General features: G+C 53.4%; 7 protein-coding genes and 1 long non-coding RNA gene across 12 annotated transcripts in view; 6 read left to right on the forward strand and 2 right to left on the reverse strand.

Moving 5' to 3' along the window:
• The first annotated feature begins 960 nt into the window (after positions 1-960).
• Positions 961-22,822, forward strand: SMAP2 (small ArfGAP2). Of its 2 annotated transcripts, none has more exons than XM_083879393.1 (10): positions 961-1,083; positions 12,721-12,854; positions 13,346-13,431; positions 14,476-14,554; positions 17,557-17,637; positions 18,098-18,176; positions 19,054-19,154; positions 19,479-19,644; positions 20,439-20,749; positions 21,271-22,822. In XM_083879393.1, the coding sequence occupies exons 1-10, from the start codon at positions 981-983 to the stop codon at positions 21,412-21,414; spliced, it is 1,284 nt and encodes a 427-aa protein (XP_083735519.1). In that variant the 5' UTR covers positions 961-980; the 3' UTR covers positions 21,415-22,822. The 2 variants fall into 2 exon arrangements, with proteins under 2 accessions (XP_083735519.1, XP_083735520.1); XM_083879394.1 differs by lacking the exon at positions 961-1,083 and adding an exon at positions 5,278-5,475 and having other exon boundaries at positions 21,271-22,821.
• Positions 22,823-31,113: 8,291 nt separating this feature from the next.
• RIMS3 (regulating synaptic membrane exocytosis 3) lies at positions 31,114-41,136 on the reverse strand (the record flags this gene model as incomplete). The annotated part of the gene is made up of 7 exons (XM_083879452.1): positions 40,977-41,136; positions 36,451-36,713; positions 33,833-33,974; positions 32,949-33,061; positions 32,012-32,113; positions 31,769-31,908; positions 31,114-31,326 (listed from the first exon to the last, which is right to left on the reverse strand). Exons 2-7 carry the CDS (start codon positions 36,668-36,670, stop codon positions 31,114-31,116), a joined length of 930 nt encoding a protein of 309 aa, XP_083735578.1. The 5' UTR covers positions 36,671-36,713; positions 40,977-41,136.
• A 7,991-nt stretch (positions 41,137-49,127) lies between these two features.
• LOC310919799 lies at positions 49,128-56,476 on the reverse strand. The gene is made up of 4 exons (XR_014591867.1): positions 54,796-56,476; positions 53,969-54,065; positions 50,896-51,110; positions 49,128-49,391 (listed from the first exon to the last, which is right to left on the reverse strand). It is a non-coding gene; the product is annotated as an uncharacterized lncRNA (long non-coding RNA).
• Positions 56,477-73,057: 16,581 nt separating this feature from the next.
• On the forward strand, positions 73,058-74,784 carry ID3 (inhibitor of DNA binding 3). 2 transcript variants are annotated; one of them, XM_083879638.1, is made up of 3 exons: positions 73,058-73,526; positions 73,677-73,748; positions 74,235-74,784. In XM_083879638.1, exons 1-2 carry the CDS (start codon positions 73,209-73,211, stop codon positions 73,731-73,733), a joined length of 375 nt encoding a protein of 124 aa, XP_083735764.1. In that variant the 5' UTR covers positions 73,058-73,208; the 3' UTR covers positions 73,734-73,748; positions 74,235-74,784. The 2 variants fall into 2 exon arrangements, with proteins under 2 accessions (XP_083735764.1, XP_083735765.1); XM_083879639.1 differs by having other exon boundaries at positions 74,239-74,784.
• Positions 74,785-82,618: 7,834 nt separating this feature from the next.
• On the forward strand, positions 82,619-90,265 carry E2F2 (E2F transcription factor 2). Its single transcript, XM_083879684.1, has 6 exons — positions 82,619-83,226; positions 88,266-88,353; positions 88,665-88,884; positions 89,007-89,165; positions 89,331-89,445; positions 89,684-90,265. The coding sequence occupies exons 1-6, from the start codon at positions 82,951-82,953 to the stop codon at positions 90,167-90,169; spliced, it is 1,344 nt and encodes a 447-aa protein (XP_083735810.1). The 5' UTR covers positions 82,619-82,950; the 3' UTR covers positions 90,170-90,265.
• Positions 90,266-93,702: 3,437 nt separating this feature from the next.
• Positions 93,703-111,018, forward strand: ASAP3 (ArfGAP with SH3 domain, ankyrin repeat and PH domain 3; the record flags this gene model as incomplete). 2 transcript variants are annotated; one of them, XM_083879330.1, is made up of 26 exons in its annotated part: positions 93,703-93,825; positions 97,590-97,662; positions 98,237-98,382; positions 99,879-99,953; positions 100,224-100,273; positions 100,524-100,650; positions 102,380-102,465; positions 103,223-103,298; positions 103,418-103,504; positions 103,759-103,868; positions 104,101-104,170; positions 104,889-104,976; positions 105,502-105,550; positions 105,639-105,826; positions 105,941-106,074; positions 106,457-106,551; positions 106,818-107,001; positions 107,380-107,465; positions 107,576-107,691; positions 107,783-107,850; positions 108,024-108,131; positions 108,254-108,497; positions 108,588-108,861; positions 109,357-109,501; positions 109,653-109,775; positions 109,988-111,018. In XM_083879330.1, the coding sequence occupies 26 exons, from the start codon at positions 93,703-93,705 to the stop codon at positions 110,060-110,062; spliced, it is 3,000 nt and encodes a 999-aa protein (XP_083735456.1). In that variant the 3' UTR covers positions 110,063-111,018. The 2 variants fall into 2 exon arrangements, with proteins under 2 accessions (XP_083735456.1, XP_083735457.1); XM_083879331.1 differs by having other exon boundaries at positions 109,659-109,775.
• Positions 111,019-111,727: 709 nt separating this feature from the next.
• On the forward strand, positions 111,728-118,567 carry TCEA3 (transcription elongation factor A3). 2 transcript variants are annotated; one of them, XM_083879622.1, is made up of 14 exons: positions 111,728-112,013; positions 113,500-113,562; positions 113,664-113,769; positions 114,085-114,247; positions 114,511-114,579; positions 114,775-114,843; positions 114,969-115,043; positions 115,326-115,403; positions 115,503-115,657; positions 115,946-116,001; positions 116,810-116,965; positions 117,475-117,621; positions 117,700-117,771; positions 117,911-118,567. In XM_083879622.1, exons 1-14 carry the CDS (start codon positions 111,945-111,947, stop codon positions 117,917-117,919), a joined length of 1,287 nt encoding a protein of 428 aa, XP_083735748.1. In that variant the 5' UTR covers positions 111,728-111,944; the 3' UTR covers positions 117,920-118,567. The 2 variants fall into 2 exon arrangements, with proteins under 2 accessions (XP_083735748.1, XP_083735747.1); XM_083879621.1 differs by having other exon boundaries at positions 111,729-112,013; positions 115,500-115,657.
• A 16,641-nt stretch (positions 118,568-135,208) lies between these two features.
• OPRD1 (opioid receptor delta 1) overlaps positions 135,209-137,562 on the forward strand; it is a gene marked incomplete at its 3' end in the record, with an annotated part of 8,854 nt that continues 6,500 nt past the window's right edge. Inside the window, exon 1 of the mRNA XM_083879670.1 lies at positions 135,209-135,514. Within this exon, the coding sequence (XP_083735796.1) occupies positions 135,282-135,514 (233 nt within the window). The 5' untranslated portion in view covers positions 135,209-135,281. The remainder of the gene's footprint in view (positions 135,515-137,562) is intronic.

Genomic DNA, 137,562 nt, shown 5'->3' on the forward strand with positions numbered 1-137,562 from the left:
CACCCCAGGGTCCCCCAAAATCTCCCACCCAGCACCCCTGAGCCCTTCAAAACCTCACACACAGCACCTCAGAACCTCCAAACCCCACACCCCTGGACCTTCACCCACAATCTTAGTGCCCCAGGCCCCCCCAAGATTCCCCACTCAGCACCCCATGGCCCCTAAAAACCACCCCCCGCACCATTTCTCTACCCCTGAGTCCTCCCCAGTCCCATATCCAGCACCTCAGAACCTCCAAACCCCCATCCCACATCCTTGGACCCCCACCCAGCATCCCAGCATTCCCAAGGCCCCCCAAAATCCCCCACCCAGCACCTCAGAACCTCCAAATTCCCCCATCCCATACTTCTGGACCCTCACCCAGCATCCCAGCATCCCATGGCCCCCCAAAATTCCCCACCCAACACCCCATGGCCCCCAAAAACCACCCCTCCACACCATTTCTCTACCCCTGAGTCCTCCCCAACCCCGTATCCATCACCTTTGAGCCTCCAAAATCCTCCTATCCCATATCCCTGGACCCCAACCCAGTATCCCAGCGCCCCAAGGCCCCCCAAAATCCCCCACTCAGCACCTCTGAGCCCCCCAAAACCCCCATCCAGCATCCCCTGACCCCCCCCTGCACCCCACAGCCCCCCACAAACCTCCCGCCCGGCCCCCCCGGCCATCCCCCCGTCCCCCCTGTGTCCTCCATCCCCCCCGTCCCCCCATTGTCCCCCCTCGTCCCCCCATTGTCCCCCCACTAGTGTCACGTGACCCTCCCCATTCATACACTCGCTGACCCCGCCCCCTCTCTCCCCATTGGCTCCCGCCGGCGCGCCGCGACCAATCATCTCCCAGCACCGCCGGCGCGCGTGGGAGGCGTTCCCGCGCGAGGCCGGCGCTGATTGGCTCCTCCCCCAGGTTTAGCCCCGCCCATAGCGGAAGCAGGAAGCGGGCGGCCCGGCCGTGACCCGCGGGCGGGCAGCGCCGGCCGCGCCATGACGGGAAAATCGGTGCGGGACGTGGAGCGCTACCAGGCGGTGCTGGCCGGGCTGCTGGCCGAGGACGAGAACAAGTTCTGCGCCGACTGCCAGGCCAAAGGTAGCGCGGATGGGCGGCGGGGCCTGCCGAGCCCGCGCCGCGCCGGATGCACCTCCTTGGTGCCCCCCCCCCCCCACCCACCCCCGGTGCTCTCCGGTGTCACCGCTGCCCCGAGGGCCGGACACCCCCGGGGGGGCTCTGCTGGGGCCGGGAGCGCCGGGGGACAACGGTGCTGCCCCGGCGGTTACGGGGGTTGCGCGGGGACAGCGGCTGGAACAGCGCGGGGGCTGGGGGGGAGAAAACGGCGGGTTTGGGGCAGAGAGCGGGGTGGGTTTGGGGGAAAGAACTCTGTGGTTTGGGGGTTGGAACGGGGTGGGTTTGGGGCAGAGAGCAGGATGAGTTTGGGGCAGAAAACGGTGTGATTTGGGGACAACAGGATGAGTTTGGGGCAGAGAGCCGGGTGGTTTTGGGGCAGAGAGCCGGGTGGTTTTGGGGAGGAAAGCGGGGTGGTTTTTGGGGCGACAATAGGGTGGTTTTGGGGGAAAGAACTCGCTGGTTTCGGGGACAGAACGCGGTGGTTTTGGGGTAAAGGACGCCGTGGTTTGGGCACACAGCAGAATGGTTTGGGGGAAAGAGCTCGGTGGTTCTGAGGGGAAAAGCCCCAGGGTTTGGCCGCTGGGCTCACTGCAGTTCCCGGTGCCTCTGGAAGCCCCGGGGGACCCAAATGTCTCTGTGGGAATCCCGGGAAACACCCCAGAGCTCTCCTGAGAGGGGAAGAAGAGGCAGCTGGAAAAGCCGGGCCTGTGGAATTGAGGCAATTCCAGCTGGGGAGTCACATCCTGTCACCCGGGGCTGGACCTGCCCTGGGTGATGTGAGCACAGGGAAGGAGCTGTCACCTCACCACTGCTGGAATTCCAGATATTTTTTTGTCCTCTGCTTCCTTTCCCACCTGTTTTTCCCCTGGAAAGGCCCTGGCCCGGGGATCTGTGGCTGCCTCATCCCTGCAGGTTGTCCAAGGCCACCCTGGGATGGTGAAAGGGACCAGGAGGAGCTTTAAGCTCCCTCCCAACCCAAACAATTCCATGTTTTTCTGATTCCAAGGCCTGTTGTGACCCTGCTCTATCTGAGAGAGGAAATGTTTGAATTCCAGAGGATAAAACAAAGGGATAAAACCTTTCCTTGTTCCACCTGGTGCTGCTCTGTGGTCGCTGCTTTGTTTCCCTGCAGCCAAAAAGTTAAAGTTGCCCAAAATCCCGTTTTAATGAGCTGCCACAATCACTTGGAGATCTGGACTTGAGCCTCGTTTCCCAAGAGCTGCTGGAAGTGAAGTTGGAGGGGGATTGGCCAAATCCAGCTGGAAACAAAGGACTTGGTGTGACCTCAAAAACTGCACAGCCCCCTTGAACAACATTAAAAACATTAATTGTGATTTATTTTCACCCTAAACCACAATAAACCTCATCCTGCCTGGATCACACCTGACTTGGTCACCTCAGTGTGACCTCAAAGAATTCACAGCCCCCTTGAACAACATAAAAAATGAGATAATTATTATTTATTTTCACCCTAAAAACCTCCCAAAACCACAATAAAGCTCATCCTGCCTGGAGCACACCTGGCTGTGGGATGAAGGTGATGATGGGAGATGAGGATTTTCCCCTCCTGGACCAATCCTTTATCTCCTGGCACCTCCTGCCAACCCCAAGGGTAGAAATAATTCCTTTATCTCAACTTCCCAGGGCCTGAGGTAGCAAATTCCACCGAAAATGGGAATAAATTCAACCCCACAGCTCCGGGGTGATGCTTCTCCTGGTCGCAGCACGTTCCTGGAAAGTGCAGAATTCCAGTAAATTAATTAATTTTTTTAGAATTATGATTAGAATGAAGTTTTAGTGTGGAGTTCAGGGAGCTGCTCCTGTCTTGAAACATGGATTTCAGCAGGACTGATCTTATCTGAGCCACTAATTACCCCCTGCACTAATGAGATTCCTGGAAATGGGAAATCTCCTCCTCCAGGGCATTTGTGGCCAAGGGAGCTCAGAATTCCAGGGAATTGCTGCAGTTTTGGGGCATTTTGGATACTTTTGGTGAATGGAGTTGTCTCTTCCTAGAGCTTCAGGGAATTCCTGCACTTTTTGGGGCAGTTTTAATATTTTTGGTGAATGTGGAGCTGTCTCTTCCCAGAGCTCCAGGGAATTCCTGCAGGTTTTGGGGTGGGTTTGGCACTTTTGATCAATGTGGTGCCACGGGAGTTATCTCTGCCTGGAGCTCTAGGGATTTCCTGCACCTTTTGGGGCATTTTGGATACTTTTGGTGAATGTGGCGCTGTCTCTGCCTGAAGCTCCAAGGAATTGCTGCAGTTTTGGGGCAATTTCAGTATTTTTGGTGAACAGAGCTGTCTCTACTCAGAGCTCCAGGGAATTCCTGCACCTTTTTGGGGCAGTTTTGGTACTTTTGGTGACTGGAGTTCTCTCTGCCTGGAGCTCCAAGGAATTGCTGCAGTTTTGGGGCCGTCTTGATATTTTTGGTGAATGTGGAGCTCTCCCAGTGCTGCTGCCTGATGTTCCTCCTGGAATAACTACAACATCCCACTGTGCCTGTGCAAAGGAGGCTCCAGATGGTGCCCTCAGCACTCCCAGGGGTGTCTGGAGTGTCCCAGTGGGGAGTGTCCCTTACCCACGGCAGAGGTGGAATTAAATGAGTTTTAATGTCCCTCCAACCCAAGGCACTGTGAGATTGTGTGAAATCTCAGGGTGGTTTTGCTGCAGCAGCAAACCCTGCTCAGAGCTCTTGTTTTGCAGGAAATCGGGTGAAATCTTCTCACTCTTCTTTTTTTTTTTTTCACTGCTTCTTCCTCTTTTTTTTTTTTTTTTTTTTTTTGGTTCGTTTTTTTGGGGGGGGGTTTGGTGTTTTGTTGGGGTTTTTTTGTTTGTTTGTTTGTGGTTTTTTTGGTTTTGTTTTGTTTTTGTTTTTTTGATGGTTTTTGTTTGGTTTTTTTTATTTTTTGTGGAGTTTTGTTTGGTTGGTTTTTTTGTTTGTTTTTTTTGTTTTTTGGTTTTTTTGGGGGTTTTATTATTATTTTTTTTATTTTTTGGGTTTTTTTGTTTTTTTTTTTTTTGTTTTTGGGGTTTTTTGGTGGGTTTTTTTGGTGTTTTTATTTTTTGGGGTTTTTTTTGTGGGGGTTTTTTGGTTTTGGAGTTTTTTTGGGGTTTTTTTTTTTGGTTTTTTGTTTGGTTTTTGGCTTTTTTTTGGCTTTTTTTGGCTTTTTTTGTTGGCAACTTCTTATTTGGGGGGAACTGATCCAGGGCAGGGTGGGCACTGCTGAGTTAAACTCCTCTTGTTTGCTGTGGGATTCACTTGGAGCAAGAGCAGCACTTTCTGCAGGTGGGATATATTTTTTTTTTTCCTCCTGGTGCTGCTGTTCCCTCTGAGTTTGTGTGAGAGAGATAACACAGCCTGGACTGAACATCCAGCAGCACATTCCCTGCTTGGAGCAAAAACCTGGAGCTGGGATGGCAGAGGGAGGGAGGGATGGGATGAAATCTCCTGGAAAATTCCCACAGAGCCACTCTGGATTCATCACTGCCCCCTGAGCTAATTGTGTTTGGTTCTCTCCTTGTCCCAAACTCTTCCCTGTGCTCTGCAGTCAATCCCTGGATCCTGGTGACGTTGGAGCAGGAGTTTCCTCTCCCAGGGTGCTGCCGTGGCTGCCCAGAGGTTCAGGTTGCCCTGGTTTTCTCTGGCTCTTCCCCTTCATCCCTTTTATTTTTTATTATTATTTTTTGTCTTGTGAGATCCACGGGTTCCAGGCCTGAATCAATCTTTAGTTGTCCCCAGGGGTAGGATGGGAGAAGTGCTGCTGAATGTGGCACAAATCCAGGTTTAATTCTTCACCAAAACAAAAAAAAAAAAAGAAAAAAAAAAAAAAAAAAAAAAAAAAAAGGTGTAGGGCTGGGGAAATCTCTGCCCAGAGGTGGTTAAATATGGGATGAGCTGGAGGTGGTGGAGGTTTGGGACTTGTCTTATGCTTTAGTCCAACCTAACTCCTGTTAATCCAAACCAAATATTCCCTGAAAATCTGCGTGACTCAACTCCTCCTCCTCCTCCAGCCTCTTGAGCTGCAGCTGAATTTCTTTTGCAGTCAGAGCAATTCCAAGAGGAACTTTTCTTTCTTTTTAATTTAAATAGCTGCTGGAACAGCTGCATGGGAGGAAGGAAGGAGGCTCAGGGATGGGAGTGCTGCAGCCTGTGCCTTCAAAAACCCAAAGTGGTTTTTGGGGCTGGAACTGCTCAGCTTGGCTTTGGAGATGTGGGATGAGGAGAAAGCTCAGCCTTCTGCAAGGGAAACTTGCCAGAGAGGGAGCTGCATGTGGGTTGTGTGTTCATTTGAATCCTCAGCTGCAGCCACAATATTCTGGGATCTTCCATTATTCTGCATTTTCTGCTCAGAGGTTTGTGCACGAAGGGAGTGGAAATGCTCCAAAATTCACTTTATCCCAGGGTAAAACTGGGAGAGGACACAGCTCCATCCACCCTGAGCCTGCCTGGAGCTGCAACTTCCCACTCAAGCAAAAAGGGGGGAAAAAGCATCAGTGTTCCCAACAGGGATTTAGTGTGGAATTAGTTGTAGGAAGATCCCTTTTATAAGCAGAGCTCTGAGTCACCCTTGGATCCCTGGCCCTACATCTGCCAGAAATAGGGATAATAATCCTCAGAGCAGCAGCACCTGGGCTCTCTGTGTGCTGCCCCACCTGGGGGGAGTGGAGGTGGGAAAAGAAAGTTTTTAAAAAAATTAAATTAATTTTAAAAAAAATAATAATTCCGCGTGATTTCCCAGCTGGAGTAAAGTTTGTTCCTATAGAAACTGGAGTTACGTAAGGAATGGCAGCTGCAGTGCAAAGGGAGCAAAGTGCTCTCCCAAAATGCAAAGTAGGTCTTGAAACCAAGAAAAAAAAAAAAATAAATAAAATAAAAAATCAGGAATAGCTCAGGGCTCCTTCAGGTTGATCCCTGGTAGTGATTGTTCCCGGTGTCCCAGGAAATCTGGGACAAAATCAGAGCTTTGTCTTGGAGGTTGAATTTACCTGGGCCTTAATAGATTGGTTTATCTGTATTTTTTTTTTTTTTTTTTTTTTGCCATTCCTTCCTGACCCTTTCCCTAAGAATTTCAATGGATAGTCCATGTTTAGCTCTAGGTATTGAAAAAAAAAAAATTCTCAATCCATCAAAAACTGACCCAGGACCTTCCTCTGCTCAGGGCTTTTTTTAAGGACTTGGTGGCTTCTAAAACACCCCCAACTCAAATTAAAATTGGGAAACAGACTCGAAATATTTTTGACCACCAAGCGACGAATTAAAAACATCTTAAAAAAGCAGCAAAAATTCTATTTCCAGCCTCCAAAGTCAATTCAGTGATGTCAGAGCTGCTCTGTTTACAGGTGCACCTATGGCTACATTTTATTTTGCATTTCATGGCAATTCAGGCCTCTTTAGAATCTGGAATTTCTAGCTTTGACTGATGGATGGTTTTGGTCCAAAATTATTCCAGAGGATGTCGATGGATTGTGGAAATGACTGAATTTTATATTTTTTTTTTTAATTTATATTTTTAAGCTGCATCACCATCACTGTCAGTGATGTCACCCTGTTCTTTTTCATGGATCCTGATGATGCCACTGCTGGAAATTTTCCCCCGTCCCCCTGTTTTCATTGACTGAAGGAACAAACCATCGTTTTGTGCAGCAGCAGGAAAAGCCCCACCCTGCTGTTCACAGAAATTCTCATTTCCTCCAGCTGCACTTCAAAGCAGCGATAAAACACACAGAGCTTGGTCTTCAAGGCCACAGGGGCCTGAAATATTGGATTATTTTTTTGGTAAACTTGGAAGATTTCAAGCCTTTTCTGGTAGAAATCAGAGCCAGCACCTTTTTTTTTTTTCTTTTTTTTTTTTTTTTTTCTTTTTTTTTTCAAAATATTCTTGAGGCTTGCAATTATTTAGAAGGGGAAAAGAAAAGGACAAAGAAATCCCCCTAATGTGGGGGTTTTTTTGTTTTGAAGGGTGGAATAAAGCTGAATTTTTGGGTGATTAAGATGCTTGGTCAGGTGTAGATCTTTGTGTGTGTTAAAGTGAGGGTTTGGCTTCAGCATCTCCTCAGAGGTGCCCAAATCTCTCAGTCTGAGCCTAAACCTGGGAGTGCAGCAGGGACTGATCCCAAATCTGAGGTGGATCCACGATCCCTGCAGCAGGACCTGTGCTTCATAAGGTTAATGACTCAATAACATAATTTAGAGGTCTTGAAGCTGATTTAAGTGGGGTTTTGGAGTTTTCTTTGGTTCTCCAAAGTGCTGGGAACTAAATCTGGGAGTGCAGCAGGGAATAATCCCAAATCTGAGATGGATCCATCCTCCCTGCAGCAGGACCTGTGCTCAGCTCAGTGATTAATAGTGTTAATGACTAAATAATATAATTTAGAGGTTTTGAGGCTGATTCAAATGGGGGTTTTGGAGTTTCTTTTGGTTCCCCAAAGTCCTGAGAACTAAATCTGGGAGTGCAGCAGGGAATAATCCCAAATCTGAGATGGATCCACGATCCCTGCAGCAGGACCTGTGCTCAGCTCAGTGATTCATAGTGTTAATGACTAAATAATATAATTTAGAGGTTTTGAGGCTGATTTAAGTGGGGGTTTTGGAGTTCCCTTTGGTTCCCCAAAGTCCTGGGAGTGCAGAATTTCCAGCAAAGAGCAGAGGAAGTTGTTTTGCAAGAGAGGCTTTGTCACAGGATGAATGGCAGTAAATCCTTGAGCAATTTCTTTCCAGAACGAGGAAACCACAAGGCAGAGGAACCTCTTGGATCTTGGGTTGTTCTGCAAAAAAAAGAGGATTTTCAGGAAATTTGAGGTGTGGAAGTCCCCTGGCAGGGATTCTCCTGCTCCAGGGAGAATTCCCCACATCCCTTTTTCCCCAGGGGATGGTAGGATGACTCCACAGACAGACATGGAGCAGTTTTGGGACCCATGGATGATTCCCCTGGGAATATTTTTGATTTGTGATGCTCCCTAAATCCTGTCCATGGAAGCAGCTCTCTTTTTTTTAATTATTATTTATATTTTCTTTCCCTGCTGCTCCTTTTCCAAGGAGGCTGTGGCTTTGCAGCCAGCTCCTGGTTTATTTTTAAATGCTTTTCTGCTGAGTTATTGCTGCAAAAAGTTGCTTCAGGAACTTGGGCCAGAATTTGGTGCCTGAGGAAAGAAAGGGTGAGGAGTGAATCCTTTCAGGATTTCTCCATTAAAACCACTCCAGGGTGTGAACTTGGAGCTCACTTGGAGCAGGCTGGGTGTTGAGAAGGGAATTAGGGGTTTTAAAGGGAATTAGGATCCTTTTCAATCATTCAGATTGTTCAGCAGCCCTTGGGGCATTAATGAGCAGGGCTCAGATGGGGACTGGAGCTGGCACCAGCAGCTTGGTATGTGCAGTTTATTTTGCCAGGCTGGGGATGTAAAACAGGCTCTGGAATTGTCTCCTGGAGCAGGGCTTGGGCATGGATCCCTCCCCTGGGAATGCACTCACAAGTGTTCAGGGAAGCTGGAAAGGAAAATTCACTGGGATGTTTTGGAGGTCACAATCCTCCTGCAGCTGGGAGCTCATCCCAGGGGGGTCTGAGCTGACCCAAATCTTGTGCCAGAGCCGAGTGGCCATCCAGGCTCTGAAAAGTGTTGGGATTGATGTCTTGGGAGGGTGAGCTGGAACAGAAACTGGACAGAGCTGAGAATAAAGTAGAGATTTATTAAAAGACCTTGGGCAGGAGAAGAGCCTGGCCAGGGCTGCACCCAAGGTGGGCACAAAATGGGCACAAAATGGACACCAGGTCTCACACTTTGATAAGTTTTGGTCCATTTGCATATTGGGGTTTAATTGTCCAATTCCAGCTCCAGGTTATGAAGTCCCATCCTTCTTGTTCCTCCCTCCAGCCACCCTTGTTTGTGCTTTTGGGCCTGAACACTTGTCCCAGTTGTCCTTGGTGTGCAGCAGGAAAAGGATTTGTTTTGTGTTCCTGCTGTGTGCAGAGCTGAGTGACACTGACTGTGAGCTCAGAGCTGCCCCCCTGGGCACCACAGAACCTGAAATACATGAGAGATAAAACTTTAAGCATCAGGATATTCCTAATTGATGTTTCCTTCACTCCAGGAGGGGTTTGTGCAGCGCCACCAACATCACCAGGGCAGGGTTGGTGCCAGGTGACTTTGCTTTCCATGGATGTTAAAAGGATCCACAAAGCTGAGACAAAAGTGGTGGCAGCACCAGGCAGGGCTGGCACTGGTGCTCACTGGAGCAAACCCTCACTTTTTGGGGTTTCCATTTCTTCCTGTTGGCTCTGAGGAAGCTCAGAATTGATTTTATAACAACAACCAGAGGATTCATGCAAGAAACATTTTATTTATTTTTTTTTTTTAAGTGGTTTAAGGAGCTGAATGTTTCTGTTGGCTCTGGGAGATAAATCCCCAATTCCCTGAGCCAGGAGGGTGAGGTGCTCCCTGTCCTCAGTTGGTGGTGGGTATCAGGGTGTGCCCAATTTTTGTGGGGGGTGATAATTCTCCCAGGCAGCTCAGCAGTGCTGATTAAACCTGCCCTGTCGTTATTTATTGATATAAACCCATTTTTCTCTGAAAAATTTCAACCTAAACTCCATCCCAGGCGTTTTTTCTCTCCCTTTTCTCACTGGAGCTGCAGCAGAGTCTGAGCTGGGGTTGGGTTTTGGGGAAGTGAACAGCAGCAGCACAGGGTGAAACTCATAACTCAGATCTGGAGATGCCACCCGGGGCTTTTTGGAGTCAAGTCACCTCGAGAAGAGCTGTGAAACCCTGAGGAAATGCCTGTGAAAAGCCCTAAAAAGCAAAATCTGAGCTGCTGGGCAACTTGCAGGGAGATTTTTAGTGGGAGATGTTTGAGTGTGAAGAAGGGAAGTGGGAGGTTGTTTACATCTGCACAAACCCTTCCCCCCCCTCCCACAAACTCAGGGCTTTATGAGACATTTTAAAAGACATTTTTAGGAGGCATTTGAAGGTTAAAAACCTTCAAGTAAACCAAATATTGGTTTAGTTAAGCTGGAGGTCTGGAAAGAGGGTGTTGACCCCACCAGGCTTTGCTGTGGCTGTGCAGACTCAGGGAGCATTTTGGAAAAATCCAGATTTCCTCACCCTGGAAAAAAATCTGGAGTCCCTCCTGTCACAGAGCAGAATCCTGAGCTGCTGGGGTCACAATCTGTGCCCTGGCTCTGGATAAAAAAACAACTCCACGTCCCCCAGCTCCTCCTCTATTCCCTGCAGCACCTTCTGGCTGTGCAAGGACACCCAAATCCCAGCTGGACTCTCCCCAGGGAAGAGCTCACCCCTGGTTGTATAATGTGTTTATTACTGGGGAGGAGCTCAAAAAAACCCTAAAATATTCATTTTAATTTCCCTATAAATGGAAATTTCCCTAATGGCTCTCCTAGAAGTTGGATTTAGGGGTTGCAGCACATCCCAGCTGGGATTCCCTTGTCACCCCAGAGCCCCAAGGGGACACTGGAGCAGAGGGGAATGTGACATTACCCCTGAGTCATGATTTGGTGGTGGCTTGAGCTGCTCCATGTGACAAAAGCCAGTGAGCTGATTACTCCAGGAGCTGCCCCCTGTTAATCCTTTTAGTCCTATCAAGGCTAAATTTATCTGGAGTTTAAATCTAACCTTGAATCTCTTGCTAATCCTGCCAACAGTCTCACGTTAGAGCCCCTGCCTGGGGCTGGATCTGGGAGAGAATTCCCTGTAGAAATGGCAGGAAGGATCCTGGCTCAAGGTTTTATTCCCAGTTTTTTGGGGGGGATTTTTTGCTCCCAGTAAAAGGAGTTTGCTCCCAGTTTAGGTGGTGCTGAAGTTGTGGGTTTGGCTTTGATAATAAAGGAGGTTGAGGTGTAGGCAGAGGTGCCTGGGAAATTAATTCCTCAGCTCCATTAAATTGATGTCATTCCATTCCTTTGGGAGAGGGGGGAAAAAGCAGCAAATAATGGCAGGAAAGGTCAGAAAACTTAATAAAGGCATTTTTGAAGCAAATTCCCTGGAAGAGGTGCTGGAGCTCCCTGTTGGAATGCTCTGGGGGGTCTCTGCCTGCATTATCAGCACAAATCCCTCAGGATGCTCCAGGCTTTGGGAATTAAGCTGTTAACGGCATCTCAAATACAGCACTGCTTTTTTAGGGCTTCGAAATTACACTTTTCTCCCTCTTCCCCCTCCCACCTCCCTCTCATTAACTCGAGGCTCTGCTATTTTAGCTGTGGCAAGAAAAGCAGGATAACTCTTCATCATCCGGAATAATGTCTGGGAAAAGGGGCTGTTTGATCCCTAATTCTGTGTTTTCCCAGTTTCCCATGCACTGGGACACCAGTTTGTGCTGGGAGCAGGGGGTTTAATTAAAAAAAAAAAAAAAAAAATCCTAAAATATTCAGGAGGATTGAGGATCTGGCCTGGCTGGGAGAGGGGTGGGAATTCCTGTGGATCTCTGTATCCCCTTGGGAATGCCCTGCTGGAATTCCTGGGTGCACTGAGTCCATCTGAGCTCGTTAATCTTTCCCTTGTGGGTGATTTTTTATTTAATTTTAATCCCTGGCATGATCTCCCATCCACACCTTGGAGCTCTCCTGCCTTTCCAAAGCCGCATGAAAACCGGGGATTCCATCAGAGCCGTGGAGTGAACTGATCATTCCTTGGGCTGGGATTGGGTTTGGGGTGGCAAATCCTGGGCTGGGATTGGTTTTGGGGGGGGCCAAATCCTGGACTGGGATTGGGATTGGTTTTGGGGGGCCAAATCCTGGGCTGGGATTGGGTTTTGGGGGACCAAATCCTGGACTGGGATTGGGATTGGTTTTGGGGGACCAAATCCTGGACTGGGATTGGTTTTGGGGGCCAAATCCTGAGTTGGGATTGGGATTGGGTTTGGGGTGCCAAACCCTGAGTTGGAATTGGGTTTGGGGGACCAAATCCTGGGCTGGGATTGGGTTTGGGGGGCCAAACCCTGAGTTGGAATTGGGTTTGGGGGACCAAATCCTGGGTTGGGATTGGTTTGGGGGGCCAAATCCTGGGTTGGGATTGGTTTTGGGGTAACAAATCCTGGGTTGGGATTGGTTTTGGGGGCCAAATCCCAGGCTGGGATTGGTTTGGGGGGCCAAATCCTGGGTTGGGATTGGTTTTGGGGGACCAAATCCTGGGTTGGGATTGGTTTTGGGGTAACAAATCCTGGGTTGGGATTGGGATTGGGGGCCAAATCCTGAGTTGGGATTGGGATTGGTTTTGGGGGGCCAAATCCTGGGCTCACTGCTGCTCTCCTGGGAATTCCTGCCCAGCTCTGAGGAGATTTGAAGATGCTGTGGGTGGGTTTTTTGCTGTAGGGAATTTTCTGGAGCTGGTTCCAGGTTATCCAGGGAAGAAAAGCAGGATCACAGAACTCAGGGAGTGTTTTGGGTGGTTTAAATTCCTGTTTTCCTGCCTCTTCCTCTTGGAGCTTGTTTGGTTTGTGTGGATGCACAAACTGGGAACATCCTGCTGACGTGGAATTCCAGCTTTAGTTCACCTGGTGTAATCTCCCAGTTGCTCCAGGCAAAATAAAAATAATAATTAAAATAAAAAAAAGCTTGGATTGGTGGGAAACACTTTGGTGTCTGTTCCCAGGGCCACGATGGGCATCCTGGAACATCGGGGTGTTCATCTGCATCCGCTGTGCCGGGATCCACAGGAACCTGGGCGTTCACATATCCCGGGTCAAATCCGTCAACCTCGACCAGTGGACACAGGAACAGATTCAGGTAAGGGCTGGGATCACACACTCAGGGTTTTGGGGTTTTTTTGTGTTAGAGGAGGTTTGGAAATTTGGGATTCAGCCAAGTCAGGATAGCCCAATAAATGTGGGAAGTGGAGGAGGAGGAAGAAGAATTCCAGCTGTGATGGGTTGGGAGGGAAAAATCCCTCATTGCAGGGTTGGGAAAGAGCAGAGAGTGAAGCTGAAGGAGCTGCAAGGTTCTTGGTAAATTAGCAATCCCTGCCTGGAGGTGCTTCCCACCTCTCCTTGAGCTTCCCAGGGATTTCCAGAGGGATTTGGGATTGCTGATGGGATATTTATCCTGCCTTGGATTGGCAGATGGGATGGGATTGGAGCACCCCTGGGTGGGGGGTGAGGAGTGGCTTTCAGGAGCATCTCCCTCCCTTGATTTCTCTTCCCTGCCAGCCTGAGATGCTGTGGGAGAGTTTAAATCTCCAGGAGAGGAAAATTTCAAGGGATTTTTTTTCTGGCTTTCAGTGCGTGCAGGAGATGGGGAATGGCAAAGCCAATCGTCTCTACGAAGCTTATCTGCCCGAGAACTTCCGGAGGCCCCAGACAGACCAGCATCCTTTCATTTTGATTTTTTCCCTGGAAAAAAGAAACACTGGAGCTTTTCCATCCTGATGGTTAAACCTCCCTGAAGGAGGAGGAGTTCCCTGGGGCAGGGAATGGGAGTGAAGGAATTGCTGCAGAGCTCTGAGGGTGGAGAACTGGGACACCAAGGTCACCCATCACAGGAGGTTGCTGCAGGTTTTGGAGCCTGGGGAGGGGAAAAAATGGGAGGGTTTGGGTTTTTCGAAGTGCTGAGCGTTCCAAAGGTTCTGTGGAGACCTAATTGTGGCCTTCCAGGACCTGAAGGAGAGGTGGTGCAATAGAGATCTCTCCTGCAAGAGAGATGGTTTGCAAAGGACAGGATAAAAGAGGGCAGGGATAGGTGGGGTTGGGGAATTCCTCCCTGTGAAGGTGAGGAGGGGCTGGAATGGATTTCCCAGAAAAGTTGTGTTTTCCCCATCCCTGGAAGTGTTCCCCAGGCTGGATGGAGCCACCTGGGATAGTGGGAGATGTCCCTGCCCGGGGGTTTGAGGTCCCTTCCACCCCAAACCAGGCTGGGATTCTCTGATGGAATTTTTTAATGCCCCTGAAAACTTCAGCTGTAGCTCCCACCTTGCAAGAATGCTGAGTAAACATGATGTGAACCTAAAAAAACCCCTCAAGAGCACCTTTCCACCAGCATTTTTTGAATTAATCTGGTGCCTGAGGTGCTTTTTGGGGGTGCAGGATCCTGTTGTGATCACTGTGATCTGAACATCCTGAGGAGATGCTTGGGGCAAACAAAAAACCAGTGCAGAAAACAAAATCACAGCCATAGCCCAAATCCTGATTTAATTCCCTTTTTATAGCACTGAAATAACCTGGAATAACCCACAGGCAAAAAAAAAAAAAAAAAAAAAATCAAGTTGGGATCCAGCAGTAAATTATTTTAAGAAAGTTACTGCTGGAAATGCTCTTTAAACAATGATTTAATTTAGTTACAGCCTGTACCTTGTTCCTCCCTGTCAAATAAGGCTTCTATTCTGGATTCCTTTGTCCTTAACCAGCTGCTGTAGAGCTGTGGAGAGTTTTATCCGGGATAAATATGAGAAGAAGAAATACATGGACAGAAGCATCGACATCAACGCCTTCAGGGTGAGTCTGGAGGCCAAAAAATTGTCATTAAAACACTTCAAATGGTCCCTTTTGTCAGGGGAAATCCCTTCCCCAAGATTCATGGAGTGAATTCCTGCCCAGCACTGAGGAGATTTGAAGATGCTGTTGGGTGGGTTTTTGCTGTAGGGAATCTCCAAGTTATCAAGGAAAAAAAAAAAAAGGAAAAAAAATTTTAAAAAAAGCAAGATCACAGACATGGCAGAGCTATGGGGGTTGGAGTGTTTTAAATTTCTCTTTTCTTCCCTTCTTCATCCAGCTGATTGGTTTGGATGGATGGATATCCCCAAGGATAATGAATGGATGGAAGGGTTTTATCCAGTTCTTTACTCAGAGCAGGAAAAGTGCAAAAAATTTACCCCAAATTCAGCTGTTTCTGAGGGCATTTAGATCAGTAACAGCACCAGGTTTGAGCTTTTTCTTGGTGTAATCAGGAATTTTTTTCCCTTCGAGAAAGAAAAAGACAACAAAAATATATATTCCTATTTTCTTTCCTCTTTGAGCTGTTTGATTTTTGTGGATGGAAGAGGGAGGCAATAAATCTCCAGGGATAATGACTGGAAGGGATCTAGGAAGGGTTTTATCCAATTCCTTACTCAGAGCAGGAAAAGTGCAAAAATTTACTCCAAATTCAGCTGGTTTTGAGGGGATTTAGATCAGTAACAGCACCAGGTTTGAGCTTTTTTTTTTTGGTGTAATCAGGAATTTTTTTCCCATCATGCCAGTGATTTTTTCCTCTTATAGAAAGAAAAAGACAACAAAAAATGTTTAAATTCCTGGGTTTTTTTCCTTCTTCCTCTTTCATTCAATTCCTTACTCAGAGCAGGAAAAGTGCAAAAAAATTACCACAAATTCAGCTGGTTTTGAGGGGTTTTACATCTGAAAGCATTTTTAGATCAGTAACAGCACCAGGTTTGAGCTTTTTTTTTTGGTGTAATCAGGATTTTTTTTCCTCTTACAGAAAGAAAAAGACAACAAAAAATGTTTAAATTCCTGGGTGTTTTTCCCTCTTCCTCTTTGAGCTGTTTGAGTTTTGTGGATGAAGAGGGAGGCACTAAATCTCCAGGAATAATGATCAGAGTGGATCTAGGAAGGGATTTATCCAATTCTTTACTCAGAGCAGGAAAAGTGCAAAAATTTTATCCCAAATTCAGCTGGTTTTGAGGGGATTTAGATCAGTAACAGCACCAGGTTTGAGCTTTTTTTTTTTTGGTGTAATCAGGAATTTTTTTCCCATCATGCCAGTGATTTTTTTCCTCTTATAGAAAGAAAAAGACAACAAAAAATGTTTAAATTCCTGGGTTTTTTTCCTTCTTCCTCTTTCATTCAATTCTTTACTCAGAGCAGGAAAAGTGCAAAAATTTACTCCAAATTCAGCTGGTTTTGAGGGGTTTTACATCTGAGAGCATTTTTAGATCAGTAACAACACCAGGTTTGAGGGTTTTTTTGGTGTAATCAGGAATTTTTTTCCTCTTACAGAAAGAAAAAGGCAACAAAAATGTTTAAATTCCTGGGTGTTTTTCCCTCTTCCTCTTTGAGCTGTTTGAGTTTTGTGGATGAAGAGGGAGGCACTAAATCTCCAGGAATAATGATCAGAGTGGATCTAGGAAGGGATTTATCCAATTCTTTACTCAGAGCAGGAAAAGTGCAAAAAATTTACCCCAAATTCAGCTGTTTCTGAGGGCATTTAGATCAGTAACAGCACCAGGTTTGAGCTTTTTTTTTTTGGTGTAATCAGGAATTTTTTTCCTCTTACAGAAAGAAAAAGACAACAAAAAATGTTTAAATTCCTGGGTGTTTTTCCCTCTTCCTCTTTGAGCTGTTTGAGTTTTGTGGATGAAGAGGGAGGCACTAAATCTCCAGGAATAATGATCAGAGTGGATCTAGGAAGGGATTTATCCAATTCTTTACTCAGAGCAGGAAAAGTGCAAAAATTTTATCCCAAATTCAGCTGTTTTTGAGGGGATTTAGATCAGTAACAGCACCAGGTTTGAGCTTTTTTTTTTGGTGTAATCAGGAATTTTTTTCCCATCATGCCAGTGATTTTTTCCTCTTAGAGAAAGAAAAAGACAACAAAAATGTTTAAATTCCTGGGTTTTTTTCCTTCTTCCTCTTTCATCCAATTCTTTACTCAGAGCAGGAAAAGTGCAAAAATTTTATCCCAAATTCAGCTGTTTTTGAGGGGATTTAGATCAGTAACAGCACCAGGTTTGAGCTTTTTTGTTTTTTGTGTAATCAGGATTTTTTTTTCCCTTATGGCAGTGATTTTTTCCTCTTATAGAAAGAAAAAGACAACAAAAAATGTTTAAATTCCTGGGTTTTTTTCCTTCTTCCTCTTTCATTCAATTCTTTACTCAGAGCAGGAAAAGTGCAAAAATTTACTCCAAATTCAGCTGGTTTTGAGGGGTTTTACATCTGAGAGCATTTTTAGATCAGTAACAGCACCAGGTTTGAGGGTTTTTTTGGTGTAATCAGGAATTTTTTTCCTCTTACAGAAAGAAAAAGGCGACAAAAATGTTTAAATTCCTGGGGTTTTTTTTCCCTCTTCCTCTTTGAGCTGTTTGAGTTTTGTGGATGGAAGAGGGAGGCAATAAATCTCCAGGGATAATGATTGGAGGGTTTTATCCAATTCCTTGCTCAGAGCAGGAAAAGTGCAAAAAATTTACCCCAAATTCAGCTGTTTCTGAGGGCATTTAGATCAGTAACAGCACCAGGTTTGAGCTTTTTTTGTGTGTAATCAGGAAATTTTTTTTCCCTTATGAAAGTGATTTTTTCCTCTTACAGAAAGAAAAAGACAACAAAAATGTTTAAATTCCTGGGTTTTTTTTCCTTCTTCCTCTTTCATCCAATTCTTTACTCAGAGCAGGAAAAGTGCAAAAATTTACCCCAAATTCAGCTGTTTCTGAGGGTTTTTAGATCAGTAACAGCACCAGGTTTGAGCTTTTTTTTTTTGGTGTAATCAGGAATTTTTTCCCCCCTGACAGAAAGAAAAGGACGACAAATGGAAAAGGAGCAACGAGTCAGAAAGGAAACTGGAGCCCATCATCTTTGAGAAGGTGAAAATGGTAAGATGAGGGAGAAAATGAAGGAGCAGTGATGGGGGCAGAGCTGAGGGATTCCAGGCTGCTCCTGGAGCGTTTTTCTGGCCTCTGTCACAGCCTGGGTGCTTTGAGTCACTGCTGGGAGCTTGTTTTGCTCTGCTCACCAGACACTGAGCAGATGTGCAGTTTGGAATCCACCTATTCCCTGTTGATTTATTCCACCTCCAGCAGCTGCTTCTCCCTAGTTTAGAGCCTTGCTTGGATTTTACAGCTTATTGGCTAAAAAAAAAAAAAAAAAGAGAAATATTCGCTCTGAAATTCTCAGTTTTGGATGAACAAAGAGAAATTTTGCTTTTATTTTTTTTTTACTTAAATCCACTAGAAAGAAGGGATTTTTTTTTAGGGTTAAAAACCTCTGATATTTTTGGAGTGAACCCCAAAAAGCTGCCCATGATTTGTGTTGTTTCTTTTTCCCCCCCCCCAGCCTCAAAAGAAAGATGAAACGCAACAATCCAGGAAAAGTTCCCCCAAATCTGAGCCAGTCATGGACTTGCTGGGCCTGGGTAAGAGAAATTGGTGTAGAAATTGTGGGAATTGGAGGAATTTCAGTGCTGATTTTTTTCCCTGTCAGGTGAACAATTCCAGGGGATCCTTGCAGGAATTTTCAGCTTGAACTTCTTGGGAATTCCTGCCCAGCAGGGAGGAGATTTGGGTGGGTTTTTGTTGTAGGGGAATCTTCTGGAGCTGATTCCAGGTTATCCAGGAAAAAAAAAAAGCAGGATCACAGAGCTCCTTGGAGTGTTTTTGGGTGGTTTAAATTCCTGTTTTCCTGCCTCTTCCTCTTGGAGCTTGTTTGGTTTGTGTGGATGGAAGAGGGAGGCAATAACTCCTCCCAAGGATAACCATTGGGAACATCCTGCTGATGTGGAATTCCAGGAGATTTCCATGTGTTTTCCCTTTTCTCTTGGAGCCTGTGGTTGTTCCAGCAGCAGCTTTATGGGACAAACACCCCAAGTCCTCCTACAGTCCCTTCCCAGCTCCGGAGGGATGAGGGAGATCAGGATCAAGTCACTGATGTGTCCCAGGATTTTACCCCAGATTTGGGGGTTTTAGAGAGGTTTGGAGGAGTTTCACCCCAAATTTCAAGGTTCTGGGGTGATGTGGGGAGGGTTAGCTCAAATTTGGGAGTCCCAGGGATTTGAAGGGGTCCCAAATTTGAAGATCTTGGAGGTTTTTTGGGATGTTTTACCCCAGAATTTGCAGGTTTTGCGGTGATTTGGGTGGGGGGGACTTTGACCCCAAATTTGGTGGTTTTACCCCAAAATTTGGAGGGTGGGGTGTTATCTGGGTGGGTTTTACCCCAAATTCGAGGGGTTTGGGGCAGGACTGCAGCCCAGACTTGGGGGCTGTGCAGTGATTTTGGGGTCTCTGTCCCCGCAGACGCCCCGGTGACAACGCCCGTCACCAACGGCCGGCCCTGCAGCCTGGAGAAGGACCTGGACCTCTTTGCATCCATGGGATCCAGCTCGGACTCCAGGAAGGTGAGCTGGGACTGTTGGTGCTTGGAAAAGCCTGGTTGGGTCATAGAAACACAGGAGAATTTGGGATGGAAAGGATGTTAAAGGGCAGGAATGTCTTCTGCTATCCCACAGTGCTCCAGCTTGGCCTTGGACACTTCCAGGGATGGGGAATCCATCTGGGAATGCTGTGCCACTGTCCTACCACACAACTGTCAGCTCTCAATCCTGCTTCATCTAAATCTCCCTTAAAATCCTAATTGAAGGCATCCCCCCAGCACATGGGTGGATAATTCCCCATTTTCCCCTGGTACTGGATCTCCCCCTGATCCCGTTTCCGTGTCCCAGGTCGTTGGTTCCATGCCAACCTCTGGAAGCGCCGGCTCCGTTCCCGAAAACCTGAATCTGTTCCCGGAGCCTGGAGGCAAAGGGGAGGAGGTGGGGAAGAAGCAGCTCTCCAAAGATTCCATCCTGTCCCTGTACGGCTCCCAGACGTCCCAGGTGCCAGCACAAGGTAACCCTGGGAGCACCAGGGGACGGTGGGGGGCTGTCCCTGGGGAAGGGGGAATGCTGGTGATCCCTGAGAATCCCGCAGTGGCTTGGGTGGGATGGGAATGTGAAGTTCATCCTGTTCCAGCCACGCACTTTGTGCTGTCCCGGGGTGCTCCAGGCTCTTTTCAGGCTGGCCTTGGGCACTTCCAGGGATGGGGCAGGTGCAGGTTCTGTGGGAAATCCATTCCAGCCCCTCACCAGCCTCACAGGGAAGAACTCCTTCCCAATATCCATTCCAACCCTGCACTGGGAATCAGGGAAGAGGAGTTCCTTCCCAATATCCATTCCAACCCTGCATTAGGAGTCAGGGAGGAATTCTTCCCAATATCCAACCCAACCCTGCACTGGGAATCAGGGAGGAAATCTTCCCAATATCCATCCAAACCCTGCACTGGGAATTAGGGAAGCGGAATTCCTTCCCGATATCCGACCCGACCCTGGCCTTGGGGACTGGGAACCAGGGAAGAGGAATTCCTTCCCAATATCCAACCCAACCCTGCATTGGGAATCAGGGAGCAGGAATTCCTTCCCAATATCCATCTCAACCCTGCACTGGGAATTCTTCCCAATATCCATCCCTGCCCTGCCCTCTGGCACTGGGAATCCATTCCTGCACATCCCTACCCAAATTCCCTCTCCAGCTTCATTGAGAACTGTGAGCAGCACAAGCAAGCAGCTCAGCCTGGACATCCCAGCCAGGCTGTGAGTGGGAATTCTGACCTTCCAAGCCCTGAGCTGATCCCTTCTTTTTCCCAGGAGCGATGTTCATGGCGCCAGCTCAGCTGGGCTATCCCGCCCCTCCCTACCCCGCCTTCCCAGGAGTTCCCCCTTCCAGCAGCATGATGGGGGGCATGGTGGCCCCATCCGTGGGGATGCTGGCCCAGCCTGGAGCCGCTGGCATGGTGGCCCCCATGGCCATCCCAGCGGGATACGTGGGCAACGTGCTGGGCATTCCCAACGGGATGATGGGCGCCCAGCAGCCCGGATACGTGGCCGGAGTGGCCGCGGTGCCCCAGGCCGTGTACGGGGTCCAGCCAGCACAGCAGCTGCAGTGGAACCTGGCCCAGGTGAGGCTGGGGCACCCTGCAGGGTTTTTACAAAGTGGTTTTTTTGTGGGATTTGGGAGGGGTGGTGGTGATTGCCATGGGGAGGGATGAGGGGGATCCTGCGGGGTTTGGGGTTTGGTGTGGGGTCGGTTGAACTGGGCTGGGGCAGGGGTGGGATGGGAGCACAAGGGAGTCCCAGGGTTGGTCAGGTTGGGACAGAATTCCAAGTCCAATCCCAACCTCATCTCCAGCCCAGAGCACTGAGCCCATGGACACCTCCAGGGGTGTGGGGACTCCAAATTCCCCCAGGGAATTCCAAGGCCTGACCACCCTTTCCATGGAGGAGAAATTCCTGCTGATATTTCCAAATCTCCCTGGGCAGTTCCAAGGCCTGGCCACCCTTTCCAGGGAGAAATTGCTGCTGCTGTCCACCCTGCCCTGCAGTTCTCCCCTGCCCTGCTCCCCTTTAAGGCTCTGCAGTTTTTGGGAGCCATGGGCAGTGTCCGGGCCCATCACTGACCTCTCTCCTGTCCCATTTGCAGATGACCCAGCAGATGGCTGGGATGAACTTCTATGGAGCCAATGGAATGATGGGCTATGGACAGTCCATGGGAGGAGGAGCAGGAGCAGGAGGAGGAGGAGCCCAGGGCAGCAATCCCTCCCTCAGCTCCCCGCTGTGGAAATGAGCCCTCGCTCGCCCGTGACCATTTCTGCCTTTGTTCTGTTCTCCAAAACCTGCTCCATGAGACATTCAGGGGTTTTTGGCGCGACCCAGCCCCAACCTGAATACTTTTGGGGTTTGTTTTTTTTTTTTTTTTTTTTCCATCCCTGAGCTCCATCTCTTGCCTTTTCCACTGTCACAGCCACGGGGACAGCTGTGTGGCCAGGCCAGCAGCAGCTCCTCGTCCTCAGCACAGTCAATGCACACGGGGAGGGCATCCCTCCCTGCACAAAGAGCTCCTGGGTAGCACTTGATGCCCTGCTGGGCACCTGGGCACAGGTGGGACTGGGAAATCTGGACTGAATCCCTCCCAGAAAGTTGGGATTTCTCACTTCAATTCCAGTGTTAGCAGATTTTTTTTTTTTTTTTTTTTTGGGGGGGAAAAGGGGTGGGGGGACCTCGTTTGGTGCTGAGGAACTGGATTTAAGCTGAGCCCAGGGGCAAGCAAGCCTTGCTACCTCCTCCCTGGAGCGGAGCTCTCCCTGCTCCCACACCCTCCTTGGAACCAAAGTCCTTGGGAAAAACCCTCTCGCAGCCCCCCTGAGCAAGCAGGAATCTCGCCCAGAGCGGGGGGCAAAATGGAATGTGAAAAACTTGCACTGCAGAGTGAATTTTCTGGCTGGTGTCAGGATTTGATGGGATTTCACTTTTAACAATCTTAACCAGAGTTTAACTCTCCGGGGCCCAGAGCCCCTGTGCAAGTTTTCTTACACTTTAAAAAAAAAAAAAAACAAAAAAATGACTCTGACATCCTAATTTATACTTTTTTCATATTGTTATTTTTTTTTGTTTTGTTTCGTTCTTGTCGTTGTCGTTCCTGTGTAAAAAATCCTGGTTCCCCCCCACCTTTTTCCTGGCTCGCTTGGGACACTTTAATCTTAGGCAGATTTCTTTTCTCATCTCCAGTAGAACCCAAAACTGCTTCAAAAGTCAGCAAAGAAGTCGGACTTGTGGTCTGCTCTCTCCTGTGGATATGTAAATTCCCAAATAAAATATTGCAGTGGACTCCTCTGGTGCTGGTGGTCACTCCAGGCGTGGGAATTTAGGGAATTCCATCCCCGAAAAAAAAATATCAGCCCAAATTATTCCCTCTGGTTTGGGCTCTGTCCCAAATGCCAGGGAGCTGAGGGAGCACAGCCAGGCCTGGAAGAATCCAAAGTTGACACTTTTATATACAAACCCCTCAGCTTTGGGATGGGGGGGAAGGTGGAGCAGAATTCCTGCGCTGAATTATTTCATTCCAGTTTTAATTCCATGATTTCATCGCAGCTTTAAGCTCGGGTTTAACAAAACCTGCTCCAGGCTCGTCCAAAAATGTGAAAGAACGAGAAGAAAATCAGAGAATTGTGGAATTTCAGAATGGTTTGGATCCCGTTTCACCCCCTGGTTCTTTCCTAATCCCAGATTTCTCTGGCCTTGGACACTTCCCTGGGAATTCCATCCCAAAATCCCTCCCAAGCCTCTTTTTCCTGTCCCTGCACATTTTTCTTGGGAAGCTGGAGGGGATTTGGGAACAAGAGAGGTTTGGAATCTCTTTATTCTTTCCTTAAATCAAACCTGCTTTTTCCAGGGGAAAAAAAAGAGGTTTTATCCCATTCCCTTCTTTCCCAGAGTATCCATGAGGGGATTGTGGGATGATTATTTTTTTGAGGAGGAAAAGAAACTCAATTCAATCACAAGGAAAAAGTTTTCAAGCTGGCTTTAATCATCTCCACTTGCTGCCCCAATACTGTACATGCAAAGCCAATTAAAAGGTGAAATAATTCAGCTTTTCCTCCCTTTTTTTTTGTTTTCTGAGGAAGGAAAAATATCAGGAATATTTTACAAAACAACGTGCGCCCTCAGAGCCGTCGGTCCCGCAGATAGAAACCACAAAAATACAAGAGTTTGACATTTAAGAAAGGACCACACACATAGAAAAAATGGGACAGGACACAGGTAGAAAATTCCATTTTGCTCTTTTTTTTTTTCCTTGAAATATTCCCCTTTTTTTTTTCTTTTCTTTTTTTTTTTTTTTTTTCTGTAGCTGTCCCAAACCCATCCCCTTCTGTTGGATGTGGGATTTGGGGCTCCAAGGATGCTCCAGTTTCCCCCTCCCCTTGCCAGGGATTTTTTGGGGAGGGTGGAGTTGTGGAATGGGAGGAATCTGTCATTAAACCCAGTTTAGCACAAATTGAGCAGGGCTGGAGTCCTAAGAAATCCTAAAAATATCCCAGGTAAATCTTCCCCTGGTTCTCCTTCCCCCCCTCAGCTGTCACAGTCTCATTTAGTGCCAATTAACTCGTGGTTAATTAAGCTCTGACACTTCCCCACTTCACATTTCCCTGCAAATTGTGGGGGATTTGGGGCTGGAAAACGTGAGGGATTTTTGGGGTCTTTTGCACTTTCACCCCTGTCCCTCCTTTCAGCCTCAGCTTCCCAAGGTTTGGAATTCCTGGCAGAGCTCTGGGAGCATCTCCCTGCCTTTAATCCCTCATCATTCCCACCCTTTTTATTCCCTTTTCTTTTCAATGGATCCAAACCAGTCTGGAATTCCACAACTCCCTTTTTTTATTTCCCCTCAAGCTTTTTTTAGGAGGAAGCTGGGTCAAAAGATTCCTTATTGTGGATAAAATCCCTCCATTCGGAATGGAAATCCAGAACTTCTGGATGGGATAAACATTCCCAAACTTCACTTTGCCTACTCCTAAAAATCCATCAGGGCTCTTCCTCCCTCCTGTTTTTATTTTCCTGCTGCTGCTGCTGCCAAATTCCAGAAGAAAATTCCCAACTTTGCTCTCCCCAGAGCTGCTTTTTAGGTGTAAACTTGAGGGATTAATGACAGATTCCAGAATCCTGGATCATCCTGAAACATTCCAGGGATGAATTTTGAGCTGGGGAGGAGGAGGATGATGATGATGATGATGATGATGATGGTGGTGGGGAAGATTCTCTCCTTTCATGAAAAGATCAAAAGCCCTTTTAAGAAAACAAGGCCACCAACTTCAAAGTGCTCTGAACATTCAGGGGCTCCCCCCCCTCGGGGTCGGGAATTCCTTTGGGATATTCCCTGTGATGGGAGAAAATTCCCTTTTTGGAGCCAGAGGGAGCTGGGATCCTGTAGGGAATGGGATCAGCATTCCACACCTGTCCTCTCCCAAGGGAGGGACTCCTGCCCTGCCTGCCCCAGAGGCTCCTTGTCCATCCAGGAGCTTTGGAGAGGGATTTGTGCCCTTCCAACAGCTTTGGACAGGGATTTGTGCCCCTCCAAGGGCTTTCGAGAGGGATTTGTGCCCTTTCAAGGGCTTTGGGAAGGGATTTGTGCCCCTCCAAGGGCTCTGGAGAGGGATTTGTGCCCCTCCAAGGGCTCTGGAGAGGGATTTGTGCCCTTCCAACAGCTTTGGAAAGGGATTTGTGCCCCTCCAAGGGATTTGGAGAGGGATTTGTGCCCTTTCAAGGGCTCTGGAAAAGGATTTGAGCCCTTCCAAGGGCTTTGGAGAAGGATTTGTGCCCTTTCAAGGGCTTTGGAGAAGGATTTGGGAAGAGATTTGTGCCCTCCCAAGGGCAGGAGCAGCCCTGAATTTTGGAATTGAGCCCCTTGCCCACCTCTGAGAGGGTTTTGGGGGCTCAGGGCAGCCCTGGAGGAGCTGCTGGACAGGAAAGGTGGAAAAAGGGGCACAGGGATCCCTCTGGATCATCCCTCCAACCCCTGGATCCCTCTGGATCATCCCTCCAGCCCTGGGATTCCCTTCCCTTGGGCTCAAATCCCAAAGGGAGCAGGGTTGGGATTTGCCCACCCCAATCATGGATTGCTTTTCATTCCACAGGGAAACAAACAAACAAAACAAAACAAAAAATAAAACCTGGATATGGCCGAGTGCACAAGCTCTGGGTCCTAAAGGAATGGAAAAACGTGGGAGAAGGGAAGGATCCAAGGAAAAGGAAAGGATGAGGTATAGCAACAACCGGAGCTCCAGGAGCACTGGGATCTCCTGGATTCCTGGAGTCCATCCCAGTGTTCCTGAGGGATGCTCGGGGATCCCACAACGTGGAGGTTCCTTAGACACCCAGACCAACACTTGGGACAACTTTTCCAAGTCTTTTTTCAACCCCAAAATCTTCCTCAGGTGAGCGGGGTTGTCCCACCCCCAAAAATTCCAACCCTGTTATTTGGGATGCTTTTTTTTTTTTTTTTTTTTTTTTTTTTCTCCCTTAAAAAGTCTTTCCTGCAGCTTTTCAACTCCTCAAAGTGATTTTTTTTTCACACCTTTAACCAACCAGCCAAGGATTGGGAGGGAGTTTCTCCATGAAAAAAAAAAATCCTGCCCTGTCCCTGGAAGTGTCCCAGGGTGGGGCTTGGAGCAGCCTCTGAGGGGCTGGAATTCGATGGATTTTTAAGGTTTTTCCCACTTAAACCAGCCTGGGATCCTGTGATTTCCAGTTGGAACAGCTTTGCTACAAAACCATTGGGAAAAGCCGTGCTGCCCTTGGGTGCAAACCTTGCTGTTCCTGCAGGGAATTCTCCAGATCCATGAAATCCCCAGGGAAAGCTCTTCCCATCCAGGAGGAAAAAGTTGGATTCAGCCTGGCCATTGTTCCTTGATCTGCACAATTCTGTGATTTTTTTTTTTCCACACTTTCCAAAGGTTCCCACATCCAGGAATTTCCCATCCATCCAGAAAAAAAATGAAACATTTTCTACACAAACATCCCTGGTGCAGTTTTTTGGGGGGATTATTTCATAGCAGGAAATAACAGCCCTGCTTTGAGGGTTTGCGAGTCCAGGTGGGGATTTGTGGAATCCAAGCTGGATTTCCCCAAGTTGTGGTGTCAGGCAGTGAACAGAAGAGATTCCCTGTTAGCCGAGGGAATCCTGATCCCATTCCTGAGGAATTCCTGCTCTGTTTGGAACCCTGGAGGAAATGTTGGCAGAGCTGGGAAAGGTGGAGGGGATGTTTCCCCACCTCCCCAGTGCTCTGTGGCAGTAGGTTCAGGGAATTGGTTCCTCTGGATTTTGGGAAAACTCCACCCAAAGCTCCTCTCCCAGGTTTTCAGCAATGCCCTGATGGTGATGAAACAGGAGCTGGATTCTTTCTGATCCCAATTCCTTGGAATTTTTTTGGCAAATCCGGTCCATTCCAGGCTGGTGGAAAAGCAGGGATAACTCAGGCCTGGAATCCTGGAGTGTTTTCTGTGCTTCGTGTGAGTTTTGTCAGCTTTTAGGGGATGTTTCAGCATCATCCCAAGGTTGTTTTTGTCAAATCCATCCTCGTGATTCCAGCTGGGGGTTGGGATTTCAGCTCTGGCAGTGTCAGGTGGGGGCTGCTCTTCTCTGCTGGGGGCTGGGTGTCAAATGGGCTGAAAAAACTGATTTAATTCCACTTTCCAGGAAAAAAAAAAAAAAAATCTGTGCCAAATCCGGTGGTTTGGATTTCTTGATAGAAAATAGAGGAAATCATCCAACTTGAAATTCCTTCTAGGGAATTTTACGAATCATATCGCACATCAAAAAATGCCCTTTCCAAGAAAATATTCCCCTAGCAAAAAAAAAAAAAAAAAAAAAAAAAAAAAAAAAAAAAAAAAAAAAAAAAAAAAACAAACCTTGGAGTGCAGGAATTTCTCCTGGGATGGAGTTCATTCCCTCAGGAGCTGGCACAGGGCTCAGTTTGGGGTTTCTGGGTGTCTTGGCCGTGTTTTTCTCGTTGTTTGAGGAAGGAAAACATCAGACACGAGGTCCTGGGGTTTGAGAAATGATGTTGCAACCCCAGTGTGGCACAATCCCGGATGTTCCCCCCAGTCTGGGTTTCCCACAGAAGTTTAAGGTGGGTCATTCCTGCTGGGAAGCGAGTGGGGGACTGGAAGGGAAGGAGGGAATGTTTCCCTGGATTGTTCCTGGAGTGTTCCCACTCCTCCAGCAGCAGAAGGAACTTTTCCCATTGAGGGCTGCGCTTTGTCCTCGTCACCCCCAACTCATCCTGGGCAGTCCATGAGCCAAACCCTTTGTGTTTCCCTCATTCCCAGGCGGAATTTCAGCGGGATTTTTCCAGCAGAAACCCAGGGATGCTCTCCCTGGCCCCGGGGGAGTGCGTGGTGCTGCTGCTGCTCATCCCCTGCTCCCGATCACGGCACAGCCGTGGGATGTTCCTGGCAGGGACAGGGAGCAGGGAAGCGCTGCCGGAGGAATGCGGGAATGCAGAGGGGGTGGGAAGCTGTGCCCACGCCGGGAGCAGGAGCAGAATGTCCCTGCTCAGCTCCCTGCCCTGCCCACGCTCCCACTCCAGAGCCTGGGACAATCCCACCGCCGCGCATTCGGAGTCTTCCCATCAGGATCGAGCTGGTGAAGCCACAGGGAAAAGAGGGCCAGCTCGGTGGAGTGGAAAGCTTTTCCTTTTTGGGATGCTTTCCCTCACGGAGAGTCGAAAATCCGGCACAGGCTCAGGCAGGTTGAGCCTTTGGAATTCTGTTGGCCACGGTTCTGTTGGCCTCGTGGAATTGCTCCGTGCTCGGGAGGAAACATCGAGTCCAAGCCGGTGTTTGTTCCTTGCTCAGGGCACTGAGTTTGTTCCCCAAACCACCAGAGGTTCAGGGCATCCCACATTCCCAGAGGTCTCCGTTCAGGAATCGCAGCCCACACTCCAACCAGCAAAGGAGGATTCCATCCTTCTTCCTTCATTCTTCCTTCCTGGGGGGGAAAGGATGAACTTTTCCCCATCCCAGCTCAGCAGGATCCAGCCAATTCCCTTCTGGGTGGTTTGGGGTTGGCAAAGTCACGGCAGCAGCTCCGAGTCCCCGTCACAAGGGCGCCAAAGTTTTGGCAGTGCCAGGGGAATCGAGTCCTGCTGGCCACGGGTCTGGGTTTGTTTGAGACCCCAAAGTTTGATTTTGTAGATCCCAAAGTTTGGGTTTGTAGACCCCAAAGTTTGGGTTTGTAGACCCCAAAATTTGGCTCTGTAAGACCCCAAAGTTTGATTTTGTAGACCCCAAAGTTTGGGTTTGTAGACCCGAAAGTTTGGGTTTGTAGACCCGCAGATCTGGTTTGTAGACTCCCAAGTTTGGGGATTTGTGGACCCCGTGATTTGGGGTTGTGGAACTTTGGGGTCATGGAACTCCAGATTTGAGTTTGTGGAACTCCAGATTTGAGTTTGTGGAACCCCAGGTTTGGGTTGGTGGATCCCAAGGTTTGGATTTTTGATTCCCCAGATCTGGATTTGTGGACCTCCAGATTAGGGTCTGTGGAATCCCAGATTTGGGGTTATGGAACATCAAGTTTGGGCTTTTGGGCCCTCAGGTTTGGGTTATGCAACCCCAGATTTGGGACTGCGGACCTCAAGGCTTGGATTTGTGAACCGTCAGGTTTGGGTTTATGATTCCCTAGATTTGGGGTTGTGGGTTCCCAAGTTTGGGTTTGTTGACTCTCAGGTTTTGGGTTGGTGGAACCACAGATTTGGGGTGGTGAACCCCAAGGTCAGGATTTGTGAACCCTCAGGTTTGGGTTAGTGCACCCCTGGGACTGGATTTATGATTCCCCAGATTTGGATTTGTGGTCCCCCAGGTTTGGGCTGGGGACTCCCAAGTTTGGTTTTATGGCCCCCCAGATTTGGGGCTGGGGACTCCCAAGTTTGGTTTTATGGCCCCCAGGTTTGGGGTTGGGTTTGTGGAGGGAACAGCTTCATCCCAACAGTCTTTTCCTTCAGGTTTGGGTTTGTTCTGCTGTGGCTGAGCTGGTTCTTCATTCCCGGTGCCGCCAGGAGAAGCCCAGGTGCATTTGTTGTGCTCTGTGTATCATGGAATTCCGTGTTTTGCCAAGAAAGAATCCTATAAAAACCCCAGCCGTGCTGTTGGGGTGCTTTGTGGTGAAGACTGAAGGTCAGAGCCAGCCCCATGAAATTCCCCATGAACCTCTTGTCCTCTCTTCCAGTCTCCTCGTCTTTTGGTGTGTCGGGATTTTGTTCCTTCTCTCTTGGGAACTGATCCTTCAGGACAGTCATTGGATTTAGGAATATTTGATGAAGAAACCAAGAGTTTCTAGTGGTGTCTCCCCTGAGTAATTTCAGCAAATTTCAATAGGCACCTTCAAAAAAAGCTTCCGTAATTCCCGGGTTTGCTACAAGAACTGGATCCCTCGGAGGGAACCAAAAATGCTGCTTGGAAAAACAAACAAAAAAACAAAAAAAACCCAAAAACGCTCATCCCGCTCAGGAACTCCCACTCCTTTGTCTGTGCCCCGAATTCCAGAGCTGCTCTTGAGATGTTCCCCTGGAGAGAACCAGGGTTGGATTCTGCTCCTGCTTGGAATTCAAGTATCCAGGAGGGTGTCCCAACCCCAAGGAGGATGTCCCAGACCTTGAGGGGAGCGTGCTGGAGCCCGGGAAGGGAATCCCACACCTCAGGAAGGGAATCCCACACCTCGAAGAGGACGGCCTGGTCTGGAGGAGGAGGAGGAGATCCCAGCTCCAAGGAGGGCATCTCCAGGAGGGGATCCAAGATCTTGGGAAGGTCATCCCAACCCTCAGGGAGGATATCCCAACTCCTGAGGAGGGAATCCCAGCCTTGAAGGAGAGCATCCTACTCCAAGGAGGATATTGCAGACCCCAAGAAGGGTATCCCAACCCTTGAGGAGGGGAATCCCAACCTCAAGGGGAGCATTCCAGACCTCGAGGAGAGCATCCCAACCCTGAGCAGGGCTTCCCAGACCAAGAGGTGGGACAGCCAGACCTCAGGGAGGACATCCCAGCCCTGAGGAGAGCATTCCACACCTCAAGGAGGGACATCCCAGCTCCAAGGAGAACATTCTAGGCCTCAAGGAGGGACATCCCAGCTCCAAGAAGAGCATCCCAGCCCTCCAGCTGGGACAGCAGGGGCTGGGAGGCAGCCGACCCACCAGGATCCCGGCGTTCCCACTCCGTTGGGTCACGAGGCATTCCCAGAGTTTGTCCTTTGGGTCCGATTTTGGCCGGACACGAGCGCGGTGAGACACGAGGGGAGGCCAGCGCCCCTTTCCCTGTCCCCTCTTGCTTTGGCAATGGTCACAGGCTACATGCTCCCGGGAAAACCAAAAAAAAAAAAAAAATCGGAGGGGAAAAATTCCAAAAAAAAAAGGCAGGGAAATGGCCACCAAAAGTGCTGGGAAAGCGACCAAAACGGGATGAGACTGGCAGATGTTCCCGGTCCATCCGGAGTTCTCTTGGATATTGCAGTGAGTGTGTTGTTAGCACGTGGCAAAGCTACATAAGAGAAGATGCTACATTCCTTGGAAAACAAAAATAGTGCTGAGTTGGATTTGTTCTGAGTTCTGGTGGGGTTTTCCCTTTGGAAAGCCACCTCTTCCTCGGGAGGCAGGGAAAGGGGAATGGGAGGGGAAAAAGGAACCTCGTCCTCAGCCAGACTGAGCTGCTCCCAGTGGGGTCAGGAGAGAACTGGGAGCTTCCAGGACGAGGTCTGGGAACAGTCTGGGATCGTTGGCAGTCGCAGCCCTCAGAGGGAATTTTCACCTCTCCTTCCCACCCTGCCCTCACTCCCTCTCCCCTCCTGGGGAGGGAAATCCAGGGCAGATTTTTTTGGGTGGGGGAAGGAGATTGAAAATTTAAACAAAAAAAAAGAAAAAAAAAAAAAAAAAAGATATTTACAGCTCTCCACGACCAGTTCTGCAAGGTCTCCTTGGATGTCTCCTTCCCAATCCCAACCTCTACGGGCAGGAGGGGCTGGTGGAGCTCTCCAGGGAGGACTGGGAGAGGCGGCGGGTCAGGGGTCCGATGCTGGAGTCGGCCAGGGAGGAGGTTGGGAAGAGTTTGTACCAGCCCGAGACGGCGCTGGAGAGATCCAGCTCCTCCAGGATGATCTGGGCCATCCCCATGAAGCACTTGTGGTCCATGCGCCCGTAATCGCCCCAGACGATCACCTGTGGGCAGGGAAGGGCTGATGGAGCTGGGAATCCTGAGGAAATGGTGCCCAGATGGGGAAACCTGCTCTGTGGTCGGGGTTGGGAAGGTCTGAGGGGTGCAGGAATGGCTCTGGGGATCCCTGGCCTTGCTACCCTCGCCCTGTGAGGTGGAGAAATCCCGGCACGGGGCATTCCAGATCCCGAAGAGGGCATCCTAACCTCAAGCAGGGCATTCCAGACCTCAAGGAAAACATCCCAGACCCCGAGGAGAACATTCCAAACCTCAAGCAGGGCATTCTAGACCCCAAGGAGGGCAGCCAGACCTCAAGGAGAACATCCCAGCTCCAAGGAGGGCATCCCATCCCACAGAAGCTGTTGCTGTCCCACCCCTGGTAGTGTCCAAGGAAAGGCTGGAGGGGGCTGGGAGCCACCTGGCCTAGGGGAAGGTGTCCCTGCCCACCTGCAGGACTTTGCCCTGGGGACTCTCCTCGAAGAGCAGAGGCTGCTGGTACGAGGGGTCGCAGGTTTTCTTCACCACCTTGGTCTTCTTCTTGGCCAGGCAGACGCCGTTCTCCAGCAGATAAACCTTCACGTAGGTGGCTGTTGTGGGGACAAACAGGGACGTGGAGCAGCACCCTGGGGTGGCCCCAGCATGGCACCCACCCCCCTCCATCCTTGACCTCCTCCCTCCACAGGCACCTACCAGGGATGCACTTGGAGCCCAGTTTTGGGATGAGTCCCCTGGCCTGGATCACATCCACCTCGAGCTGCCCGTTGCGGTCAGCCATGCCCACGTGGACATCGCCTGCAAGGGGGGGACACACCTTCAGGGCTGTGCCTGATGGTCACCTGATGGTCACCTGATGGTCACCTGATGGTCACCTGATGGTCAGCTCCCCCTGGGGACAGCCACAGCGCCGTGTCCTTGTCACCCCTGTGCTCACACCAAGTGTCCCACTGGGCATTAGGGGCTCAGGAGATGGGGGAGGAGCTTGGATTGAGCAGTGAGGAGAGATCTGGGTGGGAGCCCCTCGTCCCCATCAGCTCCATCCCTGTCAGTGGGGTTTTATCTCTCCTGATGGGAATAAGGCTGGGATTTACCCAGGCTGGGCCTTGGCCAGGTGATTCCCCAGGAAAGGAGAGGCTGGGACAGGAGGGATCAGGGGCCAGGAACTCTGAGGGGTCCAATCCCCCTTTCCCCGTTTCCCTTCCCTTCCCTTCTGCTGGGATTTACTCAGAACCAGCTCCCAGTGCCACAGAGGGACAGGGGGACAGCACAAGGGGACAGCGGGCAGCTCTTCCCATTCCCAGCATCTCCAGCCCCAGCAGGATCAGTGGGGCCACCTCGAGGTGTGTCCCCAGCCAGGGATTCAGGCTTAGGGTGCGACTTTTGATCCCGGTTTGGGATTTCAAAGGGAAAAGCAGGACAAAAGGTGGGGCTTTGCTTCCAGGATGCTCGAAAAGGAAGCCCCAGGAAAAGGCAGAGCTTCTATGAGCCCTGCACGCTCCTCAGTATTCCCAAGCATTCCCAAGCATTCCCAGACTGGGATGTGCTGGGATGGAGCCCTGGGAAGAACCACGGGGCTTTTCCCCTCCCGTTCCCTCCGTCCGGAGCGTCCCTGGGCGCTGTCCCTGCTCACCCATCGGGGGGGTCGCCAGGGTCTGCCGCCCCACCAGCTGCCCCGGGCCCAGCCCGTCGAGGAAATCGCTGAACTGGCTCTCTGCTCCCAGCCGGGTGGTGGGGAAGATGAACCTGCAAAGGAATTTCATGGAGTATCCCTCTGCCCGTTCCCGGGGGACAGGGCGGGAGGGATCCCGGCCCCGTTTCAATAATCCCCACCCCGTTCCCAATAATCCCAACCCCGTTCCCAATAATCCCGACCCCATTCCCAATAATCCCGACCCCGTTCCCAATAATCCCGGCCCCATTCCCAATAATCCCGACCCCATTCCTGATAATCCTGGCCCTGTTCCCAATAATCCCGGCGCCGTTCCTTATAATCCCAGCCCTGTTCCAAATAATCCTGACCCCGTTCCAAATAATCCTGACCCCATTCCCAATAATCCTGGCCCTGTTCCCAATAATCCTGGCCCTGTTCCCAATAATCCTGGCCCCGTTCCCAATAATCCCAGCCCCGTTCCCAATAATCCCAGCCCCGTTCCCAATAATCCCGACCCCATTCCCAATAATCCCCACCCCATTCCCAATAATCCCGGCCCCATTCCCGATAATCCCGGCCCCATTCCCGATAATCCCGGCCCCGTTCCCAATAATCCCGGCCTCGTTCCCAATAATCCCGGCCCCATTCCCGATAATCCCGGCCCCATTCCCGATAATCCCGGCCCTGTTCCCAATAATCCCGGCCCCATTCCCGATAATCCCGGCCCTGTTCCCAATAATCCTGGCCCCGTTCCCAATAATCCCGGCCCTGTTCCCAATAATCCCGGCCCCGTTCCCAATAATCCTGACCCTGTTCCCAATAATCCCGGCCCCGTTCCCAATAATCCCGGCCCCATTCCTTACGTGCCGTCGGAGCTGTTGCTGTTGGTGCTGCCGTCCGTGGATTCCCGGCTGCCCTGCCGGGTCACCCTGGTCCTCATCTCCACGGCGATGCCGGTCTCGGTGCTCCTGCGGATGGTGCTGCGCAGCTTTTTGGGGCCTCCCTCTGCAATTGGAGACGGGATCAACTCCTGCTCCTGCCCCCAGCCCTTCCCTGCCTTCCTTCCTGTTTTCCATCATTCCCAGGGGGTTGTGAACCGTTCCCTGGGTGAATTCCCGGGAGGGAGAGGGAGAGGAGAGCCACAGCCTTCCTCGGGGAGGTGACACGGTCCCAGCGTCCCCATGGCTTTGGATGGCTGAGAGTCCCCTCTGAACTGAGACCTGCCCCACTCACCCCACAAGTGCTGGCACCATCCATTGGCCTCCAAAGTCCTCGTGCCAGAGAGGACAGGAACCCACAGTGTCACAGCCCCAATGCTCCTGATGTCCCTTTTCTCCATCCCCTCGCCCTCCAGAATCTGTCCCCATGCTGGAGGGGACAGCAACCCACAGGTGTGGGCATGACCCCAAAGCTGCCTGATGTCCCCTTTCTCCACCCCTTGGCCTCCAAAACCCCCTTGTGCCCCGTCCCCACACCAGAGGGGACAACCTGCAATGCCACATCCCCAACACTGCCTTTGTCCCCTTTCTCTACCCCCTTGGCTTCCAAAATCCCCGAAAATGCCAGAGGGGACAACAACCCTCAGTGTCACAGCCCCAGTGCTCCTGATATCCCCTTTCTCCATCCTCTCGCCCTCCAAAATCCCTGTCCCCGTGTTGGAGGTGACAGCAACCTGCAGGTGTGGGCACAACCCCAAAGCTGCCTGATGTCCCCATGGCCTCCGAAACTGCCTTGTGTCCCCTTGTGTCCCTGTGCCCATTCCAGATGAGACAGGAACCCTCAATGCCACATCCCCAATGGTGCCTGATGTCCCCTTGGCCTCCAAAACCCCCCTGTGCCCCTGTCCCCATGCCAGAAGGGACAGCAAGCTGCAGGTGGGGGCACAACCCCAAAGCTGCCTGATGTCCCCATGGCCTCCAAAACTGCCTCGTGTCCCCTTGTGTCCCTGTGTCCGTGCCAGAGGGGACAGGAACCCTCAATGCCACATCCCCAATGGTCCCTGATGTCCCCTCGGCCTCCAAAACCCCAAAACCCCCTTGTGTCCCCTCGTGTCCCCGAGCCGAAGGGGACAGGAACCCACAATGCCACAGGTGTGGGCACAGCCCCAGCACCGCCCGATGTCCCCTTTCCTGCACCACGTGTCCCCGGCGGTGACAGATGGCAGCAGCAGGAGGAGGAGGGTGGCACGAGTGGCCACCCCTGGCACTGTCCCCAGGCCCCGCTGTGTGACCATGTGCGAGTGGTGGCATCGCCAGCTTTGTCCTGGCTCACTCGGGGCTGTCCCCACGGAAGGGTTTGCCCCGGTGCTGGCAGCTCCCTGGAACAACAGGAGCATGGAAAAATGCCATTCCATGATTTTTGGGATAAATTTAACCCCTTCAGCGCCACCTCGGATGGTGAGATTAAACCTCCGCATTTAACTCTTCTTTTCCCAGATCATGGAATGGCAGCAAGGAGCGGAGATAACCAGGAGAAAAAGCTGCACAAAAAAAGGAGGTTGGTGCTTCCTTCGCCCCTTGAAGAGCTATTTTAAAGTGTTTAAATATTTCTCCAGAGCGTTGGAGAAGTCCGTGACTGGGAGTTACTGGTGAAGGGGACACTGAGATTGAGCAGAGCTCCAGCGACATCCTCACCTGTAAATCTGTCACCTGGAGAAGTGGCAGGGAGTGGTAAAAATGCGATTTTTTTAGGTGTCATTTTTTGGGTGTACATTTTTCACGTGTGTTTTTTTTGAGGTGTCATTTTTGGGTGTAGGTTTTTTTTGGGTGCCCATTTTCAGGCACCATTTTTAGGTGTCATTTTTGGGGTGTCATTTTTTTTTGGGTGTAGTTTTTTGGGTTTCATTTTTAGGTGTCGTTTTTTTAGGTGTCGTTTTTTAGGTGCCTTTTTTGGGTGTAGTTTTTTAGGGTGCCATTTTCAGGTGCCATTTTTGGGGTGTCATTTTTAGGTGTAATTTTTTTAGGTCCCATTTTCAGGTGTAGTTTTTTGGGTGCCATTTTTGGGGGGTCATTTTTAGGTGTAATTTTTTAAGGTCCCATTTTCAGATGTAGTTTTTGGGTGCCATTTTCAGGTGTCATTTTTTTTTTTAGGTGTAATTTTTTAGGTGCCACTTTTTAGGCGCCATCTTTTGGGTGCCATTTTTTGGGTGTCATTTTTTGGGGTGCCATTTTCAGGTGACATTTTCGGGTGTAGTTTTTTGGGGTGCCATTTTTTGGGTGCCATTTTTGGGTGTCATTTTTTGGGGTGCCATTTTCAGGTGCCATTTTTTGGGTGTCGTTTTTTGGGGTGCCATTTTCAGGTGTCATTTTTTTCAGTGTCTTTTTTTAGGTGCCACTTTTCAGGCACCATTTCTCGTGGGCGTCATTTTTTCGAGCGCCTTTTGCGAGCGCCATTTTCCAGTTGCCTCCATCACACGCGGGCCACCAAAACACAAACATTGACCACCTAAAACCCCGAGAAGGAGATCAGGGCGTCCTCTCACCGGTCTGGTTGAGCTGCAGGGTGCTCTTGCTCCACTGGGACAACCCCACGATCGCCACCATCTTGGCGCCCAGGCTGGAGCGTCGCTTCTTGCTGGCGGTGACGGTGACGGAGTCGGCGCTGCCACGCGCGCTCTTCTCCAGGTTGTACATCTCGCCGCTGATGCTGGAGCTGCGCACCACATTCCTGCCAGACGAGGAGCTGCCATCCCCGTTGAACATGGTCAGAGCTCCCGCCGGTACCGGCTCTGCTGCCCCGGATCAGCTGCGGGGACAAGTTGGGGATGCTGAGGGTTTGTGGCGTCAAAGTGGTCAAAAATCCATCCAGGGAGGTCAGGTGGAATTGAGGGTTGGAAATAATGGAAAGGGTTGTTGTTTTTTTTTTCCCGCAGAGGGTTGGGAAATGGCCAGGCTCCCCAAGGAATGGGGATATTCCTGAGGCTGCCAGTGCTCCAGGGGTGTTTGGACAGCACTCCCAGGGTGGGATTTTGGGGTGTCTGTGCAAGGCCAGGGGTTGGACTCAATGATCTTTGTGGGTTCCTTTCATCTCAGTATAGTCCAAGGTTTTTCCCCACCCATGGGGGAAGCGGGAAGGGGTCAGGACCCCTGGGGGGAACATTCAGCCCTGCCTCAGCTCCCTGCGGGATCTGGATATTCCCAAGATCCAGGAGAGACCTGGACTGGCAGAAGGCTGAGTGTCACCAGTGCCCAGCCAGAGACGAGGGGTCCCTTGGGCACAGCCCCACCCACCCCTGAGAACATCCAAAATCTCACACCCAGCCAGGTTTTCCCTGCACATCCCCTTCTCCAAACCACATCCAGGTCAGCCTGCTCCAGGTGATTCCAGCCCGGGATGGGAGTCCCTGGGGCAGACAGTGCCGAGGGACCAGAGCACAGGAGCCAGACCTCCCACACGGCCCTGCCTCCTTCCCTTGCCCATGAATATTTAAACTCCAGCAGGACGAGCATCCATCTTCCAGGGAAAGGTGAATTATTAACTGCAGGCCAAGTGAAGCCACTTTGTGATAATGGATGGAGGGAAAATGTTTCCCTTTCAGGAGAGAGGGATGGGCACGAGCACGGGGAAGCTGCGGGATGGGAGTGGGGCAGGGTGGGGGCTCTGCTGCTCCACAGCTGGGCTCAGACCTGATGGGAATCATGGAGGAGACCTGGCAGGAGCTGTGGGATGAGCTCCAGCACCACTGAACTCGTGGATTTAACAGTTCCAGGGGTGAGGGGGTGATTAGTCATTAATATAAATAATCAGCTCCCTCCTGGCTGGGGTTTTGTCCCCTGGCTTTGCCCGGGCACTGACCCACGGCCTTCCCCTCACTCCTCGTGCCCAGGGGGGCTCAGCACTGAGCTCTGGAGGGATGGATCCTTTGGAAAAAGCCACTGGTGTGGGATGAGCCCCACTCCAGAGGGATGGAACCTTTGGAAAAACCATTGGTGTGGGATGGAGCCCTTTGGATAAAGCTATTGGTATGGGACAAGCTCCAGAGGGATAAAGAGCCTGAGATAAGGTCAGCAATGTGGGATGGGTCCCAGCTCCAGAGGGATGGAGCCATTGGCACCAGGAACAATCCCAGCTCCAGAGGGATGGAGCCATTGGCACCAGGAACAATCCCAGCTCCAGAGGGATGGAGCCATTGGCACCAGGTGCAATCCCAGCTCCAGAGGGATGGAGCCATTGGCACCAGGTGCAATCCCAGCTCCAGAGGGATGGAGCCATTGACACCAGGTGCAATCCCAGCTCCAGAGGGATGGAGCCATTGACACCAGGTGCAATCCCAGCTCCAGAGGGATGGAGCCATTGGCACCAGGAACAATCCCAGCTCCAGAGGGATGGAGCCATTGACACCAGGTGCAATCCCAGCTCCAGAGCTGCCCCATCATAGCCATGTGCTGATGTCCAGCACCTCCTGACAGAGGGGTCAGAGCTGATCCTCTGCCTCAGGGACCTTTGGGATGACACCTTCCTCTCAGGCTCCAAGCCTGCTGTAATCCCTGAGTTTTCCCTTAGGATGCACCTGACAGAGGGAACGAATCCCAAACACTTCCCCAGCAGCAGCAGCGTCCGTGCCTCAGTTTCCCTACGGGCAAACCTGGCTTAGGCTGTGCCTGAACAAACACAAATCCCTCTGCATGAGGGTTCATCCCGGCCCAGCCCAGGCCCCTCCACGATCCAGGTGAGAAATCCCCGGCACAGCCCAGCCCTGGAGGGCCGGGAGAACACAAAAGGCTCCTGTTGCTGTTCCCCACTCACCGGAGAGCAGCGGGCTCTGGTGGGAGCAAATTAGATCAGGAGAGCAGAGGGCTAATGGGATCATTTCCAGTGCAACACACACAGGGATAATCCGCAAAGGAAGCCGAGCCGCTCCTCAGCCCGAAGGGAGGATTTACTTTCCCCTGCCCATGATTTTACCCCTTATCTCTCTGCACAATCTGTTTCTGCCCGGAGCTGGAGCTGGCTGGGGGTTCGAGGGGTGCCTGGTGCTGAGATGAGCTGGGCTGGAGACTGGGTTTGAGAGCTGAAGCCTGTGGGTGCCACAGCTGAGCCAGCCCTGGCACGGCCACAGCATCCTTGGCATGGCCACGGCATCCTCAGTATCAGCACAGCATCCTCAGCACTAGCACAGTGCCCTCAGCATGGCCACAGCACCCCTGATGCCACCACAGCATCCTCAGCATGGCCACAGCATCCTCAGCATGGCCACAGCACCCCTGATGCCACCACAGCATCCTCAGCATGGCCACAGTATCCCTGATGCCACCACAGTATCCCTGATGCCACCACAGCACCCCTGATGCCACCACAGCACCCCTGATGGCACCACAGCATCCTCAGCATGGCCACAGCATCCTCAGCACGGCCACAGCATCCCTGATGCCACCACAGCACCCCTGATGCCACCACAGCATCCTCAGCATGGCCACAGCATCCTCAGCACGGCCACAGCATCCCTGATGCCACCACAGCACCCCTGATGCCACCACAGCATCCTCAGCATGGCCACAGCATCCTCAGCACGGCCACAGCATCCCTGATGCCACCACAGCACCCCTGATGCCACCACAGCATCCTCAGCATGGCCACAGCATCCTCAGCACGGCCACAGCATCCCTGATGCCACCACAGCATCCCTGATGCCACCACAGTATCCTCAGCATGGCCACAGCATCCCTGATGCCACCACAGCATCCTCAGCATGGCCACAGCATCCTCAGCACGGCCACAGCATCCCTGATGCCACCACAGTATCCTCAGCATGGCCACAGCATCCCTGATGCCACCACAGCATCCTCAGCACGGCCACAGCATCCCTGATGCCACCACAGTATCCCTGATGGCACCACAGCATCCTCAGCATGGCCACAGCATCCCTGATGCCACCACAGCATCCTCAGCATGGCCACAGTATCCCTGATGCCACCACAGTATCCCTGATGCCACCACAGCATCCTCAGCATGGCCACAGCACCCCTGATGCCACCACAGTATCCCTGATGCCACCACACCATCCCTGATGCCACCACAATGCCTTCAGGATGGCCACAGCATCCTCAGCACCACCACAGCATCTGTGGTGACACCACAGCACCCTTGGTGCCACCACAGTGCCCTCAGCACAGCCACAGCTTCTTTGGTGCTACCACAGCACCCTTGGCATGGCCGTGGCATCCTCAGCACCACCACAGCACCTTTGGCAGGGCCACAGCACCCCTGATGCCACCACAGCACCCTCGGCACAGTCACAGCACCCTCGGTACCACCACGGCACCATCAGCAGGGCCACAGCATCTCTGATGCCACCACAGCACCCTCGATGCCACCACAGCACCATCAGCAGGGCCACAGCATCTCTGATGCCACCACAGCACCCTCAGCGGGGCCACAGCATCTCTGATGCCACCACAGCACCCTCAATGCCACCACAGCACCCTCAGTGCCACCACAGCACCCTCAGCAGGGCCACAGCATCTCTGATGCCACCACAGCACCCTCAATGCCACCACAGCACCCTCAGTGCCACCACAGCACCCTCAGCGGGGCCACAGCATCTCTGATGCCACCACAGCATCCCTGGTACCACTCCAGCATCCTCAGCACGGCCACAGCATCTTTAGCACGGCCACAGCATCCCTGGTGCCACCACAGCATCCTGGGTACCACCATAATGCCTTCAGGATGGCCACAGCATCCTCAGCACCACCACAGCTCCCCTGGTGCCACCACAGCCCCCTCAAAGCCAGCACAGCCCCCCCATTCCTCTGCCGAACCCCCAGCCCCGCCGCTGCCCCAGCCCCGGCTCCCCCTTCCCGTCAGGGCGGGGGGACTCAGGGAACCGCACCAGTTTTCCCTTCAAACACGCATTTTCTTCCCTTCCCTTCCCTTCCCTTCCCCTCCATACATTTATCTCTGCCCCGGGATGGGCGCGCTCCATCCGCCGTGACGCCGCATCCCGATCCCCTCCTGCCGTGCCAAGGGAACGCGCTCCCGACCTCCCGCAGCCCCCGCAGCTCTTACCGCGACCACGCTCCGGCTTTGCGGGAAACAACGAGCCCCGGCAGCTCCGGGAAGTTCCCCAGCGAGCCAAACGCGGATCCCGAGGGATGCGCGGGCACCGCCGGGAGCCGTGTCATGGCTGGAGCATCCTCCAGCGCCTGGCGCCGGTGGATGAGCACAAGCGGCAGGGAAAGGAAAAAAAAAAAAAAAAAATGGGATCCCTGTTGCGTTTTGGATGGCGGGGGCCGAGCTCTGCTGCCCCTCCCTGCTCGTGGCAAACCCCCCCACCCAAAAAAAAAAAAAAAAAAAAAAAAAAAATATATATATATATATATATATATATATTAAAAAAAAATAGAGGAGATGGAGGCATCTTACCGGCCCTGCGCCGGGGAGGAGGAGGAGGAGGAGGAGGCTCAGCTCAGCTTCCCAGCCCCATCCCGGCCGGATCCGGAGGGTGCCAGGGCGGGTGAATCTTTCCAGGGCTGTGCTGGCGCTGCTTCAGCATCTCCCTCAGCATCTCCATGGTTACACGGCTGACCCAGTTCTCCTGCCAGCCCCGAGCAGGGGCACGGTGGTCCAGCAGGGTGGGATGTGCTGGGAGCACCCCAGGGCCGGGATTCAGGGAGATGCTGAGCCCCCCTGGATCCCTACAGACAGATCCAGGCGCCGTGGGGATGGCAGGGCTGGGAAAAGTGGGGCTCGAGGCAGGACAGGGGGTCACAGTGACCCCAGGAGGGGATGGATCCTGGGGACAGGAGCTGCAGGTGCGGGAAGGAACAACCTAGGGCTGGGAAGGGCAGAGCTGGCCCCAAATATGCCCCAGAAACGGGAACGAGGGGCAAAAATATCGATGGAAAAAATGGATGCTTCAGGAAAAGCTCTGGAGAAGGAGGGAGCAGCCCTGCAGGTGCCCCCACACAGGTGGGAAAGGAGGAGGAGGAAGGTGCTAAATGAGCACGGTGCGGGGGGCTGGGAAAGCTGCCTTGCCAGGGAAGGAGGCAGAGGGATTTTTGGGAGCTCAAAACCATCAAGGTGGGTGTTCCCAGGGAAAAAAACGGGGCTGGAAACTCCCAGCAGTGGGGCAGGAGGTTCTTCTTGTCCCCTGTGCTGGGGCTGCCTCCAGCCCAGAGGGAGAGCACTGAAAACTGTGGATCCCTGGAGCAGGTAGGTCCTAAAATCAGCTTTTTGGGGGGAGTAAAAAGGTTGCCAGAGCTGCCACCCCAAGACCCTGCCAGCCCTGGGCAACACCACACCAGGACAAGCTGCAGCATCCCAGCTCCCACACACGAGCTCCTCCAGGAATTTGGGAATAAGGCAAGGCTTATTTCCCCTGGAAGTATTCCATTCTAATTAATTGCTTCAGCTTTGATAGGCAGCTGCTTGTATAATTTTAATTGCCCAACAAGGGGTATAATTGAGTGCACATGAACTGGGAATTTGGGAGGAACTGCAGGTCCTGGAATTCAGCTTCTCCTGGCTCAGGCAGGTTAGCAAACTTCTGTCCTGGCTGGAATTGGCTGCAGGTGCAGAGTTAATTGCTTAAAATTAAAGGATGGGTCCAAATGTTCTCCATTTCTTGGAAAAGTTGGGAAGTTTGGATGGGGCTGTGCTCAGGGATGCCACAGGAGCAGCTGCTGCCTCTCAGAAAGGGTCTGGCTGTTGGATGAGTGAGGTTTAGCAAGGCTGTGCCTGGGAGGAAGAAGAGGAGGAAGGCCCTGGAGCAAATCCCACAGGATGGCTCTGCTCAGGATGGTTCTCCAAAGGGCAGTGCTGGGATGGGAGCCTGGGCTGGTTTTCCATCAGGATGGGAAGTGCTGGTGGCCGTGGTGTGGATCTGATGGGATGGTGGTGACAGCGACCAGGGATGTCCCCAAGGGCTCAGCTCCTCCAGAGACCTGGGAATGGCTCTTGTGGGATGGCTGGAGGCTCTTCCTCCAGCCTGGAAGCAGCTGGGGGTGCTCCAGGTGCTCTCCATGCTTCTACCTGCTCTTGCACGTGGGATCCAGACTGGGGGCTCCAGTGGGATCCAGACCAGGAGCCCCAGCCCAGCGTGGGCTCTCCAGGCAGCCTTGGCACAGGAGAAATGTCCCACAAGAGTCTTCCTGAGTCCCACTGTGTCCAAACACGCCTCAGTCGTGGCAATTCCCTTCCCATCCCCATTCCCAAAGGATGTGTCCATCTCTGGATGCCACAGCTCCAGAAGGATCCATCCCAGGATGGGGAACCGGTGGGACACAGCGTCCTCCTGCACCCACTTGGTGCCCATCATCCACTGGGAAGGTGGGACAGGTGTGGAATTCCAGGTCATCCATGCCCCATCCAGGGGAAGGGGCTGCAGGACGGCGGAGCCTGCGCCCTGACCACGCTGTCCCTGTCCCCCGTGTCCCTGCGTGACGTCTGCACCCGCTTAAATCAGATCTGTGCTGAATCCCAGCGTTTCCTTGGCAACATCAAGGAATCCGAGGAGCAAAAAGCCACCCGGCAGGGCCAGGCTGGGGGACAGCCAGTGCCTGCCGAGCCCAACTGGCCACCAGAGCCACGGGGACACTGCAGCAAGCACCGGGCGTTCCTGATGGTCCAACTCATCCCGGGGATTATCCAGGACAGAGCGTGGAGAATCTGTTCTGGTGGCTCCTTGGTGCTGGCTGTGCCCACCACGGGCAGCTGGGGACAGAGCAGGACCCTGCTGGGGACACACAGGAGCTGGCACCAGGCTGGCACCATGGGCAGGGGAAGGTTACAGCCGTGTGTTCCCAAAAACTGGGGCAGCTCTATGGGGATGCGAGAACCCAGCCTTGGGATGGGTTTGGAATGGGATTGCCCCACTCAGATCCCAAGCCTTGTCCTGGTTGGCACCATGGCCGTGCCAGGGCTGGGGCTGATCTCCCTGGCACAGAGGGAACGTGGAGAGGAGCTTTTCCCGTTCCCGGCGGCCGCTGCCTTTCTGAGCTCTGCAATGCAGCTTGCGCGGCTCGGCTGCTGTGTGTGAATCCCATCAATATTTCATGGAGCTGCTTCCTCCAGGGGAAGGGCTGCTCTCAGCTCCGGCTTTCTGCTGCTCCTACCAGCAGGGAACAGCTGATTTCCTTCCACCAGCACCCAGCACATCGCCCTCATCCTCCTCATTCCACACTGGCAAATATCCCTGTGCCTTCCAGGAGCTCTGGATCCTGATATCACCACTCAGGTTCCAAAGTACTGCCCCAGTTCCACCCTTGGCTTCTGGCACCAGCCCAGTGCTCCTGGGGTCTCCAGGGACATCCAGCTCCAGGGTGGGTCATGAACCCACCCACATCCCCAAATCCACATCCAGCAGTGGGATGTGCCAACAGCCTGGCTGGATCCGACATTCCCTGCCCAGCCTCATCCATCCCGCAGGTCCCAGCTGGCTCCAGAGCCCAGCAGGAGCCGGGGGCGAGCAGCTTTGTTTGCAGAAAAAAGTTGCTTTTTTAACTGCTAAGGCTGCACAATTATTCCCCAGCTTCTTCAGGGATCAGCAGAAAACTTGGGAAGAGTTCTGGGAGCCGGAGCAATGCCAGGAAGGGGCAGAGCCTGCGGCAAACACCCCTGGCTGTGGCACGGGGAGCTGGGAAGGCTCTGTGGGGCTGGCAGCAGTTCCTGCATCCCTGGAAGAGCAGGAGGATGGGAGGGACACGGGATGATCCCAGCAAGGTGCAGCTCCCCAGAGCACTTGTGAGAAGGTGAGGCCAAAAGCTCTGGTGTTGCTTCACCACCCGACAACTAAAACCTGCACAATTCCCAGTTTCCGGGGGGAAACTTCCATCTCCAGGAGGTTTTTTTGTCTGTGGAAAGGATGAGGAGCCTGGAGAGGCTCCCAGCAGAGCATCCCAAGGTGGGGAAGGAGCTCCTGATCCCGGCAGACAGCGGGAGGAGTGGGGCTGTCAATCCCTTCCCAACAATTCCTCACCAAGGCTCTCTCCCTGCTCCTGGGGACGTGGTGACAAAACATTTGAAGTGCCTTGACAGGGACGCCAAGAGCTGCTGCCACACGGCTCCGGTTTTAATCAGCAGGAAAATCGGAGATTTTCATCACTTTAAACTGCATTTTGTATTCGTGTGAGGCTTCCCAAAGGGAGCCCAGGGAGAGCTGAGCTCCAGGGACGGATGGAATGGGCGGGATCCACTCCCGGATTTGGGGCCAAGCAGCCCGAGATGCCGCAATGTCACCCTCTGTCCCTGTCCCACAAAGGCTGGAATGGGGACAAGGCTGAGCGCTGGGAATGGGGGAGGTGGCAGGAGTTTGGTCTCACAAAGGGATGTCGGGGATGGAACAGAGGGAGAGAGGTGTGAGCACAGCAGGAGCGGCCTTGGGGAGGTGTCGGTGCAGGAAGAAATGGGCACACAGAGAACTGGGGCTGGAGAGGAGAGCTGAGAGCAGCCAGGGATGAAAACAGGGATGGTTTGGGAGAAATCAGGGGATCAGCCAGGGGATGAAAACAGGAATGGTTTGGGAACAGCCAGGACATGAAAACACAGATGGTTCAGGCAAAGTCAGGGCATCAGGTAGGGATGGTCTGAGAGCAGCCAGGGGATGCAGCCAGGGCTGGTTTGGGAATGGCTGGGGTGACCAGGCAGGAATGGTTTGGGAGCAGCCAGGGCTGGTTTGGGCAGGTGCTCTCTTGTGCTGTGGTGGAAGAACAGCCCCAGGCTCCCTTGCCTGGCAGCAGAGCCCATCCCGTGCTCCCGGAAGATCCACAGCCTCCCACTCCCAGCTCACAACCCAAACCAGCAGCACAGCCCAGGATGTTCCCTGGGCACCCAGGGATGGGCTTCAGCCTCGGAAACCCCTTTCCTGTGGGTCCCAGACCCCTGAGGGTGGGCACTGACCCCCCAGAGCCCCTCACAGCCACCACCACCCTGCAGCTCAGTGCCAGCTCCCACATGGTGGCCCTGGGGACAATTCCAGGGCATAGAGGGGACCCTGTGCCCCTCGGGGTGCCAGGGTGCTGCCCTCGGGCTGTCCCCACTTGTTGTCCCCCTGGGACAGCCCAGGAGCTCTGCCCACCCGAGAACATCCTCTCACTCTTCCCCACTCACCAATCCCTCCCTTCCTTAACAATTTTCCCTCCAGAACCGACCCCAAACCCCACGGAAAGGCAGAGGAACCTCCGGATCGAGAAAAAGCCAAACCCACGCACCAATCCCAGGCTGGAAAAGCCGGGGACGAGCCGAACGGGTGCGATGACCCGGGGCAAACCCTCCCGGTGCCCACCCCGCTTTTCCCGGCGCTGGGACCGGCGTGCCCGGGACGGGCTTGACGTCAAGGGGCTTTCAGCGGGATGATGGATGGGCCGGGCAGGAGCTGCCGGTGCCCGCCCCAAGCCCCGGGAAAGGCTCCGGGGAGCCGGCCCGGGGACAGCGCGGCCGCACTTCCCCGTTTTCCGGCGCAGCGCTGATTTTGGGGGGTTCACACCCCGCCTCAGAGCATTGGGGGTTATTTCGGGGTACCGGGCGGGCAGGAGGGACCCCCGGCGTTGTCCCCACGGGGGGCGAGACCCTCCCTGTCCCTCCCTGTCCCTCCATCCCTCCTCCCGGAGCTCTCGGTGCGCGCATCATCCCGGCCGGGACATCCCCAAATTCCCTTCCCCGCTCCCGCAGCCCGGCCGGGACACCCCCAAATTCCCTTCCCCGCTCCCCCAGCCCGGCCGGGGATGCTCCGGGGCAGGTGCGGGCGCGGTGGCCGCTGTCCCGGGGCTGTCCCGGGGCTGTCCCCGCTGTCCCAGGGCTGTCCCCGCTGTCCCGGGGCTGTCCCGGGGCTGTCCCCGCTGTCCCGGGGCTGTCCCCGCTGTCCCGGGGCTGTCCCGGGGCTGTCCCCGCTGTCCCAGGGCTGTCCCCGCTGTCCCGGGGCTGTCCCCACGGGCACTCACTCACTCACTCACCCGCCGCCGCCGCCGCCGCCCGTGCCCGCTCCTCCCCCGGGCCCGGCGGGCTGCTGGGAGCGGCGGGCGGAGCGGAGAGAGGCACCGGTAACCCCCCCCAGCCCCCCCGGCAGGGACCCGCCGGACACCACAAGGGGCGGCAGGAGCGGGCGGGCAGCAGGTGCATCCTAAAGGATGGTGGAGGTGGTGGTTGGTCCCCCCGGGAGGTTCCAGTTGGAGCTACAGCCTTCAAGAGGATTCTGCACGCGGCAGCTGGAGAGCAAAACCCGCAGCTGGAGCCCACAGCCTTCCCTCGGCTGGGAAAGAACTGGGCAGCTTCTGGCTGCTGCAGAGATGGGGAAACAGCAAGTGTGGCAGAATGTGTTCCAAAGCAGCTGGAGCTACCACGGGCTCCGGACAGGCTTATTTTCACTTGGAGAACACAGAAAACACACCAAGGTGCTGCTGCAAGCAAAGTTACAGAGCCCCCCCTGAGAGGCCCCAAGCTCTGTGTGCAGAGTTGCTTTTCTCGGCTAAAGAGAGCTTTACAGCTGCTGTTATGTCTGCCATGGAAAAGAAGCAGAGAGGCAGCAGAAACTGGTTTCTGGCTGCTAGAGACATGGGAAAACACCCAGAATGTGTTCCACCTAACCCCAACCCCAAGCCCTAACCCTAAATGCAGCCCTAAGCCCCAATTGGGGTTGGGGGCGGTGCTAAGGTTGGGGGCGGGGTTGGGGAAGGGCCAATCAGGGTTAGGGGCGGTGCTGGGGGTGGGGTTACAGGACTGACCAATTAGATCCAGTGTGTGCACTGGAAAATTTGCATAATTTCCTAATTAGCTATTTTGCATAATTAAATAGCTCATTTGCATACTTAGCCAATTGGCCAATTTAGTCATTAGTACTCCAGAGGGGAGTAGGCGGGTAGTGATTAAGCAATTAAATATTATTAGGTACTCATACCTGGAGTACTAATTAGGGGGATCAATATAGTAGATATACACACTATATATAGTGGATACACCATATATAGTATATATAAAGAAAATTAATAAAAATAATAAGCCTGGTGCAGTGGTAGGAGTTTGCATGTGGCCAGGGAATAAATAATTAAAAAACCTTTTATTTTATTTACATAATTTAGTCCCTGGCTGCATGCAAATTCCTACCACTGCACCAAAGTTAGAAATAAATAAAGTTAGAAAGAGAGAGAGAAAGAAACAGAGTGAGAGGGAAAGAGAGAAAAAGAAACAGAGTGAGAGAAGAAGAGAGATGATGGAGAGAAACAGATACACTGAAAGCAAAAGACAGAGAGGGAAAGCAAAAGAGAAACAGCGTTAGAGAGAAACAGCGTTAGAGAGAAAAATAAAGAGTTAAGAGATAAAGAAGCAGAGTTAGAGAGAAAAGGAAATAACATGAAGGTATAGAGAGGAAAATAAATAGACTTACCTTTAAGTAGAGAAATAGAGTGAAGGAAAGTAAGAAACAGATGAGAAAAAAATGACTCAATGACACCAAGTAATGACAGGAGCCAAAGGGGGGAAAGAAAGGGGCAGGGGGGTATCTTTGTTAGGTTGATTCAACTTTTATTGAAAGAATGTTTTTATTTACATTTCAGCAAAATACATGGAAACAACATATACAAATGCAAGTACAGATACAATCCATAGGCACACTGATAAAAGTACAAAGCAATACACTGAAATACAGCAGCAAATGCAAATACAGAACAATACAAATCCCAGCTGGGGTTTTTTTACTCTAAATTTAAAAATATGTTCTACCTAACTGTGACTGTGTGCCAGGGCAGGGCAGCTCAAACATAAGTGGCACAAGATAGTCTGATACAGCATAGTCACATACAACACACAGTGTTGTCAGACACAATGTAGGCACACACAATAAAAGCCAACAGACGCACAAATATCGGCACATACAACATAAGCCAAGATAGGTGGAATATAAGTGAGGACTTGAGATAACTCTGTGGAAGATACTCCAGTAACATGATGTCGTGGTTTGAAAGCAAAACGAGTGAGAGGCTCCAAGTCAGAAATATAATTTAATAAGAAGAAAGGTAAAAAGGTAAAAATAAAATAAAATCAATGCAATAACACAAAGGAGCACTGCCAGAGTCAGAACACACCCTGAGCAGGGTGGGGGGAGCAGTCCAGGTGAGGGGCTCTTCCTGAAGCAGTGATCCCACAGAAAGGTCTGGGAGCTCTGCTCCTCTGGGAATCCAGTGGCTCAGGGCTGCTTGTCCTGTCCCAAATCCCAGATTCTCTCCAGGTGGGAATGCTTGGCTCCTCCCCCTGGGCATTGGGAGCATCTCCCAATGGGATGAGGAGTCGTGCAGTGGCTCCTTGATGGCCCATTAAACAGAGAGAGCTCCTGTTACTGTTTGTGTTACTGCATTTATTTTATTTTATTTTTACCTTTTTACCTTTCTTCTTATTAAATTATATCTCTGACTTGGAGCCTCTCACTCGTTTTGCTTTCAAACCACAACACGGGGTGAGGTGGCCCAGCTAGGGATGGGAAGGAGTGAGCTGGAACTGCAGAAGAAAGAGAGAAGAAAGAGAGAAAGAGTCAGAGCTGTGTGGATCTGCCCATGGGAGGCTACATAGAAAAGGTATGAAAGACTTCTAGATAACAAAGTGCTGATGCTTGAAGCCTTCTGAAGTTTTAAAGAAGCACTGGGAGTGTCATGGCTGTCTCAACAACAACGGTGTCCCGCTCTGCCATCTGCCAGTCCTAGGCTGGGACAAATTGTCTGACATTTGCAATTTTGATATTCCCGGTTTTCTACAAGAGCACCTGAGTGGAAAAGTGGCTGGATTCCACAGGCAGGAAGGATTTCTGATTGGATTTCTAGGGGGTTTGGAGTAGGCTTCCAAATACCTAAGACCAGCGAGAAAGCTGTCCCTAGCGGGCTTCACCTGGGAGAAATCCTCTGATGTTCTGAATTTTGAGACATGTCATCCCACGGTCAGATCTGAGCTCCTGGCTGTAAACAAGGGCTATTTGGCATATCTAGGAACACTTTCCAACCTAGTGTCTAAAGAGCAATTTAGAAGAGGTGACGCTAAGTCCAGAGCTGGCCAGAGCTCGTGTTCTCAGCACCATTCATTTAGAAAGAACTCCTGTGATATTTGCAAATTTAAGAGGTGACACCTGTTTTCAGACTGTGGCTCCCAGATGCAAATGATGCCTCTTTTCAACGGTAAGGAAATCCACACACCCAAGGTCTCAAGGTCACTTCACCTGATGGTCACAGGAGCCCAAATCCAGCCAGAGCCATAGTTCCCAGAAAACTTCTACTATAAGAAATCCTGCAAAATTTGCAATTTTAGGAGGGGAACCCCACAGGACACACGAGGCTTCTGACTCCAAATGGGATCTTTCTTCCACACAATGGAAAAGTCAGCGAGACATCCTGGCGAGACCGGCCCGTGGGAGGCGCGTGACCCTCAGGGGCTGGGCAGACCTGACTCTGCAGAGGCTTTAATCTGAGAAAACTCATGTCATGTCGGGATTTTTGAAAGGCAGAATGGCACATTTAGACCCTTGGCTGATGCGTCAAAGAATGATTCTTTTACACAGTAAATAAAGTTTTCCGTTCCGATGTCTGTAGGTGGCTTTGGACACAGCCCCTGAACTCCATGACTGAGAAGAGCCACAGTTCCTGGCAGCTGCCATCAGGAAGGAATTCTATGACATGCACAATTCAAGAAATCCAAAAATTGCACACCTGATACGTAGATACAAAAACTGCTGTTTTCCTGAGGTAAGAAATACTTCAAACCTGACATTCAGAAAGAGTTCAAAATATACACCCGGGATTGCCGTGATTCACAAAGAGCTCCATCCTGGCAGATTGTCTCTGTGGTAAACCCTGAAACACCAGAAATTTTAGGAAGTAGAATCCAAACTAGGCCACAAACTACACCACCTGTAAGGAGAAGGTACCTCTGTTTGAGAGCTAAAATAACTGGCACCTGAATGTTTCAGAGTAAGTTGACGAGAGGACTCAAGGGATGCCCAGACCTACACCTTTACCTCCTAGAACAGCTGATGTCAGAGGAATTGTGCGATTTCACAAGTGGAAATAAAACCGGTGTTGACTCGGGGGGCAGCGGTACCGCTCTGTGTCCACGGGGATGTGCTTTGGGGGCAGGCGGAGAACGGAGGCAAAATTTGCCACGGAGTCCTTTTTAGTCCCTTCAGCCCCAGCATCTGTTCTTATGGTTCCAAAGCACTTGATTGGTTCATTCCTACATGAAAACAATAGGTGTTATTTTCAAAACTATTACCCGTCTCTGGTCAGAGTTTCCTACATTCCTGTATAAATAGAGTGGATAGAGAGAGGGTTTCTTTTTGAAAGAATTTGGAGATAAGCTCCTATTTTTGACAATATCTATTAAAAAAAAAAAAATTGTCAGGTTTTAGTATTCTACAACCACCCGTGCCTGTGAATTTCCTGGCAGCTTTGGGATCCTCTGGGGGAAGGCACCCAGCATGACCCCTCCTCATTCCTCGCTCACCTGCTCCTCCACTGGGGCACCCAAATGGTGCCCCAAATTACATCAGAGCCCCTGAGTCTCCACCTCCTCCCCCTCAGCCTTTTTTCCTCACCCCCAAAGAAGGCACAGAGTGAGTCAAACTGCCCTGGACAGCAGCACAGTGCTTTTTCCCTGCCATTTCCTAGTGTACGTCCCCTCCAAAAGGGACTCTGCTGTGACAAGAAAGGGGGACAGCCCCCAGAAGGGTTGCAGTCCCTCCCCAGCCCTACAGTCACAGGCAAGAGGCATAAAGACGGATTGGCAGCAGAGAGGACACGGAAAAAATGAAGATCAGGGTGCAAGATGAAACTTTAAAAAAAAAATGGGATGGCCAGCAGGGCAGAGAGGGATTTAAAAAGAACAGGAATAGCAAATGGGACACAAGGATCCTGTGGGAAAGTGGCACGAGGAGCACCACAGAGCCACAGAGAATAAAAAAGGAACGGGAGTGAGGCGTGGAGAAGGACGGAGAAAAAGACAGAGCGCCAGACACACGGCAAGGACAGAGACACAGAGCCACTAAGAGGGAAACAAGGGACCGGAGGGGAAACGAGCATGGCAGGGGCCCGTGGGGGGAAGAGGGCGAGGTGTGGCACAGGGATGGAGATGGACAGGTGTGGCCAGAAGGACAGAGGCTTGTTGGGGAAGATTTATCAGGGAAACCTTATAAATACGATTACTTAGCAAAATATTCTGAAAATATGAAACCTGTAATCGAAATAGAAATGGAAGCTTAATTTGAGTTGTAGGATACCAAATCTTAGTCACTCTATAACCTGAAAACAACAGCCTGGGCAGCTGGAGGAGAATCCCTTTGGATTGAACAAGACCTTTCTGCTGGCTAAGGGATCCAAAGGTCAATGCAGCAAAACAGAAAAGTCTAAAGAGCAGTTTTTAGAGTTTAAAATATAAAACATGGTAATGTAGTAGTTCTTATAGGCTGTATGGAGATTCTATAGGATTTTGTGTCTTGTATTGGTTGGTCACTGTAAATTAGAATATTCATCACAAAAGGAGATAGAATGGATTGGAACAAGGACTTCGCTCTCTTTTCCCTGCTCTCTCCCCCTGCACTCTGACCCTGCCCTTGCTCTCTCGCTCCCTCCTCTCTCAGCTCTCACCCTCTTGCTCTCTCTCGTTCTCTCTTTGGGGTTCCCTCCAGCCCAGGCTGGTGGCTGAAGGCAAAGCCCTTTCTACCCACGACCCTTGCAATAAAACCACATATTCTAGGATATCCCAGGTCAGCAGAGTTCCCCATCCCTGCTGTCCAAAGATGATCCTGCAGAGGCTCACAGAGAGATGGGTACAATGAGTGCCAAGGGCTGGGCCACAGGTGCAGACAGGAACGGGCAAAAGGATGGCGAGAGGGACAAAGAAAGAGTCACGGTGCAGGACAAAAGGAAAAGAGGAATGAAGAAGGAAAGATAAAGATGTGAGGAGTGAGGGAGGGAGACAAAAAGCAGGACAGAACAGGGAGAGGGATTGAGTAACATTTATTAAATAAATATTGAGGTTTCCTCCCTTACAAGAAAAAGAAGAACAAGACAGAGTGAAAGGAAGTGGGAAGGGGAACACACAGAACAAGAAAGCAACACAAGATGCATCTATACAGGTGTCATCAGCAATGTTATAAATGTATATTATAAAATTGGCTTTTCACAAGATGTGTGCTGTATGATTAATAATGTTGTGGTAAGAATATAGGATATAGGTTTTTTATTGCTTGGTAAGAAATACTGGAGATGTAAAACCCGTGAGCGAAATAGAAATGAAGGGCAGCTCTGAGATGTGATCATGGCAGGCAGGAAGACGGGGATGAGCTGGAGATGGGTTAAAGGACAGGAAAACAAAAGGACCCAAGGGTGCAGCCCCTCTCCACCCTGCCAAGGTAACAAAGAAAAAGTAGATAAGAAAAGTCTCTTTAGAGTTTAGAATACAGGATGATATGGTGATAGAGCAGTTCTCATGGGCTGCAGGCAAAGTCTGTAGGCTTTGTATCTCGTGCCATTGGTCACTGTAAATTAGAATATTCAACACAAAAGGAGATAGAATGGATTGTAGTAAGGTCCTTGCTCTCTTACCACTCTGACCCCTGCACTCTTTTTCCCTCTTACCCCTCTTAGCTCTTTTACCTCCCTTACCTCATACCCTCCCTCCCTCTCTCTCTCTCTCTCTCTCTCTCTTTGGGGTTCCCTCCAGCCCAGGCTGGTGGCTGAAGGCAAAGCCCTTTTTACCCACAACTCTTGCAATAAACCCACGTGTTCCTAGAATATCTCAGGTCTGCAGAGTTCCTTCTCCCTGCCCTCCACAGATGCTCCTACAATCAATCTCTTCACCTCCCAGGTTCATCAGGTTCTCATCCTTCCTTCTCTTGTTTCTCTTTTCCCAGACCAGGAGTCTCAGACCATCAGTGCCAGGTCTGGTGCCTCCTCTGCCACCAGCAGCTCTCAACGCCGGGGCTGGCGAGGGGAAAACGCCCACAGCTGGCCAGGGGTGGATGTGGCACGGCTCAAACCTGCTCCGGGAGCACCTCTGGAGCTGACCAAGGGATGGCACCCAACAAGACTCACCGAAACTCTCCCGGCATCTGGATCTTCTGCTTGTCTCTCTCCGCCGGGGCCTCGAGAGGAGTTTTGGTTCACTTCTTGTCTGACACTTACCAGAGACCTGGAGAGGGAAAAAAAAAAGGTATGTTGCCCTGCATTTTCTTGCTTTCAAGTGTTTGAATCTTTGCAGCCTGATTCTCACACTGCTTCATGTCAACTATATGCACTTTTAGAAATTCTCTTGTGTTTTGTATAGTTCTTCTCTGAGAGGGGAACTTGACTGAGGGTCAGAGTGACCAATGGGGCCATGAGGTTGAAACCTCCTTGGGCCAATCCTTTGGTCCAATTCTGTAAAAAGTCAGAAAAATAAAGAAGCTTTCCATGTCTGACAGCTGCCTGCTGTCCTCTGTGTGGGTCTGCACCACGTCACAACTGGTGACCCCTCTGTGTGAGGTGCTCACAAAGGTCCAGTTGTTACCCTCCCCTGTGGTCCTCAAAGGCTTTGGCTTCCCCAATGGTGCAGCCTCCCAAAAACACCCGGGTTCAGGGGCTCAGTTCAGTTGTTTGACTCATCCTGACAGGCCCAGACCAAATCCTAACGCCCAGAATTACAGGAAAATATTAATAGAGTTCATAAATAGGCCTCTTCCCTGTAACTCAGGATTTACTCCATCTTTTCTCCCCAACAGCACCTCTCCAGCACAACTCCCACCTCTCACAGACACGATCCAAACAGAAATCTGCTACGGGTGTTGGATTAGAAAGTAAAAACCTTAGTACATCTGGCTACATGATTAAAATGCATGAATGCCTTGGTGGGCATAGGTGAAAAAATAGCCACTTTGACACACCTTCAGAAAAAGCAGAATCTGCACCAACTCCTAAAACCCCTGCTGAGGAACCCAGCCCTCCTTGTGACACCCGATGCGGCAGATATCAAAAAACCAGAGTTTGAAACGCCAAGCTTGAAGCAGTAAAAGACAAGGTAATACATGAGCCTGTAAAAAACCTTCATGTTGGGAACGATGAAAGGTTACAGGTAGAGTTTTACAGATATGAATGCTTAGCAGAAGGCTCTCTGAAAGTGGAACTTGAAAGTGGAATAGAAATGAAAGCAAGTTTTGATAGAGAAGAATAAAAAAATATTTAAGTTAGGGATTGCTGAGTTAGTTGTTATTGAGCAAAGGTTAAGATGAGTTGGAAGAAAACGTTTATGGTTGAGAGTGAAGGATAAGTCATCTAGAAACAAAAACATGCTTTTACCAAGTAAAGAGAAAAACCCAGCCAAACAAAAACATGTTTTTACCAAGTAGAAAAAAAGGTCTAAGAATTTTCCACTGGAAGAAAACAGAAAAACAACTTTAAGCTTAAAATACAACATACTAACTCGATATGATTGGATAGTACTAACCATAATATTGTAATAATAGTAGTTGTGATAGGTAAATGTAAAGGTATTGTGTATGATGCTGATTGGATTTCATGTATTAAGATGCTCAGTAAAAAAAAGTATATTGATATAATGCATTGTAACCGGAGCTGAAGTGGCTTCAGGTATAAGCTGATGCTGACAGCTCTAGGCTTGGCTCTCTCACCCATGACCCAGGACTGCTGTGACTTCAATCTGTGAAATAAACAGCACCTTTAAAGAGCCGTCTGGAGTCCCATCTCTCTCATCCAGGCTCTTACACCTTCATATTGCAAGAGTGGGAACCAGTCACACTCTTCCCTTGCTTTTTGTGATGACATAAACATGAGGTAAAACCACAATAAACACAGGGCAGAGCTAGGATTTTACAGATCTTCAGTCTGGATGACAAATATCTCTTCCTTGGCCTAACATCCAGCCCATTTAACTCCATCCTTAGCCCCACCTTTCCTCGGCTCCCATCTCCCACCATGCTGCTGGCCTCGAGCTCTTTTCTCCTGTGATGCAGCATCACCACAACATAACACAGCGAGACAAACCGTGTCCCCCTGCTCTGCACCTGTCACCTCCCCTGGCAGAGAGAGCAGAGAGCAGAGAGCAGGGAGAGCAGGGAGAGCAGAGAGAGCAGAGAGAGCAGAGAGAGCAGAGAGAGCAGAGAGAGCAGAGAGCAGAGAGCAGAGAGAGCAGAGAGAGCAGGGAGAGCAGAGAGAGCAGAGAGAGCAGAGAGAGCAGAGGGAGCAGAGAGAGCAGAGAGAGCAGAGGGAGCAGAGAGAGCAGAGAGAGCAGGGAGCAGGGAGAGCAGAGGGAGCAGAGAGCAGAGAGAGCAGAGAGAGCAGGGAGAGCAGGGAGAGCAGAGAGAGCAGAGAGAGCAGAGAGAGCAGAGAGAGCAGAGAGCAGAGAGCAGAGAGAGCAGAGAGAGCAGGGAGAGCAGAGAGAGCAGAGAGAGCAGGGAGAGCAGAGGGAGCAGAGAGCAGAGAGCAGAGAGAGAAGAGAGAGCAGGGAGAGCAGGGAGAGCAGGGAGAGCAGAGAGAGCAGAGAGAGCAGAGAGAGCAGGGAGAGCAGAGGGAGCAGAGAGCAGAGAGAGCAGAGGGAGCAGAGAGCAGAGAGAGCAGAGAGAGCAGAGGGAGCAGAGAGCAGAGAGAGCAGAGAGAGCAGAGAGAGCAGAGGGAGCAGAGGGAGCAGGGAGCAGAGAGAGCAGAGAGAGCAGAGGGAGCAGAGGGAGCAGAGAGAGCAGAGAGCAGAGAGAGCAGAGAGAGCAGGGAGCAGGGAGAGCAGAGGGAGCAGGGAGCAGAGAGAGCAGAGAGAGCAGAGAGAGCAGAGGGAGCAGAGAGAGCAGAGAGCAGAGAGAGCAGAGAGAGCAGAGAGAGCAGAGGGAGCAGAGAGCAGGGAGTGCAGAGAGCGGCCGCCTCCTCCTGCCGGGCACAGCTGCAGTACCGCTCTGTGTCCGCAAGGCGGCAGCACTGCGGAGGCAAAGAGGGAAATGGCCAAAAATCCTCTAAAATAAATGACCCAAAAGACCCAACAACTACAAGAACTCTGCCATAATCAAGTTAAAATTAAAAAAAAAAAAAAAAAAAAAAAAACCTTTATTTTAGTCTATATTTAAATATTTTTAAATTTAGCTTTTAAATTTAGCTTTTATATTCATAGCTATGTCTATTGTATATATTATAGTATATATAACACATCATAATATATATTGTATTTATATTATTGATATTCATTTTTTTATTTTATGTTTCTATTTTTGTTACTTATGTTTTTCTAATTTTTGTATTTATTTTTTATTTTTATTACTTATATTTAAATTACTTATACTTATTTCATTTTTGTTTCTTCTATTTTCTAATTTTGTATTTATTTTTTTATTTTTTACTTATATTTATATTACTTATATTTATTTTTGTTACTTATATTTTTCTATTTTTGCATTTTTTTTTATTTTTATTACTTATATTTATTTTATTTTTGTTACTTATATTTTTCTAATTTTGTATCTATTTTTATTTTTTTAATTCGTGGTTTTTTTATATTTTTAACGATATTTTAAACTATACTAATTCATTAACCTAACACATCAGAACCACAATTAATTGGAATTAAATTCACCTGGTTTTCTAAGGGGTAGAGATTTAATTTTTATTAAAATAATATTGGACATATTTTCTCTCCCTGTGTTCTCTCTGGGGGTGGTGTTTGTGGGGGTTTTGTTTTGGTTGTTTTGTTTGCTTTGTTTTGGATTTCTTTGTTAATAAACAAGGAGGTTTAAGGAGAAAGAGCGTGGGGAAAAAAAGGGACAAAGAAAACATGAAAAAATAAAACAAACCAAAAATATAGAAAATAAGAAATAAATTGAAATATAAAAAGAAAATAAAATTTAAAATTGATTAAAATAAAGTGAAAAATGAAATAAAAATAAAGAAATAAAACTGAATAGAAAATTAAAAATAAAAAATTAAAATGAAAATTAAAAAATAGAAGAAAAAATAAAGTCTTTTAAAAACTACAAAACAAAAAATAAAATAACATGAAAAACCACAATAAAATAAAAGAGCATAAAAAATACAGAAATAAAAAAGTTTTTAAAAAAGGAAAAAATACATAAAATAAAAATACAAAATTAAATAAAACCAGCTCTAATTAAAAATGCACTAAATTGAACTTTACAAAGAGATGAATCACGGCAATCAAACACTTAGCAAGTTTTTCAGCAGGTCTAGTTACTCCTATCCAAGAATTATTTGTGTTTCGTGGGAGTAACAATCCTAAGAAACTCCAATCTTACTTGTATTTGACATCTGAGACTCTCAGCAGAGTTGGGAAGTTTGAATGGAACAAAAGAGCCACAAATTGCTGGAATAACAAAATTCAACTCGGCAAAAGTCAGGAATTCTATTGACAAATCCACGGAAGAGGAGAAGGATGGCACCAGGAACACAATCCAGCTGAAAGCAACAATTTATTGGAAAAGGCAGGAAATCAAATGGACAGTCTCTGTCCAGTTATGGTCAAGCAATTATCCAGGAGAGAGAAAAGTGGGAACCTTGGACTGGGATAAGGCCTTCCAGTGGCTCCACTTCCTACTGGCTCTGTCCTTTTGGGCCAAATACCTGCAAGAGGAAAAACAGCAGGAATGGAGTGTCAAACAGGACGTCCCTGGTTCAGGCAGATTGAAGTGCAGCTCTGTTGTGGTTTGAAAGCAAAACGAATGAGAGGCTCCAAGTCAGAGATATAATTTAATAAGAAGAAAGGGAAAAAGGTAAAAATAAAATAAAATAAATACAATAACACAAAGGAGCACTGCCAGAGTCAGAACACACCCTGAGCAGGGTGGGGGGAGCAGTCCAGGTGAGGGGCTCTTCCTGAAGCAGTGATCCCACAGAAAGGTCTGGGAGCTCTGCTCCTCTGGGAATCCAGTGGCTCAGGGCTGCTTGTCCTGTCCCAAATCCCAGATTCTCTCCAGGTGGGAATGCTTGGCTCCTCCCCCTGGGCATTGGGAGCATCTCCCAATGGGATGAGGAGTCGTGCAGTGGCTCCTTGATGGCCCATTAAACAGAGAGAGCTCCTGGAGGGAGTTCCCTGTGAGTCCTGGGCAAGGCATTGATGGGCCATGAGCAGAAGAGCCCAAAGGAGGGGCCTGGGAAAACACTGCCCCACCTGGTTCCAACAGCTCATGGGGATGGGGATGGAATAAATACTCTGTGTACATCCTACACTGCAACCCAGGACAAACTCCCAGGGAGAGAGTCCAGGCTGTGCCTTGGGGAATCTGGGATTGCCCCTGGGATTAAAGGGCTGGAAAAGCAGGACCCACCTGCTGGGTTTAGTGCCGGGACACAGCAAGGGCTCAGGTCAGGGGCAGCACTTACAGCTGGGACTGCAGGAGAAATACATGCCAACAGCTGTGACACAGGACAGGACAAACAAAGGGACATAACAGGGACAGAAATCTCTTGGCAAGAAGAATGACCCTGAGGACCAAGGTAAGACCAGAGGTGAGCTGACCAGGCTCAGAGAACCCTGCAGGAAGCAGATGCCAACAGGATCACTTATCCCAAGAAACACAAAGATGGATGCCCGAGAATCCTAAGGTCAGAATCATCTCCCTAGCTTTACATTCTTACAAGACCTAATCCATCAGAATGGATCATGGTGGTGCACAGCTGTGGATACAGCTCACAACAAGACCTGGAAAGGCATCAGCTGGATGCTTGTGAAGAGAGAAGTGATTCCCATACATGTCTGAGCTCCTGAGTCAAAGGCACCTGGCTGAGGAACGTAGAGATCAGAAATGCTGAGGTTGATGCCAGGGGTTTTGATAGGCGTCTTGTAGGGCAAAGGGAAAAGACATGAAAGAGACGAGACACCCAAAAGACACAGTGACACGACACGTCCTGGGACTGCTCTGCCCTGCACACCTCAGCACTGTGATCAAAAATGAGACTTACCCTTTACACACCCTAAGGGGTCACATCTTGGACATCCCTGTCTCCAAACCTGACCCAAAAATCTCTCCCCATGGCTGCTGTCCTGGCACCCCCTTTCATCCCCTCTGTGGCTCACAGCCCTCCACTTATCTCCGGGATGTTTGGGGATGAGAATCCCCATCAGGCTCCAAAGAAGGCCACCTCACCCTCCTGCAATTTCCTGCTGTCCCCAGGCTGTTGTCTCTTAGTCAGGCAGCAGAAAGAAAAACAAACATGATCTCAGCAGGTCTGTTGGCTGGTGGGTGAGAGGATCTACACCTAAAACACACAAGCAATAATGGATGGTTAGTGTTGCACCAGAAACACCATTAACCTAACCACACAAATACATGAATTTCAAAAAAGAAAACACAAACAAAAGTCCACAAAAAAAAAAAAAAAAAAAAAAAAAAAAAAAAAAAAAAAAAAAAAAAAAGCCAACTCTTATTACTCATAGTCAAACTACCAAATATAATAAAAATAACTCCATCTCCATTCCCCTCGAAAACCTCCAAAATATATACTCAGGACCCCCTAACTTAAAGACCTGCCTCTAACTAAATAAGAAGCAGAAAACCCATGTCTTTTGAACTATATAAATTAATTAACCTAACACGTCAAAACCATAGAATTTTAAATCCTTAGTCAACACTAATACACCACATACACTAATCCCATCACTACATCCAAAATCAAAACTTATTTTCCATTACTAACATAACAAAAACGTCACAACTTTTAACTGCAGTAAAACCTAAAACCACCTAATTAAAAATGAAACAATCCCATTATAACTATCCCAAAACACTAAGCAACCTTCTTATTTCATGTTATTCATTCCTTATGCTTGTGAGCGCTTTCTTTGTTGAACAAATAGTTTTTTCCACTTTTGTCCAAAGAAGTTCTTTCTCAAATCACTTTAAAAAAAGAGATACCATTCAGGTTTACTTTCCAAAAAAACCCCATTCAAAAGTTTCCTCCAAAGTTTACCCTAGACCATGACAAGAACAAACAAATCAAACTACCAAAAATAAAGGTCACAAATAAATTTAAATTAACAACACCAAAAAAAAAATTAAAAAAAAAAAATCCAAACTAAATAAACCCAAACCATCAAAACGAGAATACCACCTCTTAATACACACATAACCAAAAGATCAATTTAACTATAAACAATATATCTCAAATTATCCATAAGTATAAAGCATAAGCTGCAATCAAAGAAGCCAAATGAATAAACCCCTATAACATAATAAACAATAATCCAATTACAAATATTAGGAAACCCCAAAAAATTAACTACATCCCACTACCTCAAACCCACCAAAACAAACACTACATACTGATCACGATAAAAGCCACCACTAAATAAATAAAATCCTCCCCTATACCTCACACCACAGCAAATTACACCATTGTAAACCTTAGAAAACATGGCCTTTCAAAATATAATCCCCCACCAAAAAAAAAAAAAAATTTCAATAACAAAACTCAGTTCAAAAACAACCTAATCAACATGTAAACTAAGAAACCTAACATGGAATAAATAAACCATATCCCTTATCACACACCATCTACAAACAAAATAAAACTACACAATAGATTATTAAAAATCACCTTAAAACTACTAAACAGAAAAAAAAAATTAAAAAAATTCAAAACCTGCATCTAACAATCCCTCCACCAGCCAGGCTGGCCCCAGCCAAATCTGATCTCTGCATACAATAAACAAAAACAAAACCCCAATAACACATATTAGGAACCTATTGGGAAAAAAAAAAAGCTACTTAAATTAATTCTACCTCAAATATAAACAAACCCATCCATAAAGTTCCCTTCACTCAAAAACCAAATTACACACAATAAATAATACCAAAAAATAAAACAAAACACTGTATGCCACTAAATAATGTAATATGAATAAAAGTGCCATTTAAGTAATAAAGTAATAAAAGTACCACTATTTATTAAAATCCCAGGTGAAGAGGGATTCCCCCAGTTTAAACACAGACAATAACAGAGGAGGAATTTCTTCCCTTAATTTATGTCTTAGCTGACAATCCCAGGCTAAATCCAAACACCCAAAATTACAGGGAAATATGGAGACAGGTTATAAATACTCCCCTTCCTTGCAACTTAGTCCTTCATCACACATATCCAGAGCAAATTTAGTCCATCCTTTCCTCCCTTCCAGCACAAATCCCACTTCTCAGACACAAACCAAATAGAAATCGACTACAGGTATTGCCTTGGAAGGCAAAAATTCTTATTACATCAGGCTACATGATTAAAACACATATATGCATTGATGGCATTGAGGGAAAGCTTTTCAGTGGAGAAAGTAGCACACTTTAATGGACCTTCAGAAAAAGTAGAATTAGCACCAACTCCTAAGACCCCTGAGGAACCTGCATCTAACAAAATGAGGACCCCAGCCCTCCTCGGGACACCCAATGCAGCAGACGTCAAAAAAAGGAGGGGGAAAGCCAAGCCTGGAGTGGAAAAAGAGAACACAAATACACCAGCCTGTAAAATACCTTCACATTTCAAGAGTGGGAAACCAATCACATTTACTCTTTCCTTGTTTTTTGTGGTGACATAAATATGAAGTAAAAACACATTAAACACAAGGCAGAGGTAGGATTTTGCAGTCTTTATTTTGGCAGTCTGGATGACAAATGTCCCTTCTGGGGCTGTGACACACTTTGGGGGCAGGCAGAGAATGGAGGCAGAAGTTGCCAGAGAGCCCTTTCTAGTTCCTTCAGCCCCAGGATCTGTTCTTATGGTTTCAGGCACAGGATTGTTCCATTCCTAGATAAAAATGTTATGGCATTATTGTCAAAACTATTGCCCATTTCTAGTCAGAGTTTGCTACATTCCTGTATACAATAGAGTGGATATAGAGAAGGTTTCTTTCCAAATTATTTTAGAGATAAATTCCTATTCTTTACCAATACCTATAAAAATGAGAAACTTTTCAGGGATTTGTCCCAGTGTGGGACAGGCTTGTGGATTCCTCCCCTGCTGGGCACTTGGGGAAGGGGGTCCCAGGGATTGTGGACAGTGCTGCATCCCCTCCACATCCCAATCTTTTCCTCCAGCCGTGCCATTCCAGGACAGGGGGAGGTTGTGGGGCAGGGTTGAGAGGCTGAAGCAGAGCTGGCTCTGGCTGCAGGGCTGACCAAGCACACCAAGGTGGTGAGGACGGTCCTTGACCCCCAGAAAATGAGGAGCTTCTCAAAGTCTTTTGGGAGAACTGTGACCCCACTCAGGGTAGGGATGAGCCCCTGGGGCTGGGCAGTGGAAGAATCAGGGGGACTTAACCTCAAATGGACTCCAGCAGGAGGTTCTTGGGATTCTCATCACTTGGTGTTGGATGTGGTGGGCAACATGTGGGGCACAAGGAGTTTGGGGGGTCTAACTGCAAACAGGCTGTAACAGGAGGCCCTCAGCATCTCCCCACTTTGGTGCTGGAGCCTGGGAAGGTCTTGGAGTGACTTACCTCACTCACCCCTTTAACAGGACCCCCTCACCTTGCCCCCTGTGCCTCAGTTTCCCCACCAGGAGTGAAGGCAGTGGCCAATGGGGCCCAAGGAGAGCCCAGTGGGGCCTGGGGAAGGCCTTGTGGGACCCTGTTATGGTGCCCCACGACCATCCTCCTGAGTGTTGCCCATGTGGGATGGGGCAGGAGCAGGACGTGGGCGCTCAGTACTGCCCTGAGCTGTACACACTGGGCTCTGAGCAGCAGGGAGCTGTCCTCTGGAGCAGGGACATGCACCAGCAGGTGATGGGGACACTGGGAGCCACCCTGTAACCACCCCTGTGGGCACTGGGATCCCTGCTGGTGACACCAAGAGGTCGCTGGGGACTCTAAGACACCCCTTGGAGATGCCAGGACCCCTCTTGGATCACCTGGTCCCCCTCTTGGGTCACCTGGTCCCTGATGAAGACACCAGGAGCGCCCTTGGGGATACTGGGCCATACCTTGTGAACACTGTGCCCCCTGGACCACTGAGACACGCCCTGGGGAGACTCGAACTTCTCCCACCATGAGAAACTACAACTTCCTGGGGACACCAGGACTGTCCCTGAGAACATTGTGACCCCCCCCTGCAGACACTGGATCTCCCACAAGGAGACACTGTGAGCACGTGGTGACACCAGGAGCCCTTCTGGGGACACTGTGACACCAGGCACCTTCCCCAGCTTTGGAGTATGGGACAAGACCCTGCCCTAGGTGTGTCATGTGTGGGGCAGTGGGGTGGGGGGGCCCTCCAGGCTTCCCCCACCATGGGACTGTCCTAGGAACTGGGAGCAGAGTGGCACGGGGACATCACAACTGTCATCGAGATGGTCGGGGACTTCTACTATGCTGAGGTCTGCCACCAGCAGTACCTGTACAAGCAGCCCGGGGCCTCTTGTGGCCTGAAGGGCCCTGGGGTCACCTGCCTCATCACCTCCTGAGGCTCTGCCTGCTGTGCCCTGGGCTCTCCTGCCACCCCACAGTGCCCACGTCACCCATCGCTCCCTGTGATTAAAACTCTGTGCCCCCCACCCTGTCCTGGCTGGTCCCATGGTTGTGGCTGGTAAGGGTTCTGGTGGGTTGCTGGGGTGGGGGGGACACACCCATGGGTGCTGTTTGGGGAGGTGGGTTTGTGCTTTGCCCCAGGGGAGGATATTGGGGCTGGGCAGTCCATGAGGCTCCTGAGGTTGATGGTTACTGTGGGGGCACTTGTGTAGGGCTGCAGTACTGGGGGAGGAGCAGAGCTGTGTCCGTGGGGGGCATGTCCATATGTCTGTGTACGCCGTGTCCGTGTGTCCGTGTACGCCGTGTCTGTGTGTCCATGGGCGCCATGTCTCTATGTCCGTGGGTGCCGTGTCAGCGTGTCCATGTATGTCTTGTCCGTATGTCCGTGTGCGCCGTGTCTGTGTGTCTGTGTACGCCGTGTCCGTATGTCCATGGGCGCCATGTCTGGATGTCCATATATGCCAAGTCCGTATGTCCGTGTACGCCGTGTCCATATGTCCATGGGCACTGTGTCCGTATGTCCATGTATGCCATGTCTGTATGTCCGCGTACGCTGTGTCTGTATATCTGTGTACGCCGTGTCTGTGTGTCCGTGTCCGCTGTGTCCGTATGTCCGTGTACACCGTGTCCGTATGTCCATGGGCGCCATGTCTGTATGTCTCTATACGCCGTGTCCGTGTGTCCGTGTCCGTGTGTCCGTGGGCGCCGTCGGGCGGGCTGTAGTGCCGCGTTTCCCCACGGGGTGGCGGTGCTGAGCCGCACCGTCTCCCCCCTCGGCACGTCTATACGGTACTTACGGCACGAGCCGTATTTACGGTACCGAATGCGCACACAAACACAGCACAGGCCCCTCCAGGCGGGGGCGGCACACGGGTACAGAAGGGAAGAGCGTAGGCTCAAGGACACACAGGTCACCCACACACACCCACATACACGCACGGGGCCGTACGTCCTCCATACATACCTATATGTGCATCCACAGGTGCTACAGGCCACTGTGAACTCCAGCTCCCACATCCCTGCTGGATGGAGTTCCCCCAGCTCCATGGATGGGGGCACAGAGGGTACCACCACGTCCCTGTGCCACAGGGGCCGAGCCCAGCATGGGACTTCACCCCAGGCCCACAGTGCAGACACAGGCTGGAACATTTTTGTAGAAAGTGAAGTTCCCTGGGTGAACAAGAGTGAAAAAATTAACTAAAAGCAGTGAGAAAGCGAGCACAGGTCAGCTTCCGGCACCTGGCCCCACAGCTGGTGCCACAGCTGGCTCTGTAGAGGGAGCTGGGGACAGGGGACAATACACCCCTGCCTTCAGCCTTGCATTCCATCATCCTGGTCATCCTAAGGAACGGTGCTGGGCAGGGCAACTGCACTGGGGTTTCATGGCTGGGATGGGTGTGCCCAGATGTAAAGCTTGGTGAGTTGTTCCCCCAGGACCCCGCACCCCTGTCCCCAGTTGCTGGAGTCAGGGGATGGGATAAGGAGAGGGGCCAAAGGATGGAGAAACCAGTGCATATTGGGGATGGACCACATCATTCCAGGCTTGGATTTTGGCTTTCATTCCCAACAAGAGGGTAGAAGCTGCTTTTAAGACCCTGAGTGGGGAAACTGAGACAGGGACAGTGTCAGCGCAGGGGTTTGGGAATGGGGATTCCCAGTTTAGCCACTCCCCAGGAGTCCTTGGATTGTGCGGCCACAGCTCCAGGGGGTTTGGAGGAGCACTGAGGGGACACCCCCCTGTCCCCCCTTTCCTGCAGGGATGTGGCTTGAGGAGATGAGACAAGAGCTCCTCCTCACCCTGCCACTACCCCAAGTACAGCACCCGGGTGGATGGAAACTGTGTGTCAGAGGAAGTTGGGGGGGACACCCAGGTGTACTCCCCCAGCACCTGTGCCAAGCCTGACCTACCCCATTCCCTGACACACCTGGGATGAGTCGGGCCGATCCCCATGGGGTGGGCTCCCAGCAGAGGGAGGGCACAACCCTCACCCCCCACCTTTGCTTCCCAGCCCTGCTTAAACCCAGAATGGCCACACAACCCAAACACCGGTGGGGGTGAACAAGCTGGGGGTCCCCATCATCAAACTACAGCACTGACACTGTCCCTGCCTCAGTTTCCCTACTCAGGGTCTGAAGAGTGGCTTCTCATCCCACACTGGGGCTGGAAAGGCACAATCCAGGATGGGAATTATTTGGTCCAGTGTGAACCTTCACCAGCATCCCAGCCCCATGCGGAGGCTTGGATCCCACTCCCAGATATCAGCGTGTTGGGGACCAGATGAATGGGGAGGTGAGAGAGGGAAGGTTTGGGAGGGGATGCTGGCAAGATATTTATACTGAGGATACAGAGGGAGGGATCTGTGGCGCTCTTTGCCGAGCAAAGAAAATAACAATTTGGGCAGGTTTGAAAAGCGCCGAAACCACGACAGGAAACCCAAATTGTACAAATGCAGATGTGAGTGGAAAAAGCTCTTGAGCTGGTCGCTCCGGCTTTCACCTCCACTAAAAATAAACCTGCCTTATTAGGGGCAGATGGGGGCTGAGATAAAACACCTCTCCCCCCACTCCCCACCATGTTTTTCCATGGAGGGGCTGTTCTGTGTGATGCCGTACAATGTGGCTTTCTGGGGGCAGTGGGGATGGATGGCTTGGCCAGGGGCTTGTGTTGGGTTTTGGAGAGGATCTGGGAGGTTTAAGGGTTGGTGGGATGGTGTGTCAGGTTTTCTGGAGGAGGGTTGGTGGGGTTGATGTGATTTAGGGCTGGGCAATGCAGGGTGGGGGCTGTGACAAGTTGTAACGGTCTCTGAGTGTAACAAGGCAGCCTGGCAAAGCCACATCCTGCAGCACAGCAGGACCTGGGGGAGGAATTTGGGGTGCTGAGAAAGGGAGGGATTGGGGGCAGGGGCTGCAGGGAGCAGCAAAACTCTTCCTGGGACCCCCATGTAACACAGGCTGGGCTCCTCCTCCTCATGTCTGTTTCCCCTCTTTGGATGATGCAGCATCCCACGTTTGGGGGGAGGCTGTGGCAAGGACGGTGCCAGGTTTGGGGGCCCACTGCCCCCCTGCTGCTGCACTCCAGCCCTGGGAGGATACTGTGGGAGGCAGGAGTTGCTTTGCTGTCACTCTGGCAGCGGGGCCCGGGCTCCTCTGAGTCAGCCCGGTGTCTCCATACCTGCGGCAGCCACGGGGGCAGGCAGGGTTGTTCACACCTGTGGCCTTTGCACCCCCAGCCCCATCCTCCTCCTCCTCCTTTTGCTGGGATGCGATTTGGATGGATGCAATTTGGGAAGGGAGGAATCAAAGGTGGAGGAGAGCAAGGGGTGGGCTGAGCACCAAATTGTGAGTGTACCTCCAGGAGCAGCACAGCACCTCAGCACCCACCCTGTGGGAACAGCCACCAGGACCCCCCCAGCAGGGCCTGGGCTATGGGGTGCTCACATGGCATGAGCTGGTCAGTCTTAGGCCCCTTGGGGTAACATGGGGGTGTGATGCTCCAGTTCCCCCAAAACACTGGGGGTGCCCCAAAGGGAAAGACCCCTCAGGATTCAGACGGGACTCAGAGGGGCTGCTGCTGTGTCAGGGGTGGGGAGGGGAAGGGGTGGGCTCCGTCCAGCCTTGGGGGGAGGTGATGAGAAGTGCAGGAAGCACTGCTGGTGGCGGCTGCTCCTGGCTCCGCAGATGCACCCGTGAGATAGGGCAGCAGGAAGCAGCTGTGGGGAATGCCGGCACTGGGAACAGCCGCTGCTGCCTGGACCTGCATGACTCCCAGCCCCGCTGCCTCCCCCCGCTCTGGGAACTGCCCAGGGATGGATGTTCCAAGTGTCCCGGCCTCTTCCCTGCAGCCCAGGGTTTGCCTTGAAGAAGCAGCTCTGATGCTCATGGAGATATGTGGCTCCCTCTGGCTCTGAGGGTGACAGAGATGGAGACGTGGCTCTGCTCCTGACTGGTCTTTGGATGAGAGAAAATGTGGGGAAACTGAGCTATGGCCAGTGACAGAGCAGCTTGGCCACCGTCCATGTCATGGTCCCTGGTTCTCTTCCAGAGGGATGAGAGTGTTCCTCTCCCTCCTCTGGGTACTCTGGAACAAGGTAATGTCTCATGGTGTTCACTCTGATGGTCACCAGCAGGAGTGTCCTGGGTGCTGCCTCCAGGCTGGGCTGGGATGGGACTCAACTCAAACTGAGGGGGGGGCGGTCCCTGGGGCTAATCCCCTGCACAAACAGCCGCACATTCCCCAGGGCCGGATCAGGTCTCCTGGTGACAGGGCTGGGGGGGGCGGGGCACCTCGCTGCTGCTTTTTGGTGCCACTACTTTCCCCCCCTCCACTAATTCTCTGCCATTTGTCTGCTCATCCAGCCCCGTTCATGGCCCATTATGGAGCCTCCGGCATTGTCTGGCCTTAGGGGAGGGTCCCTGTGGTGGGTGAGGGGGTTAAACTGGGGCACAGAGCAGACAGGTGGCTAGAGCCAGGCTCCTTTCTGCATGGGCTGTGGACTCTGATATCCATCCATCCATCCATCCATCCATCCATCCATCCATCCATCCCTCCATCCATCCATCATCCATCCATCCATCCATCCATCCATCATCCATCCACCCATCCATCCCTCCATCCATCCATCCATCCATCCATCCATCCATCCATCCCTCCATCCTTCCCTCCATCCCTGCTTCCATCCATCCATCCCTCCATCCATCCCTCCCTCCATCCATCCATCCATCCATCCATCCATCCATCCATCCATCCTTCCATCCATCCATCCATCCATCCCTCCATCCATCCCTCCCTCCATCCCTCCATCCATCCCTCCATCCATCCCTCCCTCCCTCCATCCTTCCATCCATCCATCCATCCATCCATCCATCCATCCATCCATCCATCCTTCCATCCATCCATCCATCCATCCCTCCATCCATCCATCCATCCATCCATCCATCCATCCATCCCTCCATCCATCCCTCCATCCATCCCTCCCTCCCTCCATCCATCCATCCATCCATCCATCCATCCATCCATCCATCCATCCATCCATCCTTCCATCCATCCATCCATCCATCCATCCATCCATCCCTCCCTCCATCCCTCCATCCATCCCTCCCTCCCTCCATCCTTCCATCCATCCCTCCATCCATCCATCCATCCATCCATCCATCCATCCATCCATCCATCCTTATCTGCCAGTTCCAATTTATAATCCCCACTGATCCTGAAACACCCCAAATCTGGAACATCACAGCTCAACACAGGGGTGTCACTGCAACTGCAGGGACCCCAGGGAGGGTTTGCCAAACTCCCTGGGGACCTTTCAGCACTTTCTCTGCATGACCACAACCCCAGTCCCTGCCTATCCTTGCCCATCCTGGCCCCACTGTCCATCCAGGAGCACTCCAGCACGAATTGAGGTGCCACCCAATGTTCAGCAGGATCACCAAATGCCACCAGACTGCCTCCCCATGCCAACACGGCCTTGTGGAGAAGGTGAGAAAGAGACCTCAGAGCCCTTTTAAGAAGCCATAATCCCTTTTTTTTCCCTTGAGCATCCATCTAGATTTCTTCTGCAGCACCAAAACTCCCTCAAATCGCTGCTGTGCCATGCCATGTGGGTGCCTAGGCTGGGGGGCTGGCTTGAAGCATCTCCAAAAATCAATGAATTAATAAACTCTGAGCTCTTGTTCCCGTGCTGTGCTGAGCCAGAGCACAGCCAGCCAGGTCCCTCAGCATCCCTTGCTCCTCAAGGATCCTGATGGTCTCTGAAGGTCCCTGGTAAATGGGATTTATACCTCAGCCCCATCTGAAAGTGAATCCAGATGACCCCTGGAGAAAAGCCCTTTCCTTTGTAGCTGCCTTGGGCACCCTGCCACATCTGTTCCTCTCCTCTCCCATCCAAACCCCTTCCCTGCAGCCAGTGCTTCCAGACAGCCTCCAGCTTCTAAAACACAAGAAATTCCCTCCAGAACGCTGCTGGTGTTCCCTCAGGACACAGGGACCCCCACGCTGGCCCTCCCTGCCCTGCAGCCCAATCTGGCCATTTCCACCCCGTGTTCCATCCCTCACATCCTGCCACCTGTACCGACTTACTTCAGGGAAAAAAAAAAAAAAGAAATCAATCCAAACCCAAGCCCAAGGGGTAGATTATTCTGCGGCGTGGGGGAAGCAGCTGCTTGTGAGGCACCCCCCAAGCTTCGAGGACCTCTGCAGGTATTTGCAGCATGAGCAAATCCCCTGGGATTAAGGATCTGCTCCCAGGAAAAGGGGAAAGGTGATGGGGAGCATTGGCTGAGCTGCAGCAAGGTATATATGGTCACCCCTCCCCCAGGAGATTTAGTATAATTTTGGGGCGCTTGCTGAGCCGGATCATCCCAGCTCCTGCTACTTCTCCTCCTTCTTTTAGTTTTCCTTTTAATAAAACACCCAGTACAAGCCCTTTCACCGTGTGAAATCATCACGCTCCAGAGCATTCCCACTCTCTTCCTCCCCCCATTTTCTCTCCTCCACGTTAAGAAATCCACTCCCTGTGAGGACACCCCAAACCTGGATCTTCCACTGCAACAACACCCTAAAAATGACACACACACACACACAAACACACACACATCACCTCCCCTGGTGAAAAGCGACCCATCCATGGGGATGGGGGTTGTAACACAAACTGGGGGTGATCAGATAATGCGCTCCCAGCTCTCTCACACACACTCGGGGTATCCCAGGGCTGGAATGACTCCCCCTGGAATACGGCGTGGCCGTGGCTGTTGTGCGGGGGGGCGGGGAGGTTGCCTTGGCCACGCATCCCTGTGTGAATGCATGACGTGCGCAGGGCTGGCGCCAGGCTGTCTGGGGCCGGGAGTTAGATCAACACAGCTGGAGGGCCCGGGCCACAGCTGGGCAAAGGCAACGGGTCCCGCCGCCCAGGCAGAGCCTGTGGGAACCACCGCCAACAAAACCCCCCTGCAAACAAAAGCTCCCCCCCCTCTCCAATCTCTCAGAAGCCTTTTCAGCGCCCCCCCTCCCCTCCCCTCCCCAATCCCTTGGGAAATGAGAGGGGGTGTATGGGAATAAGAAGAGGCTGTACGTTGCTGGTTTGTGTTGAGGGGAAGTCATAAGGAGGATTCAGGTGGTGGGCTGAAAAAAAAAAAAAGTTTCTAAACGTTTTTTAAAAATCTGTGTTGATTTTATTAAGTTTTATATTTATTATTTATTTTTTAAAGCTGTTTAATTATTTTTAAACTTTATTTTGTTGGGGGTTTTTTGGGTTTGGTGTTTTGTTTTGGTTTTTTGGGGGGTTTTTTTGGGTTTGGTTTTTTTGGGTTTTTTTTTATTTTTTTTTTTTTTTTTTTTTTTTTTTTTTGGGGGGGGGGGCATTGGTTGTTGCCTCTTGCCCCAAAACAGGTTAATGAGGGTTATCACGCCTCTTCCCAAGCTGCCGTCCTTTACACAAAAGTGATTTCCCATGAAATTCTTAACGAGTGAGGTGGGGGGAGGGGGGAGGAGAAAAAAAAGAAAAGATACAAAAAATAATCCAACCCCAAAAAGTGTTGGATGCTGGTTTCAAGGCTGAGCAGCTCATGGCCTGGGGGAGATGTGGGGAGGGGCCTGCGGTCCCCAGACCCCTTTGGGGAGGTGGAAATAAACCCCAGCACCACCAAAGTGGGGTTTGGGCAGCTCTAGAATGAATGTCCTGTACCCCCCACCCTCCTGCAGCCCTCCTTGGCCGGGACTGCCGGGCCAGGGAGGGTCTAACCCCACTGAAGTCACTCTCTGGGGGTCAGGGAGGTTTTCCCCTTGGGCTCATGCAGATTGACAATCCGGACGTGGCAGGGCTGTCACTTCTGCAGGACCCCCCCTGTGCCACCCGCTGCTGTGACTCCCACTGGGGACCCCAGGTCGCTCCAGCTTTGGGCTTTTTTCTATGGACACTCTCTGATTCTGTAAGTTTTGAGGCAGTGATGGTTTGGAAGGCCAGTTTCCTTCATATCCCACCCCCCTCCCCTTCTACTGGGATAACCCCTTTGCCTATAAATCTCCTCTCCCTCTCCAAAATAAAAAACCCTCCAAAAACCCTCCAGGCCTCTCGCAGGCGCTGACCTAAATCTGGTTTCTCCATCGTAACCTCAGTTTTACCGCAATTAATTTTTTTCTGCTGGTCACAAGATAATTCCTGACGCCAGAAAGTCTGGAGGTCAGATGAGAAACGGATTGAGGAAAAGGGCGGCACTAATTTCCTTAAAACAGGGAGGTGGGGAGAGGGGAAACCCCACAGTCCCGTCTAAAAATAGGAGGAATTCACTGGGAAAGGGGAGGGGGACACTTTTGGGGTGCTGGGGTGTTTGAAGGGGTTTAGGGGGAGATAATCCCCAAGAGGTTTGGGGGTCTGGCCGTGGAGGGGGAGAGGACCAGAGTGGCCGTGTCACCCCCCGTGGGGCCACTTTGGCCATCGAGGGTCACTTTGGGGGTTTGGGGGGTGAAGGGGGGGGGGTACAGGGGGTTTAAGGTTTCATTTCTCTCTGGGGGCGGAGTTTGAGCCTTCATTGACACTCGGAGGCGGGGTTCAGCCCTTCATTTACATAAAAGGGGCGAGATTAATGGCTGTTTTACATAAAAAGGGGCTGTGCTGGTCACAATTTGCATGGGGTGGGCGCGGCCGAGCGGCGCTGCCGATATAACCGCGGTGCGCTCGCCTCTTCCCCCCCGCCCTCTGCTCCCTCCCAAACCCGCCGCGACACCCCAAACCCCGGCATCCAGCGGCTGAGCCTCCAGCCTCTCAGAGCTGCCCCTCTTTGCCCATCCTGCTGCTCGGGGTCTCAGTTAAACCCTCCCCTGCGGCTCCTGGGGATCTGCCCGCGATGAAAGCCATCAGCCCGGTGCGCTCCGTCCGCAGCTGCTACGAGGCCGTTTGCTGCCTGTCCGAGCAGAGCCTGGCCATCGCCCGGGGCAGCCACAACAAGAGCCCGGCCTTAGAAGAGCCCATGAACTTGCTCTACGATATGAACGACTGCTATTCCAAACTGCGGGAGCTGGTGCCGGGCATCCCTCAAGGCACCAAGGTGAGCCAGGTGGAGATCCTGCAGCACGTCATCGATTACATCTTCGACCTGCAGATCGTGCTGGAGGAGGGCTCCAAGGGCCGCGACCCCTCCGAGGCCACCCTCTTCTCCCTGAAGGTAAGGGCTGTGGATTTTGGGGAGGGAGGATGTGATGTGATGGGATGTGTTGGTTGGAGGTGATAACGAGTCGGGCTGGGGGTGCTCAGGGGTCCCCCAGTGTGCTGGTGGAGGAGCACCGGTGATCTAATCCATCCCCTCTCTCCGCAGGCGGCTGAACTCGCCTCGGAGCTCCGCACCAAAGACGAGAGAAGTTTGTGTCACTAACGCCACCTCCGCCAGGTGAGTGTCCCCTCGCTCAGCGCGGCCACCGCCATCCCCAGCCCGGTTCTCCCCATTTATCCGCATCCCGGGTGGCGTCCTGGGCGCCCCTCCAGCATCACAACCCCCAGGGGACAGAGATCCCCAGCCAGCCACGCTCCCCTCTCCCCAATTCCCACCCGCACCTCAATTTTTCACCCCCCGCACCCCAGTCCACCGATACGGATCCAAATAACGCCGAGCAGCGTTTCTCCCCCTTTGTGCAATCCCCTGCCAAGTCTCCCACCTGCCCCCCAGTCCCCAACCAGCACAACCCCACCCCCAGCACGGGCACCCGGGGGCCACATTCCATCCCCGAGCAATTGCTTTCCTGGTTCCCCTTTTCCCCTTTTCCCAAACCTCTATTCCCAACCGCGCTTATCACCACACTAATTACCCCTATTATATATTTTTTTTTCCTCCCTCCCCCCTGTGTTCTCTCACCTCCCGGTGCCAATTAACAAACAGGCAGCGAGTGTCGGTTCCTGGTTCCTTATCAGGCGGAGGTAAATAGCAGCTTCCTCCGTGGCGCCGGGCTGTCTGCGACCTACCGGCCCCGGCAAAGCCTCCCCCGGGCCCGGGTCCTGCAATGGGGAGCGCCTGGTTCCGGCCCCCCCAGCCTGCCTGGGCCAGCATCCCACCCACGGAGCTCAGCATCAGCAGCATCATCCCAGCTTTGGACCCCCAAATCGCACGAGATGTTTTTAATGATGAAGAGATGAGGTTGTCTGTATATTTTTGGATTGTGGCAGCGAGTCTTTTTTTTTTATTATTATTAAAAAAAAAGGCGTTTTTTATAATGGGATGGCGGGGTGGGGTTTTAGGGACAAACATCCTCGAATATGAACCAAACTCTCTGGGGCTGTGGCCTCGTGTATTGTGGAGCTCTATACTAGAGTATAACTTTTTGTACCTTTTGTGCAGGAAGGTGAATTTTCTGCGAACGTGCCCTGTATTTGCTTTATAAACTTTTTATAAAAGTTACCGTTTTTACATAATAAAAATCTGATCGTTTTCATTGCTTTTTCTCCTTCATCACTGGGGTGCACCCCTGGGTGGGAAAACAACTCCCCCGGGGGGGTGGGAGCCTCCCAAACTCAGATGGGAACTTCTAGGGTTACTGTAGGAATCTCCATAATTGTGTAATAGCGCTGAAATGTCAGCTCAGGTATGGGAGGAATTAACCCTGGGCTGCCGGCTCCTGGCCGAGGTGCCTGCCAGCTATTTTGGGTGCTGCTGTGCTTATCTGATGTGGAAGGAGTGTGAAGATGGTGCTGAGGCCCGGGGACCATCTGGAGGTGTAGTTGGAGCCCTGGGAAGGAGGGGAAAACAGGCTTTTTCCACTTTTAGCTGCGTGAAAACGGGCTGCTTGGTGCCCTGATGCTGGATTTGAGCCACTGGGCTGGAAGGGATGCTGCTGCTCCTCCAGGATATTCCCCACAGGGGTACAGGAGGTTCTGGGCTGCCTTTGCTGCCCCAGGTAGGAGTATCCAGAGAGCAGCCCCTCCTTGAGGTCAGCACCCCAGGGAAGGGGTGTTGGGAGCACAAATGCTTTTCCCTTCCCTTGGGTAGTGCTTTGGTTTCCCTTTGGCCCGGGAGCAGCTGTGACCCCTGGCTGGCTCAGCTGTGGAGCTGGCTCACGCTCCCTGGGGAAGGTGCTGCTCTGCCTAGGAACAAGTTAAATTAACTTCACCCCCACCTGTAGCACCATCATCTTTATTCCTCTGCTAGGCTCTGGTTTTGCTGCCGTGGGCTGATGTGGGTCCTGCCCTGTGGCATTGGGGTGTCCCCAGGGTGCTCCAGCACCCAGGGGAGCTGAGTTATGGCAAGAGGAGGAGGAGGAAGACACGGGGGTCTTGGAGCACAGGGTGACACAAACATTCACCCACACACAGAGGCTTCAGCCTCTATCCCAGTGACAACCAGCCAGCAGGAGCTGGCACCTGCCAAACTCCCCTTGTCCGTGGGCATTTCCACAGGGAAAAGCAGCTCGTGGAGCTCCTAAAAAGCACCACCTGGTCCAACTGGATCACCAGCCCTTGGGAACTTTCTGCCTTCCTCCCAGCTTGATGTCCCAGCCCCTGAGGTCAGGGTGTCCTCAGGCACCCCTGGGTGGGTGGGATGCGGTGACAGGGGCTGTCCAGGTGTGGTGGGAGGCAGGTGAGGCCGTCCCTCCAGGAACCACCGCAGCTGGTATGTCACAGCTAAACATGGGCTTTTGCCATCTCCACTGCCTTTTGGCTCTGGAGGAAAAGGCAAGGGGTGGGTTAGGAATGAGCGTCCCCACGTCGTGGTCCTCCAGCTGTGCCAGCGCTGATGCGCCAAAGGGATTTAAGTGGGATGGGTGGGAAAATCACCCTGGGCATGAGCCAGGGGACAGAGATGAGGCTCGCTACCTGGCAGGTGGGGCTTCACTAGTGTGAGTACTCCAGGTGCTAATGAGTGCCCCAGCAGGGGTGATGGTGGTGGAAATCCCGTGGGAGCATTAATGAGCCTGTTTTGGGGCTGGGGTTACCGGGAGAAGTGAGGCTGGGCAGTGATGGGGTGGCATAAAACAGCCCTGCTGGGGTTTAGGTATGGAGAGGTGGAGGGCGGCTCCAGCCCCCGGGGAGGGGAGGTGGCCCCTGTCCCCTCTCAGGGACAGGACAGGGATTCCCGGGGCCAGGAGGGGCTGTGCTGTTTGGCAGGGTGTAGGCTCGGCTCTGGCTCCCAGGAAGGCTCCCAGGGCCGTCACCTCCTCCCCCGGGGTGGATTTATCCGGCGTCGTGCCCGGAACAGCCACCCCGACGTTCCCAGACTCTGGCACAAGTCGTGTTCAGACCCCACTGATCCCTGGACTGGGCTGTCAGATGTCAGTGCTTTCTTTGAAATTCCTTTTTTCTTTTCTTCCCTTTTCTTTTTTTCCCTTTTTTTAATTTTTTTCTTTCTTTTTCTCTTTTTCCCTTTAAAAAACCCTCAAAAAAACCAAACCAACCCCCCTCCAAAAAAAAAAAAAAAAAAAAAAACACCACCCCAAAAACAAAATAAAACAAAAACCAAACCAAACCAACACTTAAAAAACTAACAAAAAAAAAAAAAAAAATCCACAACTAAAAATAACTGCTGGGACTGGGATTTATCCCGGGGGTTGATGTGATGATTTACCCCCTGGGGCAGACGGGATTTGCCTCAGGGGGGAAGATTTACCCCATGCAGCAGATTTACCATGGCTGTTGTGGGATGCCGATGCTTTCCTGGAAAATCCTGATTTAAAATAATAATAATAATAATAATAAAATAAAGAAAACGGGAAAAACACGCAGCTAAAAATAGCCGCAGGGGCCCATTTACCTCGGGTGAAACAGGGGGAAGGAGAAAAACGCTCCCGGGCCGAGTAAAGCCCGGCTTTGCTTTTCCCAGCGCAGTCACCCTGCAGGAGTGCAGAGAAGAGGGCGAGGAGGGCAAAACCCGATCCCGGGGGGAAGTGGTGAAGGTCGAGCGCGGCCCCGCGCGGTGCCGGTGGCCCCCGGGCCGGCTCGTTCGCCTCTTGGCAAGCGCCGAGTCTGATGCAATCGCTGCGCTGACGGAGGCGGCGGTTCCCACCTGTATTTGCCATTGTGTGCCCGGAGCTGTTTGCAGGTGTTTGCTGGCGCCGCGCTGTCTGAGCCGCACTTCCCTCCTCCTTCTCCTCCTCCTCCTCCTCCTCCCGCTCTGCCCCGGCCAAGGCCTGGCCCCGCCGGGCCCCCCCGGGGCTCTGCGCCAGCCACCCTGACACAGATGTGCGAGCACACGCGTGACCCTGGCCAGGCGCCTTCACGCGTGGGGTGGGGGGGGCTGTGAGCTGTGAGCGTGTGCACGAGCACATGGGGCTTACACACATGGCTACACTGACACGTCTGGGGTGTGTGCGTATTCACGTGGGTGTGAATGCACTCAGGACTTTGTGCACTTACACGCGTGTTTACTGACACTGACACATGTCTGTGCACACTCACATGTGCAGATGTGCATGCATGACTGTGTTATGTTACACACATGTGTATGCACTCACACACGTGTATACAGACGTGGTATGTGCATATTCACGTGTGTGAATGCACACATGACTTTGTGCACTTACACACGTGTTCACAAGCACTGACACATGTCTGTGCGCACTCACACGTGCAGATGTGCATGCACGACTGTGCTCAGTTACACACGTGTATGCACTCGCACACGTGGATACAGACATGGTATGTGTTCATATTCACGTGTGTGTGAATGCACATATGGCTTTGTGCACTCACACACATATGTGCACTCACACACGTGTATACAGACGTGGTATGTGCATATTCACATGTGTGTGAATGCACACGACTTTGTGCACTCACACACGTGTATACAGATGTGGTATGTGCATATTCACGTGTGTGTGAATGCACACGACTTTGTGCACTTACACACGTGTTTACGAGCACTGACACATGTCTGTGCACACTCACACGTGCAGATATGCATGCACGACTGTGCTCAGTTACACACACATGTGCACTCGCACACGTGTATACAGTCATGGTATGTGTTCATATTCATGTGTGTGTGAATGCACATATGGCTTTGTGCACTCACACCCATATGTGCACTCACACACGTGTATACAGACGTGGTATGTGCATATTCACGTGTGTGTGAATGCACACATGACTTTGTGCACTTACACACGTGTTCACAAGCACTGACACACGTCTCTGCACACTCACATGTGCAGATGTGCATGCATGACTGTGTTATGTTACACACATGTGTGTGCACTCACACACGTGTATACAGACACGGTATGTGTTCATATTCACGTGTGTGTGAATGCACACGACTTTGTGCACTTACACACGTGTTTACGAGCACTGACACATGTCTGTGCACACTCACACGTGCAGATGTGCATGCACGACTACGCTCAGTTACACACGTGTGTGTGCACTCGCACACGTGTATACAGACGTGGTATGTGGATATTCACATGTGTGTGAATGCACTCATGACTTTGTGCACTTACACGCGTGTTTACTGACACTGACACACATCTGTGCACACTCACACGTGCAGATGTGCATGCACGACTATGCTCAGTTACACACGTGTATGCACTCGCACACGTGTTTATGAGCACGGACACATGTCTGTGCACACTCACACGTGCAGATACACATGCGTGACTGTGTTATGTTACACACATGTGTGTGCACTCACACACGTGTATACAGACATGGTATGTGTTCATATTCACATGTGCGTGAATGCACAGATGACTGTGCACTCACACACGTGTGCATTCACACACATGTATACTGTGCACGCTCACACAATATGCATGCATGACTGTGCTCAGTTACACACACACACGTATGTGCACTCACACACGTATATACTGTGCACGCTCACACAGATATGCATGCACAACTATGCTCAGTTACACACATGTGTGCACTCACACACGTGTATACAGACGTGGTATATGCATATTCATGTGTGTGAATGCACACATGACTGTGCACTTACACACGTGTTCATGAACACTGACACACGTCTGTGCATGCTCACACAGATATACATGCATGACGGTGTTATGTTACACACATGTGTGTGCACTCACACACGTGTACACAGACACTGACACGTGTCTGGGCGTGCTCACACGTGTGCATTCATTTACACCCATGCCCAGGTGCACTTACAACACGCCTGCAGGCACTGACACACGTCTGTGTGCACTTACACACACACACACCCCCCTCTGTGCATACACTGCCGTGTCTGTGCACACGTGTGTACACCCGAGGGCTCATGCACGCCAGCCCGTGCAGGGGCTCAGCACCCCCTTGGCTGGCTCTCCCAGAGGTGCTGTGGAATTGAATTGGAGGAGGTTATTCCTGCTCCCTCTCCACCCCCGTGTAGACGGCCACCCTCTGTCCTGGCAGCCAGTTCGCGTGTTCCTGTCTGCCCTTGTCTTCCCTGTCCCGCAGGTGACATCGGGGCGTTGTCCCACGCTGTGACAGAGGTTCACACCAGTCCCAAAATCTGCCGGGGACGCCGTGGGGTGGAGGCGGAGCGGTGCGGCCCCAGCCGCGACTCGAGGCTGCCGCCTTCAGGGCAGAGGAAGAAGAGCCCGGCCCAGCGGGAAGATTGATCTCCTCAGGACGAACTGGGATTTCACATTTCCTCTGGCGTTACCCTTGGAAATGACCAGGACTCCCCCCGATGCCTCTCCCGGCAAGAACTGGGATCTCCTCTGGTGTTCGTTCCCCTTGGGAAGTGCCAGGACCTTCTCTGGTGCCCTTCGAGAAAGGACTGGGACCTCCTCTGTGCATTCCAGGCACAGGGATGTGATATATTCCCTCCTGCCCTCCTCCTGGGGGCTTTAGCTAGCTCAGTTATTAGGAGGATTTGGAGAGAATTATATCAAGGACGAGGTGAGATATCTCAGAAGAGGCCCTTTCCCCAGGACATTTGTCCCAGGCGTTTATTCTTCGAGTTTCCAGGGGGGAGACAGAGCGAACAGAGGAAGGGGAGACAATTTATAGCCCCCAGCTCAGAGGAGAGATAGCTGGACCACAGCCCATGGGGTCAAAGAAGGAAGGAAGGGTCACTCTAAGTGGTCAGGGAGTCCAGGGGGTCAGGAGGGAGAAACCATTTCCTTAGAGAATTACAACAATGATGTGTGGCCGTCGGGCTGTGGGGGCTGCTGGCCACCTCCACTTGCCTAGTGACCCATCACATACTCCTGGGACAGTTGTTCCCCTCAGCCTGGGCAGAGCCACAGGGTGCCATGGCCAGCACAGTGATGGCATCTCCTGCCTTGCACCAGGGTGAGGAGGCTGGCTGGGATGCTTCAGACCATCCACAAGGTCATCTCAGACCTCTGCAACATCACAGGATGAGGTGGTCTCTAAGGGGTTTCCAATCCAAACCCCTCTGGCCTGTAGGGTGGGAGCTGGTGCGTGGCCCACCCCTCTGGACACTTTGGTGTCACAGGAAGACACAAGTCTCTGTCTCTTCTGGTATGGGAGAGGACTTTGCTGGTGGGAAGCCATGGCTGGAAAGGCTGGAAAAGGCTTGTTGATATTAGGCAGTGGGAAAGATGCCCTTGAGTCATGCCCCTCAGCTTTCCCTCAGCACAGCTGAAGGGGTGAGGGCCAACAAGTTTTCCCACCTTCTGGGTCAGCCCTGACTCCAGTGAGGTCACACTAACATGTGTTGTTACAGGGGACATCACCTCTGCTTTGTCCAAACTGGAGGAGCTGAGGACACAAGCTGCCAGGCCCTCCCCATACCCCAATGTCCTTATCCCAAGGGTCACCCACTGGAGCAGGCCCAAGGCAGGCAATTGACACAAATCTGTCCACCCTGCCGGGCATGGCCTTGTCTTTGTGCGCTGGGATAGAGACAACAGTTGCCTTCTTCCCACAGAGGAGAAAGAAGGAGGTCTGGGTGTATAAATTTGCCAAGCTCAGCCACACTCCTGGCAAAGGGGCCGCACTGCCCAGCTGGGGTGGCATCGCTGCTGCCAGACCCTTTGTTCTGCCTCAAAGTCTCACACAGTGGGAGGCAAATGGATCTGAGGCTCCTGGCACCTTTCTGGGTGTCCCTCCCAGCTGAGTTGGAGTCTGGAGGTCTGATGTCCTTCCTCATCCACAGCAGAGGCCATGCCCAGCATGTGCATCCATCTGTCTGTTTGCAGGAGGCTTCTTCACACAAAAGTCATCTCTGCACAGGATTATCCTTATCCCAGACCTGGCATGGAGTTGGCTCTTCCTGGAGAGGAGAATGATGGAGAAAAGGACAATAGGGAGGAATGAAAGGATAAAGGCAACCAGGTGATGGAGGGGAATCAGGGCATGGAGAGGAACCAGGGGATAGAGACAAACAAGGTGATGGAGAGGAACCAAGGGACAAAGAGGAACCAACTGCTGTGGCTTGGTGGCCTGAGCAGGATTAAACCCTGGCTTGTCTCAGTGGCTGTGGTGGCTTTTTACTGGTGCCAGTAAGGGTCAGAGTTGCCCTCACTCAGGGGTTTGCCATTGCCTCGGTGATTCCTGTTACTGCTGCACTCTGAAATACCCTGTAGGCCGGTTTGAGTGCCTTTCATCCCCTTTTTCTCCCTCCACTTTGCCAGAAAGACCTGGTGCACTCCAAGGATGGGATGCATGTGGAACAATGGGTGGCAGGTTGAAGGAACTGTGAGTGAACCAGGGGCCAAATCTCCTCACGCTGAGCCCCTCTGAGAACGGCACTGTCCCCTGTCTGCGGGGTGGGGAGGTGCCAGACAGCCTCTGAATGGTGGAGGCCAAAAGTTTTGTTTTCAATAGATGCAGCTCCCTCTCCCTGCCCCGGGTTGCTGTAACTGGGGATAGGGATGGGAGAACGATGAGAAGGGTGGGATGAGGATGAGAAGATGAGGATTGGGGCTTGATGGAGATGAGAGGACGATGAGGAATGCGGGTCGAGGGGTCACAGCCTCCAGGCTAAACCCCACCAGATTGATGGGGGGGGGGTATCTTCTAAAAAACTAATAGCAACAGAAACTGTATCCTAGTCCCGATCCCAACCCGGATCCCTTCCCCCCCCAAACAGCCACCCCAGCCCTGTGTTTCAAGAAGGCCCCGCCCCCTCATTTGCATAAATGGCTCCGCCCCCGCGCGGCCGCTGTTGAGGCCCCGCCCCGCCCGGCGCCACCGGCCGCAACGAGGGGGCGTGGTCACGGCGTCGCCAGCCAATCAGCGCGCGGCGTTTTCCGCGGGAAATCCGAATTTCGCGGCACGGGTTTTGGCGCTTAAAAAAAAAAACCGGAAAAAAAAAAAAAAAGAAGAAGAAAAAAAAAAAATAAAAAAAAAGGAGCGCTCGGGGCCGGGCGCGATCGGGAGGAAGAGGAGCCGGGCGCGGGGGTCCCGGCCCAGGCGGGGCCGTGCTCCGGCCGCCCCGGCCCCAGACGGCCCCAGGGCAGCTGATTTTTTGGGCCCGAAAAGGAATTTTCCGCCGATTTCGGCAGCATCGCTGCCGCGTTCTTCTCTGCAGGTTTTTCGCGGGGAATCTGGGGACCGGCCGGTGGCATCGCCCGCAGGAACGCCTCCCCTCTCCCCCAAATGGCACGGCTGAGATTGTGACCCCTCCCGGGGTGCTCCTGCCCCCTCCCGGGGCCGGCCTTCTCGGAAAGGACTTTGCAATGCTGCGGCTCCCCAGGGGAGTGTCCCCCGCTGCGGGGAGGGGGGGCACCGCCCTCCCGGCCCCCCCTCCCCAGCAGCGCCCGAAGAAGGTCCCGTCAGTGATGGGCTCCTGCGCTCCGGGGGCGCCCGGCCTGGGCAGCCCCCCGTTACCCACGGCCTGTCTCACCCAGGGCTACACGGCTGTCAGCGCCTGCAGCACCCGGGCCGGGGGGCTGTGCGACACCCCCCAAGGGCCCGCGCTCAGGAGCCTCTCCTCGGCCCCAGGACGGCTCCCGGTAAGATCCTGTCCCTTCCCCGGGCACGGCTGTGGGGGCTCGGGGGGCTGGGGATGGGGCTGGGGGGAGTTATAGGAGTGGGTGACCCCGGCATGGACAGCCCCCTCCCCTCCAAGTTTTGCAGCTTGTGCTGTAGTGTAATGTGTTCTTTCTGGGAGCGAGGTCTGAAATCAGAAGCCGCGGTGAAATGGCTCAGATGTTTCTCAACTTCCCCTCGGCCCCGCAGAGCCGCGGCTCCGGCTTCCGCCTCTTGGCCTTTTCGGCCTCTTTTCCTCCCTCCCTCTTGCAAAGAGTCCGGCTCGTGTCTCAACAGCGGGTCAGCAATCCCGGGCCCTCGGACAAGCCCTTTCTGTGGCGGGGAAGTGAGGGGTGGGCACAGGCAGAGCCTGCCCGCTCTGCCCCCAGCGCTGCCCTTTGCTCCCCCCACCCTGGAGCGGTGACCCCCGCGGTGACCCCTGCGGTGACCCGGCCCGGGGGGACCTTGGGCCAGGGCTGGGTTCTGCCCGTGGTTATGGTGGAGCTGGCCATGGCTGGGTTTGTGGGCAGTCTCATCCTCCCTGGATCCCCCCAAGGCTTTGCAGCTCAGACCTATCAATGATGGTGGGAGCTGTGCAGACCCCCACAGCACTGTCCCACATCCCTGTGGCCGAGCTGGGGGGTCACGGCTGTGTTTACAAAGCCCAGCACTGAGCTCTAAAGCCCTAACCAGGGAAACTGAGGCACGAGCCGGGTGCCAGCCCCGTGGCCATTGTCAGGGCACACAGAAGGCTCTGCCCAGGCTGTCCCTCTCCCGCAGGGCCCCTCCGAGTCCCCGGCCCGTCGCCCCCGCTGGCAGCTGCCATTTAATTCCTGCCCGCTCCAGCCTGGGCACACATCCAGCCCTCACTGTGAGCCTCTGTTCTCTTCGGTCCTGGGAGGGATCCCAGACCCCGCGAACACCGATTTAGTTTTCCCAAAGCTTGATTTATTTATTTATTCCCCTCCCCCGCGCCCCCCCTCCTCTTTTCCCAACCCCTGATGCTTGGTGCCAGCTGGGGACATTGCCGGGGTGGGGGGGAGAGGGAGTGTCTTTGCTTCCCCCTTTGTGCCATGGCTGGGGAGGCTGGATGTGGCCGTTTCCAGTCCCATCCCGGGGGACTTGGGGACCACCTGTCTCCTCTTTGTCTCCGAACCGTGTGAGACATCCTGCACCGCCGGGCTCTGTTGTTTAAGAGGACACTATCATTTGATTGCTGCTCCCTCCCTTAAAAACATCCCACACACTCCCAGTACCATTTCTGTGGATGTGCAGAGCTGGTTTTGGGCTAAACATCAGCATCACCATCACCCACTCCAGTGCTCAGGGTTCTCCTTCCTGCTGCTGTCCCTTAAATGTGGCCGGAGGGGAGGGGAGCGGCCTTGTGTGACACTTGGGGATATCAAGTGCTTGTCCTTAAGTGACACCTGGGATCAAGAGGTTTTGTTGGGCTAACGGCCTCTTTGCCACCACCACCATCATCACCATCACCCACACAAGGACATGTTCCATCATCACCATCAATCACCCACACAAGGACATGTTCTGGGTGCTGCTGTCCCCTGCACAGGGTCTGGGGGGGGACTTATGTGACACCTGGGGACACAATGTGCTCCTCTATCTCCCTTGGTGGCTTGGAGAGGCATCTCCCCGTGTCCCCACCTCATTTCCCGCTGCCGTTAATTATCCCATCCGCGGTGCTGAAGATACTGTTTCCAGTATCTTTTTTTTATATTTTATTTTCCCGCTATGGCACTGGGGGCCGTGACAGCTGGGGTTCCTGCCGCACACACCCTGTTTATGGCACAACCTTTGTGCGCAGAGTCGAGGCAACCAGATACAAGCCTTTCCTCCCAATTCTCAATTGCAGCCGCTCCCACCAGCTTTGTGCCGCAAAAATGGTGCATAAATGACTCCGTGAGATGGACACAGATCCATCTGGGATCACATGGAAGAGCCCATCAGCCCACGGGAAAGCAGGATGGGTTGTCTCTCATGGTCTAAAAAAGCCTTTAAATTTACCATACTTTCTGATTTGAGGGTTCTGGGGTAATTAAATGCATTTTCCTCCAGGGAAAATGTGTCTTTTGGAGTGTTTTTAGGCCATGCCAACCCTGTCGTCAGTGTTTTCCCATCTCTGGTCTCTCCAGGGGCTGTGGAGTCTCTATAGGGACTTAGGGCTATGCAAGAGCACCCGAGAGAGAGGGCTGTTTCTGGTGTGGGTTCCCGGGTCCCCACCCTGAACAAGGTGTCCAGAGTCCTCTGTGGTTCTGTATGGGCTGGCAGGGCTGAGCTGTCTGTGCAAAGAGCACCCCAGAGTGGCAGCCCCTGTGGGTGCTGGGTTGTGAGAGAACCTACTCAGCAGCACCCCAGATTCTACAGGGGAGACATCATCCCATCCCACCTTGATCCCATCAAAGGGTTCCCTGCATGGCCAAAAGGGGGGATTTTTTTGGGAGGAGGGACGGGTGGGGAAGTGGTGATTGTGCTGCTGCCCTTGGAGGGTTTTTTTTTTGGCTATGGCTTTTAAAGCCACTGTTCCTCTCTACCGGGGAGCATCTCCCAGGGCAGGGCTATTGGAGGGGATGCAGATGTCGGCTGCACCCCAGAGCAGGGAGCAGTCCCTGGGCTGAGGGTACTGCCTTCTTTCCCATGCAGAATGGTCTCACTGTCCCCCAAATCTTGGCTCAGCCTCCTGTTCACATCTCATGCCCTACCAGCCCTCAGTCACTGCCAGGCAGTGGGGGCTGCACCTGTGGGGGTCCAGCCCCTTGGCAGCAGCAGGCAGAGGATCCTGGGGTGCCCCTTGGCTCTCCACCAGCTCGGGGTGCCCAACCCCAGGCGCTGCGTTCCCACGCCCCCGTGGGGGCGGTGGGGCTGGTAAAAGGGGGAACGGGGGGAGCCCCATAAAGGGCTGGGCAGAGCCTGGGCAAGCCCGGAGAAGGCAGTGGATGCTGTTGAAAGGGAAGGTTGGCAGGAGGAGCCCCCTGCGGGGGGTGGGGGGCTGAGGGATGCTCTGATGCTTGGGCTGGGTGCAGGGTGTAGCCCCTGGCGCCAGGGCTGGGCTCAGGGCTGCTTGGCAGGCAGAGCTGGCAGGGGGCCCAGCCTGCCCCCTCACTGCCTTATATACCCCCGATATTTTGGGGTCAAGCCGGATTTCTCACCCCCACCATGATATTGGGATGTAGATGGTCTGTTCCCACATCCTGAGGAGCCGTGGCTGGGGGCTGGCAAGTGCCATGGGGTGGTCCTGCCATGTCTTGGTGGGGTGTCTTTGGGTTTCCCTGCTCACCTACCTACTCTGGTTCATCCTCCCTCCCCTGCTCCTGGCCCCCAGTGCTGGTGGGGTGCAGGGAGCCCCTCGCTGTGTCCCACTCAGCTGTTGTGTGCCTAATCCTGCCTGGCTCAGAGAACAGCAGCTGGGTCACAGGAGGGAGCCCCTTGTCCATTGTCTCTTGCTGGTGTAGCCCAGAACTCAGGGTCCTGCCAACTCTGAGCCCACCAAGCCCCCACCCCCCCAAAACTGCACCTGGAGGAGCAGGTGTCCCCCTATATCCCCTCCTACACATGGAGAGGGGGAATTCAGGGGGTTTGGAGGTGTCTGGAAACACCAGGACCTGCTGTGGGTCGCTCCGTGACTCAGTTTCCCCGTTGCTTGGGGCAGGTGGGGTGCAGCTGACCTCGGCAACAGTGATGGGAACATACACTGGCCATGGCCATCCCTGCCGGAGGAGCAAGGTATTCCAGCAGGGGCGGGGGGCCAGGGTGATGCCCGCCCTCCCGTGCTGGCACATGGACAGGCTCTTATCTGAGGCAGGTGTTTCCCAGGCACTCGGCATTAACCGTTGTGCTGCCGGCAGCTCCGGGGCAGATCCGGGGGCACGACGCTGGGGTTGGAGGCAAGTTCACTGGGAAAAACCTGCTCGGGGAAGGGTGGGAGGGAATAGATTCCCACAGGAGCTCGGGACCAACCTGGCTCCCTGGGGGGGCGGAAAACAGCCCCTGGCACCTCTCCCAGCAGCCCCCTCAGGTGGGAACGAGGCCGAGGCGCCCAACCCTTCCCTGCAAAGCGTGTTGTGCTCCCAAGGGAGCCGCTGTCGGAGCCGGCACAGGGACCTGGGTGCCATGCGGGATGTGCTGGGGGGGACCCTGTGGGACAGCCCGGCCTGGGAGCAGGTACTGGGGCAGGGGGTGGGGTTGGGATGGGGCTGGGGGGCTGTTTTCTATTGCTGAGCCAAAGTGTTCCCCCCCCATATCACCCTGTGCATGTTTGTGGGTGTGGAGGGGTCCTGGGGGATTTGTTTGCATTGGTAGGGGGGTTGGTGACACCCTCCAGTTGTTCTGTGAATTTTTACTCTGCTGCACTTTTCCCTGGATCCCTTCCATCCCGGGGTTCCTTGAGGGGGATTTCAAGGAGCTGCTTGCCCTGGTGAGGGGATGGCAGGTGCAGAGATGTTTGTCTCCCCTCCCGGAACCAAGCATACCCCCCTCACCCCTGTCCCTACAGCTGGGGGATGGCCAGGGCACCCAGGGGTCCCGGGGGGGCTGAACCCAGCTGGTCCCAGGTGTGCTGGTGGCAGCTGGGTGCCCTCAGCCACGACCCAGGTGGGAGGGGGGGGGAAGTGAAATCCTGCACCCCAGTGAGTCAGCTGGCAGGGTGGGAGGGTGAGGATCTGGCTTCAGAGCTGCTGTATTCACAGGAGCCCTGCCAGGACCTGGGGATGAGGGGAAATCCTGGTGGGTTCCCTGTGGCTGCCAGGGTGTGCAGGAAGCCCTGGGGGGTGACAGGACCCTCCCCCCCCCCCATCTTCTCTCCATCCAGTACTCCCAGTGGCCTCTCACACTGCTGGGTGCTGCTGTGCCCCTTCCCCAAAGCAGTATTGCAACTGGATGAGCCTCTTGCAGGATTCCCCCACCCCAGGATGTGGCACCCAGAGCTTGGCTGATGGCCCTGGGGGGGGTCTAGGGAACTCGGAGGGGTGTCTGGCTTGGCCACAATACAGGGTTTTCTCTCGTGCTCCAGGCCAAGAGGAAGCTGGACCTGGAGGGCCCTGAATTTCGCACGCCCAAGGGGAAGGGCTGGACACTGGCACAGGTCCCCAGCCCCAGGAGTAAGTGATGCGGGGTGAGATGGGGCAGGGGAAGCTGGGGGGAGCAGACCCCACTTCTCTTCCCTCTTAGAACCATGTCCCCTCTAGCACTACCTCATGTCACCTCCAGCCCACATCCCACACTAAGGAGAGGATGGGTGGGATCTCCCATGTCCAGCCCAGTGATCCCTCTGTCCCATGGACCTGGGTACGGAGAGGATGGGGAGGTCTCTTGTCCCCAACCCTATGTAACCTCATGTCTAGCCCCATGTCACCTCCACTCCACAGCTCAAACTAAGGACAGGATGGGGGGTTCTCTTGTTTCCTCACAGCCCCCAAGTCTCCCGGGGAGAAAACTCGCTACGACACCTCACTGGGGCTGCTCACCAAAAAATTCATCCGTTTGCTGAACGAGTCTGCCGACGGTGTGGTGGATCTGAACAGGGCTGCTGAGGTGCTGGAGGTCCAGAAACGCCGCATCTACGACATCACCAACGTACTGGAGGGCATCCAGCTCATCCGCAAGAAATCCAAGAACCACATCCAGTGGATGTAAGCGATGCTGGGCAGCTGGAAATGGGAGCTGGGGATGGGGCAGCGTGGGGGACACGTGACTTGGGGACACACAGGGCGTGCTGTGCCATCACACAGATGTTATTTATCTCCCTTGGCAGGGGGACAGGGATCTTTGAAGACGCAGCGATGGTGGCGAAGCAACAAGTGCTGTGTGGGGAACTGGCTGAACTGGCCAGGACAGAGAGGAGGCTGGACCAGCTCATGCAGGACTGTGCCCTGGAGATCCAGCAGCTAGCTGACAATGAGAACAACCAGAGATATCCTTGCTGAGGGAGATGGGAGGGAGGGCAGGGTCTTGGGGACCCCTCTGAGCCTCTTCTCCTCCAGTTGGATTCCCGTGGGCTTGGGGGGTGTTTGGAGGGATGTGAGGCTTGATGTCCTGCTTGCAGCCCCTTCTTTTCCTTTACCTCATCCCTGTCCACGCTGGCATACGTCACCTACCAGGACCTCCGTGCCATCAGCAGCTTCCAGGAGCAGACAGTGATTGCTGTGAAGGCTCCCCCTGAGACGCAGCTGGAGGTGCCAGACTTCAGTCAGGTGTGTGTGGGTGCTGCTGGATCCCTGCCACACTCAGTGGGTCCCTCCGGGATGTCCCAAGGACACAGCCCTGCATGACCCTGGGTGGTTTTAGGGTGTCTCCAAGGGGCTGCTTGAGTCTGAGCTGGTCCTTCAAGGGTTGCAATGCTCCAACTGGATCCCTCATGGGTTGGGGGTAATGGAGTGGGATATGGGTGATCTACTGGGTGCCCCCCTGAGCCTTACTCTGTCCTCCCAGGAGAACTTCCAGCTCCATCTGAAGAGCACCAATGGCCCCATCGAGGTGTACCTCTGCCCAGAGGAGATTACGGAGGAAAGCCCCACCAAGGAGCACCCTGTCCCCTCTGCTGCCACCTCCTCACAGGACCACCCCGTACCCCTTTCCCTGCCAAACAGTTCCCCATCAGCCACACAGCCACCTCACCCCAACTCCCAGAGCTGGGGGGGCACAGGAACTCCTCTCTCACCCCCATCTCTGCCTCTCCCCATCCAGGGGGGACCCAGCTCACTGCTGGAGATGGAGCCTGGGCTCCTGGGCTCCCCTGCCCACCTTCTGCAGCAGACAGAGGACCAGCTGCCCTGCACCCCCTCCCACTTGGACTTGGGACCCTTTGTCAGCTTCTCGCCCCCCCTGGAACAGGATGACTATCTCTGGGGGCTTGAGGGTGAGGGTGTCACAGACCTCTTTGAGACGTATGACTTGGGGGACCTGCTGAAGCACTGAGTGTACCCCCAGTCCCCACTGCCTTTGTCCCCTCTGGCCACTTGTGTCCTGAATGCATGGGATCAGTGTGGGGTGACTGGAGAGACTGGGGTGTGTTGGGGACTTGTGTTGCTGACCCAGTGTGGCATCTCTGTGCTCTCCTGGGTTGGTTGTCACCTCACTGGGCTCTGGGAGTGCCCTGGGATCCATCCAGGACCCACCCCAGCATCTCCCCATAAATCCACAGGGCACCGATGCTTCCCACCATAACCCCCCACGACCCTGGGGATGCTGGTGGACTGTGAGTGCCTTTGGGTGCCCCAGAGGGGTTAGGGGCACCCTTGGGTGGCAGAGAAAACTCTGCCCAGAATGGGCTGTGTCATGTTTTGGGGTCATTCCAATTGCTCCTCAGTTAAACTGGTTCTTCATGGTCACAACAGGTCATTTCCAGTGGCATTTTCCCCCCCGCCACGTCTGGAATATCCTTAAAATAATATTGAGACAGCAAAGCTGAAGTCACCTTTGGGTGAGGGGAGGATGAGGCAAATGTCTGGCCAGGACATGGAGCCATATTCTCTGAGGGGTGCAGCCTCTCTGCCCCAGTCCACACCAGCTCCCACCAGCCTCTTGGAGCTACTGGTGCTGGTAGCATCAAAACTGGAATGTACTGGGAAGAGGTTTGCCTGGAGGAGGCAATGACCTACAGAGAGGGGCTTGGGACAAGCCCTGGGACATGGTGTAGGATAGGGCTTTTAATTGTGCCATTCCTTGCAAAATACCTGTAATTATTGCACTGTATTTATCTGGGTCCCCCCCTTTGGTGTGGGGCTGGGAGGGGTTGGATTTGTCAGTGGGTGTATTTAAGTTGTCCTTCCTTGGGTTGTTGGTGCTCCTGTAGGTTGGCTCAAGACATGGTGTGGGTGAGAATATATTTTGGCCTGGAAAAACTTGTGGCACTTGATGTTTTCTGCCCAGGAGGGGTTGAAATAAAATAAAATTTTGGAGTTATAAAGGGCTGTTTTCCTCTAAGCAGCAAAATGCTGGAATGGTTTGGGAGGAGGGAGGAGCTGAGCTGGTTTTGCTTCTATTTTCAGGGTAAAATGGGCTTTTGGGGCTTTTTAGCTGGTCAGCCTGCTCTGTAGGCACTTGTGGAGAAGGGGTTTGAGATGAAGCTTTGACTGGAGTGAGGAGAATGGGTCTAATTCTGCTCGGGTTGGTGATTTCCAGCCCAAATCTGTCTGGGATGAGCCTTTCCCTGAGCTACAGTCCCTTCAACCAGGAGTGTGGGAAAAGCCCCAGGGCTGGGGGACAGCTCCCTATGGATCTTGGGGCTTGTGCACCCTGATTTGGGGTCTGCAGAGGAAGATCCTTTGGGAGCTGTGTCCATGTAAGGTCCTTCCCCATGTTACCTGTCATTCTGTGACCTGGGAATGCCACCGGTGCTGATGGCAAAGTGAGGGGTCAGTGCTCCCAGGTGATGATGTCCTGTGGCATGTGGAGGTGGGCAGTGGTACCCAAGTGACACCTGGTGGTGCCCAGTGATGGCCGGTGGTACCAAGTGACACCTGGTGGTGCTCAGTGATGGCCGGTGGTACCAAGTGACACCTGGTGGTGCCCAAGTGGCACCTGATGGTGCTCAGTGATGGCCGGTGGTACCAAGTGACACCTGATGGTGCTCAGTGATGGCCGGTGGTACCCAGTGACACCTGGTGGTACCAAGTGATACCTGGGGGTACCCAAGTGATGGCCGGTGGTACCCAGTGACACCTGGTGGTGCCCAGTGATGGCCGGTGGTACCAAGTGATACCTGGTGGTACCCAGTGACACCTGGTGGTACCAAGTGATACCTGGGGGTACCCAAGTGATACCTGGTGGTGCCCAGTGATGGCCGGTGGTACCCAGTGACACCTGGTGGTGCTCAGTGATGTACCTGGTGATGTCTCCTACCTGGAATCGTGGCACATTGTTAGCATTGCACAGCTCGTCTGGTGGTGTGGAGGAAGAGGAGGAGGAGGAGGAGATCCCCGGGCCAGGTGAGCCGAGCCAGGGACACAGAGTCCCCATCGCCCGTGGGGTGGGGGGATGTCGCCGGGCGATGGGGACACACACCCCCCCACCCCACAGCCCCGGCAGTGCCCGGGCCAGCCAGGAGGTGGCAGGGCCACACCAGCCAAGGGACCCGTTGGTCCCAACCCCTCCCGCCCCAGTCCTGCCTGGGCTGCAGCTTTTTAACCCTCTGTCTGCCAGAGCCCTGCCGAGGGAGATGTCCCGGGAGCTCGGCAGATATTGGGTGTCCCCAAACTGGGGGAGGACACCCCAAACCTTGGGGTCTCCTGCTGCTCTGTGCCAGAGGAGTGGAATCTTTCAAGCCATTCACTCGAGGCTTGTGATGGCTCTTCCTGCAGTAACAGTGGCTTAGAGAAGGGTTTGGGCTGGCCCTGGTTGAGCACAGGCCTGAGCTTTACTGAACCCCGCTCTTGGCTCAGTAAAAGGGTCGAGGGTCTGTCACTCCCTGATCCACCGTGGGTGAGGAGTGCAAGGGGCAGGGGGGAGGTCTTCAAAGCCCCCTTGCACCCGTATTGGCCTCTCTCATGGCAAAGCAGCCCCAGGGAGGCTTTCTACTCCTTTCTGTCCCGGTTTGTCACCAGCCCCAGCCCTGCAGTGGGATGTGCTCAGTGTTCAATGTCACTGCCTGCTCCTGAGGTGTCCCGGCTGCCCCATCCTCCGGGGAGAGCAAATAAACACCAACGGGACACCAAATTCCACTGAGAGCTGGGACGAACGAGGGGACAGGAGAGGGAACAGAGATTGCCTCCAGCGGGACAAAAAACCCAAGGGGTCAGTTATTATTCCCTGTCCAAGGATTGTCCCCTCGGGGTCCTGGGAGGGGCAGGGTGGGGGTGACCCCCAGTTAAAGCGGTGTTTGGAGTGGACTGGGCATAACCCTAAACCATTCGTGTTTCCATCTTCCTCCAAGACGGGGGAGAGGCGATTCCTGAGCTCCCTGGGAGAGGTGGGTACTGCAGTGCTGGGGTGAGGCGGGTTCCGGGCAGAGCTGGGGGCTCAGGCCCCTGGGCGTTTGGCTTGGGTGGGTGCTGGGTGCCTGGGAAAGGGGGGTGTTTGCCTTAGAGGGGTGCTGGTGCTTGGGGAATGGGGGTTATTTGGAACAGGGAGACACTGGGTGCCTGGGAAAGATGGGTTATTTGGATTGGGGGGACCCTGGGTGCCTGGGAAAGGCGGATCCCGGCTCCCGGGCACGGCTGGGGGTGCGGACCCACCCAGAGCCCAGCACTGCACGGGGGAGCCCGCACCCCCATCCCGGGCCGGGGGTCCCGGGGCGGCTCTGGGGGAGCCCGGGCCCTTCTCCTTTAAGGCGCGGGCGGGCGGGGCCGGGCCGTGACGGCGGAGGGCGGCCGGGGCGGGGGAGGGAAGGAGGGAGGGAGGCTCGGAGCGCTCCTGGCGAGGGGCGCGGGGCTCCCGGCGAGGGGCGCGGGGCGCTGACCGGGCTGAGCCCGCACCCCGGGGAGGGCCCCCCGCCCGCTGCCCCCCGCACCATGCCCGAGCAGCTCAGCCTGGCCGATTTCTTGGCCGTGACCAGCGAGGAGCTCAGCGCCCCGGCCGCCGCCTTCGCCTCCAGGATGCAGAAGTGCCGCGGGGCCGTGGGGGCTCTGGAGGAGGTGAGAGGGCTCAACCTGGGGGGTCACAGTGCACATCCCGCCTGGGAACATCCCCCGCATCCCGCCTGGGAACATCCCACCCCCCGCATCCCGCCTGGGAACACTCCGCACCCATAGGTGCCGGTCCCTAAACGCTTGCGCCTCCCTCGGGCTTCTGTTTTTTAGGCCCTACCTGTTCAGCCACAGACTGCGCTGGGCATCCCACACGGGTGGTTTGGGACCCTCGGGTGGGGAGGGGCCCTTTGCACCCTCCGAGCAACCCTGGCGTGCTTTTATGGGGGGCTGAGCCTGTAGAAATGAACAAAGGCTTCTTTTAAAGCTCCAGGTGCCCCCCGGGACCAGGACATACCCCCAGGCACCCCGAGGCCAGTGCAGCCTATTTCCCTGTTTCCAGGACCAGGGCATCCTTCTTTCCCACCGGAGCAGCACACCAGCCCTGTCCCAGCCCTCGGGGAATCAGCCCGACAATCCCATCCACTGTCGAGCTCCTGAGCTGGCAGCAGCCCCCATGGGATGTGGTGTTGCTGGGGGGTCTCCTCCTTGATCAAAGCCAGGGGAGTATTTTCAGCCTCCCCCCAAAATCATCAGCAGCTTTTTTGGGAAGAGCAGAGGTGGTGGGGTGCCTCCATCCTCCTCGTGCCTGGAATAAAGGCAGTTTCCAGCTGGTCCTGTGGCTTTTGCCAACTCCTCTTAGCTAGGGAATGACTTTGAAGGAAAGCCAGGGCTGGCAGGGAGAGGGGGGCCCCAGGTGCCAGCGCTGCTGGGATGCCCGGGGGCAGTGGGATGGGTGTCCCAGGCCTGGAAATCTGGGAACACACCATGGAGCATCCTGGGCCCCATCAGTGCATGCTGGTCACCACCACGGAGCCTCTTTCCAGTGCGGAAGGGAGAGGCAGCTTCAGCCAGGAGAGAGCAGCAGGAATTTTGTTTGGCTGCTTGGAGAGGCTGTGGTTGAGGGATGCAGGGATGGGGGGAGATGTGTCTGTCCCTCGGGAATGACAGGGGGTCTCTGGGATTGCCTTGGTGAAGCTCCAGCAAGCACGAGAGAGAGCTGGGAGTCGTGACTGCTCCTGTATGTGCCATGGATGGCACTGGAGGCTCTGGGGAAGGGGCCAAACTGCTGCCAGACCTTGGGCATCCCCCCCTGGTCCCAGCACCAGGGGAGGAGGGAGATCCAAGCAAACCAGCTCCATGTTATCCTTGGAGCCCCAACAGGGTGATCGGGAGATAATCAGTGAATCTGGGAATCACTGGGGGACGGGAGAGACACTCTGACCAAACCAAGCCGTGGTCTTTCCTGTCACCAGCCCTCAGACTGGCTGGGGGCTTGATGAGCAGGAGGGAGCACAGGATGCTGGTCTTACTCCAGTGACTGCTGGGTGGGAAGGGATGGGCTGTATTCTGCCAGGACCCTGGGACAGAGCATGACCACATGCACCCAAGATAGGAACAGGTCTCAAATCAGGGGCAGGAGCAAGCAGAGAGAGGACTGGAGAGTGCTGCTCAATCATCCTGATGGTGGCTGGAGCTAGTGTGCCTCAGTTTACCTCCTGAGATTAAAGAGGCCTCTTCCTTCCCAGGGGTTTGTGGGACTTCAGGATCCTTGGGGCTGCTGTGGAGACAGAAGCTGAGGTCTCTGGAGTCGCTTGGAAGGTCAAATCCAGCCCTTGGTGTTGGTGCTGGGTGCTGTGTGCATGTCAGAGGGCACTGGGCACCTCTGGGCTGGGGCAGGGTGACGAGGCAGAGGCTACAGGCAGATGAGCTCCCAGCTTCCCCTGTCCCGCAGGGCAGTCCCACACACTGCTCCTGGCCTGGCAGCTTGGCACCCTGGCTCTGGCACCCGCGGCAGCTCCTTCGCCGGGTAGCACGAGCCAGCAGCAGTGGGGGAGAGAGAAGAATGGCCTCCATTGAGCATCTTGCCTGAGAGCCCCAGGCTGTGAGCACAGCTAGCTGTGGTGCAGGTGTGCATTCATCCCTTCATCCCGTGGGGAATTCCTCCTGCTGCCATCCCTGTTGTGCCCATGTCCTCAGCTGCCCCCTGACCAGAAGCCCTTGAGCTGGGCCTGGGGGGTGATGGGTGCCATCGGGGGCTCCAGACATCTCTGCCCCTCCACTCCTGAGCAGCCAAGGACCACGTTCCTGGCAGCCAGCCTGGTACATCAGGGATGCCAGTGCTGCCTGCAGCACTGTGCAGTGATTCCCTCTGCATTTACCACCCAAGTACTTGTCTCTGCTTGCCCTGTGCCCACTGGTTGACCCATGGACCCTTTCCTGAAAGCCCTTGTGTCCTTCCCTGGATCATCCCTGCTCTGCACCAGCCCTGCATTCTGCACCCTGCAGCTGTGAGCTGGCACCAGGATGATCTGCTCCATCCTGGACACTTGAAGGAGCGTCTTCTCACACTTGCCCAGTGAAGCTTTCAAAGCATCTCATGCTATCTCAGTTTCCCCTTCCTAAGACTGCCAGATTTGCAAGCCTGGAGCATGCAGGCATCCAGGCCTGGCTTCCTGCAGAGGCAGGGAATATCTCTGCTCTGGAGAGCACCTGGGATTGCCACAGAGAAGGGCTGTGGGGGGCTTTGGTGCACCCCAACATTCTCCCCACTGTAGATGCACTGTAAGACTCCCCTGAGCAGGACATTCAGCTCCCACCTCAGCCCCAGTCCCCTCCCAGCCAGTTCATCCTGGCAGCACCCCATCTGTTGAAGAGAGCAGTACTGAAGCTGGGCTGACCCTGCTGTCAGGAAATCAGCCTTGACATCAGCCCCAAAACCTTCGACAGAGCTCAAGCAGAGAGAGCCTCTTTTATTGTAATTCCTCCGAGGTTTCATCCCTGCCCTTTCTGCTGTTCACGCCCTCTAAATATTTCCAGCCTGTTATCATGGCTTTGGTACCTGCAGCCAAGACACCCTTAACCCTTTCCTGGTGCTGGGGCCAGCATGTGCTCGGATGCTCGGGCTGGCAGCACCACAGCCCCTTGCCTTGGGGTTGAGTGGGGCTGAGTTTGTCCTGTTGAATTGTGTTGTTGTGTCGTGTTGTTTGTGGGATTGAATTTGTTGTGGTGCTCAGGGGGCAAATCAGGGCAGTACAAGTAGGAAGAGCTGGGGGAATGGGGAGAGCTCTAAACCAGAGCAGGGTCTGCAGGGAGACTCGTGGTGCTGGGGACCACGGGCGAGACCCTGCATGAGCTGGGGGGGTTGGAAAGCCACCTTCATCCTTGTGGGATTGTTGTGGTTTAGCACACAACTGGCACAAGGGTTTGTGGGATTTATGTCCCCATCAGCAGGAGGTGGCTCCTGTCTTTGGCTCCGTGGGGAGCTGGGCACCCTTACAGACCTCACCTGGTTCTGAGCCATGGGGATGGGATGATGTGCTCCATGATGCTTCAACCTCTCCTTGGTTGAAACCGTCCCTGCAAGAGCCAGTGGGGCATTTTCCATGGTTAATAGAAGCTGCTGAGATCCAAAAAGCCTCTCACCTCCTCCTACTGTCTTGCTCAAACCCTCCTCTCTGTGGCCAGCCAAAGCCCTGCCTGGCAGCAAAGCCATTGGGACCACAGCCCTGGCAGGGGACTGACTGCCTGGACGCTGTGGCTCCAGCATCCCCAGGATGCCTCCAGCTCCTTTCCCAGCCCTGGGAGCTTGGATCCCGCCCCACACATCTGCACAGCAGAGCCGCAGCCTTTCCAAGAGCCAGCTGGGCTGGGGGAGTGGCAGCCGTGCTTGGCTAATGAGCTCCATTTGTTTTCTCTCTTTGCTATTGCAGAGCCTGGATGGGGACCAAGCCGTGCTCCAGAGGATCAGGAAATATGTGAAAGCCATCCACATCTCTGGGCTCAGTGAGTTGGGCTTGGGGAGGTGATGGGCAATTCCCAGAGCGTGGGGCTGGGGGTGTGTGATAGTCCCATCCTCCTCCAGCAATGGTCACATCAGGCAGCCATGGGGGCTGCTGAGCCTGGGGGTATTTGCTGCTTGGCTGCTACCAGCCCACCAGTCTGCAACATGCTGAGGTGCCAAAATTGCCTTAAAACGATATAAAGAGGGAAATGGAGAGCCTTAGGAAGATGATTTTGGATATTCCAGTGTTGTCTTGCAGCAGGATCAGTCCAGCTTTTCTACAGAGGTGGGTAGCAAGCCCCAAAAAAGTACCCGGGGAAATGGTGGGTGCTGGCTGCTGGTGGAACCTCATGATGCGACCCAGTAATGTGCTTAGGTGCCAAAAACTGTCTGAAATATCTATAAAAAGGAAAATTGAGAACCTTAGGGAGGTTGTTTTTGGGCACTGCTGCTGTCCTGCATCAGCATCAGCCCAGCTCTGTTACAAAGGGGTGGAGAGATGGTGGGACCTCACACCGTGACTGTGATGTGTCTGTAGGGTTACCCCATGTCCCTCTCTGGTGTTTCCCCACACAGCCCATGTGGAGAATGAGGAACAGTACAGCGAGGCCCTGGAGAACTTCGGCAACAACCACCTCTCCCAGAACAACCATGAACTCTCCACTGGCTTCCTAAACCTGGCTGTCTTCACCCGCGAGGTCACTGCACTCTTCAAGAACCTGGTGAGCTGTCCCAAATCCACTTGGGTCTGCAATCCCCCACCAACCAGTGCAACTCCCCTCCGTCCAGTTTAGCTGCCTTCCACCACAGGCAGCAATCCCCACCTCCCCCCTGGGCTCGGGGACACATTCTCAGTGCTCTCAGACCATCTGATAGCCCCAGTACTGGATTTATAGCTCACTCCCAGCTCCCTGGGGCCATTGACACTGGGATCTGATGGGAAGCTGGGGCTGCTATTTTCATTTTTTCCTTTTTTTTTCTTGCTTTCTGTTTTTTTCTCACATCAACTGCATCTCTGATCTTGCTTGCCAAGAGTAAATCAAAGCCACACTGGGCTGCACAGTGGGGCCATGGGGAGCAGGCAGAGGCGGCTGTGAGCCGATCCAGGAACGGCTCTGATGGAAAACTCAGCTCCTGAATGGAACTGGGTTCATGCATGCCCAGCAGCAAAACCCTGGTGGGTCCCATGTGGCCCCCTCTCTGTTCACTTTCAAATCCCCCACTCCAAAGGGTGTTTTTGGCCCCTGGCTCTGCTTAAGGAGGAAATTGATTGCTGCTGCCCTTCCCCCAGCAAAAAATTCAGATTTTTGGCATCTTCCTCTCCCAGTTACCCCAGTCTGGGCCTCCCTGCTCCTCCTTTTCCCTATCCTGGCTTTCAGAGCCTGCTGGAGTCCCATGCTCCAGTGTGGCTCTGCAGAGCTGTCCTGATGGAGGAGTTTGACCAGTTCTGAGGGTCCCCACCTCCTGCCCCACTGCCTCCTGCTGCTGAGTGAGGTTCTGTGCCAAGACCCTCAACCAGATCCAAAAAGCTGTTGCCCTTCCTAGAGTCTCCCTGGAGCTCTCCCCCCTTACCCGTGTTTTGGGGGTGCTCCTGTGCCCTGGGGCTGGATTTCTCCCCCAAGTGCTGCAGAGAACCAAAACCCTTTAAAAGAAATCTGAGTGTAGTGGGAAAGTCCCATGTGGGTGCTGGGGCTGCTCTCACAACCCTAAAATGGGGTGCTGCTCTGTGGGCTGCATGGAGGGATGCCAGGACAGCAGTGGGCTCCCATGTCCCACCACAGAGCCCTGCACAGCACTGCTGGGATAGTGGTGGCTGCATTGCTATCCCCAGACCCCAGAAAAGGGAGACATTTTGCAAAGCCCCTTTGACACGAGTGAGGTGTTTGTATCACAGGATTGTGGAGGGGCTGGTTGTGTTGCTGGGTGCTGGGGACAGGGAGGAGGTGTCGGTGGGGGAAGACAGCTTTGTTTTTGGCAGCTGTGGCGCTGGTGTGGTTTGTGGGAAGGGCCACATTTGTCAGACATCTTGCAGCCAGCTCCAACAAGCCCCGGCGTGCCCTCTGCCAGGATCCTGGATTCAGCCCCACTTCCAGCCTCTTTAACCCTTCCTGGGGCAGTGATGGAGCTGGGGGAGGCCCCCTGGCACTGGGAAGGACCTGGGGCTCCAGCTCCCTGACTTTCCCCACCACGGGGTGACCCCTATCTCTACCTTCTGTAGGTGCAGAATCTGAATAACATCGTGTCCTTCCCCCTGGACAGCCTGTTGAAGGGGCAGCTGAAGGATGGCCGCCTGGTAAGTCCTGTCCCCAGGGTCACTCATTTGGTGACATTCTGGTATGGATTCAGCTCATACCTGTGGCCAGGAGAAGGAAGGAGCCAGAATCAGGGGCTGGAAGGAAGCAGTGAGGGTTGGGAGTGACAGAAGTGAGGGGTGAAGACCTGGTAGGGACACCCCTCATCCTCAAGGGGTGCAGCAATGCAGAGCAAAGTTCTCAGCTCCTTTAGTGCCACCAGCTCTTTTGCTTTCCCTGACAGCTGCCACCCCCTTTTTCCTTTGCCACAGGATTCCAAGAAGCAGATTGAAAAGGCCTGGAAGGATTATGAGACCAAAGTGTAAGCAACATGCTGCCTCTGGCAAAATCTACCTAATCCCGCTCTGCACAAAGGTGTTCTGTCCCCAGGCTAGGGCCAGGCACTGATGGTGCCAGTTTGTCATGGGGAGGGTTATGGTCCAGCTTTTCCCAAAGGGGAAAGGGAGAGGGGCTGGAGATGTTTTTCCTGATCCCATCCCCACTGTAGCCTCCTGCATGGGACACCCCTCAGAGCAGGGATGTCTCCAGCCCACCTCCATCCCATTGCCCAGGGGGAAGATGGAGAAGGAGAAGGAACGAGCGCGCTTGGCCGGGGTCATCCAGGCCGAGCCGGCAGCAGTGGAGGTGGCCGAGGACATGCAGAGGGAGCGGCGGCTCCTGCAGCTCCACATGTGTGAGGTGAGGGCTGTGCCAAGAGGACTGGGGACTGTTCCCCCCCAGGAGCTGAGTCCCAGGGGGGCACAGGCTCTGCTAGAAGCTGTGTAGGGACATTGGAGCCTGTCCTGGTATCCAACACCAAAGCAGCCCCACCTGTGTGACGTGAGGGACCCTCGTCCAGTCCCATCCCATTGTGCCCCTGCGTGGTCCCAGCTCAGGGATCCCCATCCCATTCCCATATTGATGTTCCTGGTGGGATGCAGCTCCAAACGGCACCCATGGTGCCTCCTGAGGGTGGCCCCATAAACCTCGAGACTGGCAGAGCAGGGAACAAGCCTGCAGTGGGTTGTCCCAGAGGTGTCCCATGTTCCCAAGGGCCAGATCCTGGTGCTGCGCCCTGCCCGCCCAGCAAAGAACAGGGGTTGTGAGGAGGAGGCTGTGCCTGCCTCGGAGCTGAGACCCAGCCAGATGAGTCACTCCCTTGAATAGCTCCACTGTGGGATAAATAACAGGACATGGAGAGGTGGGAGCTGGAGCAGGGCATGTGCACCCGTGTTTCTGCATGCATGGGAGCTTGTGCTGGCCCTGGAAATGGGAGGGCAGTTCTTCTGAGGGGCTGGTGATGCACATGGGTTTATAGGAAGTGGGTTTTGCTACTTCCTGGGCTGGGAGCAGGGTCCTGCTTCACCCTATAGGGTGGTTGTGTCTCCTCATCGTGGGCCATCTCACATCCTCAGGGCTGTGGGAGCAGATGGACATGAGCCCAGGAGTGCTGGGAGCATCCCTTTGTCCATGGGTCCCAGCCAGCGCTTCCTGGGACGCTCTGCTGCCACTGTCAGTGTGGGATGTGGGTGGCAGGGCAGGGACATCCCATGGGAGCTGAGCACATGTGGCCTTTTCTAGGTGGGACATGGTTCAGGGGTATAGTCGTGCTCCCTGACATTGACCTGGCATCTCCAGCTTGCACAGAGCAGTTTAACAACCACCTCCAGTCCAGTGACCCCTCAGGGTGTCCAGAGCGCCTGGGGCAGGGGGGGACTCCATTCCAGGAGCTCTGTCCCACCCTGGAAAGCCCCCAGAGCTCAGAGCTGCCTCCCCCTCCCCTTGCTCCCCACTCAAAACCATTCCAGCAGCTGGAGAGGACCTTGCAGGGGGAAAATCTCTTCCCCTCCTTATTTTGCTTAGGGTGAGCAAGATTCTGTGTCTTTCCTTCCCTGCCTGCAGCTGATGTATGGGTTTGATGCACAAAGCTGAAATTCCCCATCCCATGGGGCACCTCAGCAGACCTCCAGTGCTGGTATGCTGCAGGTGCTTGCTTCTTGGAATCTGATTTTTTTTTTTGTGAATAAAAGGGCCATGTCTTAAAAAACATTTGGCCTTTTTTGTTGTGGGTTTTTGTTGTTTTTTTCCTTCACAAGCTGCCTTGAGTTTCGGTTATTTATTAACTCCAGAAGTAATGAGCAGTGGGAGAAGCATGCTTGGCTGGAAACCCTGGAGGCCTGCCTCAGTCCTTGAACTTTCCATGTCTTGGAGGACTTCCAGAGCCAGGTTTTTTGAGGGTGGTCCCCAGCGAGCTGCCTTCAAATCCAACATCATGACTCGACTTCTTGAAACCCAGCCAGTGTTTTAACCTTCCTCCCCATGCTGGGGAGAGAATGAAGGGCTGGGCAGGCTCTTGCTCTTTCCTCTGGGATATTTTCAGCTGCTCCTTGTCTCTGTCACCTAACCAGGTGTCTTCTCCCCCTCCCAGTACCTGCTAAAAGCCAGCGAGTCTCAGATGAAGCAGGGACCAGATTTCCTGCAGAGCCTCATCAAGTTTTTCCACGCTCAGCACAAGTAGGTGCCACAGTAGGGTCAAGATGGTTCATTCCCAGGGCTGGTTGTCACCCTTGGGCGGTCCCATGAGGGTCTGGGGTATCCTACTCTCATCCCAGACCCACAGAGCTGTTGGTGGAGATACTGGGAAGAGCCCTTCACTCTTCAGTTTTCTCTGGGGAGTTGAAATGTGCTTTGTTGTCCGTGGGGCTGCAGGAGGGGCATTGGCTTGAGATATGTCTGATTATTTAGTTTCTGGATAGAATTCGAGGTATGAGCTCAGCTGAGCAGCTCTGGCATTAGTTGTGGGGTTTGTAACGGGGGTGTTTGGAGTGAGGATCAACATCCCCTTGCCTTTCCCGTTGCTCCATGAGGCTGGAATAGCAGGGTGTGAGAGTCATCGTCTCCTCCAGCTCTCAGCTGGGGAAACTGAGGCAGGCTGAGACAGTCACTGTGGTTAAGAGCATGTTCTTGACTGGGACTGTGACCCAGGGACCCCCCATAATGTGGCTTTTGGCAGCCCTGCTCCCCAGTGAGCTAAACAAAAGGCCAATCCTACACCCCAAACACCCCAAATAATTGGGGTATTCAAACCCCATGGGCTGGGCTTGGCCTTTGCTGGGCTCTCTCCAGACCCCCACAGCCAGGGAGCCACAAAGCAAGCGCAGCTTTCCAGGAAGGGAATCACCATCATCTCCTGCCACATTTTCCCTAAACCCCTCTTTTTTGCCTCCATCTTCCCCCATCTGCATCTCAATCACCCTCAACAAACGCCCAGTTTCTTCCAAGACGGCTGGAAGGCTGCCCAGAACCTCTACCCCTTCATTGAGAAGCTGGCTGTGTCTCTGCAGGCGGTAAGGCTGCCCAGTGCCCCTCAGATGTGTCCCCCAGGGTGCCACCCCCTTGTCCCCGTGCCAGCCCCTGAGAGCACCTGCGCTGGGTGCAGCAGTGAGGGCAGCTGCTCCCTTTGCAGCTCCGCCAGGCACAGGAGGAGGAGGTGAAGCAGCTCACGCAGACCCGTGATTCCCTCCGTAATGTCTTGCAGCTGGAGAACAAGGAGGTGAGACCCCCCCGGGATGGGCAGGGAAGAACTGAGAAGGAGCATTGGGAGGTTACTGGGTTACCCTACAGTTAGTTTGAGGATGGGGAACAGAAGGGACAGGGGAGCTGGGTTAACCTGTCCCGGGATGCTGGGAGGATATGGGGCTGTCTGGCATCCTGCTGGACACACTGCACCTTTTAAGGACAAGATCACTTGGGCAGCAACCACCTCTGTGCCTCTCACTTTGCTTTTTACTTCTATTTTTTTTTCAGGAAAACTTGAGCAGGAAGAACTCTGGCAGTGGCTACAGCATCCACCAGCACCAAGGCAACAAGCAGTATGGGACAGAGAAGTCAGGATTCCTGTACAAGAAGAGTGATGGGTGAGGATGAGTGTTATCCTGGAGAGCTCTTGGCTTCTTCCTGATATTGTCAATGCTCATGGGAGGCCCCAGAGCTGGAATCCAGCTCACAGGACATTTAGTGCTCTATGAGCTGGAGAAAGCACAACCCCACATCCAGAACACCATCAGGCCTCTGCCATGGCTGGTTTGGGATGTGGATGTGGGTGATTGCAGCTGTGCAATCCTCACTTCTCCTCTTCCTCCTCCTCAGGATCCGCAAAGTGTGGCAGAAGAGGAAGTGTGGTGTGAAGTACGGCTGCCTGACCATCTCCCACAGCACGGTGGGGGCTCCAGCCCTGACCCTTCTTTGTGCACCTTTTGGGGCTTGGTGTTCATTGCATCTCAGGTTTAGTTTTGCCCAAACTGGTCACAAATATGTCTGGCTTAAAATTCAATACAGGATGGACTGGGCAGTCTAAAGAAGGTCCCCTGTGTCTAAAAAGGACCCAAAAGTGGTCCCCGATGTCTGGCAGGGGTCCATGGGAGACGAGGGTGACCTTGGCTGGGGCAGTGAGAGGGATGATGGGTGTTCATTGGATTTCAGGTTTAGTTTTGCCCAAACTTCGCACAAATATGTCTGGCTTAAAATTCAATACAGGATGGACTGAGCAGTCTAAAGAAGGTCCACTGTGTCTGACAGGGACCCAAAAGTGGTCCCCCATGTCTGGGAGGGGTCCGTGGATGACCCTGGCTGGGGCAGTGAGAGGGACAATGGGGGTCCAAGACAAACCCAAGGGGGATGGTTGGGAGGGCAGGGCTGCCCCCTGGCGTTGGAGGCTGGAAACTGCCAGAGGGACAGAGAGACATCTCGGAGCCACGTCCTCCTGCAAAGGGTCCCTGTTTTTCTAAAACGGGTCAGACAGGATCTGATTTGTGTGGTTATCCCAAGAGAAACCATCTGTGGTGGTGGTTGTACCACCACAGTTGCCGCTGGATTTGGCGAAGCCCATCCCATCCCTTCCTGGTCATTTAACCCACCCTGGTGCTCTCACCCTGCAGATAAACCGTCCCCCCGTGAAGCTGAACCTCCTCACCTGCCAGGTGCGGCCCCACGCTGAGGAGAAGAAATGCTTTGACCTGGTGACACGTAAGTGCCTGAGATGAGGTGCTGTGCCTGGGGTGAGCTCTTTGACCTGGAGCTGGAGGCTGTAGTGGGACCTTTCCCTTTTTCCAGTGGGTTTTCTCTCTGAAACGCTTTGGCACACCCTCTTTAAATGCTTTTAATCTGGTTCTGAGTGTGTTCCTGGCTGTCTTTACAGATGAAGAGCCAATCTCTGTAAGGAAATCTAAAAATCTGAGACAAAAAGAGGTTGTTACAGGGCTTAGGTGATGGGAGAGTGATGTGCGGTGATTTAATTTGTAATTAAGCAGCTCCTTTGAAGAGATTTCAGCTGATTCTTGCTGTTCTGGACATCCCTAGACCATAGAATTCTAGAATGGCTGAGGTCGGAAGCAGCCTTAGACTGTCTTGTTCTACCCCTGCACTATGGGCAGGGACACCTTCCACTAGGCCAGATTGCTCTAAGCCCCATCCAAGCTTAAACAATTCAAGAGCTGTGGCAGACACAGCTTCTCTCCTTTCACCTTCTCCCCTCTCTCCCCATCCCTGCAGACAACAGGACATATCACTTCCAAGCGGAGGATGAGCAGGAGTGTGTCGTGTAAGTGCCACAGCCCGTCCCTCCTCCTCCATGTGCCAGATCCTGCTCTGCCTTCCCCATCCTCCTCTTCCTACTTCCTCCTGCCTAGGTGGGTCTCAGTGCTGCAGAACAGCAAGGATGAAGCCCTGAGCAACGCCTTCAAGGGAGATGGGGGCAGTGGCGGGGTGGCGGCAGGCACCGGGCTGGACGGCGGAATGCAGGAGCTCACCAGGCTGGTCATCAGTGAGGTGAAGAATATGCCAGGAAACAAGCAGTGCTGTGACTGCGGTGCCCCAGGTATGTCAGGGCCTGGGGTGTCCCCCCACCCTGGCTGTGAGTCAGCTGTCATGGGAGTCACAGCACCTTTGGGGGCTGGGTGTGGTGTTGAGCACCTCGCCGCTCCCCCCGCAGATCCCACGTGGCTTTCCACCAACCTGGGAATCCTGACGTGCATTGAGTGCTCTGGGATCCATCGGGAGCTGGGTGTGCATTATTCTCGCATCCAGTCCCTCACTCTGGATGTTCTCAGCACCTCCGAGCTGCTGGTAAGCTGCTCTCTGAGCACAGAGGTCTCCTGGTCCCTGGGAACCACCCTGTGTGTCTCCCAAACCTACTCTGATGCAGGGTTCATTCCTTCTCCTCCATCCCATCTGTCCCCAGTTTGCTCCAGGGCTTGCAAACTTGCCTCAGTTTCCCCAGCACAGTGGCCTGGGCAACTGAGACTCTGCAAAGTCATTTGCTAAGCAGGGTGCTGGCCCTTCCCAAAAGAGATTTCCATTGCCATAGGAGAGCATCATCCTGGCAGAGATGCTGCTCTGGGAAAACCCTGGGTGGATCCAGTGGATTCCTTCCTTCTAGGGTGAGATCTGTCTGGAGAAGGGTGAGTGTGGCCAGGAAGGCTCATGTCCCTCTGTTCTCTCTCCCTAGCTGGCTGTTAGCATTGGGAACACTCGCTTCAATGAGATCATGGAGGCCATGCTACCCACACAGGACTGTCCCAAGCCCTCGGCCAGCAGTGATATGTGAGTCAGGGACTTGGGTGTGCTGGGAAGAAGAGGAGGAGGAGGAATGAGAGTGCACGGTGTGTGCCCTGTTCTTGTCACCCTGCTGCCACTGCCCATCAGCTCTAAGACAGCTGTGGGATGAGGCATCCTGGTGTCACGCTGGCTTGTGGTGGGGATCTGCACCTCTTTGGAGGTTTACCCCTGATCCTGAAGCTTCAGGAGGAGGCAGGAGCACAGGGCTCCACAGCCCAGCTCCATGCCCATCCGAGCCCCTCTTCCTGCAGGGCTGCACGCAAGGAATACATCATGGCCAAGTACATGGAGCGACGCTACGTGCAGAAAACCCCAGGCCAGGACAACCCCCACAGCCTCTGGGAAGCCATTCGAGCCCGTGACCTCCTGGCCCTGCTCAAGGCCTTTGCTGAGGGGCACGACCTGACCAAGCCCCTGGCCAGCCCTGAGGGTCAGGTGAGGCCTGCACCTGGCAAGGAATGGATTTTCCCTCTCTGGGTGGCTGTGCTCGTGGTTGTCCTGGGCTTTGGGCAGGGATGTGCTGGTGGGAAGATGAGCATGCTCAGGTCCAGCTTTCTTCTCTGCTACACATGGGGGATGAAGCATTGTTGAGGCCAGCTCTCCTCTCCCTTCCATATCTTGGGAGATGAAGCATCCTTGGGTTCAGCTCTTTCCCTTCCATCTTGGTAGAGACGAACATACATGTGTCTAGGACTCCTTTTCTTTCCATTCTGGGGGGAAGCTGAGCATCCTTGGATCCAGTACTTCTTTTCCCCTTATCCTGAGGAAAGACGAGCATTCTCTGGGTGATCTCTCCCTCCCATCTCTTGGCAGGATGCAGGCGAGCTGCCTCTGCATGTGGCCGTGCGCCACGCCGACAGATCATCCCTTCCCTTGGTGGACTTCATCATCCAGAATGGGTGTGTCCCCAGTGCTCCCAGTGTTCCCTGCCCCTCTCTCTCATGGGAGGAATGTACAGGATGCTATTGTGTTCTCAAGCCTTGACTTTCTTGCTGTTGGCCCTGCACAGGGGAACACTGGACCGGGTGACACAGGACGGGAACACAGCCCTGCACTACGCTGCCCTCTACAACCAGCCCAACTGCCTCAAGCTGCTCCTGAAAGGCAAAGCCACCTTCACCATGGGTATGAGGTTGGGATGGGGGTTTTGGGGTTCTTTGGTGTGGGAGTGGTGAGGCTGCAACCTGGATTTGTCCCCCTTTTGTCCCTCGGGCAGTGAATGTGGCGGGCGAGACGGCTCTGGATGTGGCCAGGAGGCTGAAGTGCAGCGAGTGTGAGGAGCTGGTAGGTGGGATGGAGGAATGGGGGAGAAGCTTAGAGTGGGGAGAGGGGACCAAGCACCTGAGGAGGGCTAGCGTGAAGGTCAGGGGGTTTCTGGGACGTGTCCCTCCAGTGCTGAGACCCCTTTGGGTGCCCCATCCTGAGATCCTCCTGACCTGCCCCATCCCCTCTGGCAGCTGGAGCAGGCGCAGACAGGAAAGCTCTCCCCGCAAATCCACGTGGACTACGACTGGGAGCCCCCATCAGAGTTCCCCTATGACAGTGAGGATGAGCTGGAGGAGAAGGTATCTGTGGGATGATGGTGGGGGGGGTCTCCACATCCCCAGTGAGGAAACTGGGGGAGTGCAGACCCTTTTGGGGGGCTGCTGGCAGTGTGACATCCCTGGAGCTGTCTGTGTACCCCCAGGTGAGCCCCCTCCAGCGCTCCTTCAAGGGCACATCACCACTGGCTACCAGCCCGCTGCCCACCTGCCCCCAGACCCGCTGGAGCTGCATGGGGATGGACATCACCAACAAGACCTACGAGAGCATCCTGGTGCCCTCACGCCCTGCACCCCGCCGGGCCCACAGCGAGGAGATCCCACCACCACTGCCCCTCAAAAACCCTACGCGGGGCAGCTCTCGCCCCAAACCCAGCCACAGCCCTACCGGTGAGTCAGAGCGGGGGGTCATCACAGTGGGGCTGTGCCTTCCCCCACAGAGACCAAACTTATTGTCCCCATCGCGTGTGTTCCCCCCAGAACGCCCTGAACTGCCCCGGCAGGCATCGGAGCCCCACTTCTCTGGGCCAGCAGAGGCAGTGGCAGCACGCAGCCTGCCTTGTGCCAGCAGCACGGGTGCCCTGGATGGCAGCCCCAGCACCCGCAGCCCCACCGAGAGCCAGCGGGCAGCGTACTGGGAAACCCGCTCTGAGACCGACACCAGCAGCAGTCGGCGAGGGCCAGAGCTGAGTCCCCCCCCTGCACAGCCCCTGCCAGGCAGCACGGCCCTTGACATCCCGCCTGTCAAGTTTGGGTAGGGATCCTGCTCCAGGCTGGGGTTGTATTTGGTGTTAGGGGGTTGTTGCGTGGTGCTGGTGGATGAGCTTCCAACCTCTGCCACCCCTGTGGGCAAGGAGAATCGCTGTGAAGCAAAGGGGTCCCCACCCTCTGGGGTCTCCAGAGAAGCTGGATGGTGACCCAGGAATGCAGGAGAAGACAAGGGCAGCTGTGGGGATGCTGGGTTATCCTTGGAGACAATGATGCAGGTTATTTGGGAGGGCACCAAGATCCTCTGCAAGTTATCATATGTATTTTTTCTCTCTCACATTTGGGAAAATGTGGTGGGATGGGCTCATTTGAGGGAGTTTGGGTGCTGGAGACCCATTCTGTCAGCATCCAGGGGGCTGTGGATGGGATCCAGGCCCCCTGGGGGAAGCTCTGACCCTCCTGAGACCTCTCAGGAAGGAGAACAGGGAGGGGAAGGCAACAGCAGAGGGGAGGGTGACACTGTTCCTGCTGTGACCCACAGCTCAGAGAGCACCCGCTCGTACCGGCGCATCGGTGGCGTGGTGGGCAAACTGGGGTCGGCTGGGTCCCCCCAGAGCCCTGGTGGCCCCGAGGACCCCGCTCTCAGCAAGGTGCCCCCTGTTCCCATGCCCAGGAGATTTGCTCCGGTAGGTGCAAATCCTTCTCTCTGCATGCCCAAGCATCCCAGCTCCTCTTACCCTGGGGTGGCAGATGGAGTGATCAGGGGATTGTATCCCTGGTGCCACCTTTTGGATGGCCTCAGGGGGGTCTGTCACCCCCCTCTTCATTCCGTTTCAGGCCAAGGGGAGGCAGAAGCGGGTAAAGGCAGTGGCTGACTGCAAGGGGGACAAGGCACGAGAGCTGACCTTCTCCAAGGGGGAGGTCATTGTGGTGACCCGGGAGGAGGACGAGCAGATCTGGGTGAGTTACCATGACATGGACAGGTGCTGGGATCCAAGTCCTGGTTCTTTTCCCCCTCCAGTTCAATTCTGAAGGAGACTGAGTTTTTCTGGGGGGTGGGCATAGATGGGGAACTCCTGCCCCATGTTGGAACTGAGCAGGGGAGAATTTTTGGGGCTGATATCTCGAGATAAGACTCGCACTCTCCTCAACCCTCTTTTCTACACCCCCAGGTCGGCTTCATCGAGGGCGATGGCTCCCGCACCGGAGTCTTCCCTGCCAGCTTTGTCCACCTCTTGCAGGACTGACCGTGTGGCAGTGCTCCATTTGTCACTGTCCCGTTGGCTGGGACTAGAGGCAGCTCCTGCTGGGGGCTTGGTAGAGCCAGGCCACAAGGGACGTGTGCCCAGGATCCTGGCATGAGACCACTGCCCTCCGAGGGGGCCCAGAGACCCCCTGCATTGGGAAAACCGTCCATGGATGGCAGCAGTGGGGAGCTGAGGAGCAGAGAATGGACATGCTCGCTGCACTGGAGGGCTGAGGGTTCTGTGCCAGCCCCTGCTCCTGCTGCTCTTCCATCCTTCCCGTGGGCTCTGCCCATCCCTTGGGTTTTCTTCTTCCTTCTCTCCAAGGAATTGGGGATGGGGGAGCTGTATTTGGTGGCCCCTGCCCTCAGCCAGATAGTCACGAAGCCTCCTCCTCGTCCTGGGGGCAGCCGTGGACCACCAGTTCTGTACCCCAACTGTGAAGTCTTTGAGATGGGCAAGAAACAGTAGAGGGGTCTTTTTTTTTGTGTCCATCCCCCACCCCAGGTTCTGGGCCCTGCCTGGACTGGTGGAGTCTGGGGATGTTTCAAAACCTCTCCAAAACTGGTAGTGAAATGCCATCCCCTGATTTGGGGAGGGAGGGATGTTTCAGGAGGTACCACAGAGCCCCTGCCCCCTGTCCCTCATGTGGGGTGGGTGCTGGATCACCGCCCCTTCCCTGGCAGGGGCTCTCAGAGGCTGTTTTGCAGTTTTTTCTAGGACCAGAATATTCATGTACCAATGTCCCTTGGGAGCCACCTGCCTCCATACCCCCTCACTCACTTTATCCTTCTCATTTCTATGTCAAATGCTTCATCTCAAAAAAAATCTTTTTTAAAATGTTTTCTGTCTCTGATTTCTTAAAAAAAAACAACAACAAAACACCACATCGGGTTTTTTTAGCACCAGGGAGGGTGTGGGGGTACAGCCCCTGCCCTGGCAGGCCCCAGCATGGTGATGTGTCCCCAAGGCTCCCAGTCACTGGCAGGGCTGGGATATGGGCACCTTCCCTGCAGAGCAGCATTCTCATGCTACAGCCACCCCATGTGGGTGCTGGAGCAGAGACAAGCAAGGATGGCAAGGCTGTTGTCACCTGTGTATCCCAATGGCCTGTGCCCCGTAGTGCTGCCTGCCCAGCCAGGCCTCTGGGGCTCCTGACTCCCACCCCAAGCTGGCAGGGCTCTGCTGTGCTTCAAAGGCTGCGGGACATGTTATTGTGTCATCTGTCACCCACAATCACAGAATGCTGGAAGGGCTCTTAAAGATGGTTCCTTCCATCCCCTGACAGAGGGGGGACACCTGCCCCCAGACCAGGCTGCTCCACGCCTGTCCAGCCTGACCTTGGGCATTTCCAGAGATGGGGTTTACTCACTACCAAAACACTCCAACATGTGGAGTACTCCAGTATAAGAACTATTCCTATACACCGGAATTCCACCTATATTGGAACAATCCAATACGTGGAGTACAAAGATTATTCCCCCAGGGATCTTGCTGCTGCTGCGAGACACCAACTTTGGGAAAACAGAGCCTGCGGCACAGGGCACTGTATTCCCTGGCTGAGCCGAGCTAAGCCATCCCGATGGCCAAGCCCCGTCCCGGGCTCCCCACGGCCGCCTCCTCCCCCGCCCTTGCAATCGTGGCTCTCAGCTATATTTAGCCCTCCCCCGTGCTATTTCGCTTTCCTGGCAGGAGTTTATAACTGGCCGGGACAGCCCCACCTCCTTTCTGCTTTCTCTCCCTTCCCTTCTCTTCCCTTTTCCCCCTTTTCCCCCTTTTCCCCCTCCTCTCCGCTCTCTCTCACCCGGCTGCCCAAGCCCCCCATGCCAGCTGTGGCCAGCTGTGGCCAGCTGTGCCCGCATCCTGCTCCGCTGGAGCCCCCGCCATGGGGCCCGCTGAGGAGCTGGTCCGGATTGCCAAGAAATTGGATAAGATGGTGGCCGGGAAGAGCACGGTAAGGTGGCCGAGCTCCCCGGGGCGTGTGCGCGTTTATTTACACACGTGCGTGTTTATTTACACACGTGCGTGTTTATTTACACACGTGTTTATTTACACACGTGTTTGTTTACACACGTGCGTGTTTACAAGCATTTGTTTGTTTGGTTGTTGTTGCTGCGTGGCTTGGGAAAGGGGGGGTTTGCTTTTCTCACCCCTCATGTTGTCCCTGCAGGGGCTGAGTGGGTTTAAGGGATGTTGCCTGTGTCACCCAAGCCCAGCCTCAGGTCTTAGTAGTCAATGCCCAGGGGGGTTAATTTTGGCTCTGATTTGGGGCTCTCCTGTCCCCCATTGCTCCCAGACACAGGGGTTTGGGGGTGAGGGGGGTTGTCCCATGGGTGGCAGCTCTGGACACGGCTCAGCAGTGCTGGATTGTGGGCAACAGGTGTTTGGCCCCCAGCCTGTGCACCAACACCCGATCAGTGCCAGGGCCAGGCTCATGTACAAGCAAGGAAAAGCTCTGGGCTGGCAGATATAACAACCCTCAGAGCACCCAGCAGAGCCCTTCCTGTTGCACGAGTGTGCAAAGGGAGGGGAGGGGGTCAGTCGCTGTTTCCTGGATGGTTTTGATGGTCGTGTGCTGGGATCCAGACCTGCCCCCCTTGTGCCAAGTGAGGATCCATCTGGGGATCCTGGTGAGCTGGTTACGTGTGCCAAGCCCAGCCCTCAGAGTTAATATTTGACCATTTCCACCGGCCTTTGCCCTGACAAGGTGCAGGCTCCTGGCCTGGGAGGCAGCACGGCGTCTCCCTGGAGCTGGTGGCTTTTTGAGATGCCAGAGCCTGGGATCAAACCAGATCCCATGGCTCTGCTTGCTGCCAGGAATTACCCAGGGGTCAAGGGACAGGGGTGCTCCACACCTCTCCTGCTGCACTTTGGGGTGGGACAAAGCCAGGGTCCAACTACAGCACAGGAATGTCCCTGCAGCCATCAAACCAGGGGGGTCTGATCCAGCCCCTCATGATGGATTCGGGGAGAGGATACCTGGGAGCTGGTGTCTGCTCCTGGGGCTCTAAAAATACCAAGGACAAGGAGGAGGAGAGGGAGAAGGAGGAAAGCTCCATGCTGGACTGTCTTTATCCCAGCTGCCACTGCAGGGCGTCAGGATGAAATCCTGGGGCTTGTGTCCCCATGGACCTTCACATCCCTGAGTGGGGGACACTGGGGAATCCCCCAGCTGTTCCCAGCTCCCACCAGCCCAGATTTTTCTTGCAGATGGGGTTTTCCCAAGTTTTAAGAAAAGCTCCTGCTACCCAGCTGGAGATGTGACCTGGTGCTGAGATGGTCCAGCAGGATTTGGGTGTGGGACGTTTCTATCCGTGTGTTGACACAGAGGGTCAGGCAATCCCAGGGAGCAGCCCAGGGCTGCTTTGTGTTCTCCTGTCACCCTTCCTGGTGCTGCCTGGTGCCTCTTTAAGGGCTTCTGTGGCTTCTCCCTGCTGCAGGAAGGGGCACTGGATCTGCTCAAATCCCTTACCAGCTACACCATGACCATCCAGCTACTCCAGGTGAGGGGGTTTGGGCAGGGGGAACACCCTATGGGGCAGCTTGTCCTGTGCCCTATGGCAGCCAGCACATCTATAAGGATGTGTCCCTGGTGTGTCCCCAGACTACCCGCATCGGAGTGGCTGTGAACTCAGTGAGGAAACACTGCTCAGATGAAGAGGTGGTGGCCTCAGCCAAAATCCTCATCAAAAACTGGAAGCGGCTTCTGGGTGAGTGATGCTGAGAGGAGGCAAGAACCCCCCAAAGCCTCAATCCTCCCCAGGTAATCCCCATAGCTCAAGCCCCAGTGCTTTCTAGGGGGATGGAGTGCAATGAGTCCAGAGCTGGGATGTGCAGGCTCCTATAACCTGTAACACAGATTTCCCAAGGGCTTGTTTTCACTTTGGGATAGAATGATGTGAATCAATGTGTGCCCCACCAAGGGCTGAGCACCTCCACAATCATTTCCCCACCCCAGGATGCAGCTCTGCAGGTACCTTGTGCTGTTTTGGGCCGTGACTGTGACACCCAAATCCTTCCCCCAGAGTCCACCAGCACAAAGAAAGAGAAGGATGCAGATGGGAAGAAGGAGAAGGACACAGATGGAGACAAGGAGAAGAAGAAGGGGCTGGATGTTTCCAGCTGCCCAAGTGAAGGGGTGAAGCACAAGAATACAGCTGAGAAGCACAGGGAGAAGCAGAAGGAAAGGTGAGGACTCCTGCCTGTCTGGGGGACCAGGGCTGATATAAAACCACCTTCTGCTTAAGAGTTGATCCTTAAGAATTTATCCATTTTGGCCTACCTGTGGATGCTGGCAGCACCTCTGGAGACCAAACTGCCTTTGGGACAGCACCAGGGCACTTTTTGGAGGAGGGAGAAGTGACCATTTATTATTTTCCCTTCTCTGATTATTCCTTGGATGAGGTGAGTTTGGACAGTGCTCATCTGACCCCTGCTCTCTCTGTCCCTAGGAAGCCCAGCAAGTGTGACTCTCATGCCACCACCACCCAGGGCCACTCTGCCAATTCCAGCCCAAAGAGGTACTTGCTGAAGGATGCCCTGACCCTCACACCAGGCTCTGCCAGGCACTGCTGGCCCAGAGGAGGCTTTGCTGGCAACCTGGGGTGGGGCTCAGGGATGGGGGATGCAGGTGGACAGGATCCAGCTCGCAGTTGCCAGTGTATGCTGGGGTTGCTGAGAGCTTCTCTCTCTTCCTTTGGGCCTCCGTGGTGAAGAGAGTCCAGTGATGGCCGGAGTCCCACTGCATCCTCCAAGAAATCACCTCTGGATGGCAAGAAAGAGAGGTGGGTGCTGGGCTGGGTGAAGATGGGAGAGGCCAGACCCTCGCCCCTCACTGGGCTCTGGTTGGGCTTGTGCACCCACCACTTGCCCCAATTTCTGCCCTCTCACATGAGGCTTGTTCTGCCAGGAGAGCCTCTGCTGACTCCAGGTCCTCAGCTGTCTCCTCCTCTTCCTCCCCACAGAAGAGACTGTCAGGGGAGAGGTAAGGAGGGGGCACCCCTGGGCTGGTTTGGGATTATTTTAGGGTCCTCCTTGGAGATGCCATGACCATGGAGGGGTGAGAAGTGGCTGGGAGCCCTGATCCTGCCACAGCACTGGGACATTCCTTGGGAGGAGCAAATCCTCCCCTGAGGAGGTTCCTGTTGGCTTCTGAGCACTCTCATCAACGTGCTGATGCCTGAGGTCCTGCCACCAGTCCCTGCCCCTGTCCTGCCTGCCCCATCTCTGGTGTCATCCCCACTGTCCCGTTCTGTGCCACTCCCAGGAGAGCCTCTGTGAGCAGCAGCCTCTCTCCAGCTCCCACCAGCTCCCGGAGAAACTCCAGTGACAACAAGGAGGAAAGGTAGGACAGACCCACTCCCCTTCCAAGGGATCCCAGCAGGTTCTTGTGGCTGTACCAGCACCCTGCCACCTTCCCATCTCCCTTCATGTCCCCCAGCAGAGCCAACAGCAGCAAGGCCAAACCTGACATGCCACGAACCCCCAGCAGCCCCTCCTTCTCTCCCAGCCCCTGCTTCCTGGCCCCCTGCTATCTCACGGGGGACTCGGTGCGGGACAAGTGCATCGAGATGCTGACAGCTGCACTCCGCATGGATGGTGAGCACTTCTGGGGTGCTGAACCCCAGACTGGGCTGCTTCTCCTATGGGGCAGTCCCTGATAGGAGCATTCAGCCCCAAAAGGGAAGAAAAGGAGGTTGTTGGGGTCACCGATAAGGGAGTTGGATGTGAGGATGCATGTTTGCAAGGTTCAAGATGGGTAAAAATAGGTTTTTAGAGATGGAGCGTCTGGGGCAAGTACAGGGGGAGAGGTGAGATTTTTGGGGGAAGGTACAGTGAGACCTGTTTGACACCTGAAAGTCACCCCTTAACCTCTCTACTCTTTAGACGACTACAAGGAGTTTGGTGTCAATTGCGAGAAGATGGCATCAGAGATTGAAGACCATATCCTTTGAGGGGCTCGGGGTCCCCAGGCTGCATCCCTGTGTCCCCTCATCTGCTGGGGGGCCCTAGGTGGCTCGAGAGAGCTGCTGGGGACAGGACAGAGGGTGATAGACTGCTCGTTGCCTGCAGAGGGAGCCCAGACCTCAGAGGATGCTGAGGCAAAGGCTGAAATGCTGATGCTGAGCAAAACATCTCCTGAGCACCCGCCTTCATGCGGGGGTTTGTGTGTCCCCACCAGTCCCCTCTGGTCAGGGGCCTGCCTTCATCGCTGGGGAAATAAATCCAAACCCAGCCAAAGCTTTTTCCACGAGCCTGCTGTAGGTTCTCCTGCCAGAACTAGTCTGTCACAATGTCCAGGCTGTGCCGTGTTGGCAGGGATGGAGCCCCCTCTCCCCACTCCCAGCTCAAGGCTTGGGGCTCTCCTGACAGCCCCCTGAGACCAGGACCAACCCCAGAGTGGTTCCTCTCCTGAATGCACTTTTTGGTGCATCCCAGACTCTGTGCCCAAAGCTGCTACATCAGCCTGTCCATATCCATGTTCTTTGGAAGGAGGGAGTAGACAGAGTCCTCTGCACCATGAGCTTTTGTACCAGCACAGGGCTTGGTGACGGTCTTGGTGACAGATGTTAGACATTCCAAGGCAGTGCAAAGTCATTTCCCTCCCCACATCTCAAGCTATGCTTCATCCTCTAAAACCCAAGACTGGGGACACTTCCACAGGGAGGAAGGCTCCACTGAGATCAGCCACCTCCACCTGACTATTGGCCCCAGGCTGGCATCCCCCTCTGGATTCCTTGACAGACCCCACATATCTTCCAGGAGCTGAAGAGCACAGACATGAAGTATCGCAACCGGGTGCGGAGCAGGATCAGCAACCTGAAGGACCCCAAGAACCCTGGTCTGCGGAGGAACGTGCTGTGTGGGGCCATCGAGCCCAGCCTCATTGCCCGCATGACTGCTGAGGTGGGCCCTGGGGTGCACGGGGCTGCTGCCCATGGAGCTCATGGTGCCCAAGTGCTGGGTCTGGGCTTGGTGCTGTCCACAGTGGGGTTGTCTGTCCCACTCCAGTGCTGAGTGAGGCGTGGGGAGCATTAGGAAGAAGCTGGCAGCACTGCCAGGTCCTGTCAGAGCCCTGCAGATCCCTAGCCCATCACAGAGCTGGCTGTGGGATGTCACACTGGCAGGAATCAGGCTGGAGGGTCCTCATTTGTCCTCCTCAGCCAGGGTGCACAGATCAGGCTCCTCAGAAGCCTCTTGTGGGGAGACAGATCTCTGCAGGCAGCAGTTTTAGGATGTTTGAGGATGGGGTGATTTTTGCATCTGGATGGGTCTGAGCTCTCCAACAAGCACAGAGAGCAGGACTCATCCTGTTTTGGGAGAGGATGGGGAAGGTGTTGGACTGTGGTACTTGGATGTGAGCAGAGCCATGGCCACACTGACCCCTGGGGGCCAATGCTGGTCCCCAATGGCAGGAGATGGCCAGCGATGAGCTGAAGAAGCTGCGGGATGCCATGACCCAGGAGGCCATCCGGGAGCACCAGATGGCCAAGACGGGCGGCACCGTCACCGACCTCTTCCAGTGCGGCAAGTGCAAGAAGAAGAACTGCACCTACAACCAGGTCAGGCCTGGTCCCCAGGGGACCTTGGTTTGGGGGACACCAGGAGGTCTCCACTGACCTGCTGCTGCCCCACCCCAGGTGCAGACGCGCAGCGCCGATGAGCCCATGACAACGTTCGTGCTGTGCAATGAGTGTGGGAACCGCTGGAAGGTCTGTAACTGTCTGGGGAGGGGCTCTGGGCAACCCAACCCCTTCCTAGCCTTTTTTGGGGGTGGCAGAGCCCCTGGAGTGGTACTTTTGGGGCTGGATGAGGGCTTACCACCTGCCCTGGGCTCTGCTTCTCCTGCAGTTCTGCTGATGTTGCTGGCGACTGGGCTGGAGGGAACGTGGTGCGAGACAAGATGCTGTGACGACAGGCTGGGCAGCTGGGGTGGGAAGGAGGGGTCGGGGTGGCACCAGTCCCTAAACCCCAGCTCCTTCTTCCCTTGCACTGGGCTCCCTTGAATATCCTGGGGAGCTGGCCTCCAGCAATGTCAAGGTCACTCAAGAAGGTCCCTGTGAATTTAATGGCTCTTCCCTGCAAGTACCTGCCCTTTGATTGGGCTGTGCTGGGATCCGACTGGGAAAAGACTCATTCCTGGAAAGGGAGACTGGTAAAACGTGGGTAGCATGTCCTTCCCTGAGAGAAATTTGGACTTGGATCATTTGGGGACAGGAGAGACGTTGCTCCAGGGGCATGGAGCTGTGCCTGAGAGCTGAGGGTGGCAGAGGGCCAGGTTTTAACCTGAACACCTTCTTCCTCACCTAAGTGCACACAGAGGGAGGACATGGAGGGGACAGGGTGGTTCCAGCATGCCCAGATGCTGTTGGGATGCCATTGTGTCCCTCTGCTCTGTGACAAATGGACCATCCAACCTGGCTTGAAGGCACTGTGTACCAGGAAGGATGGCAGGGAGAGGAGTGAGGAAGAACCCTTCCAGACAGAGTAATAAAGGTGTGAACTGTCTCTGCAGCACAGACTGTTTCCTAAGGTGGGCCTGGGTTCTCTGTCTCAAGTTTATAGCTCCCCAGCTTGAGCCTCAAGGTCATCCAAGATCCCTCAAATTCCAACAAGTATCTCAAATCTACCAGCCCCCACTTGGGATATAACCATGGTTCGCTGCTCATCCATCACCTGATTGGTGATTAAAGACCTTTAATTAAGGCTGGACCAGCTCCCTGGCTTGGTCTGGGTGCTGCAGGTTGGTCCATGGTAGGGCAGAACTTCCACCAACAGTGGGGAGTGTTTTCCAGGGAAAAGGCATCAGGGATCAGCTGGGAGACATCCCTTTGGCTCCAGGAGTTCTGAGATGGAGCCTTGTGGAACCAAGCCCATCCCTCATTGCCACCAGCCTCTTCCAGTGGCAGTGAGGTGTGATGGGGACACAGGAAGGTCATGGTGACCATGGGTGGCCACGGATGGGGATGAGGCTGCTGCTGCCATGCCTGCATGAGCCAGAGGGTGAGAGCAGAGAAGGACTGTGAAGATGTTAATTAACCCATCAGTAATTTTTTAATCTTGGGCTGAGGTGTTAATTTTTTCACAGCTGGTGCTGTTTGCAGCCTGGCTTTGGTGCTAAACCCTCTGTGTTTGGGGGTCCCCACCACCCTTGAGCCCCCTGAGAGAGCTCTCTGGGCTGTGGTGCTCGTTAACAGGCTGAAGTGATTAATGAACCCCCAAGGCAATTCTTTATGCTTGTGACAGTGCGCGTGGCTGCAATTAAGGAATATAGTGGATTGCAGGGGATGAATAAAACATCAGTGTGACCTTGAGCTGTGAGGAGAGCACAGGACTGGGGCTCCCAGCCATCCCCAGGGTGCCTCAGGGCACGTTTGCCTGGGATGATGTTGAAATAGGGGGATTTGGACCTATAATTTTTGGCAGTCCAGTCTAATAAAGGTGTTTAAGTGATACCAGAGGAAGGCAGACTCCAAGCATGTTATGATGGATCTCCTGGCATCCTTCTGTGTCTTTCTGTCCCCTGGGAAAATGTCACTTTGTGCCCCCTCCCCAGGTTGCATGGAAAATCGCAGAGGAGAAAAGGGAGGGGCAAACTGGGGAGCTGGGAAAGCAGGGGCTTTGCTGACATCCCTGCAAGGATATACCCCACACACCCAGGGAGAGCTTTCCCACTTGCCTGGGCTGGAGGAGCTCATGGTCCTGAGGATGCTGCAACCTCTGGGGAGGTGCAGTGTGTGTCCCCCTCCAGCACTGGAGCTGGGGACAGTGAGGGGTTCTCTGTTATGGGACAGTGAGGGGCTCTCTCTTATGGGACAGTGAGGGGCTCTCTGTGATGCAGCTGTTTACAGGCTCCATTCCCCAGGCTGAGCCTCTGATCTACTCCACAGGAAGGGCACCAACACGTGGGTGTGTGTATCTCAAAAATCCAATTCCTAAACTTTCCGTCCCAAACTGGGGACTGAGCCCCCCAAGCTATCCTGCCATCCCCTCCCTACCCCTGAGCTCCAGAGGTCCCTGGAGCTTTCCCTCTCTCCTCCCCAAGTGAGAGTCCCCTCCTCTGCTCCACATCCCCCGGGCTGCTGAGGAAGAGGAGCAGGGAAGATCCCTGGCAGCTGCCCATCCTGCCAGCACTCAGCTCTCTCTTGTACTTTGGGGAAGTGGGTACTTCAGTTCTCATTTCTCATCAGTGCTGGAGAGGTGGAACCATGGCTACACCAGCAAATGCTAATATTGGTCCCCCCTGCCTTCAGAGAAGAGTCCTCAGGACCTCTGTCACAGCTCCAGCCCCACGTGGGGCTGGTCATTGCCATGCAATGATGGAGAGGCCCTTACAGTCCCTGCCAGGGGTTGATTTGCCCAGCCTGAGGCTCCAGGTTTGGATACTCCAAAGCTTCAGCAGAGGCTGGTGCCTCTCCGTGCCTGTCTCTACATGAATCACAGAACCATTTCAGTTGGAAAAGATCTCCAAGTCCAACTGCTCTCCCAGAACTGCCAAGCCCACCATTAACCACGTCCCCAGCACCACATCAACACGTCTTTTAAATCCCTCCAGGTGACTCCAGTGAGATGTTCAATCTTCTATCTGATGGAGTTTTTATATTCAACCTCCAACCTGCAGCACTTTAAACAATCCCGCAGAGAGTCCAAACTCAGCCAGGCTTCCCCGCGAAGGGACAGCCATTACTGGTGCTGCCAGACCGTGTCCCTTCCCCAGGGACTGCCCTCAGCCACCTCAGGGTTGATTCCCTGTTCCATAGAATCTGGCACAGGGTCAGTTTTACTTTGCAATCCTGGTTTGTCCAGGGGTCACGCCCCTTGTACTGCAGCCCCCCCCAGCTCACCCACAGCACAGGGCTTTGCTGCTGCCCTTCTCCCCCACATTTTTTCAGCCTTGAGAAAAAATCAGAACTTTGCTGTTCTGTGGTTTCCTTGGCAACCCCATTTCCCTATCCTCGTGCTTTATGCAACTCTAAGTCCCCTGGCCCCGGTCACTGACCCCCAAAGCACAGTGGCAGGTCCCTGTGCACAGGGACGGAGCAGGAGGTGGAGTATTCTGTCCACTACCAGGAGAGCTGATCCTGGAGGGACCCTCAGCCAGGGCTTCCCAAGCCCCTGGGCTTCTTGGAAAGGAATGGAGTAGCTGGTGATGAACTGAAGTAGTACCCCCATGTAGAAATTTCTGTGGATGGCAGGGACAAGGAACTCTGCAGAGCTGAGATGTTCTAGAAACATGTGGATTTATTACAAGGGTTGTAGGTAAAGAGGGCTTTGCCTTCAGCCACCAGCCTGGGCTGGAGCAAAGCCCTAAAAAAAGAATGGGGAGAGAGAGAGATAGAGGAGAGATAAGGGGTAAAACCGGGGTAGGAGCAGGGGGAAAGTGTGCGGGGAAAGCAGGAGCAAGCGAGGTGAGAGAGAGGAGAGGGGAAGGGCCAAGAGAGGAGCAGAGATGGGGGAGAGAGGTAAGAAAAGCGAGCGATCATCTTGTTACAATCCATTATATCTCTTTTTGTGTTGAATATTCTAATTTACAGCAACCAACCCGTGCAAGATACAAAACCTACAAACTTTGCATGCAGCCTATGAGAACTGCTATATTACCATGTCATTTTATATTCTAAACTCTACAGACTCCTTTCTTATGTACTTGTTCCCGGATGTCTTTGCCAAGGTGAAAAGGCAACATTCCTGTGTCTTTTGTTTTTCTGTCTTTTCACCTATCTTCGGCTCATCACTGTCTTCCTGCCTGACATGATCACATCTCGAAACTGGCTTTCATTCCTATTTCACTCACAGGTTTTATATCTGCAGTATTTCTTACCATGCAGTCATATTCATAAGTCCTTCCTGTCCCCTCTTTCCCAACACCCCCACACACCCAGGGAGACCTTTCCCACTTGCCTGGGCTGGAGGAGCTCATGGTCCTGAGGATGCTGCAGCCCCTGGGGAGGTGCAGTGTGTGTCCCCCTCCAGCACTGGAGCCGGGGACCAGCTCTGTAGTGTCTCTGAACTGTACTGAATCGAAGCAGTTTTGGAGTGGTCTTTACCTCTCTGCATAGGTCCTTGTGCTCCTGCTGTGCACAGGCTGCCCAGAGAAGCTGTGGTTGCTCCATCTCTGGAAATGTCCAAGGCCGGGTTGGACGGGGCTTGAAGCATCATCATCTAGTGGGAGGTGTCCCTGCCCATGAGATGAGCTTTAAGGGCCCTTCCAACCCAAACCATTCCATGATTCCATGACTGGCAGCCTCTGTGACAAACTGAGCAGATTCCCCTGCCCATTCCCCTGCTTACTTCAATCAACAGGTAATGATCCCTTAGGCACAGGCACTCACTGCCTCCCCACACCTCATGCAATATCTGTCTGGTGACAGCCACGGGCTCTCAGCACGACTCACTTTGGCGTCATCAGTAGACAGGACTCAGATCTCCTGGGAAAACCACCCATCACTCCCACCTCTGCATCGTGGCTTCCCCCACAGGTGATGACACCTGTGGGGGATGATGCTCGGCGTGGTGGGCACAGGGCAAGGGCACAGCCCTCCTCAGGTATTGGGCTGACTTCTTTTAAAAAGCAGGAAAACACAGCACTGGGGTGGTTTAGGGAGGGCAGGAATGAGGCAGAGGGTGCTGTGTGGTTTGGGGGGAGTACAGAAAACTCCCTGTGCCTTGGTGACCTTGAACTCCAACAGCTCTTCCCCAAATCCCAGAAGGCTGGTCAGTACCCCAAAGGCTGAGCAGACCCTGCACCAGCCTGAGACTTGATGCCAAATGAAAGCAAGAACTGTAGAGACCCTAAATTTTTTAGGGAAACCTCAGCTGCTGCACTTACTTTGAGCTGTGGCTCAGCTAAAGCCTTCCAAATTCTGGGCTTTTTTATTGAACTTTTTGTTTTAATGAACACCTAAGCACTGGTTTTCCTAAGCACAAGGTACTGCCTTGCTGCAGAGGCAGGGGAAGATGGGGATTTGAGGCTTTTGGTCTGGATTCCATAGGGATGGTTGTCAAAGGATGCAGAGCTATGGTGGTCTCTAAATATATAAAGGAGCCAGGCAAGGGTATCCAGCATTGAATGACACACAAATAGCACTGAAATAGGAGGGAAAAATTGCTGAGCCTGCCAGTTCTAGTTCTAGTTCCAGCCTCAGGTTGGGATACAAATGGAATTTCCTTTCTCTTTTATTCATGTGAGTGATTCAAGTGCTTTGGAGCAGCTCTGAAAAAGATAGTGATTGCCCAGATCCAGCCTGGATTTTCAGCCAAGACAAAATACTTTGAGCAAAGCCATGCATCTGAGCTGGCTGGGTATTTGCTTTGGGGTGTTTTTCCTGAAAAAAAAATAAAAAGAGGAAAAATCAGTTTGCATGTGCAGTGTTTGCAGCCCATTGGGGAAGGCAATGATTAGTCAAGGTGTGTATGGCTGCGGTTCTGCACACCAGACTTGGTGATGATTAAAAGCATCAAAAGAACCCAAACTGGACCCAGACCTTTATTTCTAAAGTGAAATGTGTTGCATGGAAAATTACAGAATATACTTTTCCTAAAGGAAAACCCTGTATCCTTTTTTTTTTTTTCTGAGCAGAAAGGTTTGCTGAGTCTGCAGAGCACTTTGATCTAAACCTTCCTAAAATCACAGTGCTTGGCACAGACCTTTTTTCCCCCCCTCCTTTAGCTGAACATGCAGAGAACTGAGCAAAGATCCCCCATTAAAAGCAAAAATCTCTCCACAAAATACAATTTATCCTAACTTTCAGCTGGAATCATGCACACTTTTCTGTCTTACAGCCAGGATGGAGGAGACAACAGGGAAAAAAAACAAACCAGTAAACCCTGTAAAATCCCCTAACTCATTCAAACCACACAAATTCCCATCTCTGTGCTTCCCACGTCAGCAGGTCGACCTAAATATTGCAGAGGAAAAAAAAAATACATTGGCTTTTTGGCCTGACTTTTTTTTTTCCCCTCCCTGCCAGGAGCTCTTGGGCGCTTGGCAATTAGGAGCTGTGGATTAATCTTGAGTGATATAATGAAGTGCCAGGTGGCTGGAGGACAGAGCTGGTGAGGGAGGAGGTGGAGGGGGGCGGTGTGCTTTACACATTAACATGATTTAGGACAAGTTTAGTGCAGGTAGAGCACACACAAGGTGATGGGAAAGAGGATGAGGAGCCTGGGGGGCTCAATGGGGTCAATCATCATCCCTGCTCTGTGATCCTCTGCATCTAAATGCATGGACCAGGCAAGGCTTGTGTTGCAGGGGCAAGATGGTATTTCCACCTTTTCTAACTCTGATTTGTTTTTAATGTCCCCAAAGTATCTTTGCACCTGCTTTACACCATCCCAGAGTCTCCCAGCCCCATGTCAATAATTTATTGAGGAAAAATGCCCCAGGCGGGCAGGCTGGACAGGTCCTAAGCTCTTTCCCCAGACATATCTGTGCCCCCTTGGGGAATCACGGAGTCCTTGGAGTGTGAGGGGACCTCAAACCCATCCAGTCCCACCCCCTGCCATGGGCATGGACACCCTCCACTATCCCAGGTTTCTCCAAGCCTCATCCAACCTGGCCTTGGACACTCCCAAGGATGGGGCAGCCACAGCTTCTGTGCCAGGTCCTCACAACCCTCAGAGGAGAGAATTCCTTCCCAATATCCCAACTAACCCTGCTGTCTGCCAGTGGAAAGCCATTCCCCCTTGTCCTGCCACTCTAGACCCTCGTAAATAGTCTCTATCTGTCTTTCTTGACAGCTCCTTCATGTACTGGAAGGCCACAATTAGGTGACCTCAAAGCCTCTTTTCCAGGCTGAACAATCCCAACTGTCTCAGCTCTTTGCGTTTTCTCCAAGGTCTCCAGAAGCCTGAAAGTTGGGAGCAGCTGGCACCGAGGGCCACATCCTTCCAACAAACTGCCTTGTCTTTCTGAAATGAGAATATAAATAGCTCATCCTGTAAAAAAAATCATTATCCAGGAGCTGCGCCACCAGCACCGGCCACTCACAGCAAACCCATTACCCACAGCAGCCAATTTATTCCCAACTCTGGCAGGGTCAGGAAACCGTCAGGGAAGCAAATGCTAATTAATAGCACGGTGCAAAGCAGCCAGTATGGGCATGGCATGTAATTAGTGAGCCAACTGCAGCCACCACAGTGCTGGGGCTGTGGGGAAAGTGCTGGGGCGACCGAGGGACCCTCTGCAGCTTCGGGCTGTAATTCAGGATGAGGGCACTGATTGCACTGGGACACATGTGTCACACTGCCATCAGCGAGGCTGTGACACTCAGTATGTGTGCTTGCATCCATCCCTCTGACCCCTACACCACCCTCCCCTGGTCCAGCCTCCCATCCCTGCTGTCTCCTCGACGTGCTGCCTCTTGCCCAGGCGTTTTGCAGGTAAACGTGACATTTCCTCAGGGCAGGAAAAGATGTTTGGAATATAAAAACTCCTGGTGGTGGGAGATGCAGAGCCCAGGGAGGAATCGTGCTAATGCCCTTACATCTCTGCCGTGGTGAGTCATCCAGGGCCCTCAGAGGATCCGGGCTGTGCTTGGATACAGGGAAGGTAGAAGAACAAGGCAAGACAAAAAATTGCTTTGCTCAGAAGATTATCTTGGTTACAGCAAGGAATAAGAATTGTCCCCTTGGCAGCCATCCTCAGCTCTGGTCCCACAGCCGTGGGGAGGGGGGTTGTTGTGCTGTTGGGTGGGCAAGAAGGGAGAAATGGGAACACTCAGTCTAGAACATTCGAGCTGTTAATGGAGTGCAATTATTTGTGGAAGGGAGGAGGATGGATCTTTCCATCAGGCTGATGGGAAAAATCCATTCTGGGATTGGGAATTGGGCTGGAGCATCACCTGGAAGGTGGTTATGGGCAAACACTGCCTCCCTTCATCCCTGCCAGCATTGCTGCTCTGATGCTCCCAGTGACTCTGCCACATCCCTATAGGATGTGTGTTCTGCTCCTTGCTGGGGACAGGGGGACAGCTCCTGGGAACTATGGCCACCCCCGGCCAAGTTTTGCTCCCTACTATCCCATGGGAGAGCAAGCCAAGAAGGGCAAGTTAAAAACCCGAATTAAAAAAATCCTTTAAATCAACAATATTTTATCTAAGCCAACACCTCGCTGAGCCAGGGCTGCTCCTGATGTGGCTCAGCCTTCACCAAACCCAGCAGTGGGAAGGGATTTACACATCAAATATCCTCTTTCTCAAAGTGCTGAAGCCAAAACCTTGGGAGAGAGGGAAAAAAATCTGTTTCCAGCTGTTTTCCTCTCCATGTAAATAAGTATCTATTGGCAGAACATTTCCTTCCGCCTAAGGCTTTCATTGGACTTCAGTTATTTAATATTGCTCTTTTAAATCCTTCTGTTTGGCTCTCAGCTGCTTCACCCGACATCTCAGAGCAGGGATGTTGGCCCTTGGTGTTTAGAAAATATATATCTGTATTTAGATAGGCTGACAGATAGCTGTGGAAGAAGAGCTGTTCCCATCATTAAATCACCACTTTCAATTTTTCCTTATTACTAGTCTTCATTTAACCACAGGCCAGGCTGGCCAAGTGCTCCCTGGGGACAGCCCAGCTGAGCCTGGCAGGTTTGCAGCTCTAAAAGGGGTCTTAAGAAAAAAAAATTACCCCCATTTGATAATCAGAGAGGAGATCTTCCCTGAAAACATCTTCCCAAGGCAGAGGCATTCGGGAAGGGGATAGTGATGTGGCTGGAGTCTGATCCTGGTTTCCTGCTAGGCTGGAATATTTTCAGAGAGGAAGAGTGGGAAAGCGGGGGGGAGGAAGATCCCAGCACGTTTGCAAGATGCAGGGGGATAAAAGGGAGGGGTTTGTGCCTTTCAGAAGAAGAAAGAAAAGGAGGAGAGAAATCACCTTCTCTGATCAGCTGTCTGAGGTTCTGCAGGCTGGAGAGGCTGCAGAGGGGGGAGCTGCCTTTGAAGCTGGGAGAGGCTGAGCACAGCAGCCTGTGTTGTCACTGCTCCTTTTCCTCTGCCTCTTTCCTGTTCCCTGTCCTCATCCTGGATTGGGAGCCAGAACACCCAGCACTGGGATGTCAGTGGTGCTCTCATAGCAGGGCACAAACAGAGCCAGAGATTTCTTCCGCAACCCAGAACTGATGGTTTTCAACTCCTTTCCCTGATGTCTCTTGCTTTTCCCTGTCCGACCATGGAAGAGCCATGCCATTCCACCTGCTCTCCAGAGGCTCCCAGTGCTGGCTGATGGACAGGAAATGCTGGCTCTGTCCCATGGCTTGGCACTGCCCCTGGCAGCAGAGAGGGAAGCAGGTGGCTGTCTTGGAAAAATACAGCATTGGACAGCCATCATCTGTGTCCCTGTGGATGGAAAGCGTGCTGCCCTCCCCGGGTTGCCTCCCAAGGTCACCAGGACCAGCCAGGACAGATGGGAGCACCTGGTGGTGTCATATTGGGAACTGAAGCAAAGCAAGATCCCCAGCTCTGATAAAGGGCTAGAGGAGGAGTCCTTGGAGGCAGCTGCATCAGGGGTGGCATCTCTGTGAATGTTTCTCACCAACCAACAAGTGATCCTGTTGGCTTTTCAGCTGGAGATACAGCTCAGGGATGGGCCAGGTGGAAAGCAGGCAGCTGGTGACCAAAGAGCTTTGCTTGGTCTCTGACCACAGCTGCATCCAGCCTGGCTCTGGCTGATCCCAGTTCTTGAGCCCTTCAGAGCTCAATCTAAGTGTCAAGGAAAAATCCTGAGGTTTGCTGAACTTTTTGGGATGAGTCCTGCCCCAGTGTTGAGCCATCCATCACCCCTCCTGACAACCAGGACTAAACCCACGCAGGTGAGAGATGCTGCAGCCAGGTTCCCTGAACAACTGCTGCTTTCAGGACCTCCCGAACATCATCAAAATCTCCCAGGATCCTGCCATAAACCTGACCACCATTTCAGGACCTGCTGCCTGTGAGCCCACACTGTGAGGGGACACACTGTGCTGCCCCACAGCCCTGCCCAAACCAAGCACAGGATATGGAGATCTCTGAGATAACCAGGAAAAGAGCCTAAAACACATGTTTTAAACACCCTGTAACCACCAGTGCTCCCATGTCATTGCTTCCCTGACCTCCACATCTTTGCTCATGGCAGGGAATGACTGGCACAAAAACAAAGAGCTGGTGGGAGCTGATGCTCTTTCTGCAGCTCCTGATGGCTCCAGGTCCAGAATCACCTAAATCTCAATCCTTCAGCCCCAGACCAAACCTGATCCAAAACTTCCTGTGCTTTTTCATCAGGTTTCCACTGAAAGGAGGTTTCCTGTCCTATACAAACCCCAAACTAAGTTATCCCATGGACTTCTGCAGGAGGATGAAAAAGGGCAGGGTCTGAGTCCAGAGCACAAGGAAGTGAAGCTGTGCTCTGTGGTTTGGCACAGTTAGAGAGCAGCAGTACTGCAGCTGACCTGGATTCCCAACATCAAAGACAGCACCCGTTTCTCCCCAGCATCTGCAGAGCCCTCCAAGGAGGTGAATCAATGAGCTGAACAGGCTCGTGCCCATCCCATCCAGCACTGGCATCCAGGGATGGGGGTGATGGCAGGACCATCTCCCCTGCACTGTGGCTCAGAGTTAAAAAGGGGCAGAAAAGGTTTATATGCCGAGAAAGAAACCTTCCTCCTCCACGATCAGGGTGGTCAAAGGTGGCCCAGGGGGTTTAAGCCACATTTGGCATGGCTCTAACCCCCCATCCTGTTGGTACAGTGACAGACACTGGCAAATCTCCTGTCAGACTCACAGGAGACAGACAGACAGGCCTTACCCCTTGGGAAACCTGGACCTAACACTCCTCCCTGTCCCTTGGTGGTGCAACCTGTGTGTCTGCCTATGTGCACAGGGTCTTTGGCCCTCCAGCATGTCACAACCAGCCCCAGGCACCAGGACAGGTGGTCCTCAAGTTACAACCAGTCCCCAGCCACAGGACACAGAGTCCCCATGTCTCAGTCTCAAAGGACCTGCTCCCTGTCCAGGAAAACGCAACCCCTCGGGGAGCCCAGGGGTCACATTGACACCAATTCCAGCAGCAGCAAAAAGCTTTCTTTTTCTAGCCTGGCTCTGTCTGGGAGCAGCATCCTGCCCCTCCCTCCCCACGATGGTTCATTTATGAGATGACTCACAGGTTGTTAATGGTCCCGAAGTGCATCGATGGAAGCAGCAGTGCCACCTCCGAGCTCCAGCCGAGGGGGGCACAGCTCAGGGTCCCAGCTCCCCCAAATCCAGGGAGACACTGCCTTTCCCAGTCAGTGCTCCATTGTTAGACAAAGACAGCACAGAGGGGGGCAGTGGGGTGGCAAAAGTGTCTAAATAAGCAACAACTGGGGAGAAAGGCTCCTGTGGGGATTGAGCTCCCCAGGGATGGGGTGTGATGCCCATCCTTCCTTCACTGCCAGCACAGCACAGCCCACAAGCCATTCACTGTCCCTGTCCCTGTCCCTGTCACTGCCACGAGGCCAGGCATGAGCCTGGGGGAAGGAAAAGGGCTCATTAACCCCTCTGATGAAACAATCATCACTTTGGAGGCATTTTCCTGGAAAAGGATGAACCAGCAGATGCACTCACCCCGTAGTTGTAAGTGGCCCCACTGTCCCAGCCTTGGGTGGGAGCAGCAGGGTTGGGGCAGGCTGGGACTGTCACCAGCTCGAGCCCAGCAGGGGGACAGTCCTTCCCATGTCCCAAGAACATCTCAGGGATACTGGTGGCATCACCCTCAAGACATCACCAATCTCTGGGAGAGGGACTGTTGCCTGCAAGGTGGGTAGCAGAGATTTTCTGCCCAGCCTCTGGACTCAACTCCAACTCTGGCCATCTCAGTGTGCAGGCACCCTGCCTCTCCACAAACCATGCTGAGGAAATAATGCTGCAAACCCCCCACCTCACATGCAGCCATGCAGAATGGTGAGGCAGAGAAGAATCTCATCTAATTTTAACTCCCCTGACGGATGGGCTTTGTTCTTTGCAGCAGCTGCCCCGCAAGGTATGAAAACACTCAGATATGTTGACATGGGAAAACAAAACACACAAATCAGCCCATTTTCCTCTTCAAGGCTGATTTATCTGGAGCTGTCAGTGGAGAGAGGGGAAGTGATGAGCCCTGGGGAGATGGGGGAGCAGCCTGGACTCGCAGCTCGGTGGTTACCAGTGCAGTTGGGCTGATGCTCATTGAGCATCTGGTCCATTCTCTCCCAAGCCCCAAAACATCTCAGATCTACAGAAAACAAAGTGACATTTTCTGCTGCAATTCCCCAAGGTGTAATTCTGCGCATGTCCTGGGTCATGCTTATGAATGAGGGCAGCTAGATGCCAACAGAGCCCCCCTAAAGTGGTTCACCACAAGCTGAGCTCCATCCTGCTGACTACTTTGTTTTCTGAGTTGGGATGGTTGGGATCAGACCCTGGAGAATAGTGACAGCAGCTCAGGGAGGGGAGAGGAGGCTGGTAAATCCCTCTGCAAGGGTTGGTGCATCATTTCTATAGGGAGAAGGAAGGAAGGAAGGAAGGAAGGAAGGAAGGAAGGAAGGAAGGAAGGAAGGAAGGAAGGAAGGAAGGAAGGAAGGAAGGAAGGAAGGAAGGAAGGAAGGAAGGAAGGAAGGAAGGAAGGAAGGAAGGAAGGAGCAAACACAACCCTGCAGCACCTGCCAGGATTTCCAGCTTTGTGGGAGCATACATTCCATTGCCAATTTCCCATCTTTGATCCAGAAAATCCTATCAGCTCAGCCTGATGAGGCTCCTCCTGTCTGCTCTGCTCTTCCCAGGTCTGCCTTGTTTGCCTGACTCTCTCCTGCACCATGATCCCTCTCCCAGCTCCTCTTACACATCCTCCTATTTTTGGGCTTGGCCTGCAGACCCCACAATGGGTTTGCACCCCCAAGGGCAGAAGTTTCACCATTTGGAAAAGAAGAGGAGAGGAAGGGAGCTGGTGGGCTTGACAACAGCCACTGCCATCACATTCTTTCCTTCCTCCCAGGAAGGGTTGAATTCATTACCAAGAGCAAAGCCATGCATAATTCCCCTCTCTTGGCAGGTGAAACATCCCAGAAGCTTTCCAAGCAGCATCTGATTTTGAATTGTAGGGTAGTGGATTTGTTGAAAGTTTTATTCTTTTACTGTCCCAAACAATTTTGGCTCCTCTTGAACATCCCTGGGATGTGATGTTCCATCAACAGAGCCCCTATAAAATGGGTTTGTGAATGTGAGTAGAAAAGCAGGAAACAGGATGGAGAAAATGGTGCCACACACATGTTGTGTGCCTCTCTGTAGGTACCATCCAAAACCAGTTCCTGTGGGGTTTAGGAGGGGTCATGGACAATGCTGGGAGCAGGATGCAGCACCTCTGGTGGCATTTCAGCCAATCCCTGTCCCCTCAGGTTGGATTGCAGATGCTGAGGTCCAGGTCTGTGCAGTATTTGCTCTAGAGACAAAACTGCACAATAAATTCCTGCTTGTGCAGCATTGGGAGGCAAGAGCAGCACAGGGGCTGCAGGGGAAGCAGGAGAGCCCATGGTGTGACACTGCAGGCTGCTCCTCTTGACAAAAAAACACCCTCACCCCAACTGAAAGCCAATGGTTGTGCCACCACTGCTTCTTCAGATTTGGGGCAGACATCCAGTAAAAATCGAATGCTTTGTCCCTGGAAATGTCCAAGGCCAGGCTGGATAGAGCTTGGAGCAACCTGGTCTAGTGGAAGGTGTCCCTGCCAGTGGCAGGGAGTGAAATCAGATGGGCTTTAAGGTCCCTTCCCACCCACATCGTGCCATGATTCTATGAAGAGAGGCACTATGAAGGGGGAATAAAAAATGGAGTTTCCCCTCTCTGCATCACAGCTCTGAAATGTGCAGACAGGACTCAAGATACACTGGAAATTATATAAAAAATATCTAAATATTTTTATATATTTATATTTTAGATGTTTTTATATTTCTATCATAGTTCTATACCTGGCAGAACTGCACTGGCCCCCAGCTCAGCAGAGGACAGAGCCATCCCAGTGTCAGCAGAGATCCAGTGCAAGGCTCTCCCTGGCAGCATCACGGCACTCAGAGAGTCTCAGTGTCCTTCTGAATTCCCAAAAATCCTCAAGGAAAACTCATCTCCCCTGTTTCCTCCTCTATTAACCTCCAGGGGTTACCATGGATACTGGAGTCCAGCCACAGCAGATTCACAGCTCCTGCATGTTATTTTTATGTCCATCTTGATTAAAACCAATAAATTCCAGAGGAGAGGCTCTTCTCACCACGAAATACACTTTGTCAAGTTTGCAGTCTCGGAGTAAATTAAAACACTGCCAATGGTGGCTCCAGCTGTAAATCCCCTTGGATGGACTTTAGCTCACCAGGCAAAGGAGCAACATGAATTGTTCTCCTTGACAGCCTCAGCATTGCTCTTGCCACCTCAATTTGATATATTATTTATTTTTCAGGGTTGGGGGGGAGAAAATAAGAGCTGAGGCATTGCCACACAGAACTTCCTAAGAGAAGCAATCCCTGCAGAAGAGCCAGACTCAATCCAAGATCACAGAATCATAGAATGGTTCAGGCTGGGAGGCACCTTAAAGTTCATCCCCTTCCACTCTCTGCCACGGGCAGGGACATCCCAGGCTGCTCCAAGCCCCATCCAGCCTGGCATTGGGCACTTCCAGGGAACCACGGGCAGCCACAGCTGCTCTGGGCACCCTGTGCCAGGGCCTCTCCATCCTCCTGGGCAAGATAAAGTGGCATCAATCAAACTCAGGATGCAGAGAGAAGTCCCAGCACCAGTGCTGGGGGTCAGGACCTGCCAGGTGTACCAGGCTGCATACTCTGCATTAGGGTGATGCACTCCCCTCCAGCGTGCCTCAGTTTCCCCAGTTTTGGTAACTCCATGCACAGCAGCAGCCGGGCTTGGCAGCTGGAGCAGCAATAGCTGAGAGCAGGCAGATGAACACCAAAGCCCTTTAAAGATTTTCCATTTGTTTTATGAGTCTGCTGGGTTTATTTTTAACATTCCAGCTGAAAAAAAAAAATGTATAAAGAAATGCTGGAGCTGAGCCAAGAGGACGTGTTTGCTGGAACCTGCCAGGATGATTAGTTCTTTGCAGATAAGACCATTGGAAAAGGGTCAGTGTGGGGACTCTGGCCATGCCAGGAGCCAAGTGAAGGGATGAGTTCTCCTCCAGAGAGCTCCTCAGCCGTGCTAAAAGCTATTTTACACTCCCCAGCCTGATGTTTCCTTCCCACTGGGAGAGATCAGCAGCCGGCCTGCATCAGAGCTGGGCACAGCAGACACTCAACACCTCACTCTGGGTCTGGGAGGCTGTTCTCACCCAGGAAGGTGTTAAATCCTGTATTCTGGACTACACACGGGTGCAGAACATCCCCCTCTGCCCTGCCTGGCCTTGTAAAACCACTGCAGGGACGGGAACACCCTCCAGGTAAGGAGGCTGATGCGTCCAAAGTGCAGGACCCAAGACATACACATTTAATCCATCCCTGTGCTCCCAATTCCTGCCTTTACCCATCCCACCAGCCCTGTGGGACAAAGCCACCTCCCACCGTGAGGACAGAAACCCACAGCATGTTGTTCCTGTCTCCCTGCTCAGTGGCCCTGGAGCTGGTTACCATTTGAACCACGGGATGAATGAAAAGCCATTAATTCCCTCCTGGGCATTTTTATGAGGCTCTTGATGAAATGTCTGGATGCTTCAGCACTGCAGGAGTTTGATGCTGGCAGAGCTCTGCATAGACTGAAAACCCCGTCTCCAGGGTTGAATGAGCTGCTGGCCTCTCCCCCATGTCCTGTGTCCCCTGCTCAGTCCCTCTGGAGCCAAATGTACCCAAAATTGCAGCCAGTCATCCTCTCTGAGGCAGCGCTGTCCCAGGGCACAAGGCAATGGATTAATTCATCCCCAAGGCAAACAGGAGATGGGGACACGGCATATGCATGTACCAACAGCCTCCACCTCTAGTGGGGCTCCAGGAAAAACAAGGTTCCTGCTTCTCATCTTTGCAGACCCTGAAAGGGGGGATCCCTGCTCGAGGAAGCCAGTCCTGCCCCAAGGCTGGAAAGGATCCTTGGAAAGGGGTGGGTGACCCTCAACATCTCACAAAGCCCAGCTCTGCTAAGGAGATGCTGCTGCTGGGTCTGTATTTGCCCCTTAACTCTGCAAATCTCCCTAAATCCCTTAGCCTGCAGCAGCACCCCTCCTAACCCCCAGAAACCCTCTTTAGCGCCCCCAGCATCCCCACTTATTCCCTTCCAAGCATCTCCCCTAAACCCTCCAACACTGATCCCCAAATTCCTTCTCAGCATTCCCACATCGTTCTCCCCACGGCACCCCTTCAACCCCTTCCATATATCCCTCTTGAATTCCCCTGCAACATCCCCCCAGACCTTCCCAGCGCCCCCAAACCCCCCCAGCACCCCCAAATCCCACAAGACAAACCCCCAGCACCCCACAGTCCACAACACAGCGAAGGAGAGGAAGAAAAAGCAGAGGGCAAGGGGGAACTGGAGACCCCCCTGGCTTTGCTTTGTGGACAAGGGGGCTGTTTGTCCCTCCGCTTTCTCACAGACAAAGAAAACTCGGAACAGTCACAGCGCCGGGTCCATCGCACTCCCCTCCAGCCCGGGGACCCTCCCGGCCCCTGGGATGGGCGAGGGGCAGGGATCGGGGGAGCTGCGGGGACAGACAGGGATGAGGAAGACAAATAGGGAGGGGAGGCAGAGGCAGGAATGGGGGGTCAGGCGGGGGCTGGGAAGACAAGAACCGGGAGGGTGAAGCCGGCGGGGATGGGGGGACAGAGCCACAGGCTCGGGGGGCGGGGGGGCTGCGCAGGGAGGGCTCAGGGAGGGATCTGGGGGAGAAAGGCAGGAATTGGAAGCGTGGGGCGAGGCCGGCAGGGATGGGGGGAGAAAAACCGTGGAAAAAAGACAAGGAGCCGGCGGGCGGAGAAAGGCAGAGAGCGAGGTGGAGGAAGGCGGGGACAGGCGGGGGGGACAGGTAGGGAGCCAGGGGAAGAAGAATCGCTGGCGGGGATCCGGGGAGGGGGCAGACAGGCGGGGCGGGCGGGCAGGGCCGCCCCCGGCCCCACGTGGCTCGGGGGACACGCGGGTTTATAAAGCGCTCCCGGAGCGGGGCGGCGGCACCGGCACCGGGACCGGCTGGGGCGGGACACGGACACGCCGCGCTCGGATGCGCCCGGCGGGGCCACGGCCGCCCGCGGGCCACGGAGCTGCCCATGGATGTGACCATGGAGCCGCTGCCCTCCGTGCTGCCCACGGCCACCGCCGCCTCCTGGGACAACGGCACCGCCTGGGCCCCCCTGCCCGGGCACGGCGTCAACGACACGGGCCCGCAGAGGAGCAAGAACGCCACATCCATCCTCATCGCCATCGTCATCACCGCGCTCTACTCCGTGGTGTGCGTGGTGGGGCTGCTGGGCAACGTGCTGGTCATGTACGGCATCGTCAGGTGCGACCGGGGTTTGGGCTGTGCGGGGAGCGCTTGCGGTGAGCGGGCACCGAGTGGGAGAGCGCCCAGGGAGCCAGGGATCAGGCAGTGTGCAGGGAAGTGTGAGGTGCTAACACTGAGTGGGTGTGCACCAGGGGTGAGTGTGCACAGGGGTGAGTGTGCACCAAGAGTGAGTGTGCACCAGGAGTGAGTGTGCACCAGAGGTGTGTGTGCACCAGGGGTGAGTGTGCACAGGGGTGAGTGTGCACCAGGAGTGGGTGTGCACCAGGAGTGGGTGTGCAGCAGGGGTGGGTGTGCACCAGGGGTGGGAGTGGGTGTGCAACAGGAGTGAGTGTGCACCTGGGGTGAGTGTGCACCAGGGGTGAGTGTGCACCAGGGGTGAGTGTGCACAGGGGTGAGTGTGCACCAGGAGTGAGTGTGCACCAGGAGTGAGTGTGCACCAGGAGTGGATGTGCACCAGGGGTGAGTGTGCACAGGGGTGAGTGTGCACCAGGGGTGGGAGTGGGTGTGCAACAGGAGTGAGTGTGCACCTGGGGTGGGTGTGCACAGGGGTGAGTGTGCACCAGGGGCGAGTGTGCACCAGGAGCGAGTGTGCACCAGGAGTGAGTGTGCACCAGGAGTGAGTGTGCACCAGGAGTGGATGTGCACCAGGGGTGAGTGTGCACAGGGGTGAGTGTGCACCAAGAGTGAGTGTGCACCAGGAGTGAGTGTGCACCAGAGGTGTGTGTGCACCAGGGGTGAGTGTGCACAGGGGTGAGTGTGCACCAGGAGTGGGTGTGCACCAGGAGCGAGTGTGCACCAGGAGTGAGTGTGCACCAGGAGTGGATGTGCACCAGGGGTGAGTGTGCACCAGGAGTGGATGTGCACCAGGGGTGAGTGTGCACCAGGGGTGAGACAGGACCAGGAGGGAGTTTGCACTAAGAGAAAGTGCAGACAGGGGGTGAGTGTGTGCTGCGTGTCAAACAGCAGCAGAAGTGAGTGTGCAGCGGTTGTGAGTGTGCAGCACAGGGTGTGAGTTTGCCCCAGGTGTGAGTGTGCCCCAGGTGTGAGTGTGCCCCAGGTGTGAGTGTGCACCGAGCGTGAGGCAGCAGCAGCAGGAGGAGGGTTGGGTGTGCACTGGCTGTATCAGCAGGGCTGTTGTGGCGGGTGTGAGGTGTGTGAGCAGTGCGTGTGCAAGCCGTGCAGGTGTGGGGCAGGGGGAGCCCGTGAGAGCGAGGGGTGAAAGCAAAGCCCTGAGTGCCTGGAGCAGCTCGGGGGGTGTGAGGGAGCTGTGCTGGGGGCATGGGGGACACAGCCCGGCCCCAAGCGGGTGCCCCTTTTCATTAGAGAGGAGGAGAAAAGCCGCAGGGCTGGGCACGGGGCGGGCTGGGGGCTGCCCTGTTTTCAGGGTGGGTGCAGCCCCCCCCAGAGCCAGAGGCTGGTGGGTTCCCACTGCTGCCACCCCACTCCGTCAGTGGGAATTACCCACCCAGCCCCTTCCCCGTTCCTTCTTGTTCCAGCACCTCCTGCAGCTGCCTGATTTGTGTTTTTCTCTAACAAAGAGCAGAAACAGCGTGGCCCAGCCCCATCTCCCACAGCAGCTGAGCTGTCCTCTGGTCCCCTCAATGTGGGGCACCATCTCCAGCAGTCTGAGACCTACTTTGGCTCCATCCAGGACCTCAGCACCTGTGGTGAGGCTTTCCCTGGGCAGGGATGGGGTCTGCAGGGTCTCTGCACCCCAGGACAAGCAACATGACCCAAATGCCCCCATTTTAAAGATGGGGCACAGCAAGATGCTGCTGTATCTGGCCAGGCACTTGCGCTAAGGTACAAAATCTCATCAGTCCCTTTGTCTGAGACACTGGTGGGTCCTGCCTGGATAAGATGGGTTGACATGGAAAATGAGGCCATAAAGCCAAAGTCTTGCAGAGCACAGGAGCAGTGCCAGCAGTGAGGGCTGACAGAGCTCCTCCACAGCCCTGCCAGCAGCAAAGGATGAGGCTGTGCTCACAGTCTGCAGACCCCCAACACCTCCAGCCTGGCAGGAGGGAGCAAAAGGGTCTCACTGG

The sequence above is a fragment of the Zosterops lateralis genome (assembly GCF_965231275.1).
Source record: "Zosterops lateralis genome assembly, chromosome: 28".
NCBI classification, from domain to species: Eukaryota; Metazoa; Chordata; class Aves; order Passeriformes; family Zosteropidae; genus Zosterops; species Zosterops lateralis.

What these genes read in the sequence shown, in the direction of transcription:
- SMAP2 (XM_083879393.1), top strand. Translation starts at nt 981, where the DNA reads ATGACGGGAAAATCGGTGCGGGACGTGGAGCGCTACCAGGCGGTGCTG. An exon ending in CGGAGGCCCCAGACAGACCA is followed by an intron (nt 13,432 to 14,475) that starts GCATCCTTTCAT and finishes CAGCTGCTGTAG; the next exon opens with AGCTGTGGAGAGTTTTATCC. An exon ending in TCGACATCAACGCCTTCAGG is followed by an intron (nt 14,555 to 17,556) that starts GTGAGTCTGGAG and finishes CCCCCCTGACAG; the next exon opens with AAAGAAAAGGACGACAAATG.
- ID3 (XM_083879638.1), top strand. Translation starts at nt 73,209, where the DNA reads ATGAAAGCCATCAGCCCGGTGCGCTCCGTCCGCAGCTGCTACGAGGCC. An exon ending in CCACCCTCTTCTCCCTGAAG is followed by an intron (nt 73,527 to 73,676) that starts GTAAGGGCTGTG and finishes CTCTCTCCGCAG; the next exon opens with GCGGCTGAACTCGCCTCGGA.
- E2F2 (XM_083879684.1), top strand. Translation starts at nt 82,951, where the DNA reads ATGCTGCGGCTCCCCAGGGGAGTGTCCCCCGCTGCGGGGAGGGGGGGC. An exon ending in AAGAACCACATCCAGTGGAT is followed by an intron (nt 88,885 to 89,006) that starts GTAAGCGATGCT and finishes CTCCCTTGGCAG; the next exon opens with GGGGACAGGGATCTTTGAAG. An exon ending in GACAATGAGAACAACCAGAG is followed by an intron (nt 89,166 to 89,330) that starts ATATCCTTGCTG and finishes ATCCCTGTCCAC; the next exon opens with GCTGGCATACGTCACCTACC.
- TCEA3 (XM_083879621.1), top strand. Translation starts at nt 111,945, where the DNA reads ATGGGGCCCGCTGAGGAGCTGGTCCGGATTGCCAAGAAATTGGATAAG. An exon ending in TGACCATCCAGCTACTCCAG is followed by an intron (nt 113,563 to 113,663) that starts GTGAGGGGGTTT and finishes GTGTGTCCCCAG; the next exon opens with ACTACCCGCATCGGAGTGGC. An exon ending in AAGAGACTGTCAGGGGAGAG is followed by an intron (nt 115,044 to 115,325) that starts GTAAGGAGGGGG and finishes TGCCACTCCCAG; the next exon opens with GAGAGCCTCTGTGAGCAGCA.